At 42.1% G+C, this 144,179-nt stretch overlaps 1 protein-coding gene across 2 annotated transcripts; it reads right to left on the reverse strand.

The window, feature by feature from the left end:
- Positions 1-1,461: 1,461 nt before the first annotated feature.
- zc3h15 (zinc finger CCCH-type containing 15) lies at positions 1,462-52,251 on the reverse strand. 2 transcript variants are annotated; one of them, XM_073047047.1, is made up of 10 exons: positions 52,061-52,249; positions 22,626-22,727; positions 22,181-22,289; positions 16,648-16,800; positions 8,198-8,283; positions 7,506-7,685; positions 6,854-7,000; positions 6,667-6,765; positions 6,443-6,596; positions 1,462-2,325 (listed from the first exon to the last, which is right to left on the reverse strand). In XM_073047047.1, the coding sequence occupies exons 1-10, from the start codon at positions 52,130-52,132 to the stop codon at positions 2,153-2,155; spliced, it is 1,275 nt and encodes a 424-aa protein (XP_072903148.1). In that variant the 5' UTR covers positions 52,133-52,249; the 3' UTR covers positions 1,462-2,152. The 2 variants fall into 2 exon arrangements, with proteins under 2 accessions (XP_072903148.1, XP_072903149.1); XM_073047048.1 differs by lacking the exon at positions 1,462-2,325 and having other exon boundaries at positions 6,443-6,541; positions 52,061-52,251.
- Between the last annotated feature and the right edge of the window lie 91,928 nt (positions 52,252-144,179).

The raw sequence follows: 144,179 nt of genomic DNA on the forward strand, positions 1-144,179 counted from the left end.
ATTGTGGTGGAGACATGTCTGGCCAGGAATGGAGATAGGAATTAAAATTAAAATTAAAACCAGGATATTTTGCTTTTGACGGATGGAAATATGCTCTACAAAGCAGTTCCCAAATTGTCAGGTCTCACCAATGCAGAAGCAGACACATTGGGAGCAGCAGGTACAATGGATAACCCCTAGAGATTCACAGGTGAAACATTACCTCACCTAGAAATACCATTTGGGTCCCTGATTGGGGTTGAATGGGCAGCTGAGTATTTCTCTCAGTTGCACAGATGTGCGCCAGGAGGGATGTATGGACAAGGTAATCAAGGAAGGAGTGATCTCTGAGAAAAGCGGAGAATGTGGGGGGGGAAGAGAGAGAAAAGTAAAGATTTGTTTGGTGGTAGGATCCCATTGAATATGGTGGAAGTTGTAGAGAATGTGTTTGATGCAGGGGCTCATGGTATGATAGGCGAGGACAAGAGGAAGGAACACTTTCCCTGGTATGGCAGTGGGAAGGTGGGGTAAGCACAGATGTCCGGGAAATGGGGGAGATTATGGTGAAGGGAGCATCACTGGTGGAGGAAAAGATGTCTTAACTCTAAGGTGTCTTAGAGTTGCTACCTGGCCTTAGCAAGGTAGAGGTCAGTCCACCACACAATAGCACCCCTTTTATCTGCTTGTTTGGTGGCAAGGTTGGGATTATTGCAGAGAGTGGAGGGGAGATCACCATTCTGATGTTTGGTTTGAACAACTAAATTCTCTTGACCATGCTTGTATATACATTGAGTTGCTGCCACATGATTGGCTGAATAGATTCCGCACTTGCATTAATAAGGTATACAGGTTGACTGTACTGTACGCTTGAAGGTACATAGTTGACAACCACATTTAAATCAGAATAATAACTTCTGAACTATATTTAAATGCTGATATACAGATGCAAGAGAGTTGTGAACCCTTTGAAATTACCTGGTTTACCTTAAATGCACCTCTCCAATTCTTCTTCTAAGATCCTTTGAAAGTTGTTTTGGTCAAGGCATGGTGCACATAAACAGTTATTTCTTGAGAAAAGCAGGGTCTGTCAGTAACCTGACGTATCTTTTTTTTAAAAACAGGGCTGGGCAACCCACACCTTCAATCTCACCTCACTGATTGGAACACCTGACTCCAAATAGCTTCTGTAGAAGGCATTACCCCAGAAGTTCACATACTTTTTTTTAGCCTAGACCGTGATTATTTAAAATGTATACTCAGTATTGACGACAAGTAGTACAATTGTTTGTGTGTTATTAGTTTAGGCAGACTGTTTGCTTATTATTGTGACTAGATGAAGATCAGACCATATTTTATGAGTAGTTATTTCAGAAAATCAGGTAATGGCAAAGGGTTGACAAACTTTTTCTTGCAACTACATTAGTAAACATGCTATGATTATTAAAATCATCAAGTAAATCTAAAGAATTGCAAAGCAGTCAGTTTTTCTTCAAATACACTTTATTTACAACCTGCACAGACATGAATGGTTTGAATATTTTAAAATTAGACACTTGCATTATTCATTTCAATTAATTTGATATTTAACACTGCCAATTTCATATTCAGTATCTTTGTAAAATTGTAAATTATGGATTTGGCAGTGGTGCTTGATACACTCTGTAATGTGACAATGGCTTTAACACTGTGCTCCATGTAATGATCTATAGAATAACTTAATCAGAATGGTTAACTTTATTTCACTCTCCTTTTAAGTATGCAGTCTCAAATCCGATGTTCAGATGGCTCTACATCTTTCTTACCCGAAATGAGCTGAAGCACATAGTTTCAAGGGAATATTGTTCTTTAAATAGATCACATATTTGATTTAAATGATTGCAGCTCAACAGCGCAAAATGTGGCAATACTGACCTTCATTATCATAGCTGACAATGTCAGAGAATATTGGCACACAAATTTTGGACAATTTTGAAAGGCTGATTTCCACTACCGGCAGTTTACAGGGAACATTACAATCATGGCAAAGGCCATATTACCAAATTCTGCATTTTTTCATAAGCAGCACAGGAGAGGTCTATAGGATCAAACATTAAATAAACATCGGACTGATTTCTTTTACATGAAGTCTTTTGAATCTCCAAGTCTATGTTCAACATGCTTGTCTCCATGTTCCTTAATCTTCCAAATCCAAATTGTCTAATTCATCATCTAGCTCATCAAGATCTTCTCCAGTAAAGAGATTTTCATCTACTGGGACACCATCAATATGACCATCTGCTAATTCTCCATCTAGTTTAACATCTTTTCCATTATCAACTCCTCCCGAGGCCTCATCTAATTTATTTTCTGCAAATAAATGAAATAATACATAATGAGAGATTCTGCAATGAAAATAAGGGTTCGGTGCATATTTCAACATGTCCAAAGAAAGCAAGCCACATCCACATATCCAGACATTTAGCAAAATTAAGTTACATGGAATGAAAAAGAAACACTAATGGTGCATTGATAAAACTAAATGGATGTTTGCCAGTTAATTCGATCTGCTTAATATTTTCAATTAATGGTAAATTAAATCTTATTTTGCTTCCCAGTAATGAAGCACATCCACCATGATTGCCAGCTTTTTTTTCCATTTTTTATGTTTGTTGTCCTTTATTAAATTTGTTTTCTGACAATTTAATAAGCACTAGCTCCTATACAGGGGAAAAATAAAAGCTCTACTCGACACATTAAAGTAAAATTTGACCAGACCCAGACAATCAATCTGCTTCAAAAGGATGAATATTAATTGCATACTTAGCTTTTACCTTCCTCCCCCATTCCTTCATTTAAACCAGAGCACTAGTCCAGTGATATGAGAATTATAAACAGCTATGCCGTAAGTTGCAATGGGGGTTTACAATGGCCTGAATAAAACTTTAGGAGAGAAACTGTGGTTTGTGCAACCAAAGAACCAAAAAGATACTTAACAGAATCCAATAAAGCTGCTTCAAGGAAAACCTATGCCACCCAATTTCAAATAGCAAACATCCTTCAATTCAGCCAATTTGGCAATAGCTTTTCATTATTTCACCATTTAGTCAGTCAACCAGTCTATTAAATTAAAACATTCATCATAAAGCCACAGTGCTTAATTTAGAACACATCAGGGAGTCTTAATGTTGCAGGATAAAAATAGTGTTTTAAATTATCCATATTGCCCCACTCCAAAAGTTGCAACACACCTGTAAGTTGCGTCAAGTGTACAAAACAGGTCCTGAAATTTAAGGAGTTTATGCTGACATCGGTAATATGAAGGTGAATTAATAGTACAAATAGAATTAGGTTCAATCTAACCAGCATTACAGAGACAAGGTGACCAAGTTTGGCAATTACTTATCCTAAGATTCTTCACATAGAGGCAATATGAAAAATGGAAAAGGAGGCTGAATAGCATTGATATGAAATGCTCAAAGAGGAAGGCAGGAATTTGTCTCAGATGATTAAGTAATAGGATTAGCCTGAATCAAGCTGAGAAACTGCAAGGGCAGGAAGTATATACATCATCCTAACACTTGCAATGCAGTGTACAGTATAAAAATCAGGAAATTAGTGATGCATGTTAAGAGGTAACATAAATCTTACCTAACCTAACATTGAAATAATGTGTTTAGTTTACAATATACAGAACTCTTCAAGGCAGATACTACAATGAAAGGTAAAATTATACTAGGTTGAAAACAGAAGTGTATAGTGTGGCTAAATAAACTAAACCCAAGATTAAGACAGATTTACATTGTAGTAGAGGGCTAAAGTACAATCAGGGACAGTAAAATACCAATGCAACCAAAAAATAAAATCAGGTTGGATACATCTAGAGGCCTGCCTTCACAAACACACAAGTCCTCCCAGAAATAACAGAACAGGTCTACAGCTCAAAGCCTGATTATCTGAATCCTAGAATTCAGGAAGTAGTCATGGAGTTGGCATAAGCACTAATCAGTATTTTACAAAATTCCAGATTCTAGTATTAGTCAGAGATTGGAAGAGAGCAAATAAAACTCCATTCCTTCAGGTAAAAAGGCAGACAACAGCAAGCTTTAGGCTAGTTAGAAATAGGGAATAAATTGAGACCATAGGATGTAAGAAGAGAAATAGGCCATTTTGGCCCAATGAGTCTGCTCTGCCATTCAATCATGGCTGATTTATTCCTCAATCTCATTCTCCTGCCTTTGTCTCAGGCAACATTTGGTGCCCTTACTAATCAGAACCTATCAACCTCCTCTAAATATAGCCAATATAGCCTCTCTGACTAAAGAAATTACCCTTCGTCTGTTCTTAAGGAACATCCTTCTATTCTGAGCCTGTGCCTACTGATCCTAGACTCCCCTACTGTAGGAAATACTCTCTCCACACCCAATCTATCTACTTCTTTAATGAGACCCCCCCCTCCCAATTCTTCTAAACTCCAGTGAGTACAGGTCCAGAGCCACCAACACTCCTCATATGTTAACCCTTTCATTCCCAGGGTAATTCTCAGGAATGTGTTGGCGTGTGGCCAAGTGGTTAAGGCATTCGTCTAGTTATCTGAAGGTCGCTAGATCGAGCCTTGGCTGAGGCTGCTTGTGTGTCCTTGAGCAAGGCACTTAATCACACATTGCTCTGCAAAGACACTAGTGCCAAGCTGTATGGGTCCTAATCCCTTCCCTTGGACAACATTGGTGGCGTGGAAAGGGGAGACTTGCAGCTTGGCCAACTGCCGGTCTTCCATACAACCTTGCCCAGGCTTGCTCCCTGGAAACTTTCCAAGGTGCAAATCCATGGTCTCACGAGACTAACGGAGGCCAACAACAATTCTCAGGAACCCCCTCTGGAGTCTTTCCAACTTCAGCACATCCTTTCTTAGATTAAGGCCCAAAGTTGCTCTCAATTCTCCAAGTAAGCAAGTGGTAACACAGCACTTGGAAATAAACAATCAGACTGAACAGATTCAGTATCCATTTATGAAAGGAAAATCATGTTTGACAAATCTGAAAGATTTTGGAGTTGTATCCAAAGTAACAAAGGGCATCTTGAAGATGCAATTTTGACTTTCTGAAGGCTTTAAAAAGATGCCACACAGAATATTAAAATTAGAGCACAGAGAATTGGAAATAATATACCGGCATGGATTAAGGAGTAATTAACAGAACAGAAGCAGAAGTAATTAATAGGTAATTTCTGAGCTGGGAGATCATGACCAGTGAAGTCTTATTGTTGGGACCCACGGATTCAGCAAATGATGCCACTGATGTGGACAAGGGGATGAAATGTGTAAAAATATCAAGTTTACCAATGATACATAAACAGGCAATCATGTAGGAGTGGATGGAGAATACAGAGAGGCTCCAAGAGAACAGAGACAGTTTAGATGATTGAAATGGCATACAGCAGATGAAACATAGCAAACAAAACATGGGATCACCTACTTGGATCATAAAAACAAAACACTTTTAATATGATAAGTTGATATTCAGAGGGACTTGGGTATCCTTGTACCCAAGTTACTAGGTAGAGCAAAAAGCACATGCACATTGGCAATCATTAAAAAAGTATAATAGTAGAGCTGCTTTACTCTAGTTATATAGAGTACTGATAGGCTGACATCTGATACAGGCCACCAGGTTTCCCTACCCATGGATGTGATGCAGCAGTATTCTACTAAATTGATAAATGGAACGGCAGGTTTGTCATTGGCATCAATTTCACAGCTGTCTCATACTCCAGACTAAGGGTTCCCAACCTAGAGACCACAGATCCCTTCGTTAATGGCAGGTTGGGAAGCCTTTGTTCTGGAATTTAGAAAAATAAAAGCCAATTTCATTGAAGTCTATAAAATTAATTCAAGCAGAATTGCATGTATCACAGCATCAAAAATTAAGAACCAACTAATCAGGACATTTGAGAAGGAATTTCTCCATCCAGATGGTAGAAAATCTTTGCAATTTTCTGTGAGCTGTGGAGGCCCAGTTGACTGGCCAGATACTGAGGGACTTGAAAATGGTGAAGGGAAGAATTACCATATTGAACCCCAGAGCAGACAGAAGGGACCATCTGCTTTAATCCTATTTCTCATTTGTTCATTGGACAGTACTCAAGATGACATCAGGAGTACCAATCTTCAGGAATCTAAGGCAATAGCAGTAAAATAAAAATGATATCATATTTAGTCAAACTCAGCTACAAAACTAAATTCTGACATCAATTTCTTAGGAGGAAAATCTGATATTGATTACAAGCACTGTAACAGGTGGATAACTATACCACTTGAAATTTAACTGCATGAAAGTACTAAATTTTAGATAATTTAAACATTACCAGTGAAGATTAATCACTCAATGGAATATAAAATAGTGAAATCTGTGGCTACATATTCTTCATTTTAATAAATTCAGGTGGGTCACCTAGACTTTGCAAGAAATGTATGAATTAACCCACTCACCATCTGCATCATTTGACATTTCTTTAGGTAAACTTGCAGAATGTGTTTCTCCCTTCCGATCAAATCCAGTTGAAACCGTAATGCCAGTCTTCTCTATTTCTATTGGCACAAATCGGGAAACATCAATGTCACTGATCTGTGCTGCCTCTTCGACCTAGAATGAAGAGAATCAGTTAAAGGCCTTATGACAGAAGTAGCAGAAGGCATCGTGTAGTGAAACTTACCTCTTCGTTTTGTTCCTGAGAATACTGGGTGTCATCTGCTTCATCATCATCGGCACTGATCAATTCAGGTCGGAATTCAAAGACCTCACGTCCACTCACCTGGATGTGAAGAATTATTCCAAAATTGAGTCTTTGAATAAATATCAAACAGCATCAATTGAGTAGGTGATATTATAAGTACACATACACCAAAAGCTTTGCCGGCATTGAAATCTGCTTTCCTCTTTTCTAGGTCTTGCTGAGATTTTTCAATTTTCTCAAGTCTCTTCATTTTCTTCCAATCCAAGAAGGTTTCAAGAGTGATTCTAGTTACTTCTGGTCCCAAGGCTGCTCTCTTAAATTTAAACACAAAATCTTAATTTACATTTTGTTCAAATTCTTTACATTTTGACTCCATATAATAGGTTCGACTGACAGAGTTTAGTACAGGACCAAAAGAGTTACATTGATTTGCTATAATACACCGTAGTTAAGAATTCAAAATATTAAAATTGTACAAAACTGATATAGTTGAAGACTGCGGCAGCAAAACGAAAATCACTGTGCAACACTATTGCTATTAGATCATTTAATATCTAGCACCACCATGTGGATGGGACAGGTATATACTCAATTAATTGTGGGATACGTAGGCAAGTTGTGTCAGCGTTAAATTAAACTATGATACAAAATTCAGTTCAAGAAAGAAGATGGTTGATTTAATAAGAATGCAAACAGCTTTGTTTACAAAACCTTAAAATTTAGTTCTACTTAATTTTTATCTAAAAACTATTTTATTCAATGAGTTACTCACAACACTGACTAGGGTGAGATTAATTAACAAAATACTTTTTCTGTACCTCTGTTTCTATTAAATCTTCTAATGAAATCTCCTCTTGTATTTCTTTCTTTTGGTTTTTCTTCAGCACAAAGCCCGGTGGCAAGGCATGACGGTACATACAACTATCTCCTCCTCCAGGACAAATCCAGAACCAGCCGTACTTGTTATTCTCAATAGCTTCAAGAAAATGTTTACATACCTAACCCAGAAACAAGGAAATGAAGCAAATTTCAGTACAATTTAGTTCACCACATCCCACATTATTAAAAGTTTAAGCAAATGTAGCTACTTTCCTACTAAATTACAATAACTCCAATTAAGATGCACATTTAAATAAAGACTAGCTATACTTATTGGAATGAAATGGTTGCAAATATGGAGTCTGTACAAAAGAAATATTTTTTAAAATGTTATTCATGTTTAGAAAAGCTGATTATTATGCTTTGGCAAACAACCAACAAATCAGTTAAATCCAGTTTCTAATTCTCTAGACCCCAAACGAGTTATCCTCTTTACAGTGATGGCCACTGATCATCCTCCAATATCTTGCAAGCCAGCAATAACGATGCAAACATCTGCAGACTATGTCATCCTTGACAGTGTCAAAATACAGTAACAAGTGTACACCTGAATGTATCCCTAAATGCACGTGCATGCTCACACTCACAATTGACATAAAGTTAACACTGTTTGGTGTTGAAGATTACTTACTATTGATGTTTTCTTCTGCTCTGCCTCACCGTGTTTTTTTTGGACTACCTCTTCCAGTTTTTTCACATCCCAATTATCCATTGTGTCTGTGAGGGAAAAAAAATTGAGATTAACATTATTCTGCACTCTACCAAAGGTGGAAAGCAGTAGCCTATCCTAAACTAAAAACAGAAACCCTCTATTAAAACTTCAAAAGGTAACATAATATTAACACCATGGCTGGCACAGCGAATGTAGGGTATGGCTGGTGGGGGGGGGGGGGTGGTCAGATATGTTAGCAGACTAAATGGATCCTAGGAATCCTCTGGTTCGACATTAATCCACCTCATGGCTGCATGCATTTCTCAAGCCTGGTGATCTTGCTATGGGCAATAATCTCAGCAGTCTGTGATCGCTGATAAGCTTGTTAACATAAATCTCCAGATCGGTACAATAAAGCACAAGGGAGAGGCACCAACACCCATCACCTAACAGAGGTGATGTGACTATAGGATCTAGATAGTGATTAATCACATGGAAAGCTGCTACTGGTGCCGAAAACATCGCTCATTTTCACTGTGCTGGCCAGACTGCACGCGAGACCCGCAACTCAGTGCAGCCAACATCTTTCCAGCCCTCCTACATCTTCAAATTGCCCCAGTGGCTCACATCATACTTGGGTGCACAGAGATATCATTCGTTTACTGTGTGAGTGCCTGCGCCAGATTCCAACGAGCAGCACAGCACAAGTGGATATCTATTTTAAAGCGCAGGAATATGCAAGTTTGGGTGTTCAGATGCCAGGAGCAACTACATTATGTGAATCAGCCAGCCACAGAGTAATTCTACAATGTGCATCTCTATGATCACTCTACAATCCTGAATGCTGAAGGCTTTATTCCATTTGCTCAATTTTCATGAAGCTTATCAGGTTGCAGTCACAGAGGGAACATGCAAACTCCATAAAGCACCAGTGAGTAGAGCTGTGAGGCAGCTGTGCGACAGGGCTGCCCAATGATTGTCAATGAGTATGCAGGCAGGAGGCATCAATTATTAAAAATGTTCCATGCTGTATTACTCTTCCAAGAAATATTGAGGCCCTGGTTAAGGAGGTGGTGTATAACAGGGTTACAGGCAGGAAGGATCAAATGACGTTCTTGAGAAATAAGAAATGCAAGAGAACACTAAGAAGGGATTCAGGAGGGCTAAAAGGCATGAGGTTGCTCTAGCAGACAAGGTGAAGGAGAATCCCAAGGGCATCTACAGACATTCTAAGAGCAAGGGACAAAATTGGTCCCCTTAAATTCAGAGTGGTCATCTATACATGGAACCAAAAGAGATGGTGGAGATCTGAAATTGATTTTTTACACCTGTATTTACTCATGAGATGGACATGGAATTTTTAGAGGTGAGGCAACACAGCAGTGAGATCATGGACTGTATACAAATTACAGAGGAAGTGGTGTTTGCTGTCTTGAGGTAAATTAGGTTGGATAAATCCGCAGGAAGATGTTCTATAGGTCAGTTGTGGAGAGCACCCTCTTCTTTGTGGTGGCGTGTTGGGGAGGCAGCATTAAGAAGAGGGACGCATCACATCTTAATAAGCTGGTAAGGAAGGCTGGCTCTGTCGTGGGCACAGAACTGGAGAGTATGACATCGGTAGCAGAGCGAAGGGCGCTGAGTAGGCTACGGTCAATCATGGAAAACCCTGAACATCCTCTGCATAGCACCATCCAGAGACAGAGAAGCAGCTTCAGCGGCAGGTTGCTATCGATGCAATGCTCCTCAGACAGGATGAAGAGATCATTACTCCCCATTGCCATTCGGCTTTACAATTCAACCACCAGGGGTAAGATATGTTAAAGTGCCGGGGTTAGGACTGAGCTTAAGTTACCATTCAATGTATTTTAGTAAACTATTTAAGAACTTTTTAAAAGCTATTTATTAATGCTTTTTGAGAGGGTGATTTTAGATGCATATCATATTATACTGAGTTAAGTATTGTATGTAATTAGTTTTGCTACAATAAGTGTATGGGACATTGGAAAAAATGTTGAATTTCCCCATGGGGATGAATAAAGTATCTATCTATCTATCTATCTAGGGCCCAACAAGGTATTCCCTAGGACTTTGAGGGAGGCTAGTGCAAAAACTGCAGGGGACCCTCAGAGACATTCAAAACATCCTTAGCACAAGGCGAGGTGCCGGAGGATAGCTAATGCCGTTCGCTGTTAAAGAAAGGCTCCAAGAATAAGCTGGGAAGTTATAGGCTGATGAGCCCGACATCAGTAGTGAGTAAATTATTGGAAGGTATTCTAAGGGATCAGAGATGAGCATTTGAATAGACAAGGGCTGATTAGGGATAATCAACATGGCTTTGTGCATTGTAGGTTGAGTCTCACCAATCTTAGAGAGCTTTTTGAGTAAGTTACCATGAAAGTTGATGAAGGCAAGGCAGTGGATGTTGTCTGCAGGACTTTAGCAAGGCATTTCACGAGGTCCCACATGCGAGGTTGGTAAAGAACGTTTAGCTGCTTGGCATTCAGGATGATGTAGTAGATGTGACTAGCCTATGACTAGAGGTGTGCCTGCAGGGATTGGTGTTTGGTCTGTTGCTTATCATCTATATCTAATGACCTGGATAATAATGTAGTATACTGGATCAGCAAATTTGCAGCGGACACCAAGACTGGGATGTAGTGAACAGCAAGGAAGGCTATCAAAGCTTGCAGTGGGATCTGGACCAGCTGAAAAAAATAAAATGGGGTGAAGAATGGCAGATTGAACTTGGCCTGCATTAAACCTCAAGTTAATTTTATTATCAAAGTACTTATATGTCACCATATACAACCCTGTGATTCACTTTCTAGTGGGCATACTCTAACTATAACAGAATCAATGAAAGATTGCCCAATTAGAGTGTTGAACCAGAGTGCAGAAGACAACAAACTGCAAATACAAAAATAAGAAACAATAATAATAAATTAATTAATAAGCACTAAATATTGAGACAGGAGAGTCCATCGATTGTGAGAACTATCCAATGATGGAGCAAGTAAAGATGAGTAACGTTATCCCCTTTGGTTCAAGAGCCTGACGGTTGAAGGGTAGTAACTGCTCCAGAACCTAGTGGTGTGAGTGCTGAGGCTCCTGTACCCTCTTCCCGATAGCAGCAGTGAGAAGAGAGCATGTCCTGGGTGGTATCAGTCCCTGATGATGGATGTTGCTTTCCCGCGACAGTGTTTCATGCTCAATGGTGTTAAGAGCTTTACCCGTGACGGAGTGGGCCATATCCACTACTTGTAGGATTTTCCATTCAGGGGCATTGGTGTTTCTATACAAGGTGAGATTCAGCCAACTAATATACACATCTATAAGCATTTGTCAAAGTTTTTAAAGGTCATGCCGAATCTCCGCAAACTCCTAAGGAAATAGAGTCGCTGCCATTCTTTCTTCGTAATCAAATTTGCATGTTGAGCCCAGGACAGGTCCTCCAAAATAACAACAGCGAGGAATTTAAAGTTGCTGACCGTCTCCACCTCTGATGAGGACTGGCTTCCTACTCTTGAAGTCTATAATCAGCTCCTTGGTCTTACTGACATTGATCAAATCAAGTTTAATTGTCATTCAAACCAAACATAGACAGCATTCCTCCGGGGCCAAGGTGCAAAGCATTCAAAATAGCAAGCAAATATTTAAAAAAAAGAGTAACGTAATTCAAAATAGAATGAAGAAGCATATTCACTAGAAAACATAGTGACAATGTCCAGCAATCAATGATACAGTCCTCTGCTCAAAAACGAAAGGACAGTACCAAAGGCCAGCCCCCAGCTGAGCTCACCATGTAGTAGTGCTTTTGCGTTGCTCACCTGATCTGCAGCAGGAAAGACTGACGCTTGAGGCCTAGTACTTGCTACAACTGAGGCTATGCAGCTCCGATGTTCACTGCCCCTTCACCAAACAAAGGTAACAGGCCTTCTTCGGCAACTTATATTATCACTGTCCAACAGAGTCTTGCGATCGCAAGCAAAATGCCCGAGACAATCTCCCATGGTTATAATGCACCAACTGCGATGCTTCCGAGTAGCCGGCTGCAGATCAGCTCCTCCAAACCCAAACCAGCTCCTTCTCCAGCACACCGGCTGACCTCTTTGTCTCCTTGACTGGCTCCACTGCAGACACCAGTCCATTTACTCCAATCAATGAGCAGCTCACAAATGGAGAAGACCTGTAGCACCCAATGTTCTTACAGTAGAATTGTCTTGTAATCACAAAAAAACCCAAATTTTACAGAGAGAAAAGCACCCCTGCTTGGTCTCCAAGAGGCCGCCGTGTTCACATGTGCCACCATCTTATCAGAAGTTCACCCATATTAGAAGAGTAAGAAGCTGTCATTATGACATCACTCAGCCAGAGTTTCAATCTCCCTCCTACATGCTGTTTTATCACCACCTTTGATTTGGTCTACGACAGTGATGTTGTCAGTAAACTTGAATATGGCATCGCTTAGCCACACAGTCATAAGTGTAGAGTAGAGCAGGAGGCTAAGCACACAGCCTTGTGGTGCACCTGTGCTGATGGAGATCATGGAGACATCGTTGCCAATCCGAACTGACTGCAAGGGAGGAAATCCAGGATCCAACTGCACAAGGAGGTATTGAGGCCAAGGTGTCGGGCGCTTACTGATTAGTTTTGAGGGGATGAGGGTATTGAATGCTGAGCTCTAGTTGATAATTACACCTTTGCTGTCCAGATGTTCCAGGGTTGAGTGAAGAGTCAATTAAATGGCATCTGCTGTGGGCCTGTTGCGAAGGTTGGCAAATTGGGGATGATCCAAGTCACTTCATCACCAACCCTTCATTACTGTGGATGTAAGTGCTACTGCACGATAGTCATTGAGGCAGGTCACTATGCACTCACTGGGCACTGATACCTGTAAGGAGTTTGTACGCTCTCCCTGTGATCTCTGGGTGTTCCGATTTCTTCCCACAGTCCAAAGATGTACGGTTGGTAGGTTAGCCGGTCATCGTAAATTGTCCTGTGATTAGGCTAGGAGTAAAACTGGGTGATTGCTGGACAGCGGGGCTCAAAGGCCGGAAGGGCTTACTCTGCGCAGCATTTCAAAAAAAAATTAAATAAATGGATATAATTGAAGCCTGCTTGAACCAGGTGGGTACCACGCATTGCTGGAGTGAGGGGTTAAAGATCTCAATGAACACATTTGTTAAAATTGATCAGCATAGTAGGTCTTTAGTACTTGGTCGGGCACCCTATCTGGGCCGGATGCTTTTCGTGGGTTTACCTCAAGGCTGCGTGCACATCAGCTTCAGAGACCGAAATCATAGGATCACCGGGGGATGTGGGAGTTCATGATGGCTTCTCCATGTTTTGACAGTCAAAACGAGCATAGAAGGCCTTGAGGTCATCTGGAAATGAAGCCTTGTCTATGACGTTTTGATTTAACTTTATAAGAGGTGATAGTTTTCAAGCCTTGTGACAACTGTCGAGCATCCTTTGTTGATTCAGGTTTGGTTCGGAATTGCCACTTCAAACATGAGATTGTACCTGGACCTCTTGTAACTTTCTTCGTCACCAGACTTGAATGCCTCGGGTCTGGCTCTCGGCAGATTTCAGATCTCATGGTTCATCCAGGGCTTCTGAATGGGAAGACCCTGAATGATTCTGTGAGAACACTTGTCTGCAGCTGATTTAATGAAGTTAGTTATAATCATGATTTATTCATTCAGGTCCCTAGATGAGTCCTTGAATATGGTCCAGTCCACTAACTCGAGGCCACTCCTCTGTCACCTGCAACCACTTCTTTGATGTTTTAATCTCTGGAGCTTTGCTCTTTGGCGTCTGCCATATGCAGATAGGACAGTCAAGTGATCAGATTTCCCAAAATGCGATCTGGACATGGAACGGTGAGCATTCCTCATTTTAGTTTAATAGTGGCCTACTATGTGTGGATCTCTGGTGCCACAGGTTATATGTTGACGGTAACTGGGCAGGGTTTTCTTCAAACAAACTTGAAGTCTGTGACTATGATTTGAAATGCGTCGGGATCAACTGTTGTTTGTTTGGAGATGGCATTAAGCAATATCGTGAGCACTTGATTATAGTCGGCCGCTGGTGGTATGTAAACTGCGATAAGAACAAGCATGAGGTGTTGCACTTTGGAGGACAAACCAGGATAAGATTTACACAGTGAGTGGTAGGGCACGGAGGAGTGTGGTAGAACAGAAAGACCTGGAAATGCAGGTCCATAGTTCCTTGAAAATGGTTCACAGGTAGAGAGGGTCGTAAAGAGATTTTGGCTCACTGGCCTTCATAGTGCTCATAGTATGAGCACGGGAGTTAGGATGCTAAGTTGAAGTTGAATAAGAACGTGGTGAGGCCTAATTTGGAGTATTGTGTGTAGTTCTGGTCACCTAACTACCAGAAACATAGCAATAAGATTAAAAGATTGCAGTGAAAACTTACAAGGATATTGCTGAGACCTGAATTAAAGGGAAAGGGTGAATAGGTTGGATCTATCTAGCTTATTCTCTAGAGAGTAGGAAAATGAGGGGAGATTTAATTGAGGAATACAAAACAAAGAGGGGTATAAATAGAGCAAATGTAAGTAGGATTTTTCCACTGTGGAGTGAGACTAAAACTGGAGCTCATGGGTTAAGGGTGTAAGGTGAAATGTTTTAGGTGAAGAAAAGGGGAAACTTCTTTGCTCAGAGGATGGTAAGGATGTACATGAGCTGCTAGCACAAGTGATGAATGTTTTTGATTTCAACATTTGATTAAAAAAAATGGATAGGTACATGGATGTGAGGGTTATGATCTGGGTGCAGATCGACGGTAATAGGTTAATAGTTCGGCATGGGCTAGAAAGGTCCGTTTACACTGTAGTGCTCTATGACTCGATGACCAAACTAAAAACTCATCAGGTCAGGAAACATCCATAGAGAAAGCTACAGAGATAATATTTTGGATTTGAGCTAAGAGAATATAAATGCAACAAACAATCCTATAAATGCAATAAAAGCAACAAACAAACTGGAGAAACTCAAGAGGACCAAGCAGCACCTTGACCACTGAGCTCCGCCAGGTTTGTGTTTTGCTAACAATTTAGCTTTTCCGTAGATTTTCAAAATTCCCACTAACCATCTGTCAAGAACCAAACTTTTTAAACTTAAAAAAAATTTCAAAAGGACATTATTTGTAAATTGCCTGATACTCTCAAACATGGCTGAATTCAATCTTTACATAAAAATTGTTGCATACATTTAAGTACATTTACAACATGACAGACAAGCCTCATATAGACAAAAGGGAGCAACAAAAACATTTGGAGGAAGATATTAACTAGAACTGGTCAAATTGATACCTCTTTATATTTGACCCATAAAATGAATTCCTGCATTTTGTACTGAAAGAGCAAGCATGCAAGAACAGACAGCCTGGAAGTTAGTGCCTTCCTCTGTAACTGTACTTGACTTTCTGACTCACAGACTGCAATCAGTAAGGATAGGCAGTAACTTCTGCCATTATTATCCTTAACACTGGTGCACCACAAGGCTGTGCCCTCAAACCCCTACTCCATTCTCTGTACACTTATGACTGCACTGTCAGATTCTGCTTTTAACTCTGTCTAAAAGTTTGCAGATCTGACACCACTGCAGTGAATCACATCTAAAATATTGAGGAGTACAGGAAGTAATGGTGAGTTTAGTGACAAAAACCTTTCCCTCAATGTCAACAAAAAAGCTGGTCATTGACTTCAGGAAGAGGGTAGTGCATGTTCTCCTTATGTCAATGATGTTGAGGTTGACAGCTTCAAGTTCCTAGGTATGAACATCACCCGAAGCCTGTCCTGGTTCAACAATGTCACAGCTAAGAGAGGCCATGAACACCTCTGCTTCCTCAGGAGGCTAAAGAAATTGGCATGTCCTCATCCACTCAACAATTTTTAATCGATGTACCCTGGAAAGCACCCTGCCTGGATACAATAAAACTTGGTATGTCCACTGCACCACACATGACCACAAGAAACTAGAGTTGTGGACACAGCTAAATGCATCAAAGGAACCAGCCTCTCCTGTTTTCTCCTATCATCAGGCAGAAGATACAAAGCATGTACTAGACTGAAGGACAGCTTCTATTCCTAAGTTGCAACATTCTGGAACAGACTTCTTGTATAATAAAATGGACTCATGGCCTCAATCTACCTTGCTATGATCTCACACTGTATCACTTACCTGCACTCCACTTTTTCAGTAGTGTTTACACTTTATTCTGCATTGTTATTGGTTTATTCTGGCTCAGTTCAGTGTGTAATGACTTGAGCTGTAGGCAAGGCAAGCTTTTCTCACGGTACCTTGGTACATGTACCAATAGTAAACCAGAACCAATTAAACAAATTTAGATAATAAATACTGCCACACACTTAAATTTTGGCTAATGACTTGTCAACTTACCCTTTTCAAGATCCTCATCTCTGGCATCTACATACATACTGCGCTTTTCACTCTTTCTTTCAAGGGACATGTCATGTGAAAACTTGCATTTGTCACCTTTGGTACATTGCCCTTGTTTGAAAAAAGCACAGACCACAGATTTGGGATCAGCTCCTAAAAAGAAAACAAAAAGGAAGTCACATTATATATATGATGCATTTCCAATTACCAAATAATACTTAATACTACTGAGCTAATACAAAGTACTCTTATTTCTGTTTCCCAACCACTTTCCTATTTTAACCAATGTACAGTACCGTGCAAAAGTCTTAGGCACCTAGTTATATAAATGTGCCCAAGACTTTCATACAATACTGTAGATCATACAGCACAACAGCATTGCAGTTGGTGTAACATTAAAATGGATAGAATTAGTGCCAGTTGGAAGATCAGGGTTTCATTCCTGCCGCTCTCTAGAAGGAGTTTGTATGTTTTCCCCATGACTGCGTGGCATTCCTCTCCCATTCCAAAGGACGTACAGTTAGGGTTAGGGTGTTGTGGGTATCCTATGTTGGCACACTTACAGGCTGCCCGAACAATCCTTGCTGACAGATTTGATACAAATGATACATTCTGCTGTATGTTTTGATGTACATGACTAAGCAAATCTTTATCTTTAAAAATAAAACTAATTTTAGATAACACCCTGATTAATCAAGAATCTATCAACCTCCACCTTAAATATACCCAATGACTTGGCCTGCATAGCCATCTGTGGCAAAGAATTCCATATATTCACCACCCTCTAGTTAAAGAAAATTTTTCCCATCTCTGATCAAAATGGATGTCCCCAATTCTGAGGCTGTGCCCTCTGGTCCTAGACTCCCCTACTATAGGAAACATCCTCTCCACATCCAATCTATCCAGACTTTCAATATTTGATTAGTTTCAATAAGATTTCCCTATTCCATTCTTCTAAATTCCAGCAAGTATAGGCCTAGATTCAAACGCTCCTCATACGTTAATATTTTCATTCCCAGGAGCAGTTTTGTGAACCTCCTCTGGACTCTCTCCAATCCTAGCACATCCTTTCTTAGGTATGGGGCCCAAAACTGCTCATAATACTCTCCTTGAAAATAATGTTAACATTGCATTTGCCTTCCTTAGCACAGACTCAACCTGCCAGTTAACCTTTAGGAATCCTGCACAAGGACTCACAAGCCCTCTGCACCTTCGATTTTTGAAGTTACTCCCCATTTAGAAAGCAGACCACGTCTTTATTCCTTTTGCCAAAGTGTATGACTATGCACTTCCCTACATTATATTTCATCTGCCAATTCTTAGCCTATTTCCCAAATCCAAGTCCTTCTGCAGACATCCTGCTTCCTCAACACTACCTGTCTTTATTCCCACTCTCTGCCTCCTGCCAGCCAATCTTCTATCCATTTTAGTAACTTTCCTGTAGCATTATGAGGTTTTATTTTGTTAAGTAGGCTTGTGCAGCATCATGACAAAGGCCTTATGAAAATCCAAACAAACAACGTCCACTGACTCTTTGTCTATCTGGCCTATTATTTCCTCAAAGAATTCCAACAGATTTGTCAGGCACTGCTGTTCTGCCATCAATCCTGCCAGCGCCCTTTTCAATCAACTTTGGATGCTCCTCTCTCATGCTTCTGTAATTCGCTTTACTCCACTGTAATACTGACATTCTCCTTCACAAACTGCAGGGCGAATTCTATATTATAGATAGATAGAGATAGATAGATAGATAGATAGATAGATACTTTATTCATCCCCATGGGGAAATTCAACTTTTTTCCAATGTCCCATACACTTGTTGTAGCAAAACTAATTACATACAATACTTAACTCAGTAAAAAAAAATGATATGCAACTAAATCACTATCTCAAAAAGCATTAATAATAGCTTTTAAAAAGTTCTTAAGTCCTGGCGGTTGAATTGTAAAGCCTAATGGCATTGGGGAGTATTGACCTCTTCATCCTGTCTGAGGAGCATTGCATCGATAGTAACCTGTCGCTGAAACTGCTTCTCTGTCTCTGGATGTAGAGGATGTTCAGAGTTTTCCATAATTGACCGTAGCCTACTCAGCGCCCTTCGCTCAGCTACCAATGTTAAACTCTCCAGTACTTTGCCCACGACAGAGCCCGCCTTCCTTATCAGCTTATTAAGACGTGAGGCGTCCCTCTTCTTAATGCTTCCTCCCCAACACGCCACTACAAAGAAGAGGGCGCTCTCCACAACTGACCTATAGAAAATCTTCAGCATCTCACTACAGACATTGAATGACGCCAACCTTCTAAGGAAGTACAGTCGACTCTGTGCCTTCCTGCACAAGGCATCTGTGTTGGCAGTCCAGTCTAGCTTCTCATCTAACTGTACTCCCAGATACTTGTAGGTCTTAACCTGCTCCACACATTCTCCATTAATGATCACTGGCTCTATATGAGGCCTAGATCTCCTAAAGTCCACCACCATCTCCTTGGTCTTGGTGATATTGAGACGCAGGTAGTTTGATCATTATGATCACTGTCTAAGGGTTCCTTTACCTTAGGTTTCCTAATCAAACATGGGTCATTACATAACACCCAATCCAGAGTTGCTGTTCCCTAATGAAGTCAACTACAAGCTGTTCTAAAAAGCCATTTCGTAGGCATTCTATAAATTCCCTCTCTTGGGATCCAGCGCCGACCTATTTTCCCAATCTACGTGTATATTGAAATTCCCCTCATGATTATTGCAACTTTGCCCTTTTTGCATGCCTTTTCTATCTCCCATTGTAATTTGTAGCCCACATCCTGACTACTGTTCCCTTTATGATAGCTTCTCAAAAATGTGTCCGTCCATGATTGGCAATGATTAGTATAGTTCTACCTCAGATCATTACATGTATAACTTTCAAATGCTGTTGTTCGTTTCTACCCAGAAAAAAAAAACTAAAACTGTAGACTTGCTGGAAATATACATGAAGAAGTTTATAAGTATTAATGGTCAGTCACAATTTCTTTGTACATACTTATTTAAAAAAAACCATGAAAACTGGTTAGAGTTAAAATTATAGGTCTCCACTTCTGATCTTCAAAATATGCAAAGTAATTTCTTTGCAAGATAAGAAAAAATCTTACAGGGTTAGACAGGATAGGTGCAGGGATTATGCTTCCTCTGGCCATGTGCCAGTCTCAACACAGGCAGTCAGCTTTTCGGATTAAATGAGAAATCTTGTGACACAATGCGCATGGTATCTTTGGAATTCTCTACTCCAGAACCTCAGACATTTAAAATAAGGGAATCACAGAATTAGGGGTTAGTGCTGAGAAGAGCACTAATGTAGAAAGATCAGCTAGGACAGGGGTTCCAAACATGGGGTCATGGCCCCTTGTTTAATGGTAATGGTTCATGGCATAAAAAAGGTTGGAACCCGAGCTAGGATCTTGTTGGTGACAGAACAGGCAGAAAGGAGCTAATTAACCTACTCCTGCTTTTACTTCTTGCATTACATCTTTACTTTGTTACAACAGTAAGAAAATTTCCAGAAATCTCAGCATCATCACAAACAGGCATATGTTGCTCTACAGAAATTAGGAGTGGGATGCTACAGGGAATGTGGCAAATAAGGTGGGATATTGGGGGGGGGGGGGTCTGGGCAAGAAATGATGGTAGTAGTAAGATAGTGGATATTAACACAACTAATATAATTAATGGAGGTTTTCAATCTGAGTCTAGGACCCAAAGGAACAGACTCAGAATAAGATATCCCTTTAGAATAGGAATGAGGAGGAATTTCTTTAGCCAGAGGGTGGTGAATCTGTGGAATTCATTGCCACAGATTGCTGTGGAGGCCAAGTAATTGGGTGTATTTAAAGTGGAGTTTGATAGGTATATGATTAGTAAGGGAGCCAGAAGTTACAGAGAGAAGGCGTGAAAAAACGGTTAAGATGGACTATCAACTATTTTTCAGTCTTACAGTTGATGTACCTGAACTGTTTTGTTTGTTCCTTGTTTGTGCATGAAGGGGGATGGGGGGAGCAATCTGCTTGATCGGTTTTGCTTTTTGTTGTGTGGGAGGAAGGATTTGAGGGTCGATGTGCATGTTCCGTTTTTGTGTGGGGAGAGGTTGATGTGCCTGTTCCATATTTGTTCATTTTTTTTGTGGGGAGGTGGGATTTGGAGTTGATGATCATGCTGCCTTTCTTTCATGGCCACCTGGATAACTGAAGAATTTCAAAGTTGTATAACATTGAAACGTAGAAAACCCACAGCACAATACAGACCCTTCGGCCCACAAAGCTGTGCCAAACATATCCTTACCTTAGAACTACCTAGGCTTACCCATAGCCCTCTATTTCTCTAAGGTCCATGTACCTATCCAAGAGTCCCTTACAAGATCCTATTGATTCTGCCTTCACCCACCACCACCAGCAGCCCATTCCACACACTCACCACTCTCTGCATAAAAAAACTCACCCCTGACATTTCCTCTGTACATAGTTCCAAGCACCTTAAAACTATGCCCTCTTGTGCTTCCCATTTCAGCCCTGGGAAAATGTCTCTGACTATCCACACAATCAATGCCTCTCATTCTCCGACACTCCAAGGAGAAAAGGCCAAGTTCACTCAACCTATTCTTATAAGGCATGCTCCTCAATCCAGGCAACATCCTTGTAAATCTCCTCTGCACCCTTTCTATGGTTTCCATGTCCTTCCTGTAGTGACGCGACCAGAACTGAGCACATTACTCCAAGTTGTGTCTGACCAGGGTCCTATATAGCTGCAACATTACCTCTTGGCTCTTAAATCAATCCCATGGTTGATGAAGGCCAATGCACTATATGCTTTCTTAACCACAGAGTCAACCTACGTAGCAGCTTTGAGTGTTCTATGGACCCCAAGATCCTGCTGATCCCCCACACTGCCAAGAGTCTTACCAGTAATGCTGTATTCTGCTATCATATTTGACCTACCAAAATGAACCACCTCACACTTATCTGGGTTGAACTCCGTCTGCCACTTCTCAGCCCAGTTTTGCATCCTATCAATGTCCCGCTGTAACCTCTGACAGCCCTCCACACTATCCAAAACACTCCCAATCAGCAAATTTACTAACTCATCCCTCCACTTCCTCATCCAGGTCATTTATAAAAGTCACAAAGAGTAGGGGTATACTTTGATAATTAATGAACCTTTGAAAAAAACGTGCAAATAGTCAGAGAATACTACAGTACAGGCCCTTTAGTCCATCTAGTCCACACCGAACTATTAATCTGCTTAGTCCCATCAACCTGCACCTGGACCATATCCCTCCATACCCTGTCCTATCCATGTATCTGTCCGAATTTCTCTTAAATATCTTTATATGTTTTGACTAAGAGCATATATATCTTAAGCCATGACTATCTGCAGCTTACATTTAAATAAAATGCTGTTAAAGTGAAAGGCATTAAGGAAAAGTTGATATTTTAATCTTCTCCACAAGACTTACTGTATACCATCATTTGAGTTAAATTTAAGAGGTCAGTTGATAAAAAAATTTACCTTTGCTGATCTTCTGAGCAACTACGACTGGTTTAAAAAGTTCATTAAGCTCTTGGAGTTCTTTCTTTTTATCATCCTTCTTAGATTTCTTTTCATCACCAAAAGGTATCTAAAGAATGCAAGTACACTATAAATAAGGAAGCATAATGCTTGGAAATCTCACTTGAGGCAGAAAAAAAAACTTTATACTTTTTTAAATTCATAGCCACAGTTCAGCAAAACCTTAGCTCTCAGGTGCAAGTATTGCCTGATTCTAAAACATTTTCCTAAAAATTCTGATTTCAAATTATTACTGTACCTTTACTCAAGTTTTGCATATTAATGCCAATGAAACTGAAGGCATTCCTCAGATCGATGTTTCAAATAAATTTAATGGGTTTTGCCTGAATTTGTCTGCAAGTTTACTTACAATTTCACACAAGTTCCAGTCTTTAATCTATTCTACCTGTTTTCCACCAGTTTGTCCATGCTTGACTTGATTTGTGACAGTTTTGATGTATTTCTGCTGTTTTGCTCCTTTTTTGTTCTTCAGTCCAAATGTCTTGTCCTACAAGAGCATAAAAAAGCATAAATAGAAGAGCATTAAGTAAATGAACTACTAGACAGCGGCCTACTATCTGCTTTAACGCTGAACCTTACATTTTGTTGCTCCACTCAGTTTGCTGATGGGATGACAGAAATCCAGCACTGTTCTTCCCTTTCCCACTCTCCAACAAAATGTAAAGTTACAGTAGCATAGCCTTGCAACTGCATGTAAAGGGAAACTATTAATGTATTGCAGTCTAATAGCACCTTCACTGCTGAACCACAGTTTAAGTGATCACACACAAAATGCTAGAGGAACTCAGCAGGCCAGGCAGCATCGATGGAAAAGAGTTAAGTCAATCTTTCAAGAGACCCTTCATCAGGATTTGGAAAAAAAGATGAGAAGTCAAAATAAGGAAGTGGGGGGAAGGGGAGAAAGAAATGTGAGGTAGTATGTGATAGGTGAAACTGGGGTTGGGTGAAATAAAAAGCTGGGAAGTTGATTGGTGAAAAAGATAAAGTGCTGGAGAAGGTGGAATCTGATAGGAGAGGACAGAAGGTCATGGAAGAAAGGGAATTAGGAGGAGCACCAGGGGAGGTGATGGGTAGGCAAGGAGATGAGAAGAGAGGGGAAACCCCCCCCTTCTTAATCTGACTTATCTTTTGTCAACTCTTGATGAAGGGTCTCGGCTCGAAACATCAGCTATTTACTCTTTTCCAATAGATGCTGCCTCCAGCACTTTGTGTGTGCTGCCTGGATATCCAGCATTTGCATATTTTCTCTTGTTTGTAGTTTAACTGATCAATCTTGCTGGTGAGGAACTGCACCTACAGATCGAATGAGCACTCTACAGTGTTCTATTGCCACGAGTGATCCTCAGGGAGATGAGGAAGGATCAACACTTAAAATATCTAAACATTATTTCTCACCTTCAAATAACTTGCAAGGAGATTCATCTGACCAGAATCAACCATTCTAGACCCCTCTCCCCATCTATTTCTTTAGCCACTGTACTTTTTATACTTCAAATAATTTTTTAAAAAATGTGTTTACATTGTAAACACATGACTGTATTTAGGCTCATTTTATTCCACATCCGTACTTTAACCTCTAAGTTTATTCTATATTATCTATAATGGAATGTTGTTTTTTGTTGCATGTCATGCTAACACACCACAACAAATTCCTAATGTACGTAAATGCATATGACGAGTAAAATTGATCCTTGATTGTAGTAATCCACATAAGTAGTGTATGCTTGTATTTTCTCCCACATCCAACACTGGTGCACAAACACACAAAGCAGGAGGCCATTCAGGCCTGTTCCACCATGATGGCACCACAGTGTGGCCACTTGCTACAAGCTACTCCCTGAAGATTCACTGATTACTTCATTCAATATGATGGCTGATCACCCATTTTGGTCCCCTACTGGGGCTTTCTTGTATATTCCTATAGGACTAAGAAACAAACCTACTTCCTTCCTTAATATACCGTAGATGTCGGATTATAAGCCGCTACTTTTTTCCCATGCTTTGAACAGCATTGAACATAGCGGCTTATAATAAGGTGCGGCTAATAGAAAGTTTTTTCCCATGCCGCCAAAACATTTTGCCTCGTAACAGTAGACCAATAAAATTGATGAGTAGTTCACAGAGGTCCAATGAAATTGTACGATAAATCAAGCGCACTTCACAAATTATTGTAAATCAGCCATTTGTACTCACCCTCATCAACATGGAAAACACTCGAAGAAAAGCATATGATGCAGCTTTTAAGTTAAAGGCAATCAATCTGGCGGTTGAACAAGGAAATCGAGCTGCTGCGCGTAATCTTGGCATACATGAATCGATGGTGAGACGGTGGAGATTTAATTTGGGACTGCCGCTTCAGGTCAGGAATGGCTCACGTGATATTAGACAGCAGTACAAGGGAGGGAGGGAGCGAAACTGAGGATTCCGCTGCACCGAAACTACTAGCGATTCAGTAAACAAAAAAACAGTAAAACTCGTGTGTGAATGGTATCGGGCCAATAAGGACACAAGTGTCCGATGTTACCAAATACCGGTAGGTATAACAAAGTTTAGCCTTACCAAATATGTGTAGCGAGGGTTTGGTTTGGGGGAAAAAGGAGTATAAATAAGAGCAGAATGTAAGGGGAAGGCAAAACGCGTTCTGCAATAAAGCCACGCTGCACTGTAATCCGGTGTTGGTTGTCTCTCTTCCAAAACGAACACAGGGCAGAATTTGAAGCCCAACACGTGTAATATCTTTCTGTGTAAATATCTCATATTACAAGCGGCCGAAAATTCGGTGCGCCGAAAATCCGGTCCGCCGGAAATCCAGTGCACCGAAAATCCGGTCCGCCGGAAATCCAGTGCGCCGAAAATCCGTTCCGCCTGAAATTCGGTGCGGCCTAAAATCCGAAGCGGCCTGTATAATAAAAAAAATGATTTTATTTCTAAAATTAGAGCCAGCGGCTTTTAATCAGGTGCGCTCTGTAGTCCGGAATCTACGGTATTTAGTGATTTGGCCTTGCTCTCCACTGTAGGGGAGAATTCCACAAGTTCACGACTTCCAAGTGAAGAATCTTCTCCATCCCTATTCTAAATGGCATTTGCTATATTCTGATGCTGTGATCCCCGGTTCAGGACTCACAAGCAATCAGGAACATCCTCCCTGCATTTAGTATGGTGACATTACAGTTTGATGCAATCCCTTCTCATTCTTCCAAACTCCAGTGAATAGAGGACTGATTGGCCTTATATCCCCTCAGAGGTCACTCTCTCCATCCCAGGAATCAGTCTAGTAAATTTCTGTTGAATTCCCTTCACAGCAAACCATCCTTCCTCAGGTAAGACCAAAAATAAAAAGCACACATATGATCTTATCAAGACCCTGTACAGATGCAACAAAATCCCCTTGCTCCTGCATTCATTTGGTCTTACAGAGTAGGTCTACAACAGTTCGCTTTCCTATCACGAAGGCTTTCAGGACGTGATAAGGAAACCCAACATTCAGGATCTCCACCTTACCCAATTAATCACCATTCAGACGAATGACTTTGTGCATTCAGATACATAAGTGAGGATCACCATATTGGGGATCCCCTTATCCAGGTGATTCTGAATCTGCCCACACAAACAACTTACCTATATTAGAGCCCCCATGCATCCTCATGACAGCTCATGTTTCCTGCCAGATCTGATATCTATAAATTTGAAAATTTGCACGTGAACAGATGAAGCCCACACCACTCCATCAGTCACTGCCTACCACTGACAGAAAATACCGCTTTATTCCTTTTCTGATTCCTGAATGTCCACTAATTGATGGTAATAGGATAACCCCAATGTTCTTTAGTTTTGTACACCTACCACTTAAGTTCTTCTCAAGAGCCTTCAGAAATGTTATTGCACAAACATCAAATGATTTGAAATGACCAAGTAATTCTAGTATAACTTTAGGTCATACAGAGAATGGGAACAACTTCTAGTTACCAATAATGCAATGCAAAGATGTGCCCTTGCAAAATTACTTATTTGCTGCTACTGCTTTAATAAATTTAAAGGTCAAAACCAGATCCATATTAAAGGGTGACTTTTCAAAAACAAAGCTAAAACAGTGCTGGATGAACTAGCTCCTAATTATCTCTTTCATGGCCCATCCTTTGAGAGATGAGCAAAATGATCACAAACCACTTGTGATCAACTGTTGACAGGTACTAGTATTTGTACACTCTGCATCAATACATACACTTTTGTCAAACTTTGTCAGTACCTCTAAAACAAGCAAAGTGTTACCATTCAGATGGTTAAAGTTGTTCAGACGAAACCCAAAACATTGACACACATGCAGCCACATAAAAAACATGCATTTTCACTTAAACTATGAGATAATTAACAAAGATAAGTTCCTGAAAAGATGTAAAGTAAATTTTAACCAGTCATGGTGATGCTATTCAAGTCATTATTGAATGAACAAATATTTTCTAACTTGTAATGCACTGACAACTCATATTTTAGAGGTATTAAAAGACTATGACCTAAATTCAACAAATATCTGCAGATGGGAACACAGTGAGATTTAAAAAAAACCTTATGAAGGTACATCACTAGGTTACAATTGGTGTATTTAGCCAAAAAAGGGTTGAAAGTCATTCATATGTGACAAAAGACATCCAGTCTGAAAGAATAGTCTATATTATGGTGGCAATTTTATTACAAATAGATTTCCAAACTTTTTAACAGAATCCTCCTGTTAAATCAGACTTTAGCATTTGACAGTCCATGGAGTCCAACAAAGAACTTTAGATAGATTTCCCTAATATTGATGTCAGGGGATCTGCCACAGATCCCGGGTGAGCTTGATATATCATGGGGTCTAAAAAGTACTGTTTCTGAGAAGTTTCTGTGAAAGAGAAGGACAAACTAGAATATTTAAAAGAATGTTTGCTAGAGATTTTATTTGTTGAGACCATAAGACCACAAGACATAGGAGAATTAGGCCATTCAGCCTATCTAGTCTGCTTTGCCATTCTATCATGGCTGATCCCAGATCCCACTCAACCCCATACACCTGCCTTCTCACCATATCCTTTGATTCCCTGACCGATCTGGAAACTATCAACTTCTGCCTTAAATATACCCACGGCCTCCAACACAGCCTGTGGAAGACATTCCAGATTCACTAATCTTTGGCTGAAATAATTCTGGCTCCTTAACTCTGTTCTAAAAGGTCACTCTTCAATTTTGAGGCTGTGCCCTCTAGTTCTGGATTCCTTCCACCATAGGAAGCATCCTTTCCACATCCCAACCTATCTAGTCCTTTCAACATTCGGTAGGTTTCAATGAAATCCCCTGCATTCTTCTAAATTCCAGTGAGTACAGGCCCAAAACTGCCCAACGCTTCTCATATGTTAACCCCTTCATTCCTGGAATCATCCTCATGAACCTCCTCTGGACTCTCTCCAAAGACAGCGCATGCTTTTTCAGATATGGGGCCCAAATGTGAATTTTGTCCTGACACACGGAATTATAGCACACAATTTTGCCAACTGTGCCCAAAGGGATTTTGCCCAGCAAATTTTGCTATAGATACTGAAATTAGTGACCATAATTTTGATAGTTTTAAAATTATTATCTGAAATAGTCCACAAGTACCAAATTGAGGTAAAATTTGAAAATATTAGACAGATTTGTAAAGATTGATTGGGAAAAGCTGGGAGATAGAGTTCGGGGGACAGCAGCTTCTGTTGGAGTGAATCAGAATCAGGTTTATCACCACCATACATAGTGAAATCTGTTGTTTTGTGGTTAGCAGTACAGTACGTCAATAAATAGCGCAAAAAGGGAATGGTAAGGTAGTGTTCATTACCCATTCAGAAATCCGATGGCAATGGGGAAAAAGTGTTCCTAATACAGGTGACCCTGTTTTTCGAACATTCGCTTTACGACACCTCGCTGTTATGAAAGACCTACATTAGTTACCTGTTTTCGCTAACAAGTGTTTTCACTGTTACGAAAAAAGGCAGCACGCACCCCGAGCAGCCAAGCTCCTCCCCCAGAACTGCATTCTAGCCAGCATTGCTTAAACACGTGCTTGTGAGCATCTGTGCTTTATGTCGATTTATTTTGTGCATCCGTTAGCAAGACGAGTTCTAAGGTATCAGAAAAGCATAAAAGAGCATGTAAGGGTGATACACTTAGTGTAAAGCTAGACATAATTAAGCGTTTTGATCATGGTGAATGAAGTAAGGATACAGAGAGTTTGGCTAAGGGTTTGTGGAAGTTGATGAAGATGATGTTGAAGAGGTTTTGGCATCGCATGATTTGGCAGCTTCATAGCTTAAAGGTTACTGGAAAGTGTGCTTCTGCCAAGAGCGCTTACATGAGATTTTCGCTGTGGTGGACAGTGCTGCAATAATTGCAGAAAAGTATTTGTACTTTATATAGGCTGTGTACTTATCAGATCATTCCTGCTTTTACTATATGGTACTGTTATTTTAGGTTTTGTGTATTATTTGGCGTGCTTTGGTAGATTATTTTTTGGGTCTGCAAACGCTCACAAATTTTTCCCATATAAATAAATGGTAATTGTTTCTTCACTTTACGACATTCCGGCTTAGTAACCATTTTATAGGAACGCTCTACCTTCGAATAGCAGGGGAAACCTGAATGTTGATTGCGGGGTCTTGGTGATGGATGTCATCTTTTTGAGACACCACCTTTTGAAGATACTCTGTGATGTAGCTGACTCAATCTGCAACCCTCTGTAGCCTCTTTTAATCCAGTGCATTGGCTTTTCCATACCAGAGAAGCAACCTGTCAGAATACCCTCCATGATACATCTGTAGAAATTTGCTAGAGTCTTTGGTGACATAACAAATCAACAAAAAGTACAAACCCCATTTCCAGAAAAGTTGGGATATTTTCCGAAATGCAATAAAAACAAAAATCTGTGATATGTTAATTCACGTGAACCTTTATTTAACTGACAAAAGTACAAAGAAAAGATTTTCAATAGTTTTACTGTCCAACTTAATTGTATTTTGTAAATATACACAAATTTAGAATTTGATGGCTGCAACGCACTCAACAAAAGTTGGGACAGAGTTAAACTAAGATTGAAAAGTGCACAGAATATTCAAGTAATGCCGGTTAAGAAGACTCCACATTAAGCAGGCTAATTGGTAGCAGGTAAAGTATCATGACTGGGTATAAAAGTAGCGTCCATCAAAGGCTCAGTCTTTGCAAGTAAGGATGGGTCGTGGCTCACCCCTTTGTGCCAAAATTCGTGAGAGAATTGTTAGTCAGTTCAAAAGGAATATTTCCCAATGCAAGATTGCAGAGAATTCAGAGACATCTCAGTGCGTAAAGGGCAAGGTCGGAAACCACTGTTGAATGCGCGTGATCTTCGAGCCCTCAGGCGGCACTGCCTAACAAACCATCATGCTACAGTGACAATTATAGCCATCTGGGCTCGGGAGTACTTCAGAAAACCATTGTCAATTAACACAGTCCGTCGCTGCATCCAGAAAAGCAACTTGAAACTGTATTACGCAAGGAGGAAGCCATACATCAACTCTATGCAGAAATGCCGGCGGGTTCTCTGGGCCCAAGCTCATCTCAGATGGACCGAAAGACTGTGGAACCGTGTGCTGTGGTCAGATTTCAGCTAGTTTTCAGAAAAAACAGGCGTCGAGTTCTCTGTGCCAAAGATGAAAACAACCATCCTGATTGTTATCAGTGAAAGGTGCAAAAGCCAGCATCTGTGATGGTATGGGGGTGCATCAGTGCCCATGGCATGGGTGAGTTGCATGTATGTGAAGGTACCATTGACTCTGAGGTGTGTATTAGGATTTTATTGAGACATATGTTGCCATCAAGGCGACGTCTCTTCCCGGGACATCCATGCTTATTTCAGCAGGACAATGCCAGACCACATTCTGCATAGGCCTGCTGCCAGTCCAGATCTATCTCCTATTGAAAATGTATGGTGCATCATGAAGAGGAGAATCAGGCAACGGAGACCACGGACTGCTGAGCAGCTGAAGTCAAGCAAGAATGGACAAAATTTCCAATTGCAAATCTACTACAATTAGTATCCTCAGTTCCAAAACAATTAAAAAGTGTTATTAAAAGGAAAGGTGATTTAACACAATGGTAAACATGCCTCTGTCCCAACTTTTGTTGAGTGTGTTGAAGTCATCAAATTCTAAATTTGTGTATATTTACAAAATACAATCTTTTCTTTGTACTTTTGTCAGTTAAATAAGGGGTCACGTGAATTAACATTTCACAGATTTTTGTTTTTATTGCATTTTGGAAAATATCCCAGCTTTTCTGGAAATGGGGTTTGTATTTGACGTATAGCTGTAGGTGTATCTTCATTGTGATGGGATCAATGAGTTGGGCCAAGGATACCTCCACCGAGATGTTGGCGCCCAGGAGCTTGAAGCTGCTCACTCTTTCCACTGCTGATCCCCCTGTCACCTTTTCACTGCCATTTGAGATTCTGCCAACACTGGTGCCATCGTCAAATTTACAGATAAAATTTGACTTAAGCTTAGCCACAGTCACCACTGTAAAGGAACTAGAGCAGTGGACTAAGCACGTATCCTTGAGCTGCTACCATACATGAAATGGTACCGCAGCATAAAAGCCAGGACCAACAGGCTCTAGGACAGCTTCTTCCACCAGGCCATCAAACTGATTAATTCACACTGATACAATTGTATTTATGGTCCCTTGACTGTCCTGTTGTACTTACTATTTATTACAGATTGATAGTGTACAATGTCCTGTGTATGTTACTAAAAAGGGCTTCTTTGGTTTGTTACGAGTAGGAATGCTTCTTTGTCTGTTAAAAGTTTCTCTCGCCGTTGTTTCGCTTTAGAATGGCTGATATGGTAATTGTATTCATTTGTTAATCAATGGGGAATGTTATTGTGTTTTGTGAGGCTGGGAACTTGGGGGAGGGGTTGCGCGGGCTTGGGGTGTGAGGAGAGTCCGGAGGGAGACGCCGAGGAAGGAGGACGTGCGCTCGGCCGACCACCGGGGAGTCCGAAGTGGGAGTTTCGGGAGGACGATCACCGAGGAGTCGAATGGTTCGCTGGATGAGCTCCACCGAGTGCACTAAACTGACTGAACTTTGATAAGTTGGCGCCTTTTGTTTTTTTCTTGTGTGTGTATATATATATATATATATATATATATATATACATACATATATATATATATAGTATTGCCTAATACTCTTTTAATCTTAGTAAACACTTTAAAGTGTATTTCATACCGGTATTTGTTGTGGGTTTGATACTGTTGGCGGGTGCGAGGCATAAACGCGATTCTCACAGCACCTGCGTGTACGGGAGGTGGGTTAGTGTGTGGCTGGATCTCCTTTTCCCCTAGACATATACCAGCCTGTTGGGTAAGTGTTACATTTGTGGGGTGCTCGCCGGGATTGGATTGTCAGGGGGCTGTGGAATCGCGCAGGTAGTGAGCTGAAATGGAGAGAGATAAAATTGTTCGCTGGTGCGGATTTGAAGGTGTACCGGTACAGTACGCATGCGTAGTGAGCGGAGTGGATTTTCGAGTTTCGGGAGACGCGGTAGTGCGGGGGTTAAGTTTGGTGAAGGGTATGGGGCAGGTAGAATTGGTAGCTAGACGGTGTGGTAAAGAGATGGAGTCTAGCTGGGTGTTGGTTATTACGAGTGCTGACTTCAGGACGTTGGAACTGCCGGCGACGGTCAGTGTACCGGGAGAGGAGGGGCTGTGGGGACTCCACACTCTCTCCGAGGATGAGGCTGAGGAGACATCGGAGGAGGAGCTAGAGCTAGAGGAAAACCCCGGAGAGGTGGCAGGCACTAGCAAAGGGAGGAGGGAGGAGGGAGTCGTGACTAGGCCCCGCTCCCCAGGTAGGGTGGAAGCCTCCGAACTGGCAGCCACACTTAACTCCCTGGTGGGAGTGGCCGAGAGACCACGGCTGAAGCTGGGGGTGTTCTCCGGAGCCAAGCCTATTCCGGACGGGGAGGTGGACTATGAGACCTGGATCGAGCATACGTCCTTGATGTTAGAGGAGTGGCCAGGTTCGGAGGAGGAGAAGCGGCAGCGATTGGTGGGAAGTTTGAGGGGTTTAGCAGCCAAAACAGTTCAGGAGTGGAAAGCTGAAAAGTCTGGGGCCTCAGTGGAGGAATGTATAGAAGTTTTGGAGGGAGCGTTTGGGTTGTCAGGGGAACCCTGGCTGCTTTTAGCAGAGTTCCAAAGCCTGGAACAATGGAGAGGGGAAAAGCTCTCCGAGTACATATTTAGGATGGAGGGGATGCTCTCGGGGCTGCGGCGCCGGGGAGTAGTGAAGGCGCCTGACGTGGCTAGCGTGAGGATGAGTCAGTTATTCAGTGGCTCTCTGGAGGAGGACAAGGTGGCGTGGACTATTTGGCAGGCTTATAGGAAAGGCCCCCCTCCATCGATCGGGCAACTGATTAGAGAGGTGCAGGAGGAAGAGAGAGCGTTGGGGCAGAAAAGGGGCGCAGGCCTACGGGAGCGATCCTCAGCAATACAGGAAGTGGTGGCTGGGTGGAGGAATGACAACCCACCGAGGGGTAGAGAATCCCCTCTGGAGGGGAGGGACAGGGGAGGTCCCCACTCTCAGGGGCGACCAGTGCCGTGGGTTGGGAGTGGGAGTCGTCCTGGGAGAGGAGGGGCGGCAGGCAGCGTGTGCTTTAACTGTGGGAAAGAGGGGCATTTCAGGCGGGACTGTGAGCGGTCGAGGGTGTGCTATAGCTGTGGAGAGGAGGGACACTTTAGGTGGGATTGTGAGAGACAAGGAGTTCCGCGGAGGACAAGCCCCCCTGCGACTAAGAAGGGGGAGATGTCAGGAAACTTAGGAGAGGCTCAGTGAGGGAACGGACTGGAGCCTCTGGAGGAACACGTTCCCAGAGATCAGCCAGGGGACCACCGGGTGCCCACGCCTCTATTCCAGATGGGCTGGTAGGACCCCGTGCCAGTGTGGGTCTACGGATAGAGGGAGTTTATGCAAAAGCCGTTCTGGATATGGGATCGCAGGTGACCTTATTGTACCGGTCTTTCTACAACCAATATCTAAAGCATTTGCCCGTAACCCCATTTGACGCCTTGCAGATTTGGGGTGTGAGCGAGGGTGACTACCCGTACGATGGGTACCTATCGGTGAGATTGGAGTTCTCGGAGGGCGATGTGGGAGTGTCCGAAGCTGTTGAGACGTTGGTGTTGGTGTGTCCTGACCCAGTGGAAACTGGTGGTGCTGCCCTCCTGGTGGGGACTAATTCCCCCATTGTGCGACGGCTCCTGGGAGCTTGTAAGGAGAAAGCGGGGGAAGACTTTCTGGAGACCCTCTCGGTGCATCCAGTGTTTCGAGCAGTGTTCGAAGAAGGGGTTGCCTCACTAGGACTGGACCCGGAGTGTAAACGCGGGACGGTGTGGTGTACGCAGGCGAGGCCCAAGGTGATCCGACCCGGGGAGGTAGCACTAGTGATGGGGACCCCCAGATTCCCAGGAGTGCCGACGGGCGAAGCCCTGTTAGTAGACGCCCCGGACGATCTTGAAGGGGAGACACGATTTCCGGCGGGGGCGCTGGTGAGGCCCGAAGTGCAGAGACCAGGGGTGGTACATGCGAGGTGTATAGCTATAAGTGTCAGGAACACCACGGCAAGAGAAATCACCTTTAAGAGGGGAATGCCGCTGGCACATCTGTTCCCGGTGACGGTAATGTCTAGCGCACCAGTGAGGACCCCTAACGGGGAGGGATCGGAGCATCGAAGGGAGATGACCGCTGAAGTCTTTAACTTCGGGGATTCCCCTGTGTCGCCGGAGTGGAAACACAGGCTAGTGGAGAAGATGCTGAAGATGGAAGCTGTTTTTTCTCGGGGCGAGTTTGCTGTTGGCTGCTCCAAAAGCACTCGCCACACCATCTGGGTGACGGAGGACACCCCGTTCCGAGAGAGATCCCGGCGGCTGGCTCCGGCAGATGTTGAGGACGTGCGGCAGCACTTGTGCAAGTTGAAGGAGGCCGGAATCATAGCTGAGTCCCGAAGTCCTTATGCGTCCCCAATAGTGGTGGCACGGAAGAAGAATGGGCGAGTGCGCATGTGTGTTGACTACAGGACGTTGCATCGGCGAACTGTCCCTGATCAATATACTGTCCCAAGAGTTGAGGATGCGCTGGCCTGCCTGAGCGGTGCGAAGTGGTTCAGTGTGCTGGATTTAAGAAGTGGGTATTACCAGATCCCGATGAGTGCGGGCGATAAAGAGAAGACCGCTTTTATCTGCCCGCTGGGGTTCTTTCAGTTCGAACGAATGCCCCAAGGCATATTGGGAGCCCCAGCCACCTTCCAGAGGCTCATGGAAAGAACTGTGGGGGATATGAATCTGTTAGAGGTGCTGGTGTACCTGGACGATTTGATAGTGTTTGGACCGACTTTGGAGGAACATGAGGAGAGGCTGTTGAAAGGTGTTGGGCCGGCTTAATGAAGAAGGGTTGAAGCTTTCCCTGGACAAATGCCAGTTCTGCAAGTCGTCGGTTAGCTACGTTGGCCATATCATTTCGCGAGAGGGAGTGGCTACTGATCCAACCAAGATAGAGGCCGTGACCACCTGGCCGAGACCCCAGAAAGTGGGCGCTCTGCGCTCATTTTTGGGGTTCTGTGGGTATTACCGGCGATTTGTGAAAGGATACGCCAAAGTGTGTCACCTGTTGTGTGGCTATCCCCCGGTGGGAAAGAAAAGGACGGGGGACCAGAGGCAGGACGCTGGAGGATACTGGAACCCGGCGGAACCTTTTGGCTCGAGATGGGATGATCAATGTGAAGAGGTGTTCCGATCTTTGAAAAGGGCACTGACCCAGGCCCCGGTGTTGGCTTTTGCTGATCCCCAGAAGCCATATGTGCTGCACACGGATGCCAGTCAAGAGGGTCTCGGGGCTGTTCTGTACCAGGAGCATGGCAAAGCATTGAGGCCGGTAGCCTTTGTAAGCCGAAGCTTGTCGCCATCGGAGAGAAACTATCCCACTCACAAGTTGGAGTTCCTGGCGCTGAAGTGGGCGGTGGTGGACAAGTTGGGCGATTACCTGTACGGAGCCAAGTTTGAGGTGCGAACGGATAACAATCCGCTCACTTATATTTTGACTTCGGCAAAGCTGGATGCCACAGGACATCGGTGGCTGGCGGCCTTGTCGGTATATGATTTCAGCCTGAGGTAACGGCCCGGAAGCAAGAATGTCGATGCGGATGCTTTGTCTCGTCGGGAGCCGGGGGAACAGGAGAGGGATGAGGAGTGGGAGAGTGTCCCTGCCCCTGGAGTGAAGGCGATGTGTCAGTTTGCTATCACCATGAAGGCCGAGGGAAGAGGGAGGCTGGAACGAGCCGTGGACCATTTGGGGGGTTTTGACGACGCCATACCCCTAGCTTACTGTGACCTGACTGCACTGCGGACTAAACAGTTGCCGGAACTGAGTCCGGGGGAAGTGGCAGCTGCTCAGCAAAATGACCCGGGCATTGGCACAGTGTGGAGAGCAGTCGAGAGGGGGGATGGGGCGTTGGCTGAGAAGGCGAAACACCCATTCGTGCCCCTGTTGTTGAAGGAGTGGTCTCGGTTGAAGTTAAAGAACAAAATCTTGTACCGGGTAACGGCGCCTCCGGACCAACCCCACTGTTGGCAACTGGTCCTGCCGGAGGAGTATCGGCAGGCTGTACTCCAGGCCCTACATGATGATTCTGGACACTTGGGGGTGGAAAAGACCTATGGATTACTCAAAGACCGGTTCTACTGGCCCCGGATGAGGGAGGAAGTCGAAGAATACTGTAGGGGCTGCAGTCGTTGCATCCGGAGGAAGACCCTGCCCGCGTTGACGGCTCCACTGTCGCACTTGCAGAGTGCGGGACCGCTGGACCTGGTATGTATGGATTTTCTGTCGATTGAGCCTGACACCAGCAACACCGCGAATGTCTTAGTCATCACCGATCATTACACTTGCTATGCTCAGGCATTTCCCACTAAGGATCAGAAGGCGACGACAGTGGCGAAGGTGTTATGGGAGAAGTATTTTGTTCATTACGGCCTTCCCAGGCGAATCCATAGCGATCAGGGGCGGGACTTTGAGAGCCGCCTTATCCATGAATTACTGACTATGCTTGGGGTTGTGAAATCCAGGACTACCCCGTATCACCCACAGGGAGATTCGCAGCCAGAGAGGTTCAACCGGACCCTGTTGGATATGCTCGGGACGCTGGAGATTGGGCAGAAAAGCAGGTGGAGTCGTCATATTGGACAATTGGTTCACTGTTACAATTGTACTCGCAATGATGCTACAGGATATTCGCCCTATTATCTGATGTTCGGGCGGGAAGCGAGGTTGCCCATTGACTTGTGTTTTGGGGGTGAAGTGGGTGAATTACCCGGGAAGTCCCATCTAAAGTATGTGTCCGACATGAAGAGGGAGTTATAGCGGGCGTACGAGTTGGCCGAGGCGGCGGCTACCAAACAAAATCAGAGGAATAAGATGCGGTATGATCGAAAGGTGAAGTTTGTTCAATTATTGCCAGGCGACCGGGTCCTTTTACGGAATTTGGGACTCCCTGGTAAGCACAAGTTGGCAGACCGATGGGCGGCCAGCCCCTATGTAATAGAGAGCCAGATGCCGAACCTGCCAGTTTACCGGGTGAAACCTGAGGATGGGAAAGGGCCTATCAAGGTACTCCATCGGAATCACCTGCTGCCGCTGGGTCAAGCGGTGCAGGTGGATACGGAGCCAGAGTGGGAGGTTACGCCCAGTACAAGGACTCTGCGAGGGCGCAGAGAAAGGGAAGAGACTGCTGCTGAAGAGCGGGGACGGGTCCCTCGCCCGGAAATCGCTAGTGATTCGGAAGAGGATGACTCAGATGAGTGGCCCCTGTTCCCATTCGCTGGTGCTCCAGTACCCGGAGAGGAGGCTCCTGGCCCTTCCCATACTGAATTGGGTGAGAGGAGGGAAGGTCTTGAGGGTCAGATGGAGAGGCAGCCAACAGTGGTGGGAGAGAGGGTGGAGCCAGAGCGTGAGCCGGAGAGATCTCAGGTGAGGGAGGACCCCCGTGAGGAAGGGGGTGAGGGTCTGTCAGGAAGACCTGGGGTGTCCGAGACAGTGGGTTCGCAGGTGGAGAGGGAGCCCAGTGGGGCAGAAGGGGTATGGAGATCTCAGAGGATTAGGCACCCCCCCAGAGCGGTTGACATATGTGGTACCAGGAGAACCGAGTGTGATTTCTACTGCTCTAGGTAGTTATGTCACTGCTTTCTGCACCTGGGTTGGGTTTTGGGTGTTGCAAGAAGCTTTGGGGAACTCTAGTAATGCCATGAGGGCATGACATTTGCTGGTGAGGAGAGAATGTACAATGTCCTGTGTATGTTACTAAAAAGGGCTTCTTTGGTTTGTTACGAGTAGGAATGCTTCTTTGTCTGTTAAAAGTTTCTCTCGCCGTTGTTTCGCTTTAGAATGGCTGATATGGTAATTGTATTCATTTGTTAATCAATGGGGAATGTTATTGTGTTTTGTGAGACTGGGAACTTGGGGGAGGGGTTGCGCGGGCTTGGGGTGTGAGGAGAGTCCGCAGGGAGACGCCGAGGAAGGAGGGCGTGCGCTCGGCCGACCACCGGGGAGTCCGAAGTGGGAGTTTCGGGAGGACGACCACCGAGGAGTCGAATGGTTCGCTGGATGAGCTCCACCGATGTGCACTAAACTTTCTGAACTTTGATAAGTTGGCGCCTTCTGTTTTTTTCTTGTATATATATTGTATTGCCTAATACTCTTTTAATCTTAGTAAATTCTTTAAAGTGTATTTCATACCGGTATTTGTTGTGGGTTTGATACTGTTGGCGGGCGCGAGGCATAAACGCGATTCTCACAGCACCTGCGTGTACGGGAGGTGGGTTGGTGTGTGGCTGGATCTCCTTTTCCCCTAGACATATACCAGCCTGTTGGGTAAGTGTTACAATAGAAATTGCATATTTGACTAGAGACATAACGTGAAGATTTTTACTCATGTATGTGAAGGGTGTAAGTAATAAAGTTAATTCAATTCAATTCACCCGTGTTCACTGTCAGCAAGGAAGAGATGTTATTATGAATCCACACTAAATGTGGTCTTCTGATGCAGAAGTCAAGGATTCAGTTGCAGAGGGAGGTCTGGAGGCCCAGGTTTTGAAGCTTGTTGAGATTGATAGGATTGGATTGACAAAGCATATTGAAGCTTTAGTCATGAGAAAGGAGAAGGCATATGGCAGTTACACACAGCTGGAATCAAGTATGTCCCTTGAGTAGAGATATTCAGAAGTACATACAAAAGGGAAATATGCAGGGCAAAAAGCTGATATGAAATAGCTGAAAGATAAGGTAAAAGAATCCCAAGAGATTCCATTAGCATACTAACAGCAAAAGCTTAATTTCCTATTTGAGAATAGATCCTCTTAATATAGTTATTTATGAGAAGCTATGGTCATCTACAAGTGTTGAGAAAGTTTTAAAATGTGTATTTCTAGTCTGCATTTAAACTGGAAATCATGCAAATTATGGAATTAAGAGATATGCCGAGTAATACCTTATCCACATTACAAAAGAGTAAGTGCTGATCGTCTTGAAGCAGACTAAAGGCTGATTTATACTTCTGTGCATGGGCTACATCGTAGCCAGCATGCATTGGTGTGCGCCACAATGCTAGTTGGCAGTGGGGTTTCTATGCCACTGTGTTGAGTTTTTTCGTGAGAGACATGAACGAGGAAATGCATTTCAAACATTTTCACACATCGGCAGGTAGTTTTGATGACTTGGTTCATCTATTTCGCATCGGTGTACCGACATGATGGAGAAGAAGCAACTGGAAATGCATAGAAAGAAATGTGATGCTAACAAGCAGACCAATCACAGTTGTTGTAGTCTGCGTCACCACGACGCGCAAAATACTTTTTTGGGGAGGTGCACGTCACCCTATGGTATAGGGTACTCGATACCTACGGCGTAGATGTGACGCAGAAGTATAAATCAGCCTTAAAGGAGTAACATATCGAGTCCCGAAGGCTTGACCATGGGTATCCACGTACCTAGTGGCAGAACTTTTTTTAAATCTTCTTTAGCCAGGAGTGAGGTACTAGAGGACAGTTCCAGTCTATTTCACTACAACCGCTATCTTGCATTAGTGTCAGTATGTTAAGTACGTTATGGATAAATTGTATTCATATGTTAACTTAGTTGTGCTGGTCTTGTACTATGCTGTTCCAAAAAAAAAATCATGGCATTATACACAGTGTCTTATTGCCGGTGACAACAATAAATAAGAGCCAATGTCTTTGTTTAACAAGCCAGGGAACTACAGGCCAGTGAGCCTAACATCAGTGGTGGGAAAGTAACTGGAGAGAATTCCAAGGGACAGGACTTAGCAGTGTTTAGAAAAGCAATGATTAATTCTACATATTCAGAATGACTTTATGTGTGGGAAGTCATGCCTCACAAATTTGAAGATGTGACAAAGACAATTCATAAGGGCAAGGTGTAGATGTGCTCACAGAGGCTTTAGCAAAGTTTTTTTAAAAAACAAGGTTCCACATGGTAGACTCGATTACATGGAATCCAGGGTGAGTTAGCCAACTGGATATAAAATTGGCCTGGTGAAAGGAGGCAGGTGGTGGTAGTGGAGGGTTGATTTTCCAGATTGGAGGCCTGTGACCTGTTGTGTACGGTAGGAACATGCTGAATACAATATTGTTTGTCATCTACAATGGAAGTTAACTCCAACAAGTGCAAAGTGTTGCACTCTCAGTTAAACCTGGACACGACTTAGCACAGCAAATGGTAGGACCCAAGAAAGTGTTGTAGAACAAACAGACCCGGGGAAGTGAAATCATAGACAAACATGGTGATGAGGAATGTTTGGTACGCTTGTCTTCATTGGTCAGGGCATTGAGTACAAGAATTGGAATTTCATATTGCAGCTGCACAGGACTTTGATCATCTGCGTACAGGAAAAATGCTGGTACAAGCTGAAAAGGGTGTACAAAAGATAAGGATGTTATTGATACAAACAGGTTGAGTTATAAAAGAGAATGGATAGGCTGAGATGATTTTCTGCTGCAGCATAGGAAGCCAAAGGTTTATAAAATCATAAGAGTCACTAAGGTGAATGGTCACAGTATCTTTCTCAGGGAAGGAGAGTCAAAAACTAAGCGAGAGAAAGATTTAGAAAGAAGAGGATGGTGGGTATATGGAACAAGCCAGAGGAAAAGTTAGAGGTTGGTAAAATTACAATGTTCAAAGACATTTCAACAAATACATGGATTGGAAAAGTTTAGATAGAAATGCCGCAAATGCAGAGAAATGTGACTAGCTCAAGTTGACAACTTGGTTGGCATGAGTGCATAGAGCTGAAAGACACATTTCTATGCTGTATGACTCCATGAAAGCAAGGCAAAAGCAAAACTAGAGTGTGCACTCAGCAATATCTAGAGCATAACACCGATTCCCACTGAGCAGTTTATGCAAGATGATGAGTAGCTCTAACACTTATAATATGGGAAATTTATGGACCATGGAAATAAGTTATTTAATAGTCACAGAATTGATGGGATCTCTCTCTACAGCAGTCTTGAAAACAGTGTATTACGTTGTATAGCACAAGCTATTCGGCGATATCCTAAAAAAGAACGAGCACTTTGGGATGTGGGAGTAAACCAGAGCACCAACAGGAAAATGCACTTTGTTACAAGGAAAATGTGTAAACCCTATGGACAAGATATCAGAAATGAACCTGAGCCATTGCACCTGCAGAAACACTGGACCTTTGTTTTGAATAAGCATCCAGGCAGAAACCCGATGAGACTGTGTACAAACAGTTCAATAGGTTCACTGGGTTATACACGTCATGAAACTGGATTTCAATTCACCTTCAGAAGGAATTTCTCAAGATTTTCGATATCCAAATTAGCCTAGAATTGTGAAATCTATTTTGACTTTCCTAGTTATAGATGGCGAACACTGATATTTCTGTCATTTCATTGCAACATTGCCTAAAAACTCAATACAACATAAGAAACTCAAAGGATTTGCTCATCAGTGCTTGCAATATTAAAACTATACCTGCTTCCCAGAAACTAAATCATGTAACCTTAAGAACTTTTTCAAGCACAATGAATTTAGAGTTAATTGAACATAGATAACTCAAAAGTACCTGAGGCAGATTACAAAATTGAATTGTCACAAACGAGTGAAAAACTCAAGACATTAAGAATTTCAGTAACTCAGAAAAAAAATGCTTAATAAACTACCCCAAGGATTTGAACACAAGAATCTAAGTGGATACTTGCAACATACTGAAAAAATTATCTTCTTTTGGATTTAAAGCCAACCTAAGGAAGTTCCCTGTTCCCCTTTCGGGTATACTTATAAGACCTCATTCAAAAGTTCAAAGCAAACTTATTATCAAAGTATGTTTATGTCACCATATACTACTGAGATTCATTTTCTTGCAGACATTTACAGTAAATACTAAAAACACAACAGAATCAATAAAAATCTGTAGACAAAACCATATAACCATATAACAATCACAGCACGGAAACAGGCCATTCCGGCCCTCCTAGTCCGTGCCGAACTCTTAATCTCACCTAGTCCCACCTACCCGCACTCAGCCCATAACCCTCCACTCCTTTCCTATCCATATACCTATCCAATTTTACCTTAAATGACACAACTGAACTGGCCTCTACTACTTCTACAGGAAGCTCATTCCACACAGCTATCACTCTCTGAGTAAAGAAATACCCCCTCGTGTTTCCCTTAAACTTTTGCCCCCTAACTCTCAAATCATGTCCTCTCGTTTGAATCTCCCCTACTCTCAATGGAAACAGCCTATTCACGTCAACTCTATCTATCCCTCTCAACATTTTAAATACCTCGATCAAATCCCCCCTCAACCTTCTACGCTCCAATGAATAGAGACCTAACTTGTTCAACCTTTCTCTGTAACTTAAGTGCTGAAACCCAGGTAACATCCTAGTAAATCGTCTCTGCACTCTCTCTAATTTATTGATATCTTTCCTATAATTCGGTGACCAGAACTGTACACAATATTCCAAATTTGGCCTTACCAATGCCTTGTACAATTTTAACATTACATCCCAACTTCTGTACTCAATGCTCTGATTTATAAAGGCCAGCGTTCCAAAAGCCTTCTTCACCACCCTATCTACATGAGACTCCACCTTCAGGGAACTATGCACTGTTATTCCTAGATCTCTCTGTTCCACTGCATTCCTCAATGCCCTACCATTTACCCTGTATGTTCTATTTGGATTATTCCTGCCAAAATGTAGAACCTCACACTTCTCAGCATTAAACTCCATCTGCCAACGGTCAGCCCATTCTTCTAACCGGCATAAATCTCCCTGCAAGCTTTGAAAACCCACCTCATTATCCACAACACCTCCTACCTTAGTATCATCAGCATACTTACTAATCCAATTTACCACCCCATCATCCAGATCATTTATGTATATTACAAACAACATTGGGCCCAACACAGATCCCTGAGGCACCCCGCTAGTCACCGGCCTCCATCCCGATAAACAATTATCCACCACTACTCTCTGGCATCTCCCATCTAGCCACTGTTGAATCCATTTTATTACTCCAGCATTAATACCTAACGACTGAACCTTCTTAACTAACCTTCCATGTGGAACTTTGTCAAAGGCCTTGCTGAAGTCCATATATACTACATCCACTGCCTTACCCTCGTCAACATTCCTCGTAACTACTTCAAAAAATTCAATAAGGTTTGTCAAACATGACCTTCCACGCACAAATCCATGCTGGCTACTCCTAATCAGATCCTGTCTATCCAGATAATTATAAATACTATCTCTAAGAATACTTTCCATTAATTTACCCACCACTGATGTCAAACTGACAGGTCTATAATTGCCAGGCTTACTTCTAGAACCCTTTTTAAACAATGGAACCACATGAGCAATACGCCAATCCTCCGGCACAATCCCTGTTTCTAATGACATCTGAAAGATCTCCGTCAGAGCTCCTGCTATCTCTACACAAACTTCCCTCAAGGTCCTGGGGAATATCCGGTCAGGACCCGGAGATTTATCCACTTTTAAATTTCTTAAAAGCGCCAGTACTTCCACCTCTTTAATTGTCATAGGTTCCATAACTTCCTTACTTGTTTCCCACACCTTACACCATTCAATATCCTTCTCCTTAGTGAATACCGAAGAGAAGAAATCGTTCAAAATCTCTCCCATCTCCCTCGGCTCCACACATAGCTGACCACCCTGATTCTCTAAGGGACCAATTTTATCCCTCACTATCCTCTTGCTTTTAATATAACTGTAGAAGCCTTTCGGATTTACTTCCACCTTATTTGCCAACCCAAACTCGTAACTTCTTTTAGCTTTTCTAATCTCTTTCTTAAGTTTCCTTTTACATTCTTTATATTCCTCGAGCAATTCCTTTACTCCATGCTGCCTATATCTATTGTAGACATCCCTCTTTTTTCGAACCAAGTTTCTAATATCCCTTGAAAACCATGGCACTTTCAAACCTTTAACCTTTCCTTTCAACCGAACAGGAACATAAAGATTCTGTACCCTCATAATTTCACCCTTAAATGACCTCCATTTCTCTATTACATCCTTCCCATAAAACAACTTGACCCATTCCACTCTCTCTAAATCCCTGCGCATCTCCTCAAAGTTAGCCTTTCTCCAATCAAAAATCTCAACTCTAGGTCCAGTCCTGTCCTTCTCCATAATTATATTGAAGCTAATGCTATTGTGATCACTGGACCCGAAGTGCTCCCCAACACATACATCTGTCAGCTGACCTATCGCATTCCCTAACAGGAGATCCAACACTGCCCCATCTCTAGTCGGTACTTCTATGTATTGTTGCAAAAAGCTATCCTGCACACATTTCACAAACTCTAAACCATCCAGCCCTTTTACAGAATGAGCTTCCCAATCTATGTGTGGAAAATTAAAATCTCCCACAATCACCACCTTGTGTTTACTACAAATATCTGCTATCTCCTTACACATTTGCTCTTCCAACTCACGCTCCCCATTAGGTGGCCTATAATACACTCCTATCAGTGTTACTACACCTTTCCCATTCCTCAATTCCACCCAAATAGCCTCCCTAGAGGAGCTCTGTAATCTATCCTTCCAAAGCACCGCCATAAGATTTTCTCGGACAAGCAATGCAACACCTCCTCCTCTGGCCCCTCCTACTCTATCACACCTGAAGCAACTAAATCCAGGAATATTTAGTTGCCAATCACACCCTTCCTGCAACCATGTTTCACTAATAGCTACAACATCATAATTCCAGGTATCAATCCACACTTTAAGCTCATCCACCTTTCTTACAATGCTCCTAGCATTAAAATAGATACATTTAAGATACTCTCCACCTCCTCCTCTCTTTTCATCCCTAGCAATGCATTCAAATTTATTATCCTTTTCTTTCTTCTCCCCTACAACTTCGGGCTGAGCGCATCCCTCCTCCATCACCTGCCTGTCCTCCCTCACACACGGTCTACTTACTTGCTCTACTGGTGAACTAACCTCCTCTCCCATAGTTTCCTCAAATTGATTTCCGCCCCCCCATCTTACTAGTTTAAAGTCTGCCCCGTAGCCCTAGCAAACCTCCCCGCTAGGATATTGGTCCCCCCAGGATTCAAGTGTAACCCGTCCTTCTTGAACAGGTCACGCCTGCCCCAGAAGAGGTCCCAATGATCCAGAAACTTGAATCCCTGCCCCCTGCTCCAATCCCTCAACCACGCATTCATCCTCCACCTAATTCCATTCCTACTCTCACTGTCGCGTGGCACAGGCAGTAATCCCGAGATTACTACCTTTGCGGTCCTTCTTCTTAACTGCCTTCCTAACTCCCTATACTCTCGTTTCAGGACCTCTTCCCCTTTCCTACCTATGTCATTGGTACCTACATGTACCACGACCTCTGGCTCCTCACCCTCCCACTTCAGGATATCTTGGACGCGATCAGAAACGTCCCGGACCCTGGCACCAGGGAGGCAAACTACCATCCGGGACTCCCGATCACCTCCACAGAACCGCCTGTCTGAACCCCTGACTATCGAGTCCCCTATTACTATGGTCCTCTTTCTTCTATCCCTACCCTTCTGAGCTACAGGGCCGTCCTCTGTGCCGGAGGCCCGGCCACTGTCACTTCCTCCAGGTAGGCTGTCCCCCCCAACAGTACTCAAACATGAGTACTTATTGTCAAGGGGTACAGCCACTGGGGTACTCTCTAGTACCTGCCCCTTCCCCTTCCTGACCGTGACCCACCTATCTGCCTCCCGTGGCCCCGGAGTGACCACCTGCCTGTAACTCCTCTCTATCACCTCCTCACTCTCCCTGACCAGGCGAAGGTCATCGAGCTGCAGCTCCAGTTCCCTAATTCGGTCCCTCAGGAGCTGCAGTTCGGCGCACCTGGCGCAGATGTGGACGTCCGGGAGGCTCGGAGACTCCAGAATCTCCCACATCCGACACCGAGAACAAAAAGCTGCCCTCACACTCATACTTCCCGAATAACTGAAAATAACAAGAACTAAAAGATAAGCCTACTGTGCCCTCTTCCGCCTAAGCCCTCTGAGCCCAAGCCCTACACTCTGCTCCCGACTCACTCCGCTGCCCGCAAACGAAGCTGCCCGCTGCTTAAGGCTGCGTTCTTTTTATATCTTCCCTCCTTCCCAGGCCTCCTTCACGCGCCTGCGCAGTCCCGCCTCTCAGAACTCCAATCTGAGAAGCAATTTGAAAATGGCCGCCGCCGCACTTCTTCTCAAAGCCTCGCTGTCCTCTTCCAAAAGAGAACTGCCTCACTCCTTCTCTCCTTTTTATATCTTCCCTCCTTCCCAGGCCTCCTTCACGCGCCTGCGCAGTCCCGCCTCTCAGAACTCCGATCTGAGAAGCAATTTGAAAATGGCCGCCGCCGCACTTCTTCTCAAAGCCTCGCTGTCCTCTTCCAAAAGAGAACTGCCTCACTCCTTCTCTCCTTTTTATATCTTCCCTCCTTCCCAGGCCTCCTTCACGCGCCTGCGCAGTCCCGCCTCTCAGAACTCCGATCTGAGAAGCAATTTGAAAATGGCCGCCGCCGCACTTCTTCTCAAAGCCTCGCTGTCCTCTTCCAAAAGAGAACTGCCTCACTCCTTCTCTCCTTTTTATATCTTCCCTCCTTCCCAGGCCTCCTTCACGCGCCTGCGCAGTCCCGCCTCTCAGAACTCCGATCTGAGAAGCAATTTGAAAATGGCCGCCGCCGCACTTCTTCTCAAAGCCTCGCTGTCCTCTTCCAAAAGATGGACAAAAAGACAATGCAGAAGAGAACAAATTATGAAAATACCGTAGATATTAATAAGCTGGTAAGGAAGGCGGGCTCTGTCGTGGGCAAAGTACTGGAGAGTTTAACATCGGTAGCTGAGCGAAGGGCGCTGAGTAGGCTACGGTCAATTATGGATAACTCTGAACATCCTCTACATAGCACCATCCAGAGACAGAGAAGCAGTTTCAGCGACAGGTTACTATCGATGCAATGCTCCTCAGACAGGATGAAGAGGTCAATACTCCCCAATGCCATTAGGCTTTACAATTCTACCGCCAGGACTTAAGAACTTTTTAAAGCTATTATTAATGCTTTTTGAGATGGTGATTTAGATGCATATCACATTTTTTTTACTGAGTTAAGTATTGTATGTAATTAGTTTTGCTACAACAAGTGTATGGGACATTGGAAAAAAGTTGAATTTCCCCATGGGGATGAATAAAGTATCTATCTATCGATCTATCTAGATTCCGGATTTTAAGCCGCTACTTTTTTCCCACATTTTGAACAGCTTTGAACACTGCGGCCTTTAAAACGGAGCGGCTAATGCATGATTTTTTTTCATGCCGCCTCGTAAACATTTTGCCTCGTAACAGTAGACCAATAAAATTGATGAGTAGTTCACAGAGGTCCAATGAAATTGTACGATAAATCAAGCGCACTTTCACAATTAAATTATTGTAAATCAGTCATTTGTACTCACCCTCATCAACATGGAAAACACTCGAAGAAAAGCATTGTGCTGCCTTTATGGCAGTTATTTAGTTTATAATATTTTCGCTTAGTAATTCATTTTCTAGTTAAAGTTAGAAGAGTTTTAACTATATTTGTTTTATGTACTACATCGCGGGATGCTATGACGTCACACCCGGTTTCGCCGCGTCTTGTGGGATACCAGTTTGCGATAAACGGGAAGGAGGGGGCGAGCGACGGAGCGGCATTAGATCTGAGCGAAACGCTGCTTTTAAATGCCGTCTGCGATAAAATGGGACGGCGGGGGTCGAGCGGCGGAGCGAAAACGCTGCTTTTAAGTTAAAGGCGATCAATAACTTTTCCTGGTAGGCTGCAGTATATATATTTTTTACCAGTCGTTAGGAGATATTGGAATGTTGTTCAGTAAAGAAGTATACGCAACATATATTTAAAAGTAGCCGCGTTACGGGCACGGTTCGAAAAAAAGCATTTGCAATATGTATTTGTTTTTGTTACCATATGGATTTAATTAAAAGTTAAAAAATCCTCACGTCTAATATCTTTCTGTGTAAATATCTCATATTACAACGTGGGACACCTACGGCCGAAAATCCGGTGCGGCCTTTACAAGTAAAAAATTGATTTTATTTCTAAAATTAGAGCCAGCGGCTTTTAATCAGGTGCGCTCTGTAGTCTGGAATCTACGGTAGTAAACAAGCATAATAATAAATAAATGGAAGTAGTAAATATTGAGAATGAGTTGTGTTGTCCATGAAGGTGAGTCAGTAGATTGTGGAATTAGTTCAGTGTTTGAGTGAGTGAAGTTATCCAGTCTGGTTCAAGAGCCTAATGGTAATGGGGAAATAACTATTCCTGAACCTGGTGGTGTGGGACCCAAGGCTCCTGTACCTTCTCCCTAATAGCAGCAGTGAAAATAGAACACGGCCTGGATGGTGGGGGTTCTTGATAGATGGTACCTTATTGCGACATTGCTCCTTGCAGCTGTATTCAATGGTGGGGAGGGCTTTACCTGTGATAGACTGGGATATGTCCACAGCAGGCCATGACACAACCAATCAGAATACTCTCCAACACACATCTATAGAAGTTTGTTGAAGTTTTAGATGACATGTCAAATCTTCACAAACATCTAAGTAGAGGTAGTGCTCTGCTTTCTTCATAATTGAACTTGTGTGCTGAGCTCTGAAACAATAATACATAGGAATTTAAAGTTGCTAACCCTCTCCACCTCTAATGAGGACAGCCTCATGGACCTCTGGTTTCTTTCTCCTGAAGTCTATAATCAGCTCTTTGGTTTTGCTGATGTTGAGTGCAAGATTATTGTTGTGGCACCATTCAGCCAGATTTTCAATCTCCCGCCTACATGCTGATTCATCACCTGTTCAGAATAGTGCTGTTCATTATAGCATTATTCTGAAGATCAAAGGAATAATCCTAGACATCTTGGCTAATATCACCACTAATTAAAAAAAAAGTAATCGGACATTGCCACTTCAGAAGCATTGTGTGCAAAAACTGGCAGCACTACAACTGTCATGAAAGGCAATATACAAAGATCTGACCTGGCTATCCTGTACAATATGAATATCAATAGCACCATGCACCCACCAATTAGACCATTTGCTTAGTCACAAAATGCTCAGGACTAAGCATGCATGACTGTCTAACTTTTGCTGATTTACTGTGTGGCAATTTGGCCTTCACAACAACAGATTCAAGATTCAAAGTATATTAATTATCAAAATATGTAGGCAGTATACAACCCCGAGATTTGTTTTCCCACAGACAGCCATGAAACAAAGAAAACCGTGCAACCCATTCAAAGAAAAACATCAAACCCCTAACGTGCCAAAAAAAATTGTGTAAACAGCAAAAAATTAGTGAGAACATCAAACCACAAAGTCACAGAAATGGCCGAGAATTTTCATTCAGTTCCATTTAGCGCTATATTATTCGTTGACTGCAGGCTTCAAAGCCAGTTTGCCCAATCAAAATCACACAAATTAGCAATAAAAATGGGAGTAAGCAGAAACACATCATAACATCATCTAGAGTCAAAGCCACATCAATGAAACCTTGCCCAAGACACTGGCAGCATCTGGGGAGGAGAGAGTCCGGTCGAATGCAGGCACATTCCTTAGCAGCATTGAGGAAGAGTTGGACATACACTGGCAGATGGCGCACCCGCTCGCCTTCTGCTCTCATCCTCCTTGATTTCAATCTTCCTCAATGCTTTAATCAAGAAATTGAGATGACTATGGGCTCATGCCCTATCTCTGGGATTCTTAGCCTGCAAACCACACATTTTGCTTGAAACCTCACCAAACAATACGTTTTAAACCCAATTTTTTAAAAAGCCTTTTTCATATGATCTCAAAGATTTTGTCTACCTCTCCAATCACTCCTCAAAGAACCATCAGCCTCTGCATGGAAATAAGTGGTTTAATTTCATCACTTTAAATCATGGTATCATTGTTCACAACTCCATAAAAATTTGATCATACAACGCCACAATTTCTCTGGAGCGGATATTTCATATCTTACGGTTTAAATTGCCCTTTTACAAGATCTCACCTGCTTAAGCAATCCCAACTCTAATTTAGACCCAGATTTGCTCAAACTTTGGCCTTCGCTCACAACTGAAAAATCACTGCCACTGACAGATTTGGCCCAGTAAGACTGTTTTAGATCTTTCTGCAAAACTGAGAGAATGGGAGTCAACATCACAACTGCGTAAACAAGTCACAAATCTTATTACACAACTTTGGAACTTTTCTAGTTCTAAGTTCTGTGAAGAAAAACTCCAGCTTGTAAACAATACTTTACTTTCAGATTGTAGCTTTACTATTCACCTGTGCGAACACCTTAAAGATTCATCTTTGGCCTACCACATCACAACGACGCTAACAGTAACAAACACAGACATGTCAGATTCTAAGCAAGTACAAACATTTCTCGACTGATTCAGCTTGCTTGCTCTAATATCACCTCTTTTCCTCAAGCTAGACTATTTGCACCCTCAACATATTCAAAAGTGAGCTGATTTTTATTTTAAGAATCAATGAGTAATTAGGACACACCCATGGGTATTGATACAGAAATCTAGAAATCATTAAGTCACTATTCCCTAAAGTTCAATATCATATTGTTATCCTGATTCAGAAACTGTTTGAACATCAGGTATAAAAAGTTGGGATAATGGACAGATATACTAATTCACAGAATGAGACTTATGGCACTTGACAATGATTTGTGTTACGGCAGCAACAGATGAATTTATTCACAAGCCAGAAGATGGGCTGGAGAATCACAAGTTCAAGTTTAACAATAACAAAGACAGGCAGCAATGTCAGCGTGTGAGAATGCACTAAATGAAAATTTTTAAAGGCCATAAACATGACAAATAAATGTCAATATAGACCACAGAGAAGATCCTCTCCAGGGCCCTAAAAGCTAAACTAGACCACTTCTTAACCAAAAAAAGCTATAAACACTTGTGTAGAACCTGGGGATCATTAAAGTAAGAGAAAAAAGTGAATATTTTTATAGGATGAGAATTTTGCATCATGTTATCTATGACAGCATTTCTTAAATTTCAAGAAGAGAGATTATGTTGACATTTTCAAGACGAAAGAGTAAGCTCAAGTAGAAAACTTCCAATGTTGGAAATTTCAACTTAAAATTAGACATTTCAAAAGTGAATTTAGATTTCTTTCAGAATTCTCTTCCATTTGGCAGTGGGCTCAATAGTTATAAATCAGACAGTTTCCTGTAAAATGTAAAATATTAAATATAGGGAAAGTCAGGAGGACGCAATGAAGTAGCAGATCAACCACATCCTCAGATTTTAGTGGGAAAATGATTTTATATAAACTCAAATGGCCATTTTTCCCATCACAAAAGCATCAAGTCTCTAAAGTAGCCTGTTACTCACTTTTGGAACTTAAGAGTATTTTAAAATTGTGTGTTTTACAAAAACAAATATATGTTCAGAATTCAAGCCCCTCAGCTTGATACACGCTCCGTTGCACATTTCGCAATTCTCATTCAGTCCGCTGAAATACCCCTTCTCCCTTGTATCCCTTATACACTGCAATCAATGATAGCAGTGCAGAGCTGTCATTTGGTTACATGCTGTGAACTTCTGTCCCCCAAATCATCAATCTTTTCCTAAATTTGATTCCTTCCTCCGAACCTGGATGGCAGTTCAGTACGGAGGAATTGCTATGCTGCCAAATGAGTTGCAATATCAAAAGTACGGCCCTGTTTCAGTACTGAGGTGTAAGCAAAGAAACATTTATTAAGTTGGTCACAGGTCAGCAACAGATTAAAAGAGCAACGCAATAAAACAGACCCTAGGCGAAGTGATATTTTGCAACAAACCAGCCCTGATTTCGGATGCGAGTTACCGACAAAAGCCACACGTATGAGGGTTGCCTGGGAAGGAAAAGGCCCAACCCGCTAGCTGGGGGGAGGAGGAGCCAACAGCTCATGCATCCCCGGAGCTCGGTCCATTCCCAACCGCATGGTCTCGGGGTGAGAAGCGGAACAGCGCTGACCCTCGCCCTCCCCACTCCGAGACACGCACATGCCGGGTGCAGGAGGCCGGTTTGGGCCAGGACTCCACCGCGACTTCCGGCCGGCACACATCCCCACCTCCGGTGTTCACAGACAAGACCCAGACCCCGGCTTCCAGGCCTACACTAGGCTCCGTTCCCCAGCCCGCCTCCGCTCACCTCTATAACCTTCTCCTTCTTCTTCTGCTCGGTCTTCTTGCTGGGTTGGTTGGACGATTTCTTAGGGGGCATGTCACTGTGTCTACCGCTGCCTCGCTCGCTCCTCGGCCGCCGTCAAACTCGATGCTCCTCGCACGCACGGGCCGCTGCCGTCCTCGCGCCGCCTTCTGGGTAAAACCAGCTCGCGCGGACGCCCTGGCAACGACAATGAGAGAGGTGGAACCGGCGGGCAGTACTGCGCAAGCGCGAAGAGTAGGCTCCAGTTCCGGGGTGTGTGAGTGCGTGTAGCGGAGCTGTGCCGAATATGTCCTCACCGGAGAAATTACCCAGGGTTACCCATACCCCTCTGTTTTTCTGAGCTCCATGTACCTATCCAGGAGTCTCTTAAAAGACCCAGTTGTATCCACCTCCACCGCCGGCAGCCCATTCCACGGACGCACCACTCTCTGCGTAAAAAAACTTACCCCTGACATCTCCTCTGTACCCACTTCCAAGCACCTTAAAACTGTGCCCTCTCGTGCTAGCCATTTCATCCCTGGGGGGAAAAAACCTCTGACTATCCACGTGATCAATGCCTCTCATCATCTTATACACCTCTATCAGGTCACCTCTCATCCTCTATCGCTCCAAGGAGTAAAGGCCGAGTTCACTCAACCTATTGTCATACGCATGCTCCCCAAACCGGGCAACATCCTTGTAAATCTCCTCTGCACCCTTTCTATGGTTTTCACATCCTTCCTGTAGTGAGGCGACCAAAATTGAGCACAGTACTCCAAGTGGGGTCTGACCAGCGTCCTATATATGTGAAATATTACCTCTCAGTTCCTGAACTCAATCCCACGAATGATGAAGGCCAATGGACCTTATGCTTTCTTAACCACAGAGTCAACCTGCGCAGCAACTGAGTGTCCTATGGACTCAGACCCCAAGATCCCTCTGATCCTCCACACTGTCAAGAGTCTTACCATTAACACTATATTATATCTTCTTTGATCGAGAACAAGCCCAGTGCCAAAATCTGTCAGTTAAAGGAATGAACAGGAAGAAGTTCTTAGGGACTTCAGGATGCATCTGCAAAGACAGGACTTGGCCACAGTGGGATAATATGTTTGAACAGTGAGGGAATCAAATTGATGTGGCTTTTTCACCAAGGTTCGGCTATGTAGCTGCTGTGGAAGAGGTAGTAGCAGCAAAGATCGAATTACTTCTTTCAATGGGTGCTGCCTGATCTGAATATTTACAGCGTTACCTATTTTTTAATCCAAATTTCCAGTATCTGCAAATTAAAAAATCACTGTTGAATTTACTGTCTTATCTCTTCCATGAGTGTCAAATGTGCTGTTTTTGCCTTGTTCAACTTTAGTGGTGGGGAGAAAATTCGATTGCTTTAAGATCAGACCTTGATGGTCAGCATGGACAGTGGTTAAAGGGCCTGTTTCGGTCCTCCCCAGCTTAAAAACGTCTGACTTGTGTAGAGTCCACACATAAAAACAGTTCAGAGGAATAGAACTATGCCATAACTGGGGGATAACCTGTACTTCTCACTCTCAGTGACAAGGTGTTAATGAAAACTCATTCCCACAACCATATCTCTTTTTGTCAGCAAATGCCTGCAGCTCCTTCTGATTCTACATTGGTTCCATCTGAAATTCTATCTTTCACATTTCAGATCCGACCAAATCACAAGCAAGTGCAAACAATCCAGTGTTTCTTCAAGTCACTGTTTACACTGCATCCTTCCATCCAGCATGTCTCTACATATGCTCACTCTTGAATTAGATATGCAATAGTATTGATTTACTCAATCTCAAAGCTCTCCTTGTTGGTGGATCCACTTGGTCTTTCACCACATTCATTTCAACAACAGATAACATTTATTGCTTATTTATGTACTGATTGTTATAGCTTTCTTTTTGTATCTGCACAGTTTGCTGTCTTTTGCACTCTGGTTGAACGCTCAAGTTGGTGAAGGTCTTTCATTGTTTCTATTATGGTTTTTATCCTATTGATTTATTGAGTATGTCTGGAAGAAAATGAATCTCAGGTTTGTATATAAGAGACATATATGTACTTTGAAAATAAATTTACCTCAAACGTTTGAACTTTGAACATTTCCTTCCTTTCAGGTATCAAAGATCACAAACCTCTGCATCTCAAAAGTTCAATATCTCTCCAGATCTTTCTTCCCCTTCACTTTCTTCTGATCCCATTCTTCCATTCTTCCAGTTCCTCCCACTTCCCCATCCCTGGCTGTGTCTTCATTATCCCTTCAGTGGATGGGGCACAGGATCTGGGGCACAAAAAATTGGTAAGCCTGTTCTTGGAGTATTGTGTGCAGTTTTGGTCACGATAGGAAGGATGTGATTCAGCTAGAGAGATGCTGGAAAGTTTCACAGGGATTTTACTGTGACAGGAAGGAGAGGAGAGATTGGATAGGCTGGGATTGTTTTCCCTGGAGTAAAGGAGGCTGGGGTGGGGATGACCCTATGGAGGCTATAAAACCTTGAAAGACACAGAAAAGATGGACAGTTACAGTCTCTTTTATGAGTGTGAAACAAACAGCCAGAGGAAGTGGTAGAGGCGAGTGTAATTGCATGACTTAAAAGACATTTGAACAGGTTCACAGATTAAAAAAGGTAGATGTCATGAGCCTTGTAGCTTGCCATAGAGTGTTGATCTTCTTGGGTTTTTGAGCACATGTATTTATTAAAATTGTTACCTTAACTAGAGCCTTTAAACCCTTGTGCTTTGAGTTAAATCTTGTTAAGAATCACAACTGGCATGTGTTTCCTGCATTTAGAGGACTTTTGTTTAGTGCCTAAGTGGAGTCATTGTGTTGGAGAGAATGATATGCCCCACGGTGTTGCTCAGTTGCTTCTCCAAGGCTCTGTTGATATCCCTACATCTAACCTCTTGCTTTTGTCTCTTCGTGGGAATTCTGCCTTTCCTCCGCTCCTGGGTCAAGTCATGAGCCTGTCTTCCGCAGCTTCTGGTTTGAGTCAGTGCCTGCGACCACCTCCCCCCCCCCATGACAGAGAAAGCCTGCCATTCCTCTGTATGGGTCTCATCCTCTGAGAGCACACCATGACAGTAGAGGGACATGAACCAAATGCAGCTAACTGGGACTAACTCAGAAAGGCACCTCGAGGGTTTGTTTCACTGCTTTACAACTCTATGAATTTATGATCCATCTTGACTTCTTCTTGGGATTCTTACTGTCACAAATATCAGTTTAAGCCAATTCAAAACACTCCACATGAAACTAAGAACCAATTAAAATCATGGAATAGAGTATGGGAACATTAAAACTGAAGTACTGAACACATGCTGCAGGGCTAGTCATGTCCCTATCCAAGATTTTCTATTACAGTTATAGGGCTGGCATCTACCCAAGATCTAATTCTGCTCACAAATTTCAGGACAAATCCAACACAACTAGCTATTCTCAAACTGGTCTACTTTCAACCATCTGCCAAATGATGGAAGGTGTCATCAACAGTGCTGTCAAGCAGCATTCATTCTCTCATGGCTTGTTCATTGCTGAATTTTACTGCATTATCTGCCTCCAGACCTTCTCACAGATTGGCCCTTACACAAATCAAAGAGCTGTATTCCAAAGTGAGATGAAGTGGAACTGACTGCTGTACACATCAAAGCAGTATTTAATGAGCGGTGCATCAAGATCTCCTGGTAAATCGAGGGAAGTGTGCATCAAAGGAAGACACTCCTGGAGTCATTAATTACACAGAGGAAGCTGCTTATGGTTATATCATCATGCAGTCTATGACAGTCAGACTCTAGTTGTTACCTTTTAGTCAAGCCAGGACCAGGCATCACTGCAGTGATACCTCAGTAACATGTCCTAGGCTCAGCTGAAGTTGCTTTTACCAATTATCTTCTTCCCATTATAGGGTCAAAAGTGATATATCTGCTGATGATGCAAACGTTCAATTGTTTTCACAACTTATCAAAAATTAGGAAGTCCTCAATTGCATTCAGGAAGACCTGGACAACATTCAGACATGGCAATAAGTGACAACTAAAAGTGCCAGAAAAACTGAACGTACTACCCATTAAATTCAATAGCACTATCCTCCCTATCATTGCCGAGATTTCAACTAGGGCAGCTTGAAGAAGTCTCTGAACAACTACCACCAACATGTCACCTTTGGAAGCAGAGGAGCCAACATACTTGACCATGGTTATAACACTTCCAAGAACGCTTGCCATGCCATCCTACACCCACACTTTGGAAAGTCCGATCACCTGGCTGTACTTCTACTCCCTGCGTATAGGCAGAGACTAAACACCATAGCAAGGAAGATGTTGGATCACTTACAGGAATGCTTTAAGTCTATGGGCTGGACAATATTTAGGGATTCGTCTTCGAATGTGAATAAATATGCCATAGTTGTCACTGAATTTATCAAGACTTGTGTGGGTGACTGTGTGCCTTCAAGGAAGTACTGGACATAGCCAAACCTAAAGCTATGGATGAACCAGGAGATTCATAGTCTGCTGAAGGCTAGATCATGGCATTCAAGATCAGTGATCCAGGACTATACAAGACTTCCAGGTACAACCTAAGGAATGCGATTTTAAGAATGGATTGAAGTTAGAGACAGAATCAGATGCACGTCAGCTCTGGCAGGGTTTGCAGGCTATTACTTCATATGAGAAGAAACCTAACATCATGAATGGCTATGATGCTTCACTCCCAGATGAGTTGCACACCTTGAAAGGTGGAATAAAACGACAGCTATGAGAATTCTTGCAGCATCTGGTGACCCTGTGATCTCTGTCTCAGAGGCTGACATCAGAACATCTTTCATGAGGGGTGAACACTCACAAGGCGTCAGGCCATGATGGTGTACCTGACAGGGCATTGAAAACCTGTGCCAATCAACTTGTGGGCGTGTACAAGGACATCTTCAATACCTTACTGTTGCAGTCAGAGGTTCCCATCTGCTTCAAAAGGGCAACAATTATACCAATGCCCAAGAGGAGCAGGGTGAACTGCCTCAAAGACTATCGTCCAGTAGCTCTTACATCTACTGTGATGAAGTGCTTTGAGAGGTTGGTCATGGCCAGAATCAACTCTTACCTAAACAAGGACCTGAACCCACTGCAATTTGTCTATTGCCACAATGGGGCTACAGCAGTTCTCCACTCTCCTTGGATCACCTGGACAGTAGTAATACCTACATCAGGCTGTTGTTTATTGATTACAGATCAGCACTCAATTCCCTCAGTACTAATCAACAAGCTCTGATACCTGGGCCTCTGTTCCTCCCTCTGCAAATGGATCTATGACTTCTTCATCAGGAGACCACTGTCAGTGCAGAGCAGAAATTACATCTCCTCCTTGCTGATAATCAACACTGGCGCACCTCAAGGATGTGAGCTTAGCCCACTGCTCTACTCCCTCTACACCCATGACCACGTAGCTAGGCACAGCTCAAACACCATCTATAAATTTGCCGATGTCACAAGTATTGTTGGCAGAATTTTAGATAGTGACAAGGAGGTGTACAGGAGTGAGATGGATCAGCTGGTTGAGCAGTGTCGCAGCAACAACCTTGCCCTCAACATCAACAAGACCAAGGAATTGATTGTTGACTTCAGGAAAGGGCAAGTCGAGGAAACACACTCCAGTCCTCATTGAGGATTGGCCGTGGAAAGGGTGAGCATTTCTCAAGTTCCTGGGTGTCAACATCTCTGAAGATCTATCCAACGTATTGATGCAAATACAAAGAAGGCACAATGGCAGGTGTTTGAGGAAACTTGCTAGGTCTCCAAAGACTCTAGCAAATTTCTACAGATGGACTGCGGAGAGCATTCTAACTGGTTGCATCACCGTCTGGCATGCACAGGATTGGAAAAAGCTGCAGAAAGTTGCAAACAGGGGTAGGAAGAATAACAGTCTGGCCCAAAGAAGATGGGCCGAAAGGAGTGTTTCTGTGCTGTAGTGCTCTATGAATCTCCTTTCATTGATTATGCATTCATTTCTTATAAAGTCATTTGAACGAATACCATCTTGTTCAATTGCAAAAATGCTACCAACTCAGCAAGCAGATATGTAAAGTGCAAGATTTATTTGCTTTATATATTATACATGTGCAAAATTTACAGCTGTCCTCATTTTAAAGGCTGCCATAGTGAGCAATGAGACATTCTTCCATGTCTGATAAATGGGGGAAAGGCACATAGTTTTCTGGTTTCACTCTCAGGAAAACATTTCTCATTTCCTCAGAATGTCTTCATTAATCTACATGGTTTCTTCATTATTTTTGTGGTATCCATACTTCAAACTTTGAAATTTGCACACACCACAACATAATTATTTACTCTCTGTCATTACTGCATGTAAGTGTGACCTCAGTATTTGCACTCATAATGCTGACAGAGAAGGTGCTGATTCAAGTACCACATCAGAACTTTAGAACAATCCAGACTGAAACTCCAAGGCTCAAAGACAAATTCAAGTTTATCGTCATATGCACATGTACAAGTTTGCACAATTACATGTATGCACAGGTGCAATGATAATCTTACTTGCAGCAACATCACAGGCACATAGCATCACCTACGCAGCATTAACAAGGAAAACATAAACATGAATTATACAGATTTTTTTTACAAGAAAGAGCATAATTGGAACAAAAAGAAAACAAGCAAGAGAAAAAATGCAGGTGCTAGAAATCAAAGTAATACACACAAAATGCTGGAGGAGCTCAGCACGCCAGACAGCATCTATGGAAAACAGTAAACAGTTGACACTTCAGGCACATCGGGAATCCACGGCCCAAAATGTCGACTGTTTACTCTTTTCCATAAATACTGCCTGTCCTGCTGAGTTCCTCCAGCATTTTGCTTGTGTTAAAAAGAATACAAGATCCATTTTAGTGCAAAGTGATCCAACTGTTCCTAAATGGGGATTTTTCCAGATAGTTCAAGAACTGAATAGTTGAAGGGAAGTAACTATTCTTGAATCAGGTGATGTGGGACTTAAGACTTCTGTACCTCCTGCCCACTGGTAGCTATTTAAAAAAATGGCATTGTCTGGGTGGTGTGGATCTTTGATGATAGATATTGCCTTCTTGAGGTGTCGTGGTTTCTCGTGCCCCACAAATGATCAGGAGACGCAGAAGATTCTTCAAGAAGTGTTAACTTTAATTTGCAAATCAAAGCTGAGACAGTCATTGAGCTAGTCGCTGATTGCCCACCGATCCTTGTACATAGCATTTTTAATAGCAATCTCCTGGTTTAGTTGTATTAGCATATCCAATCGGTCTACGGTTGCATATCACTAGTACATCAGCCACTATTGTTTCTACCCAATCTACATTCTTAAGATTTCATTCTCCTACTAAATTGGATACATACATAGTAAATAGCAAACACAAAGCTGACTACATAATCTACATCTCTTAGCTAGCCTCTCATTAACACACAATTATCTTCTTATTTGGCACTGATGTGTTCAATAGTACAGAGACAATGCAGAGATTTCATTCTGCTACTAAATTGGATACATGCATAGCAAATAGCAAACACAAAGCTGACTACATAGTTTTGGTTACACAGCAAACAATGCAACTTTTATACTCCAATAGAGGCAGCATTTATTTCCTGTAGATACTACCCATGGTGTGGAGGGATGTGCCCATGACGTATGGGGCAGAGTCCACTACGCTCTGCAGCTTCTTACATCTTTGCACATTTGAACTGTTGTACCAGACCATGGTGCAACTAGTTGGGATACTTTCAACAGGACATCTGTAGAAGTTTGTCAGTGTTCAGTGACAAACTGAACCTCCTTAAGCAACACACACTAAATGATGGAGGAACTCAGCAGGTCAGGCAGCATCGAAGGAAGTGAATAAACAGTTGATAGTTTGGGCTGAGATCCTCCTGAAGACTTCAGGAGGTCTTCACACTTCCTTTCCAGTCCTGAAGAAGTATAGAAGTTTTGTAAGCTGCCTGCAACACATCGCCATGGTTAACAGTTTATTTTCTGTTCAGATTACCACCAAACAATAACCAGCTTTTATAAGTTTCCTTTTTCAATATGCTGGAAGTGATGAAAATATGTCAATGGTAGCATAACTTACTTGAAATTATTCTCATCACATTTTCAGTTCTAATGACTTAAGACCAGACAAGGTTTTTGATCTAATCACCAACTTATTGATTTTAAGATATCCACTTAAAAATTAAAATACTATATTTATATAAATATTTTAATTATACAAAGCGATATAAACTATCCACTGGACATTTTGTTAGGATTTATGTGGTCTGCCCTGCTTCTGGTGGATAATTTGTGAACATCAGGTTTTATTTTCGGTGTTTCTAAATGTATTACTACTTCAAGGTTATCATCTGTGATCTACTTGTACTGTTTTGAATTGTCAAGACTCTGTAAAGAGAAGACAGGTTTACAAATTATTGTATTACCAAAGAGACAGATTGTTGTGTATCTCTGTTATAGTTGCAGAAACTATTCCAAATTAAGCCATCCAATATTGAAACGGTATAGCTTGACGTGGACTTTAGGATGAGTGGCAATCATTCTTGTCTCCTGCCACAAGTTTTGTAACTTTGCCACACATTCTACCCTACTCATTGCCTGAAACTGTCCCAGCCTCTTCACAAATGATAAAATACCAGTGACTCACAATCATATTCCACAATTTTAGGCTATATTTTAACTATTTACTAACAATTTAATGGGACTTCTGAATGCTATACTCTTCCAGTATTTCCCACCTTTTTTATAATAGTGGCAAGTATATGGTTTGCATTGCTAAATCAGGAAGTTGGTGAAGTGTAAAAAGGTAGTAAATCTTTACTGTTCTAAGGTCACGGGCTGCTTTTGCAAAAACCACACCAGTGCTATCCAGGTCTCATTCTTCTGCTGGGAGTCTCATCTCCCAGCTCCTTAGTTGGAGATGAGACAGTGGAGTGTAGTTCAGGGCTTCATTCAGTGTAAGCTGCAGACCGTGTCCCTAAGGTGAGCTTTGGCAACTGGTGAGGCTTCCTGCCAGGAGGTGGGGACTTGGGACAGGGTCAAATGTGCAGCCAGAGGCTGAGACCAGGAAATTGTTTAGGTACACGAGCGGATGGGGACGGGATTAAATGTGTGGCCAGAGGCAGGGTCAGAGTATGTGATTAGCTTGGTGGCTGGAGCTGGGTGGTGGGGGACCGGGGACTATGAATGGGCTGAAGAGGCAAGGACTGCGATTGGCCCTTATATGCTGCCCAGTTCAGGAGCTGGCAATCAGGAATACAAGGAAGAAGTGAGTGAGAAGATGGGTGGGAACCTTTGGGCAAGGGCTCCAATGCATAAGCCCACATGTATGTGCTTGTAGAAGTGAGTGTGCTTGTTGGTCAGTGCCTATTGAGTGCCTAGAAATGTGTAAGAAATAAAATCCACACAGCAGAGACTTGTCTCTGGCCATCTTATGTGCTCTTTGCCTCTGCATCAGAACCTTGCTCTGTGAAGTCAATGATGTATGATGGCCACCCATATTAAAAGAAATCATGAAAGGGTTACTTCCATTCCAAAGTATGAGTCCGAAACCTGGAATATCATGATCTTAAAGGACAATCACCAAAATCAAAATGCTGCCTCTAGAGGTGCTATTCATCCACTCTTCATTTGCCCTTTGAAAATAGAAATATCTTTTCACAAAAGTTTTCTCATTGAAAACCCTGAAGCTTCCTGCTTGGATGATATTTGAATTTTCGGGAAGGTGTTTAATTTCCTGCCCAGCTTTGTAAGCAACTCACTGTGAGGGGAGCAGAGATGTTAACTATATATACTGAAAATTTTTTAAACAAAAATTAAATACAATGTTTTATTTACCATTCCCTCAGCAGCCTTTCAGCTTTTCACTGGGCTTGCTGAAGTGGTACTGGTCTAACTTGCCACAGTTTCAGCAAATTAATTTATTTCCCAGCCTGAGAGCTGCTAACTCTAGCAAGTTAATTTTGCCCCAGTGACTAATAGCTTGCCCTCTAGTGAGCCTATGGCTGCTTAAAGCTGTTGCTTTTGAATAGCCCAGTTATGGGAATAGCCCCCACTGGTTTGCCCCGTTTTTTTTTTTTAGGAGACCTGGGAACATTACAACAGCCATATTATACAGGGCACCACAGTTGCATAGCGGTTAAAGTGGCACTTTTAGCTCAGGGTGTTCTTGATGGAGGTGGATAAGATGTTGAGAGGCATTGATCGTGTGGATAGTCGGAGGCATTCTCCCGGGGTTGAAATAGCTAGCATGAGAGGGAACAGTTTTAAGGTGCTTGGAAGTAGGTACAGAGGAGATGTCAGGGGTAAGTTTTTTTACGCAGAGTGATGAGTGTGTGGAATGGGATGCTGGCGACTGTGGTGGAGGTGGAAATGATAGGGTCTTTTAAGAGAGTCCTGGATAGGTACATGGAGCTTAGAAAAATAGAGGGCTATGGGTAATTTCTAAAGTAAGTACATGTTTGCACAGCATTGTGGGCTGAAGGGCTTGTATTGTGTAGGTTTTCTACGTATCTATGTTTCTGGAGTTCAGAGTTCTAATCCAGCGCTATCTGTAATGACTTTTTACGTTGTCACCATGAGTGTGTGAGTTTCCTCTAGGTGCTGCAGTTTCCTCCCACCATCCAAAAATGTACCAGTTAGTAGGTTAACTGGTCATGGTCAATTGTCTTGTCATTAGGCTAGTGATAAGTAGACAGGTTGCTAGGCTTGTTGCGCTGGAAGAGCCTGTTCTGCACTATCAATAAACAAATAAACTAAAAACTAAGAGTAAATTACACAGCGACTAATATCCTTCAGGATACGATAGCCTGGTGGTGCCAGTAAACATCAGTTTCAGCATTGCAAGTTGTGGAATCTGAACATTTCACTTCAAGTTACATTTTGTGTGATATGACAAATTTAAGACTGTAATAAGTCTCTGCATTCTGACCATTTTGAGACTTCCTAGTTTCACACCTTAACCTTTCCTACATCAGCTTCTGTGACCTTGGTTTGTCCGAGACTATGGCAGAGGCACAGAATAACTTAAAAGCAGTGAGCAGATGGTGTAGAGTCATCTGCTGTCAGATCCTGGCCCTCAGCTCACAGCACTCTTCCATCCTCATTGTGGTGTGCTGTATTAAATTTTGTAAAACTATTAGATGAAAGTCTGAACAATTCCAAGAGACACTTTAACTCTTTGTGAGCTCGGGGCATCTAAGTGTCTGTACAAGTTAAACTCTGTAGGTTTGTTAAATGTTTGCTCGTAGCAGCTAATTTCTTTTTGGACTCAGGCACAGTGGCATCAGGATTTCTGTCCGTGAACATGAGTTGTTTGAATGATAGAAACAATGCTGAGTTAGTGGCATGAGAGCATATAGTTTGTCTGTCACTGTGTGTCTTGCTCTGCTTGTGGATTGAACCCCTACTGATTGAGGCACCTTTTGCTCTGTTCTTGGGACTTCAGCTAGTCTGAGGGATTGTGACTGGACCAAGGATGATTACATGAGTTAGAATTCTGAGTTCCCCCGACAACTGCACCAATCAAGTCCCCCGGTGATAGCAACAATCAAGCGGAGACTCTGAATTGTGAGCCATGAAATCTTCGTGGAAAGCATCGTAACTCACTATGTAGTATTTAGTGTGGTTTATTTGTGCTTTTCTGTTTTATGATGATAAATTAGGCTTAGCTTACTTTGTTGTGCTTGTGATCGAAAGGCCTAGACAGAGTAGATATGAAAAGAACGTTTCCTATGGTGGAGAGCACAGCCTCAAGATCGAGGGGTGTTCATTTAAAACAGAGATGTGGAGAAATTTCCTTAGCCAGAGGGTGGTGAATTTGTGGAATTTATTACCATATGCAGCTGTGGAGGCCAAGTCGTTGGGTGTATTTAAGGCAGAGTTTGATAGGTTCTGAATTGGACATGGCATCAAAGGTTACAGGGAGGAGGGCTGAGGATGGGGAAAAAGGGTCAGCCATGATTGAATGGCGGAGCAGACTCAATGAGCCAAATGGCCAAGTTCTGCTCCTATGTCTTATGGTCTTATGATCTCTGCTTCAAGTAAGGTGGATTTTTATGACGGTGTTGCGACAGTTAAATACTGAGAAAGGCCAGCTCTCTGAGGAAATCACGCAACTGTAGCTCAGGTTGGCCTGTTTGAGTTCTCAGTATGCTATTCTAGATGAAATGGCATGCACAGCACCAGAATGTGCAGAGGCTTCTGAAGTTAAACAATTAGATTGACTAACGTAATGCAAAAACATTGCATGCAGCACAGCTGTATGACGGTGGATCTGGTAAAGATCGAATCTATAGTCCTGCAGGAGGATTGGGATCCGGATACCTGGGACAGGGATATTGGGTATGATGATCAGTTGGATGGGGGCAGGAACAATGTAATTGAGGCGACATGCAAAAGTTAAAGAGGAATGCCAGAATGCCGATAAACAAAATCAAACTGCAATGAGTCAGTCAGGCAGCATCCGTGAGAAAAGAGTAGCCAACCTTTCAGGCCGAGACCCTTCATCAGGAAACATTGGCTACTCTTTTCTCACGGATGCTGCCTGACCTGCTGAGTTCTTCCAGCGTTGTGTATGTATTCTTTGATTCACAACATCTGCAGATGTATTTTTGTGTTTTGATCAAACTGCAGTGGTCTTCCCTATCACCACTGAGACCACCATTCGTAACCACGCTGTCACTGAACTGCAGGATTTAGCCAAAAGGCTGGATTAGTGTCAGTGGAGTCCTTGCCCAGGTTGCCCGCCCACCTATGGGATTTAGGAGCTTCCCAATTGTTTTTTTTTAATAAGCATGAATTTAGTCAGTCAGGTTTGTTAACGATGGATCCTTTGGTTTTGGCTGAATTGCGGGCTGGTCAGGCTGACAGAGCTGTGGGCAGTGGTTATACAAGTTGTTCAAACTCACTAACCTGCCCCTTGGGATTGGGATGTGTCTCCTCATATCTGGTAATCCGCCCATCCCCCCCTCGCAGAGGCTACTCCACACCTTCATGACAGAGCACCATAATCTGCCATTTGTAGTAACGATGCCTTTAACAGCCCTGAGGCCAACCCCTTTTCCCTTGGTATGCGCACCCAACTGATAGAATAGAGACCGTCATGGTGGCAAGGATCACCTAACAAAGACATTGTAGGATTTATAGACACACCAAAGCAATAGCTTGGTGCATACTTTAAAAACTAGACTCAATAGATAAATGAAATGCTGCAGACGAAGAAAACAGTATTTTCATTTCAGGAACAATGAAGAGGGTTTATACAGGGATTGAAACTAAATTCAACACACCAAAATTTCACCAAGCGTGACACAGAATTACCAACAAACATCTGGTTAAACAGGGCAACACACAACCGCGAAGCAAGCTCGATTCCAAAGGTAAAAGAACGCACTCACGCAATTGAAGACATGCAAACAGCTGAAGTTACAACGGATATGCTAAAAGCGGTTAAAAAGTACCTACAGCTGGAAAAATACAGGCAGTGATATTGTTCATAATTAATGGTATAAAAATTTACTTTCCTTCATCTCTACTTATTGATACATATCAACAGTTTTCTTAGAAATCCTGAAAAAGTGCTGATGATTTTGAGAAACGTAGAACATATTGCTTATCTAAGGAGAAATCACAAATGACCTATCAAAATATCGCCCTATTACTTGTTTACAAATGATCTATAACATTGTAACATCATGCATCTCACAACTAATCACCACTCAGATAACCACAATATACTTACAGAAGAGCAGAAAAGGATGAAAAACAAACAACTGATAATAGATTCTGTAATTCTACATCAAGCCTGGTGGAAAAGCAGAAATCATTCATATTGCTACATTGACTCTTGATTCTGCCCCACACTCATGGTTAATAGAAGCTGTTAGTTTTTTATAAACTAAACCCAATACTTGAGAAACTCCTACAGCATCTGATTAAACATTGGTGTACTATAATCACTCCATCTATTAACAACCAAGAAAAAACTACCACTATTATCAAAATAAACCAAGGTATTTTCCAGGGCAACTCTCTAAGCCCACTATGGTTTTGTCTAGCTTTAAATCTGCTCTCTAATTTAATGAAATGGATGAAAATAGCATATCAAAGCAGAAATAACCAAACAAATTATACCTTGACACTCTTTCTATACATGGATGATTTGAAATTATAATACATCAGTAAAGATAAAACCATTAATTTAAATAATAGAACTATTTGTTAAAGATATAAAAATGAACTTCGGACTAGATTAGTACAGAACGTTAAACATAAAGATAGTTGCAATATGGCTAGTAGAATATATAAGAGCAGCAGGATATATTACTGCTGTTAGGATGAATATGAAACATATACGTAAGTATCTGGGATGTCAACAAGCAAAGAAAGTAGATCATAGTGTGATAAATGGAAATCCTTCTACAGAATTTACTTCAAGACTTAAGAAAATCTGCCTAACAAAGTTCAATAGTGAAAATATAACAAAGGGAATAAACAGATTTGCCATCCCCATAATAATGTATTCTTTTGCCATAGTATCTTGGTCAGAAATGAATCTGGAAAATTTACAAAGATGAATAAGAAATGAAATGACAAATTTTAGAAAACACTTGAACTCACTTAGATTAACACTACTTAAGACAGAAGGAGGAAGAAGAATAACATATAAAACATTCACACAGCAGTCAGATAAAACTTCTACTGATATATTTTCATCAGCAGTATTCAGCATTCCATATGAGCATATGTAATTCTGATAAATCTAAACATAAATGAAAGAACAACCCAGAAAAATGAAGAAATTATCATTACAGAAGAAAAATTAACCAATGGAAGAGCATAACCCTCCATGGAAGACATCCCCACAATATGAGCAGACCAGATGTCAACAAGGAAATATCGAACGCCTGGCTTAGTGTTGGAGACCACTTCCCAGAAACAGAGGGGTTCCTTGTGGCAATATAGGACCAGGTGGTTAACTGAGAATACTATCAAAAATGCACAATAAAAGACGAAAAAATTCAGGATGATAAATGCAGAAGATGCCAAGAAAAACCAGAAACAGTCCAACACATTACAGGATCCTGCAGCAGTTTAACTCAATCTGATTACTGACACAGGCACAATCAAGTGGCAAACATCATTCATCAAGATCTTGTTTTAAAATACAAACACATAAAAGACACCATACCTTACTATAAATGCAAGCCTCATTCAGTTTTAGTGTCAGACAGAGTCCTACAAATTACCTTGCAACTGATCCATTATTACAGATAGAACAATACATAATAACCATCTGGATATAATATCACAGGACAAATAAGCAAGGACAACTTACTTAATGGATACAACCATTCTAAACACATATGATATAAAGAAATCAGTAAGTGAAAACAACAGAGATATGCTGAATTATAAGAGGAAATTGAAAGACTATGAAACGTGAATAGGCTATATATTGTCCCAATAGTAACGTCTACATCTGGTCACTAAACAATAGCGTTAAACAATTAGACCTATACAGCAATATTTATGTAAATCTCCAAAAAAAATCACAATACTAAACACCACTGGAATAGTCTAAAAGTTCCTAACAATTGAGAAATGAGTATGCTTGGCTATGCCCATACCTCAGGTTTTACCAGTTTGATCTGAGAAAGAATTGTTTTAAAATAAATAAATAATAAGTAAGCAATAAATATTGAGAACATGAGATGAAGAGTCCTTGAAAGTGAGTCCATAGATTGGAGAACAGTTAATTGATGCAGCAAATAAAGCTGAATTAAGTTATCCCCTCTGCTTCAACAACTTGATGTTTGACAGGTAACAGATGTTCCTAAACATGGTGATGTGGGTCCTGAGGTTCCATGTAGCAATGCTTAATGGTGAGGAAGGTTGTAGCTGTGATGGACTGGGCCGCAGCCATTACTTTTTGTAGGCTTTTCTGTTTAAGTGTATTGTTGTTCCCACTCCAGTCCGTGATGCAGCCAGTCAATATACTCTCCACCATATATCTACAGAAAAACTTTTAGATGTTGTAAGTTCTAAATGACATGTTAAATCTCTTCAAACTTTTCAGAAAGTAGAGGCAGTTTCAAATTGAAGGGAGCAATTTCCACACCATATGACTTGTGATGCCAGTTTAGCCAAAGGATTTAGCAAGATACGTTGCCAAAGAATTGTTTTTAATTCTAAGAACTATTAGCAAGAGAACTAGACCATACTTCAGTGAATTGAAAATGAATAGCTTCCCTAACATCAAAGTTCAAAGTAAATTTCATTATCAAAGTACATTACCATATACAACCCTGAGCTTTATTTGCTTGTGAGCGTACTCAACAAATCTATAGAACAGTAACTATAACGGAATCACTGAAAGACCACCCAACTAGAACGTTCAACCAGAGTGCAGAAGACAACCATGAAAATGCAAATATAAATAAATGGCAATAACAAACGAGAACATGAACTGAAGAGTCCTTGAAAGTGAGTCCATAGGTTGTGGGAACATTTCAATAATTGGACAAGTAAAGTTGAGTTGCGTTATCCCTTTTGGTTCAAGAGCCTGATGGTTGAGGGTCAATAGCTGTCCCTGAGCCTGGTGGTGCGAGTCCTGAGGCTCTTGCACCTTTTGGTACAAGTCAGCAGCGAAAAGAGAGCATGCCCTGGGTGGTGGGGATCCCTGATGATGGATGTTGCTTTCCTGTGACGGCATTTCATGTCGATGTGCTTAACAGGGGAGGGCTTTACCTGTGAAGGACTGGGCAGTAGTTACTATTTTTTGTCGGACTTTCCATTCAAGGGCATTGCTGTTTCCATTGTAGACTATGACGCAGTCAGTCATCATACTCTCTATTACACATCTATAGAAGTTCGTCAAAGTTTTAGATATAATGTCAAATCTCTACAAACTCCTAAGGCAGTGGGGGTGCTGCAGTGCTTTCTTTGTAATTGCACTTATGTGCTGGGCCCAAGACAAGTCCTCCTAAATAATAACAACCACGAATTTAACGTTGCTAACTCTCCCCACCTCTGATCGTCTGATAAGACTGACTCATGGACCTCTGATTTCCTTCTCCTAAAGTCTATAATCATCTCCTTGGTCCTGCTGAAATTGAGTGACAGGTTGTTTTTATGATATCACTCAGCCAGATTTTCAATTTCCCTCCTTTGGGCTGATCACCTTTGCTTCGGCCTACTCTTGAGCACTGATATAATTGATACCTGCATGAAGCAGGTGGGTACCCCAGACTGCAGAGGTGAGAGTTTAAAGATCTCAGTGAACGACTAGCCAATTGATCAGCAATCCACCCTTCTGGTCTGGATGTTTTTTCAGGATTCATCCTCCTGAAGGCTGCTCACACCTCAGCTTCAGAGACTGAACTGGCAGGTAGGAGGCTACCTGGGCGGGAGATAAGGTATTGCTCCATCGACCTGCGTGTGGCCTCATCTTGACGGTAGAGGAGGCCATGGACAGACATGTCGGAGTGGGAGTGGTCTGTGGAATTGAAGTGTGTGGCCACCGGCATGAACATCCAACTCACAGACCTCCGTTGATACCCCTGCCCCCACCTTACCCTCATCCCTATCTATTATTTTAGTCTGATTCTTTTTCTCTCTCTTTTTTCCCTCTCACTATAATTTCCCCCCAGCCCTACCTTCCTTTCTCTTTTATTTCCCATAATTCTCCACCTTCCCCCTAGCCCATTTCCCTCCAGCTTATCACTTCCTAGCTCTCTACTTTATCCCTCCCCCCACTTCTTATCCCCCCTCGACCATCCCATTTACTTCACTCCTGATGAAGGGTTTCGGCCCGAAACGTCGTCACTACCTCCCCCCCATAGATGCTGTCTGGCCTGCTGAGTTCTGCCAGCATTTTGTGTTTTTATTTATTTCCAGCATCTGCAGATTTACTCGTGTTGCCTCTCAAACATCCTTTATTGATCCATGTTTGTTCCTGAATTGCCTTAGTATAATGTAACTGATATTACCTTCCAGCAGAGAGCAGTGGATGCCCAGTAATAAAATCTCACAGCATCACTGTACTTAACAAATAAACCAGTTCCACTGCTCCATTGATCATGCTCATGCTGTAGAGGGAACCATGTTGAGCTCAAGATGCATTATGGATATAAAGATGTCATCACCTTATTTTGAGTTACAGCTGGTGTGCTGTCCAATATTTATTCCACTGTCAACATCACTAAAAAAAAGATTAGCTGGTGAAAGTAGTTGTGTGTAAATTTGAAAACCGTTTATTTCTGTGGTGCCTGCACTTCAATAAAATACTCCTGGTTGCAAAGCGTTTACAACATCCCTAACTGTCAAAAGGTGCCAAGTTAATGTTATACAAATTTTTTTGCAGTAAGGGTCAGGTTCACAGTCCAGAGGACTTCTCAGGGTTTCTTCTGAAAAATGTGTTTTATTTTGTCAAAACCAATCAGCAAAATACACAAAACCTATGTGTGCTTGTTAAAATGTTGGCTTTCAGAGACCAATTATTTCTGCTCCCTTAAATGGAAGTTTCATCAGAACAGGGAAATCTTTTCCCACAAGTACCGCTTATCCATAAGGTATTTTATCTGTAAAGCAGTTTCTGTTTTACTCCACTTCCAATAATCGTTGATAAGCTCTGTGCACTATATTGCATACCTTTAATAATAACTACACAATCAAAGAATCAGACAAAACTGTGTTCTTTCTTCATTGCTGCATGTGGAAACAGAATTAATTGCATAATAAAGATCAGGCATTTTTACACAGACTGAGAAATGGGTGAATCGCTTCCATGACTCTATCATTGAATGGTGGTGCTATCAGGCAACGGTTAGTATGCCACTGTCTTTTCATTTAACTATAGGATGATTTATTCTCTTTGTAGACTGTTATACAAATGCTTTCAGGAGAGAAGAGACAGAAATCATAGCAGTAAAATCCAGAAACGACCCATTATGAATTAATGGTGAAAATGTAACTCTTGAGAAATAAGTGATAAGGCAACCACAAGAGTGTGCTGTTATATTATTAATTGTTTCTTGTAGTTGCATAGATACTGCAAGGGTCATAGACCCTGTTTATAAGACACAAGCTTACAACCAGTGGCAATCCATGCTTGTTCCCTTATGGCAAAGTGCTCGCATATTCTGCATAGAAAGTGATTTTGTGTATAAATGTAACTTCAATGGCTGTCATAAGTCTCACTGATACAAAGTAGTTAAAGCCCGTGATTTTCAATGGAAGAAATGATGAACCAATAGAGCACAAACCTCCAACAGTGGGGCTCTTTTAGTATATTATTATAGCGGAATCCAAAAGCATTAAACTGTAAAAAGATGATTGGTCAATATATTATTTTCTAACAGAGCAAATTGGGTTGCAAGACAGTTTTAGAAGAAAATGTGGAAACAGATTATTAAATAAGTCTAGTTATGGGAAGTGCATTATTAGTTGTCTTTTGCAGTGTGCTGTTACAGGACGGCAGGGAATGTATTGGGCAGAGGCTGGTACTTCCTTCACCCATGAGTTCCCCATTCCAACAAATCATTTTCTGGAGAATGGTTGAAAAGTGCTGTTATTCTTTGGGAAAGGGGGAAAATGAAGCCTGAAGACCGAAGGTGCAAGCACATCAATTTCCTGAACACTTCATGTGAAGCTTTATTTTCCAGTTTGGCCAAGCACTGATGGGAAATAGAAGTCTCTGTATGCAATAGTGTAGGCACGTATCTACTTTCACTGATATTGAGATGGTGCAAAGAACAAGATGCAAAGTACCTTGTTCAGCATTTTTCCTGAAACTTTAGAGTTACTTCCATGCCACACAAATTAAACATTAGCTGCTTTAAAATCAATTGGTTCTTTGGAAGAACCTAAAAGAATGAATCATCATAAAAAATTTGATTAAGGTTTTGTTTAAAATCTTAAATTTTAATTACTATTTTGGTTGCCTCAGGCTTGTCTTAAGGATATATGTAGGAAGATGGAGATTTTTTTTGACTGAAAAACATGATTCTTAAAACAAAATTAGCTGTGCTGTGGTTAATAATAAAACATAATCACAATCCTCGGCAGTCACCCCTTCTAAAGATAAATATTTACACTATAAATGCTCTGTTTATCTTGAAATATGAATTATTCATGGTTCCATTGTGAATGATTGTATTCAAGGCAAGCTTTACTTATTTTCACTATAAAAGTAGACATGAACACAATAACATTCTTAAAATCCTTAAAAATATTCAAGGATCAATGACAGGGTTGCATAGACTTTTATCTCTCAATTGATTGATAGATTCTCTGAAGCATTAATTGTTGTGTGGTTTCTTGTTAAATATTTTTCCTTACTCCACAATCTCAGACTCTCAGCATCTGTTTTCTTTTCATGACCAGCAGATGTTTGTCATACTTCACCTTTAATTCTCTTTGCCGCCAACACACACTGTCAAAACTGTAAACCTGTCAAATTCTCTCAGCCCAAAAGCAGTGGGGCATTTTTCTTCCCTGTCACTTATCACTGCTTTCACTTGCCTCTAGTGCTACAAAGGTGGGTATGTGGAAGGAACCTATTCTTCAACCTGTCATATCCTGTAGAGCAACATTCAGAAACAATTTTCCAAATGTTTCTCAATTGTAACCCAAGGAGTCAAATATGAAATGTACAGCCTATGACAATAAGATTTAAGGACCTTATTAAACTATCCTTTTTTCCACTCAGACCAATGTCTGAAACAAAATTTTATTTTAATTGGCTACTTTAATTAAGCCATTTACACAATCAATTCAATGAAGCAGAAAGATAAACATCTTCCCCTTATGCATTTTAATAAAATCTGGTGTCTGAGAGACAGGCAGAAGAAAAGTTCACATTTAAACTCAGCAAAATACATGATATGGCACTTCACTAAGAAAGTCTGATTTAATTGGCATTATATTCCCAAAGTAAATGTCTAGTACATCCCAAATGAGCAAGACTATTGATACACCATCAATAACTCTCGGAGACGGGAGGCGAACAATAGGCTGCAAGAGACCAAGATTAGCAGCAAGAGACCACCACACAACATCCTGGAGACTGAGGGAGGAGCAGTGCCTCCAATCGCCTTTATACAGGGGTCTGTGGGAGGAGCCACAGGAGCAGTCAGCAGAGGGGCGTGCCCAGACAGGTATATGTAGTTCACCACAACTATCCTGGCTTGAATCCTAGATAGGATTTTGATGACACTGTCGGAACTTAGCGAGATATTTAGTTGTTATCCTTCAGACAAATAGAAGTCAGGAGTTAAAGGTATACAGTATCCATCAGTCAAGATTCCTGTTGAAGGTCCTGGTCAAAATTGTACAGGGTAGTGGCAAATACTGTCAAACCATTGGTGCTGCCATTACCTCATCACCTTGGAAGAACCATCTCATGAATTCTCTTTCCCTGTCTTCTGTGTTAAAATGGTTGTTTTGCTGGAGGAATGATGTGAGGGCAGCATGCCTTCATCTCAGAATCTCTCAAACAGGAGGTTTTTTTATACTTTTATATTATACTTTACAGGCCCTGAGGTAAGTCACCAGGATGGCCTAGGAAGTGACATCATCTGGAAGGAAAGGGCTTCCTTTCCATTCCATATGATCATAGAGAAATAGATTGTGGTCCTGTGGTGAACTACATATACCTGTCTGGACACGCCCCCCTGCTGACTGCTCCTGTGGCTCCTCCCACAGACCCCGGTATAAAGGCGATTGAGGCCTGAGCCCGGCCCTCAGTCTCCAGGATGTAGTATGGTGGTCAATTACTGCTTGTTCTTTCTTCCAGTCAATAAAAGCCAATATCTCGCCTCATGTCTCGGAGAGTTATTGATGGTGCATCAGGTCCCTGGAGTGGTTCTGCTTCTTTCACTCTATCTTCTCCATTTTGGATGCTTTGGTAATGATTCTGCTGCTTATTACTAGTACTTCCCTTGAAGCCAATAACATGCTGCAACATGGTGGCACGACCCACCTAGAAGCCCAGTTTGCATCATTAATAATAGTGAATGGAAAGGGATGGAAATGTTGTGCTTTGTTTTTACTACTCATACAGATCATTATTCTTGATTCTGGACTACATATTGACTATTCATCATATGGCAGAAAAAAAATTAAATGACTTGTGTTCAACACCGTATAGAGGACATGAAGTTTTTAAAATGTTCAACAGGGTACTTTATGCCAATCTGCATTAATGTCCACATTCTAAGGGACAGTCACACACAACGTGGACTAAATTGGGTAAATATTAGCTATGAATAGATTAATTTGACATGCCATATAATTCAAATTATAAATTTAGATTTGCTTGCATTTCCAATTAAATAATTAATTTTTCCCCTCCATAATCTCTTCTACTGCATGCTACTTTTTAAACCTCAAAATATTGATTGGATGAGCATATTCCTTGTGCATTTTGTCGGTGGAGAAATTCTACGGTATATTTTAGACAAAAGAGTTTTATAATCAGTTTCAAAGCACAGTATTCTTAATATATGCTGAACTTCTATAATTCTAATTATATTAAAATTACACTAGCTGATTTAGACCAAAGAGTAATTTGAAAATGCTATCCAATTACTGTCGTTCCACCCACACCACCTGCTCTTCCCCTTCAAACCTGTTTTACTTTTACATTTAGTTGTGTATCCAATTCCTTTGAAAATCAGAATCAAATGTGCTTTTCTTAATAGTTGGATTTTCAGTGCTACAGAACTACGGTAATTATCTTCTCACTCTAAACCATTGATAGGAGGTGTGAAAAAAGATTTAAGGCAGCACATTCATTAGACTTCCCTTATTATAACTGTGAAGAATGTTTCATCTTTGTTTAAACACTTGGTTCTGACTGCCCTGCTGATATCAAGAAATTGAACTCCATGGTATAGTACAATGCTTCAACATAACAAAATACTGTGCTTAGGACTGGTCTCTTTGGTTACAGATGAAGGTACAAACACGATCAAGTAACATGGATAATACAAAAACTGAAAAGCTGTAGATATTGGGGCAGATTGGATTATCTGGGCCTTATTTCATATGAAACAAAATATTTGATAGACTTTAAAATTAAAGGGTGTTTGAAAGGGCAATTGTTAAGAAACCATCTTTGTTGTAACTTCATGTATGTCAGGTAGTTCAGGATCACATCTGAGTGGCCATCATTTCTACTGTCACAGGAGGAAGAAATAAGATCTCCTCCTCCTGACCCAAAACCAAGACTATTGAACAAGCAGATCTTCAACTGACAGCATACATCATTGATGCCATTTTCAGCTTATTTTGTCATGTAAGTGACACTGTTGTGTAATGCTACAACAGCACCAGCGACCTGGGTTCAATTCTGTCAGTGTCTGTAAGGGGTTTGTTCATTCTTCCCATGACCATGTGGGTTTCCTCTAGGTGTTCCGGTTTCCACAGACATTCCAAAGGTGATCAGGTTAGTAGGTTAATTGTGTAATTGGGGAATGCAGGCTTGTGAGCTGGAAGGATCTGTTACTGTGCTGTATCTCTAAATTTAAAAAAAAATGGATAGGCTTAATGATAGGGGGAAATTGCTTCCCTTTATTTACCAATAAGCCTCTCACAATTCCTGTCTGCAGCCTGAAAACATAATGAACAGTTTCACTAATCTGTGCCAATCTCAAATCTCAAACTCTTGCCACAGATGCTGACACTCCCACCATCCAGCCAACTCAGAAACTGTGATTACCTCAACTCTTCCTACTATTGAAAATACAGACAGTCCATGGTTTATGTAGGGAGTCCATTCCTGAGAGCTACACTGAAGTTGATTCTCCATTAGTCAGAAATAGCCATTTTCTATAGTTACACATATCATGTCACTGTACATCTACCTGCAGTCATTCTTTCATTGTTAAACTAATGGAACAGACACTGAATCCAGTCATTACAGAATACCATGAAACGATGTTATTATTATTATTATTATTATTACTAGTTTGAAAAGTTATTTAAAAAAGTATGGAGAATAATGTAAGATCAAAGTTCTTTTAGGTCACTTGTCCCTGTATCATGAGAAACAAAAGCTGCTCTTTCACTCCCTCCCATTCTTCTATCCAGGGCCTGGAACCTCCTTCCAAGTGAAACCATACTTTACATGTTCTTCTTTCAATGTAATATAATCTATTTTGCTGCTGTTGTGGAAGACTTGATTGCTTTACGGAACATCTCTGTCCACCTGTAAGCATATCCTGAGACTATAGGTCATATTATTTCCTTTCTCAGTCCCACTCTTGTCTTTGTACTCGGGCTTCTACATATCCTAAAGAAGCTCAAGAAACGTTCCCCTCCTTTGCAGCCTTCCAGACGCAACATTGTGCCGAGGAAATTGAGACTAGAAACACAACATTTACTTCCTGTTGGTTATGAGTCATTTATTTTCATTTGAGCTTGCTCCAGACCTACTTTTCTCTCCCATTTATCACACTTCATTGCTCCGGGGCATAATCCCTTTTTACTATTTAATCTCTTTCGCTTTCTACCCAATTCCACACCGTGTCTGCTGTCTTTTTCTGATCTACATAATCTTCATAGCCCTTGAGAGAGAATTCCAGAGATTCACCTCACCCTGAGTGAAGATCTCAACAGCATCTGAATGAGATGTAGCTGCTGAAGTGGCCCCTGAGTGTAGATTAAGTGAATGGGAAGGGACAGCAGAAATGGAATGTTACAAAGGAAAATGTGAATCCCTCAATTTTGGTGGAAAAATAAATAGATATATAGTTATTTTTTCTTAAACAATAAGGGATTTAAAGGTATTGATATTCAGAGTCATCTTTGAGTTTCGCTCTGTAGGAAGTAATATCTTGCAAGTCCTGCCAGAGTTGTCATACATCGATGTCACCTCCAATCTCATTCAAAATTGTCTCTTCGCCCTTGAAACAGCCCTCTGTAAATCATACCCGGTTTTCTGGTACAGTCATGGATAGAGAGAGTAGAGCAGTGGGCTAAGCACACACCCCTGAGGTGCACCAGTGCTGATCGTCAGCGAGGAGGAGATATTATCACCAATCTGCACAGATTGTGGTCTTCCAGTTAGGAAGTTGAGGATCCAATTGCAGAGGGAGGTAAGAGGCCCAGGTTCTGTAAATTATCAATCAGGATTGTGGGAATGATGGCGTTAAATGCTGAGCTTTCATCGATGAACAGCATCCTGATATAGGTGTTTGTATTGTCCAGGTGGTCTAAGGCCATGTGAAGAGCCATTGAGATTGCATCTGCCATTGACCTATTGTGGTGAGAAGCAATTGCAATGGGTCCAGGTCCTTGCTGAGGCAGGAGTTCAGTCTAGTCATGACCAACCTCTCAAAGCATTTCATCACTGTAGATTACATCACTTTGAAAGGGAGAATATAACTGCAGCTGTGAAGATCCCTGCTGCACCTGATGACCCTGTGACCTCTGTCTCAGAGGCCGATGTTAGAATATCTTTAAAGAGGATGAACCCTCACAAGGCAGAAGGTCCCAATGGAGTACCTGGTAAGGCTCTGAAAACTTGTGCCATCCAACTGGCGGGAGTAATCGAGGACATTTTCAACCTCTCACTGCTATGGGCTTGAAGTTCCCACTTGCTTCAAAAAGGCAACAATTATACTAGTGCCTAAGAAGAATAATGTGAGCTGCCTTAATGACTATCATAGCACTCATATCGGGATTGATGAAATGTTTTGAGTGGTTGGTCATGACTAGACTGAACTTCTGCCTCAGCAAGAACCTGGACCTATTGCAAGTTTCCTGTTGTCACAATAGGTCAATGGCAGATACAAACTCAATGGCTCCTCATGCAGCCTTAGACCACCTGGACAATACAAACACCTATATCAGGATGCTGTTCATCGACTATAGCTCAGCATTTAACGCCATCATTCCCACAATCCTGATTGATAATCAGGTGTAACTCAGGGGTGTGTGCTTAGCCTACTGCTGTACTCTCTATATACACATGACCGTGTGGCTGGGCATAGCTCAAATACCATCTATAAATTTGCTGACGATACAACCATTGTTGGTAGAGTCACAGGTGGTGATGAGAGGGCGTACAGGAGCGAGTTATACGTACCAATTAGTGGAGTGGTGTTGCAGCAACAACCTTGCGCTCAATGTCAGTAAGACGAAACAACTGATTGTGAACTTCAGGAAGGGTAAGATGAAGGAACACATACTGTTCCTCATAGAGGCATCAGAAGTGGATAGAGTGAGCAGCTTCAAGTTCCTGGGTGTCAAGATCTCTGAGGACCTCACCTGGTCCCAAACATATCGATGTAGTCATAAAGAAGACAAGACAGCGGCTGTACTTTATTAGGAGTTTAAAGAGATTTGGTATGTCAACAAATACACTCAAAAACTTCTACAGATGTATCGTGGAGAACATTCTGACAGGTTGCATCACTGTCTGGTATGGAGGGGCTAGTGCACAGGCCCGAAAGAAACTGCGGAGGGTTATAAATTTAGTCAGCTCCATCTTGGGTACTAGCCTACAAAGTACCCAGGACATCTTCAGGGAGTGGTGTCTCAGAAAGGCAGCGTCCATTATTAAGGACCTCCAGCACCCAGGGCATGTCCTTTTTCTCACTGTTACCATCAGGTAGGAGGTACAGAAGTCTGAAGGCACACACTCAGCGATTCAGGAACAGCTTCTTCCCCTCTACCATCCAATCCCTAAATGGATATTGAACCCGTGAACACAACTCACATTTTTAATATCTATGTTATTTCTGTTTTTGCACGATTTTTTATCTATTCAATATTCATACACTGTAATTGATTGATTGATTTTTTTTCTTCTATATTATGTACTTGAACTGCTGCTGCTAAGTTAACAAATTTTACAACACATGCTGGTGATAATAAACCTGATTCTGATTCTGATTGTACTTGAACCACTAAAAGCTAAATTGCAGGTTCAGCATGTCATTAGGAATGCAAGAGGATTAGAGTACAAGGGTAAAGTATTACTTCAAATATATAGAACTCTACACTAGAGATGTTGTGAATGATCTCCCAAGTTAAGGAAGAATATAGTTTTGATAAGGCTCACCAGATTGATTACTGAGATAGCCAGGAGGTTGTCCTATGGGTGATTGAATAGAACAGAGCTATACTCGCCAGAATTTTGAAAAAAATGGGAAGATCATAATAAAATATACAAAATTCTTAAAAGGCCTAATAGAGTAGACAAGGGGCAATGTTTGCTCTGGCTGGAGTGTCTAAAACCAAGAGTCACAGTATCAAAGTAAGGGACAGACATTTTGGTCTACAGGCAAAAGAAAGATCTTCACCCAGTGGGAGATGAATTAACCAGCCCTAAATCAATGCCAGTATATTAATCCCAGTGGAATATTTTTAGCTTTATTTAATAATGTCTCATTTGTCTTGTTCCACTTAATAACAAATTTTCGCATTTTCCCTGACTCTGAATGCAGACTCATTGTTCTTGACTTGCTCTTTCATTTTTCAAACAGTGGAGTTAATTGGCTGTATTCAAATCAATGGGATCCGTTCTCTAACCAATGATATTTTGGAAGATGGAAGCCCATTCATCCACTGCTTCCATTGCCATCTCTTTCAGAAATCTAGGAGTCAGGTCACCAGATCCTGGGAAACTACTGACTTTCAGTCCCATTCATTTCTCCAATACAATTTTTGTTCCCGAAGGTCCACTGTGCATCTGCTGTTCTCCATACTTTCAGGGATGGTTTTTTTTATGTTCTCCTTGAACACGAACATAAATTATTTACTTAATTCCGCTACCATCCTTAACTTCATGCATTTCTGATGAAGGATCATTGCTCTGAAATATTAACTCTGTTTCTCAATCCACAGATGATACCTGAATAGTTAAAAAGTTCAAGCAAATCTGTTGTCAGTGCACTAGAGATCTGGGGTCTTAGTGCGTGTGATTATCCGTATGATGGTTATTTGTCAGTGAAGCTGGAGTTTTCAGAGGCTGATGTGGGAGTGGCTGAGGTCCTTGATACATTGGTGCTGGCTTGCCTGGACCCTGCTGAGAAGGGCAGCGTTTCAATTCTGGTGGGGATCAACACTCCTCTTGTGAGGGGGCTCATGGGGGTCTGCAAGGAGAAAGCTGGAGAGAGCTTTCTGAGAACATTGTCTATTCACCCGGTGTTTTGAGCTGGTTTTGAGGAAATGCGTGGCTGAATTGGGCCGGATACTGAGTTTAGACAATGGACTGTGTGGTTCACCCAGTCAAAGCCAATCATGTTACGGCCTGGGGAAGTAGTGAGAGTGATGGGGACCCCAAATTTCCCGGAATGCCTGAGGGCGAGGCCCTCTTAATGGACGCTCTGGAAGACCATCAGGAGGAGTCAGGATTATCTGCTAGGATACAGGTGAGGCCTGAACTGAGGAAGCCCTTGGTTGTACAGGCGAACAGGATGACAGTGATTGTCGGGAACAGTGCAAAAGGGGACATCACCTTGAAGAGGGGGATGCCTCTGGTGTATCTTTTCCCGATGACAGTAATGTCTAGCATCCCGGTCAGACAAGCTGGGGAGAAACCCTCCGCAAAGGGGGGAAAGTTGACCGCCGAGTCACTTAATTTGGGGACTCCCCGGTTCCTGCGAGTTGGAAGAAGAAGTTGGCAGAGAAGATGCTGAGGCTGGAAGATGTCTTTTCCACTGACGAGTTTGATGTGGGTTGTTCCAAGAGCACTCGTCACACTATCCAGGTGACCGAGGACACCCCGTTCAGAGAGAGGTCGTGGAGACTGGCCCCTGCAGAGGTGGAAGACATTCGTCAGCATTTGTGTAAGTTGAAGGAAGCTGGGATCATCACTGAGTCCAGAAGCCCCTATGTGTCCCCAGTAATAGCGGCCAGGAAGAAGAACGGGAAGGTATGGATGTGTGTGGACTATAGGACTCTGAACAGGTGTACTGTCCCCGACCAGTATACGGTCCCAAAGATCGAAGACGCGCTGGCCTGTCTGAGTGGTGTGAGGTGGTTCAGTGTGCTGGACTTGAGGAGTGAATATTACCAGATCCCCATGAGTGAGGCTGACAAAGAAAAGATGGCAGTTATATATCCACTGGGATTCTCTGAGTTTGAAAGGATGCCCCAGGGCATATCGGGAGCCCCTGCAACCTTCCAGCGTGTCCTGGAGAAGACAGTGGGGGATATGAACTTGCTTGAGGTATTGGTGTATCTGGATGACCTCATAGTGTTTTGGTCCACCTTGGAGGAACATGAGGCGAGGCTACTGAAGGTGCTGGGTCACCTGAAACCTGAAGGGTTAAAACTTTCCCTGGACAAGTGCCAGTTTTGCAAGACATCTGTCAGCTATGTTGGGCACATAGTCTCATGGGTTGGAGAAGCTACAGATCTGTCTAAGATAGAGGTGACTACATGGCCAAGGCCCTAGACTGTGAGAGCTTTGTGCTCATTCCTTGGGTTCTGTGGTTATTATCAGAGGTTCGTGAAGGGCTACGTGAAAGTGAGTCACCCTTTAAATCAGCTTCTGTGTGGTTATCCTCCCTTTGGGAAAAAAGGGAGGAGAACTATAGGAGAGGCGGGTAAAGAGTATCTTAGCCCTTTGGAGCCTTTTGTACCGAGGTGGGATGCAAAATGTGAAGAGGCCTTTCAGTCGCTGAAGGAGCCAGTGCTGGCTTTCGCAGACCCCGATTGCTGTATGTACTGTATACAGATGCCAGCTGAGAGGGCTTATGGGGATCAGGATCAGGGCACCGGGTTGAGACCTGTTGCATTTGTCAGGCGGAGTCTGTGGCCCTCTGAGAAAAACTATCCCATGCACAAGCTGGAGTTTCTGGCATTGAAGTGGACTGTGGTGGATAAGTTGAGTGGCTACCTCTATGGTGCCAAGTTTGAGGTGAGGACGGACAACAACCCCCTAACTTATACCCTGACCTTGGCAAAATTGGATGCCACAGGCCATTGATGATTGGTGGCGTTGTCTGCCTATGATTTCAGCCTGAAGTACTGGCTGGGAAGTAGGAACATTGATGCTGATGCTTTGTCCCGACGTGCGCCTGAAGGGCTGGACAGGGACGAGGAGTGGGAGAGTGTTCCTGCCCCGGGACTGAAAGCCACGTGCCAGTTTGCCATCATGGTGAAGGCAGTCGGAAGGCAACAGCAGGATCGAGCGGTAGATCAATTGGGAGCTTCTGATGATGCCATTCCACAAGTTTACTGTAACCTGACTGCTCTGAAGACAGACCAGTTACCGGAATTGAGTCCTGGGGAAGTGGCAGCTGCTCAGCGAGATGACCTGGGCATTGGTACCATTTGGTCAGCGGTCGAAAAGGGAGACCCGGCCCAAGCGGAGAAGACGAGATACGTTGCGGTGCCTCCATTACTGAGGGAATGGCCTGGATTGGAGTTGAGGAAACAGATTCTATACCAGGTCATGTCACCTCCGAACCAATCTCAGCGTTCCCAGCTGGTTTTGCCTGAGAAGTATCGGAGGGTTGTGTTGAAGTCATTTCATGATGATTATGGACACTTGGGGGTTGAAAAGACCTATGGGTTGCTCAGAGATTGGTTTTACTGACCCCGAATGAAGACGGAGGTAGAAGAATACTGTAAGTCGTGCATCCGATGCATATAGAGGAAGACTCTGCCTACGAGGGCAGCTCCCCTGTCCCACCTGCAGAGTATGGGGCTCCTTGACCTGGTGTGTATGGATTTCCTGTCAATAGAGCCAGATGCCAGCAACATGGTGAATGTCTTAGTCATCACGGACCACTACACTATATACGTGCAAGCCTTCCCTACCGAGGATCAGAGAGCATCCACAGTGGCCAAAGTGTTATGGGAGAAGTATCTCATTTATTATGGCCTCCCCAGGTGGATACATAGTGATCAGGGACGGGATTTCAGGAGTAGCCTCATCCTTGAGTTACTGAGCATGCTTGGAATCAAGGACTACTCCTTATCACCTTCAAGGTGATCCCCAGTCTGATAGGTTTAATCGGACCTTGCTAGACATGCTCAAAACCTTGGAGGTCAGCAAGAAGAGCAGCTGGAGTCACTGTTACAACTGTACTTGAAATGAAGCTGCTGGATACTCGCCATATTATCTGACGTTTGGGTGCAAGGTGAGGTTGCCCGTCAACCTTTGGTTTTTGGACTGATAAGGAAGACCTACCACTGAAGACTTATCAGAATTATGCGTCTGACATGAGAAGGGAGCTGAAAAAGGCTTATGAATCAGTTGAGGTCGTATTGGAGTATAAAGTTGCATTGTTTGCTGTGTAACCAAAACTATGTAGTCAGCTTTGTGTTTGCTATTTGCTATGTATGTATCCAATTTAGTAGAATGAAATCTCTGTATTGTCTCTGTACTAGTGAACACATCAGTAACTTAAGAATGTAGCCAAATAAGGAGATAATGGTGTGTTAATGAGAGGCTAGCTAAGAGATAACTGTGGCCAGGGATGAGGTAACACATGGCCCAAAAAGTAGATTAGAACATGATTAAGTTAATGGGTAGAAACAATAGTGGGAAGTGGGGAGCTGATGTACTGGTGATACGCAACTGTAGACCGATTGGATATGCTAATGCAACTAAACCAGGAGATAGCTATAAAAAATGCTATGCACAAGGATCGGTGGGCAATCAGCGACTAGCTCAGCTTTGATTTGCAAATTAAAGTTTAACACTTCTTGAAGAATCTTCTGCATCTCCTGGTCGTTTGTGGGGCACAAGAAACTACGACAGTCGCAGCTGCCAAACAGAATCAAGGAAATCAGTTCAGTTCAGTTTTAGTTTATTGTCATTTAGAAACCACAAATGCAATGCAGTTACAAAATGAGACAACGTTCTTCCAGAATGATATCACAAAAGCACACGACAAAACAGACTACACCAGAAAATCCACATAACATTTGGTAATCCCCAAATCCAGAGTCCAGAGAGGCTGCTGCGTATTAATATCGCACTACCATCTTAGTGCGTTCCCCGGAAAGGAGCTCCAAATCCACCAGACAAAAGAAGACTACCCAGACACACCAAGTCAAGAGACCAACTCTACCACCCAACAAACCAAAATCTAAAGCTACAAGACCTACACAAAACCACATAGTTACATATAGTTAGAGTTAACATATAATTACAACAGTGCAGACAATACCATAATTAATAAAAAACAGACCATGGGCACAGTAAAGATAGTCCAAAGATATTAAAAGACTATAAGTTCAAAAGAAACAACCACACAGTTTCCACAAGTCCTCAGGGTCCCAATAGACTCCTCGTCCCACGCAGGCGGCAGAAGGGAATACCCCCGCTATGGATTTCCAAGGCGCCGCTGGACTCAGCCTCACTGACGCAGCACACGGTGAAAGCGCCCCGACCACAGCGTACTCCGAGTCCGTCAAACCTCGGAGTCTCTGACCATCCCCTCTGGCACAGCCTCTCTGAGCGCCGAGCGCACTATGACAGCCCCGCCAAAGGCCACCAGCAACGCAACCCCGAGGACTGGGGGCCTGTTCTTCTCAGCAGAGACCCGGACCTCACAGCAGTAGAAGCAATGAAGAAGGCCTTCCTGGAGATTTCCAGATGTTCCTCCGTGCTCCCACGTCCGTTTTTCATCAGATTAGGATTATGCACGGCACCCTATTCAACAAATAACAGATATCAGCTCTGGAGAGGCCACTGCATACTGTGTCGCACTGCCATCTTGCTTCAGTTGGAAACCAAGAGGAGGTATGATCAAAATGTTAGGTTCTTCCAACTCATGACTGGAGACTGAGTCCTCATAAGGAATTTGGAGCTACCTGGGAAGCATAAATTGGCCGACCACTGGGTGGCTACACCCTAACTAGTGGCCACAAAGTACACTGCAGATGCTGTGGTCAAATCAACACATGCAAAAAAGCTGGATGAACTCAGCAGGTCGGGCAGCATCCGTTGAAAGAAGTAGTCAACGTTTTGGGTCGAGACCCTTCATCAGGACTGAAGAAGGAGGGGGCAGGGGCCCTATAAAGAAGGTGGGGGGAGGGTGGAAAACCAATCAGAGGAAATATCAGGGGTGGGGGAGGGAAAGCAGGGAGGGGATAGGCAGGAGAGGTGAAGAAGGAATATAAGGGGAAAGCACTATGGGTAGTAGAAGAAGGCAGAAGGATCCGGAGGCTGGTGGGGTGATAGGTGAGGACAAGGGGGACACAGCCCCTGTTGTGGTGATGGGAGGATGGGGTGAGGGCTGAAGTGCGGGAAATGGAGGATATGCAGGTGAGGGCATGTTCTTTGGTATGAACATCGAATTCTCCAACTTCTGGTAATTCCCTCCCTCTCCCTTCCCCCATCCCACCTTCACTCTGTCTCCTCTTCTAGCTGCCTATCACCTCTCATGACTCTGGCTTCTTCTACTACCCATAGTGCTTTCCCCTTAGATTCCTTCTTCACCTCTCCTGCCTATCCCCTCCCTGCTTCCCCTCCCCCACCCCTTGATCTTTCCTCTGATTGGTTTTCCACCCTCTCCCCCACCATCTTTATAGGGCCCTTGCCCCCTCCTTCTTTAGTCCTGATGAAGCATCTCGAACCGAAATGTTGACTACTTCTTTCAACGGATGCTGCCTGACCTGCTGAGTTCATCCAGTTTTTTTGTATGTGTTGACCCTAAGTAGTGGAGAGTCAGATGCCAAACGTACCAGTTTTCCGGGTGAAACCAGAGGAAGATATTCTCAACCCTTCTCACGCTGTCAGGTGAAATCGGGGTGAGGTTATCTGTGGACAGCCTGGGGTTCAGCAGGACCCCGCTAGGGATGAAGCGAGGCTCCGTCAAGGGACAGAGGAATCCAAGTTGCGGGAGGGTATTGCAGTATAAAAGTATAAATTTTGCTGTGTAACCAAAACTATGTAGTCAGTTTTGAAACTTGCTATTTGCTATGCATGTACCCAATTTAGTAGGAGAATGAAATCCTAAGAATGTAGAAGACAATGGTGTGTTAATGAGAGGTAGCTAAGAGATGTAGATTAGAACATGATTAAGTCAATGGGTAGAAACAATAGTGGCAGGATGTACTGGTGATACGCAACTATAGACCGATTGCATATGCTAATGCAACTGGACCAGGAGATTGCTATAAAGAATGCTGTGTCCAGGGATCAGTGGGCAATCAGCGACTAGCTCAATGACTGTCTCAGCTTTGATTTGCAAATTAAAGTTTAACCCTTCTTGAAGAATCTTCTGCGTCTCCTGGTCATTTGTGGGGCACGAGAAACCACGACAAGGGCACAAGCGATAGGCTGGGGGAGGCCTCGCCAGGTAGACCAGAAGCATCCCCAGCAGTGCTGGTGCATGAATAAGTAGATCGGAGGTACGGAGGTCTCAAAGAATCAGGAGACTACCGGATAGACTGGCCTATGTAGCACCGGGGGGGGGGGGGGGGGGAGGAACAGAGTGTGACTCCTACCACTTCTACCACTTTGGGGAGCTATGTTACTGCTGTTGGACTTGCCATTGCCACTTGGGTTGGACTTTGTGCAAATTATCTCAATGTCATGAGGAAATGACTAAGTTTGGTGGGGGGGGGGGGGGGAGAGAGTGTAACACCCTAGGGAAGTTTTCAATGCTAAGGTAATGCTTTTTCTGTAGCAGCAGTGTTTGGGTTATGACTAGAGACAATGAGGGCTTCAGAATGTGCACCATCCAATGAAGGGAGTGTTTTTTCTTGTTGTGTGCCCGAGAACGAGGTGATCTGGGTCTTTGGTTCAGCGGGAGATGAAGAGGGGAGATGCCAGAAAGGAGAGGTCATTGACAACAGGACAGAGTGGACTTGGAGTGGGGCCGGGAGTCGACAAGGCCCGGGGAAAATTGATGGAGGACCAGCGGAAGGGAAGCCGTGAGCTCCAACTTGTGCACATTAGACTGTTTCATTAAAATGAGACCTTTTCTTTTTGTTTTTCTCTACTAACCCTTTAGTCAAATTAAGAATTCTAAAGCTAAATTATTTAATTGCAAATGGTGTACTGTCTGTTATTTCGTGGTACTAATTTGTAACAGGGTAACCGATCATCCACACAAACAAGAGGCTTTGCACCTGAGGTTTGGTGGGGCCAGACACTGTCTTCCCGAGATTCATGCTGCCGGCCGAACCTGGGGGTTACACCTGTTAAGCCAATGTCAAAGTCTTCACAGTCTGTCACTGCACACTCAAACAACGGCCGCTCCAACAACGGCCATTCTGCTTGAGCTACCATCCTTTTGTTTGCTGTTCTCTTCTGGTGTAAGCCATATTGTTTTTCTCTTGTTAGTATTCACATTGTAAATCTCAAGGCTACCGAGTTCCTCACGTTATCAGATTTTCACCGATTGCATGCAGATTAGTACTCTTTTTGAAACTGCAACTCGACTTTTTATCTTTTTCTCTTCCTTGTGTATTCCATTTATTTTCGTCGGCCGATCATGCTCTTTGTATGTATCCTACCTTGTTGCAATTTCTGCAAGTTTCTTGAGCTCCTGCCACAATGGTTACACAATTTGTTTGACCAGGCAGGCTTCTGTTTAGATGTTGCAATTTTGTTCATGTTCACTTTCATGTATGGGGCTATTGGCGAACTGCAGAACGCACACCCTGATGGATTGTTCATTGTTGTCAGAGATTTCAACCATGCAAACCTCAAGACAGTGCTCCCCAAATTCCATCAGCGTGTGGACTTTGCAACAAGAAGGGCGAATGCGTTGGACGTTGTTGATACAAATATCCCCGATGCATACTGGGCGAAGCCCCCCCTCCCCCCCCCCCCCCCGGTTACTCAGACCACATCTCTGTTATGCTAATCCCAGCATACAGACCACTCGTCAGGCGCTCCAGACCAGTTCAGAAGCCGGTGAAAACCTGGCCAGCAGGAGCCATCTCTGCTCTTCAAGACTGCTTTGAGAACACTGACTGGCACATGTTCAGGGAGGCTGCAACCGATGGCAACTCTACCAACTTAGAGGAGTACACGGCATCAATGACCAGCTAACTCAGCAAGTGCATTGATGATGTCACTGTGTCCAAGACCATCACTACACGCTCTAACCAGAAGCCATGGATGACCGTGGAGGTGCGTGTGCTGCTAAGGACCCGGAACTCCGCCTTCATAGCAGGTGACAAGGCAGCCCTAACAACAGCAAGGGACAAACTATTCTGAGCCATCAGAAAGGCAAAGCATAAACACGCCCAGCGAATCTACAGCCATTTCCAGGACAGCGACAACATGCGGCGCATGTGGAAGGACATCCAGGACATCACCAACTACAGGACAACATCACCTGCCTGAGCTGGTGATGCCTCTCTCCCAGATGTGCTGAACAACTTCTACACTCATTTTGAGGTGGAAAATGACATGGTAGCGAGGAAGATCACCCCTCCTCCCAATGACCAGGTGCTGTGTCTCACCGTGGCTGATGTGAGGAACACTCTATGCAGGGTCAACCCACGGAAGGCTGCTGAACCAGACAATATTCCTGGCAGAGTGCTCAGAGGATGTGCTGACCAGCTAGCAGATGTTCTCCCCGACATCTTTAACAACTCCCTGAGCAGCGCCATCATTCCAACATGCTTCAAGGCCACCACCATCATCCCCGTGCTGAAGAAGTCTTCAGTGCCTTCCCTCAACGACTACCATCCCGTTGCACTCACATCATCATCATGAAGTGTTTCGAGAGGCTCGTCATGAGGCACATCAAGACCCTGTTGCCCCCCTCACTGGACCCCCTGCAGTTTGCGTACCGTCCCAACCGCGCAACAGACGACACCATTGCCACCACTCTCCACCTGGCCCTCATCCCCCTGGACAAAAAAGACATGCACGTTTGAATGCTGTTCATAGATTTCAGTTCAGCATTCACCACAATCATTCCTTAGCACCTGATTGGAAAGCTGGGCCTGCTGGGCCTGAACACCTCCCTCCGTAACTGGATCCTAGACTTTCTGACTGGGAGACCTCAGTCAGTCCAGATCAGGAGCAGCATCTCCAACACCATCACACTGAGCACGGGGGGTCCCCAGGGCTGTGTGCTCAGTCCACTGCTGTTCACTCTGCTGACCCATGACTGTGCAGCAAGCCACAGCTCGAATTACATCATCAAGTTCGCCGATGACATGACCGTGGTGGTTCTCATCTGCAAGAACGACGAGTCAGCTTACAGAGAAGAGGTGCAGTGGCTAACAGACTGGTGCAGAGCCAACAAAAGAGATGGTTGTTGACTTCAGGAGGGCACGAAGTGACCACTCCCCGCTGAACATCAATGGCTCCTCTGTAGAGATCGTTAAGAGCACCAAATTTCTTGGTGTTCACCTGGCAGAGAATCTCACCTGGTCCCTCAACACCAGCTCCATAGCCAAGAAAGCCCAGCAGCATCTCTACTTTCTGCAAAGGCTGAGAAAAGTCCATTTCCCACCCCTCATCCTCACCACATTCTACAGAGGATATATCGAGAACATCCTGAGGAGCTGCATCATTGCCTGGTTCGGAAATTGCACCGTCTTGGATCGTAAGACCCTGCAGCGGATAGTGAGGTCAGCTGAAGGGGACATCGGGGTCTCTCTTCCTGCCATTACAGACATTTACACCACATGCTCCATCCGCAAAGCTAATAGCATTGTGAAGGACCCCACTCACCCTTCACATAAACTTCTCCCTCCTGCCGTCTGGCAAAAGGTACCAAAGCATTTGGGCTCTCACGACCAGACTAATTAACAGTTTCTTCCCCCAAGCCATTAGACTCCTCAATACCCAGAGTCTAGTCTGACAGCAACTTACACACACACACACACACACACACACACACACACACACACACACACACACACACACACACACACACACACACACACACACACACACACACACACACACACACACACACACCTCCACTGTCTTCGCAAAATTTTTTCATTTCTTTCTTAATTCCTGCTAAAACATTGTTTATATTGTTTACATTTACATTTACATCATTTATTATTATATTGTAATTTGCCCTTTATTGTGCCTATTGTCTTGTTTATTAATTATTGTACTGTCTTGCATTGTTTTGTGCACTTTATGTAGTCCTGTGTATGTCTGAAGTCTAATGTAGTTTTGTGTTGTTTCATGTAGCACCATGGTCCTGGAGGAACATTGTTTTGTTTTTACTGTGTACTGTACCAGCAGTTTATGGTCGAAATGACAAAAAAAGCGACTTGACTTGATTCCCAACTGCAACTCAGTTGTGTCTCTGGATGCTGTTTCTATTGACACAGTGATTTCAACTGCTCTTTTAAATGTGAATTGTGCATCATTTAGGAGCTGTTTTTTGAATGTTCTCTTGTAAGATTCCAAAATGTATATGATCTCTTAGTGCACCATTAAGCCCATCTCTGAACTAACAATGCTTGGACAATTTATTTAATTCAGTCATGTATGCTGAAATAGTCTCCCCTTCCTTTTGATTCTGTTTATGAAACCTGAAGAAGGGGAAGGAGACGTTTGAGTTTCAAAAAAAGCAGAAAACAGACAAAATTAACAAACAACAAGTATGGCCATGAGTTCATATACATTGAGAACAATATGGGATTAATAATAAATAAAAGCAGAAATGGCTGTCTACATCAGGAAGACAGATGTGTTTAATTGCACGATAGATAACTGGATGATGTATCACTGTACAAAGCTAAGAGGAATTCAAAGGAGTCTCTAGTGAAATTTACAAGTACTTTATCACACGATGAAGCAGTTGAGGCACAAGTCTTAAAAATAACAAGCTTGCAGCATCTAGATAAAGAGAACTGAACTTGTCTTGTCATTAAATTGTAAAAGATGTACAATTCTTGAGTAAGCCTCAGGCATAGCGATAGTATTTCTTTCTGTGGGTTGAAAGCTTGAGTCAGTGACTGACCTCAGATTGCTCCTGTAAGCAGAGAACAACTCTGAATAATGAATAGATACGCACCTTCGGGCACATCTGCACCCAATAGATCTGCTTACTTCCATTTGCCTCTTTGCAAAGGGCCCCTGGGGCTCTTTATTATTACCCAACAGAATGACCCGAAAGATCAAGAGAAATTACTTTGGATATTCACCTGTTGTCTGTGGCTTGTGTCTAAGGTTTGGGGTGAAGTCAGTCATGGGGAGAAAAAGATATCAGTTTCACATTATGTTCTCCGAGGAGATGGATAGATGCAGTCATCTGACCTACGTAACGAAATAAAATATTGCAGAAACCAAAAATCTGAAATGAAAATCAGAAAACTCTGAAAATATTCAGCAGATCAGCAACATCAAAGACCTTTCACTAGAACATCTTATCTCTCATACAGTATGTTTTTTTACACCGAGTAGAATTTGGCAGCGCACTCTGAAATGTTTCATTAATTCAAAGGATTTGGGGTCAGAAAACATATTCAAAGCTGTTTCTCTTTATCTCCATTCTCTTTCTGCATTCTGCATACTCTTAGGTTCTAGTAAATAGCTCCCATGGCCCTTCACAAAGTGCACTCAGCCCAGTGCTTGTGATGCCCCTGAGTACTAATTATATGAAGGCTGAGTATGCACACCAAAAATAGCATGCTTTAAAAGTGATCAAGTTTCCAAAAGATTCCTTAATGGTTAAAAGGGGTTAGCTAACAAATTGCATTTCTACAATTTTTTGGTTCAATAATCCATTTTTATCTTTTTGCTTCCATATTTCATGGTGTATTATTCTTTCAGAATGAAAGCAGGTTGAGTTTGACACACTGTTCATTTTCTATTTTTGCTTCCCTATGGTTTAAATGCAAGTGTGCTGTAAATGGGTAAAATGGCCAGAAAATCTAGTTTACCCATGGCTGGCTTTGTTGTTTTCTTTGACTGTTTTTGAAAATGTTATAATCAATATCCATACCACTGACATTATGCATCCGGTGTACCAATATCATCATACCTTATTAAAAACTCTTTTGAGGTGAAGTGATTGAAAACTGTTGTTTTTCATACTTGATGTCACTGAACATGGAAGTTTCTGATGAATATTCATACTTGTCTGACAACCATTTAATAAAAGATCAATGATTGAATACTTTGGGCATCTAAAACTTTGCCATTCAAAGAATCTTAAGGACATAATGCTGCAGGAATAAACATAATACTTTATTAGACAGCATAGGAATACATAGACTTCTCTTCCCCATTATTCAGACTAAAGTAAGCAGAAGACAATTGAGTTCTGAGTAGTTTCAAATGAAACTAATCCCACCATCACAGAACATGGTCTTCAACCAATTTGATCCACTCCATCTAAAGTCAAGCAACAATTCACTATAGGAAAGATCATGGAGCTGGATGATATTCTACTGTTGCGTCGAATGCCTGATCTCCTGTAATAGCCATGCCTCCCACCAAGAAATTCTAGTACAACTACAATGCCATTCAAGCATACTATTGCCTAAAAATGTCATCTGCAGAAAAGCAAGGCAAAGCCAATCTGTCCAAGTAAGAATTGAAAGGTAAAGTAAAAATAGAAATGTAGGATTTCTGCCAAAAAGTACCCTATTGGTTTAATTTGACTCATCATCAAAAGCATCATTGACTGCACTGGTAAATGACAATTACTCAGCTTGTTAATCCTCAATTTGGGTTCCTTTGGGATATTATGTAGCTTGTTCATCCTTAGTCTGGGATCCTCCAGGATCACATCCCACCACACCACGTTACAGATGAACTGAATTCCAAAGATGTTGGACTGCCCTTGGTATTAAGGCAACCATTTGACTAGTGTACTGTCAGGAAGCCTGGTAAAGCTGAATTCCCATTTCCTCACAACATAGAAGGAAGTTATTCAGTCATTGAATCGTTGTTAGCTTTTACAGTAATGCTATCAATTTCATTACCCCACTTATTTCCCTGTAACCTATTCTCTTGAACATGCTCCTTAACTCCCCTATATTTCTCCTATCAACCATCTACACTGGAGATAATTTTACAGTAACTAATTAACCTGTCAACTAGGAAGTCTTTTGAATATAGGATGAAACTCAGGCACCTGAGAGAAACCCACATGGTCACAGGGAGAACATGCAAATTCCAAGGTGATGATTTGCCCCACAGGTACCACCAGAAATGGGAAACATTATTTGCTACATCATGGTACTGCTCTGTCTTGAGCCCTGCCATAGACTGTTGGGCTTCTAGGTGTCTTGAGCACCAATATTTACTAATTGTTGATCTAACTAGAGTCATTAAGCCCTTGTGATTTCTGTTTAACTTTGTAAAGTTAGTTCTAACTGGCGTGGGTTTTCCACATTATGAGATTATTTAAAATAGATTCGCGATCAGTGCTCATCACGGGGTCCTTGTGTGTGTTTTGCGAGTGATTCGATGTCACGGTGTCACTTGGTCAAACAATCGAAGTTCACTTGGAGTTCTGATGAATAAACTCTTATTTCTGTCTCAGTATGGGAGTTTGTCGTTCCTCTGCACCTGGGTTCAGTCATTGCCAGCGCTCGCCATGACAGATCTCCTTGGCAACTGTGGGGAAAATGCCCTTCTGATTGGAGTTATATATTGCACAGAGGAACGTTGTGGAGGTTGTTGAAGGTCAGCCATCTCAATGACTGGACATCCTGCCATGAAGTTCCTCAGGCCGTCATAGTGGACAAAAGAGAGGAGTTTTACTAACAAGTCCATTGTAGCCTGTCTCTCAGATATTAAAGGAGGATGTGATCACTTACAGCAAAACCTTGATAATAATGAGACATGGAATAAAAATAATCACAGGAGCTGAGCAAACCTAAACAGAGAGTCAAACCATCATCTTGTAATTCAGGAGCATTACCCTCATCAAATCATCCACTCTAACAACCTTAAGGTCACTATTGATCATAGAGTTAAATGAATCTCCCACATAAATGTTGTGGCTACAAGTGTAGGCAAGACATTGGGTGTTCTGCAATGTGATGTGTCTCCTGACAATTGCTTTTTACCATTAATATGGAGCCAATCAGAACTGTGAAGAAATAATGTTGACTTGGATTAGGACAATTTGAACAATACTTTGTATCTTCCAGATTAAAGCACCCAGTTTATCAGTATCCATCCATATCTTAAACATTCACTCTGTCTACTGACAGCATCAAATGCTCAGGCTCACCAAAAACATCATCAACAGTTAAAATTAACAAGCTCTACCACCTGAAAGATCAAAGCAAAGGAACTCCACCACCTGTATTGCCCGACCTCACTAATATTTAATCAATATCTTGGAAATTCATACGTAATTTCTCTTTGGGAGTTATCTTACTAGGAAAACTGCAGTTCAAGAACGTGGCTCACCAACACCTTCTGTAGGACAATAACTGATAGGTTTTGAATGTTGTTATTCAGCAATGCCTACATGCATGGATTAATAGATGAACAAATAAAAACCAATGGCCTATGGTTTTAAAGGAGCTTTAGCAAACATTTTCTATAAGGGAATTTTTGGCTTTTGAAAAGACCAGTAAATGAATGCTGTTGTGAAAGAGTTTAGAAAATTCCTTTATATTGATTCCTTCAATTCCTTTGATTAGGGTCCTTTATTAAAAAAAAGATATGAACATTTTCATTTAAGTGCAAGAAAAACTTATTCCAACATTCACAGCTGTGGTGTGTACAACACACTAATAGTACCCACGGATCTATTAATCAATCCCTGTCTTTACGCTCCACACAGGACTCATATCTTTCTCTCTACTCTGTTGGTTTTCTTCTTCATCAAGCTTTCTGTGAAATGCATCAATGCACCATGCTTTATCTGTGATTTCCACATTTCTGTTATGCTTTGTAACTTCAAAACATTAAATGAATTCAAAGAAGACATGGGAGTCCTGTGGTAAACTATGTATACCTGTCTGGACATGCCACCCCCCCCCCCCCACCCCCCGCTGACTGCTCCTGTGGCTCCTCCCACAGACCCCTGTATAAAGGCGATTGGGGGCACTGCTCCTCCCTCAGTCTCGACATGGTCGTGGTCCCTTTTTCCCTGTTAATAAAAGCCTATCATTCACTTCCAGTCTCCTAGAGTTATTAATGGTGCATCAAGTCCAAAATGTGGGTACAACTTTGAGTTTACTTTAAGCGAGGCGAGTAAGTATCACGTGGCAATGCGATGATGAATGTCATTCACAATTCATCTATTTATACATAGAACCTGTAATGAATTATTTAAAGGAACAAGAATGCTTGATCAAACAATATATATGCAAGATTACTCAAATATTATCAAAATATTAAATTCACAACAATTTCCCCCACTTATAAGACATTCACTCCATTTTATTAATCAGCTCTTATGGCAGTCTGCCTCCCACTGACCCAAAAGTGAAAACCGTTCAACATATAGCCTGTCAAATTTCATAACGTTATCAAAGTTTTATCCAAATCTGCAGTTCCAATGGAAAAGTAATGTCTTCCCTGAAAGTTGCATTCTCCCAATTATATTGACATCTGTGTATTGTGTCTTTGGGCTCTTCAGTGCTGCAGAATAGTAATAAGGCAAAAGGCAGTAACAGAGCTTTTTTATTGAAGATGGTCAGCTCCCAACCAGCAGTTGTAGCTGGATGATGCCACATAGTGCACTCAGTTCTTAAGGGTAAATCAACCTTCATGTATATATATATGTGTACATTGCACTTTGTTAATCATTTCTGCAGTTTCACCATCAATTAACATCCACTTTTGAAGAGAGAGAAACGGAAACGCAAATGTGGTTACAGAGTCTGAATAGATTTAAGATTACTTCCTTTTGTTTTTAATTTATTCTTTTTGAAATGTACCCCAGTATTTTCTTTCCACCGGGTGTTAGAAGCTGCCAGAAATTAAATCATGCAGAGCACTGAAGGTTGAAACTGAAATTTGTGATATGACTTTAGACTATCTACATGCCACTATTTTACATAAAGAATTTAAAATTCAAAGCAGTGTTACTTAGAAAACATAATGCTTTAAAATGTGAATACTTTGCATTCAAACCTTTTTCATTGAACTTAAAAGCACACACATTCTATAAACAGGGCAGCGGGACTTTATATCTGCTCTGTCACTTAATAAAATCATGATTGATCTGACTGTGGCCTCAACTCCATATTGCTGCCTACTTCCAGAAACTATCACCCCCTTGTTTCTATGTACAGACAGTCCTGGGTAACAAACAGTTTCCATTTTTTACAGATGACCGTAAGTTGATTTTTTTCATAAATTGGAAAATATACTAAAATCAGTCAATATGATAAACATATGTCCGCATTATTGTAACAAATGGCATCAAAGATATATGATACACTAGAAATTACTGGAGCATCCGCGATGCTGAGAAAGTCGTGAATAGCACGTTCAGTGAGTTGGCCACACCGCAGCTAAAGGCTACACAGGCAGAAAGGGAAGGGGTGGCCACTAGACAGTGTAGCAGTAGGCAGGTAGTGCAGGAGTCCCCTGAGGTCATCTCCCTCCTAAACAGATATACTGTTTTGGATACTGTTGGGGGAGATGTCTCATCAGGGGAAGGCAGCAGCAGCCGAGTTCATTGCACCAAGGGTGGCTCTGCGGCACAGGAGGGAAGGAAAAGGAGTGGGAGAGCTATAGTGACAGGGGATTTGATTGTAAGGGGAATAGATAGCCGTTTCTGCAGCCGCAAATGAGACTCCAGGATGGTATGTTGCCTCCCTGTTGCAAGGGTCAAGGATGTCTCTGAGCGGCTGCAGGACATTCTGGAATGGGAGGGTGAATAGCCAGTGGTCGTGGTGCACATAGGTACCAACGATATAGGTAAAAAATGGGATGAGGTCCTACAAGGTGAATTTAGGGAGTTAGGAGATAAACTAAAAAGTAGGACCACAAATGTAATAATCTCTAGATTACTACCAGTGCCACGTGCTAGTCAGAGTAGAAATAGGAGGATATTTCAGATGAATACGTGGCTTGAAAAATGGTGCAAGGGGGAGGGATTCAAATTTCTGGGGCATTGGAACCAGTTCTGGGGGAGGTGGAACCAGTCTGCAGGACGGTCTGCACCTGGGCTGGACTGGAACCAATGTCCTAGGGGGAGCATTTCCTACTGCTGTTCAGGAGGCTTTAAACTAATGTGGCAGGGGGATGGGAACAAGTACAGAGAGACGGAGTGTAAAATGAGGATAGAAGCAAAAAGTAGTAAGGTGAAAAGTAAAAGTGGCAAGCAGGCAAATCCAGGGCAAAAAGCAAAAAGGACCACTTTTCAACATAATTGTATAAGGGCGAAGAGTGTTGTAAAAACAAACCTGAAGGCTTTGTGTGTCAATGCGAGGAGCATTCATAACAAGGTGGATGAATTGAATGTGCAGATAGTTATTAATGAATATGATATAGTTGGGATCACAGAGACATGGCTTCAGGGTGACCAAGGATGGGAGCTCAACAGTCAGGGATATTCAATATTCAGGAGGAATAGACAGGAAGGGAAAGGAGGTGGGGTAGCATTGCTGGTTAGAGAGGAGATTAATGCAATAGAAAGGAAGGACATTAGCCTCGAGGATGTGGAATCGATATGGGTAGAGCTGCATAACACAAAGGGGCAGAAAACGCTGGTGGGAATTGTGTACAGGCCACCTAACAGTAGTAGTGAGGTTGGGGATGGCATTGAACAGGAAATTAGAAATGCGTGCAATAAAGGAACAGTAGTTATAATGGGTGACTTCAATCTACATATAGATTGGGTGAACCAAATTGGTAAGGGTGCTGAGGAAGAGGATTTCTTGGAATGTATACGGGATGGTTTTCTGAACCAACATGTCGAGGAATCAACTAGAGAGCAGGCCCTTCTAGATTGGGTATTGAGCAATGAGGAAGGGTTAGTTAGCAATCTTGTCGTGCGAGGCCCCTTGGGTAAGAGTGACCATAATATGGTGGAATTCTTCATTAAGATGGAGAGTGACATAGTTAATTCAGAAACAAAGGTTTTGAACTTAAAGAAGGGTAACTTTGAAGGTATGAGACGTGAATTAGCTAAGATAGACTGGCAAATGATACTTAAAGGGTTGACAGTGGATATGCAATGGCAAGCATTTAAAGATCGCATGGATGAACTACAACAATTGTTCATCCCAGTTTGGCAAAAGAATAAACCAGGGAAGGTAATGCACCCGTGGCTGACAAGGGAAATTAGGGATAGTATCAAGTCCAAAGAAGAAACATATAAATTAGCAAACAAAAGCTGCACACCTGAGGATTGGGAGAAATTCAGAGACCAGCAGAGGAGGACAAAGGGCTTAATTAGGAAAGGGAAAAAAGATTATGAGAGAAAGCTGGCAGGGAACATAAAAACTGACTGTAAAAGCTTTTATAGATATGTGAAAAGAAAAAGATTGGGAAACCTGTTAATTTTAAATAGTGACACCTACTTTTTGTCTCTTCAACAAGAGGAAACATCTTATCTACATCCACTGTGCTAAGACTGCTTAGAATTGTATATGTTTCAATCAGGCTGCCTCTCACATATCTAAACTACAGAGAATACAAGTTGGGCCTGTCCAACCTTTCATCATAATACCTGCCTGCCTTGGTTTTAATTTAGGACACCTTTGAACTGTTTCCGCTATGAACATAAAAGATCAATAGAAGGACAAGTAATTATATCTGCGTAAATTGATTTTTTGCTTGGCACAGTTCACATATAACCATCATATTTTTTTCTAAATTGGGGTTTTGAATGCTTTGTGAATCAACTTAGTTCTGAAAGGAGATATGTTCAATCGCTCTGTCAAAGGAATGAAACTGATATGACCACAGAAGTCACATCTACTCTGTTAAGACTATCCCTCCTCCAGTCAATTTTTACCTTATATGGCTGACAATAAGGTATTTGATTTCTGCAATTTATTGATGCTGCATACCAACAGTCAGGCCCAAAAATCACTGACTGTGGATTAACTGAAATCCTCTCATGGAAATTATGTGCAATTGGGGATGGTATCATCCTTTGTATAGATTCAGATTCAAATTCATTTATTTGTCACATGTACTGTACATTGAAACATAAAGTGAAATGCATTGTTTGTGTTAACAACAAGCACACAGCCATAGATGTGCGGAGGCAGCCCGCAAGTGTGACCAACATAGCATTGTCACAATGTTCTACAGAGCAAGACAAGCTGCACCAACAATAACAACAGCTAAATTCTTTCTCTTCCTTCCCACCCTCCTACTTACAGACTCAGACAGGCCTCCTCTGGGCCTTCACTTCTTGGTCCCTGAAATCTCAGACTCGCAGACTTCAACTTCAAACTTCACCTCAGGATCCGATCAAAGGTTTGAACTTCAGGCCTGGACTTCCAGACTCCCACAGTCCTCTGATTCCTGTGACCCAGGCCCTCATGACTCTGTAGGACCCTGTGACACCTTCAAGACTCTACTTTTGATATATGACCTTCATTCCTGGACCTTCAGACTAGGTTTCTGTCTGTTGTCTGCGAACAACCCTGAGTCTCTCATTCCATGTCACTGTTTCTAAGAAATTTGGAGGAGATCTTGGCTAATAATTTTCGCTCAACCTGATAAAAAGGTTTTCTGGTCACCATTACATTGCAGTGAAGCCTTGCTGTGCACTGAGTGACTTCCTGTTTCCTTATTGACTGCAATCGGTAATTACTTCGAAGATTAGATTTTTGTCTGCTACATGCCAGGTATTAACTGTATGCCATTCCAAGTTTAAGTTGATGACTGTATACATTCTCCTTGTTTTCTTCATAACTGTCATAGCCACTTGGAGGGGGAATTCTAGGAAAAGCAGGGAAATATGAGGATGATCACATGGTGAAATGGAAAATTTGCTCCACTGCCTCCCCTTCGTCAGGAATTGCCGATTGCACTTTTAGTTGAAGTGGACTCGATGAGATGAGGTAGCTGTGGGGAGAAGTGATGGCTTGTGCAGTGAAGCACAAAGCTACATTGATCAGAATATTTTGTTGAGAGCTGAGTGATGCTCTGCCTTTTATAATCAACAGAAATGGTCAATTGGAGAAATGGTATAAAATGAACCTCAGCTGGAGTCTCATATTGGATTTCTGATTGTTTACCTAATTTGAATTTGATGGACTTGATGCCCCTTCAGTTCATCTTCTTCAATACTGAATGCCAATCTGATCAATATGCAAAAAGGTGCTGTTAGCTGCTGTGACAGCAAGGCTGATCAGGTTTGGAACAAGAATAAGGAGAGTGCAGCTTATGCGGAGGTCTGTGTTGTAACTAGGAGTCTCATCAGGAAATAGAGCAAGATATTTCAGTATTTGTTCAAGTTCTCTTCAGCACATTGTGTTGATTCGTGCAGGTAGATCTGGAAAAGAGGACGAGGGATGACAATATATCATCTGGACCCTTGCGGCTGATTTTGGATTAATTATGTGTAGGGAAAGTTCCGGGTTGAGGGCCATCTTTTCTAATTGTTATTACAAGTAATGCCCCTTCCTTCTGTGCTCTGCTGGTTGGTGAGGTGGGGGTTATTCAGCAGGAAGTTCTTCCTTGGAGTCTTCGTTGTTGGCCCCCCTGCCCCCACCGCCTTGCAGGTCTTCAGTGTTCTGGTTTTCTTCTTCTTCCTCCTCTAGCACCTATAAACTGGTGTATTATATATAACGCACAATAAAGAACTCAGCACTCTTGGTAGATTATATACTACAGGGTGTACTTGGATGAATCTAGGCATTCAGATCTCCCTTTTAGCAGGGTTCTTTATTTCTGTAACATCCCGGTGCCTGCATGGCTTTTATTGTTGTAGAGATCTGCAGCTTTTATTTGGCTGGAGAAATGTACTATGAGTTTCTCTCTGAACAGTGAGGAGTCCAGGGAGCTTTATCCCCAGTATCTATTCCTCTGGACAATACTGGTCACCAGAAAGTGCTGACAGTTCACTCTCTTTAAGGATGAAGGAATCGTGGAAGTTGCCAAGAGAGTTGGCATTGACTATGAGGAAAATCTTTTGGAGACTTGTGATCTTGTGAACCTTGAGAAAGTGAAAATCCTTCCTGTTGATGGAAAGACTGGAGTACAAATGGGCATTCGGTATCTGCTCTCATGAGAATACAGTAATATGAGCAAATTGCAGTGTCTGAGATGCCACCTGTTATAAGCGAATGAGATGAAATTATTTCTTCACAAATACAATTGCTGGCTTACCTCCCTGATGCCTCGGGACGTCAGGAAACAGCCAGATCTTCAATGGCTACATCAAAGGATCATTTGGTGATGACTTTGACCTTAATGCATTGAATTCAATTGATGTTATTACTTGCACCTTTCAGCTACATGAGGAGTAAAAATCTTTACGTTATGTCTCTGTTCAAATGTGCAATGTGCAATTATAGTAATTTATAATAAATATTATGTATAATAGGACAGTCAATATAACATAGAAATACAGTAGCATCAGCATGAATTAATCAGTCTGATGGCCTGGTGAAAGAAGCTGTCCCGGAGCCTGTTGGCCCTGGCTTTAATGCTGTGGCATCGTTTCCCAGATGGTAGCAGCTGGAACAGTTTTTGGTTGGGGTGACTTGCGTCCCCAATGATTCTTCGGGCCCTTTTAACACACTTGTCTTTGTAAATGTCCTGAATAGTGGGAAATTCACATCTACAGATGTGCTGGGCTGTCTGCACCACTCTGCAGAGTCCTGCGATTGAGGGAAGTACAGTTCCTATAACAGGCAGTGATGCAGCCAGTCAGGATGCTCTCAATTGTGCCCTTGTAGAAAGTCCTTAGGATTTGGGGGGCCCATACCAAACTTCTTCAACTGTCTGAGGTGAAAGAGGCACTGTTGTGCCTTTCTCCCCACACAGATGGTATGTACAGACCTTGTGAGATCCTTGGTGACGTTTATGCCGAGGAACTTAAAACTGTTTACCTTCTCAACCACAGATCCATTGATGGCTATAGGAGTTAGCCTGCCTCCATTCCTCCTGTAATCCACAACCAGCTCCTTTGTTTTTGCGATGTTGAGGGAGAGGTTGTTTTCTTGACACCACTGTGTCAGAGTGACAACTTCCTCTCTGTAGGCTGCTTCATTATTGTTTGAGATTAGGCTAATCAGTGTAGCGTTGTCAGCACATTTTAATTAGCAGATTGGGCTGTGGGTGGCAACATAGTCATGGGTATACAGAGTGTGAAGGAAGGGGCTTAGTACACAGCCCTGAGGGGCACCTGTGTTGATGATCAGAGGGGCAAAGGGGCAGAAGTGAGGGAGCCCACTATTACCACATTCTGACAGGAAGTCCAGATCCAGCTGCACAAGGCAACGTGAAGGCTGAGGTCTCTGAGCTTCTTGTCGGGCCTGGAGAGAATTATGGTGTTGAATGCTGACCTGTAGGCCGAGAACAGCATTCTCACATAAGCATCCTTCTCCAGATGTGTAAGGACGTTGTGTAGAACTGTGGCTATTGCATTGTCTGTTGATTGGTGGTGCTGGTAGGCGAATCGTAGGGGGTCCAGTGCTCAGACACGAAAGAATGACTGAAAGCCTTGCTAAAGAACATCACATCTCATTGTCGACAGTTTTGGAAAACGAGAGCTGGAAAACACTATTTATCAGAGAGGATGTTATCTATCTGTAGACTCTGTGGGAGTAGGCCCTACAGAGATGCAGCTTGCTGTCCTGGGATCCTCACTCTATCACAGGGGCACGTCCATGCTGCTCATGGTTTAATCATTATGTATCCACAGCTGATAACTACCGTCAATGTCAGTTGTAGCACACTCTGGTGGCATTGGAAAGTGTTTGAGCAATCTATAGTAAAACTGTGAGTGCCCAGAATTATATACAGAATTAAAAGGTTCAAACTTAACTGACTTATTGTCAGCTTGACAATCATGCTGTGAGAATAGTGTATGAATGAAGCAGTGTTTGTTGCATGGGAAAGCTGCTCTGTGTACCCTTATCAGAGTATGTATGTGATAATGAATGTTTAACAGCAGTAATCGGGGTTCACTTGGTTTGCAGGTTTTCCTAAGCTCTGTGAGTGGGTCTCTGTAGTTTAACTGAGTGATGCAAGCTTGTTTATAAACAGTATGTACTTTTAAGTAAACTGTGTTTGACAATTATTCCCTGGGTCTGAACCAAAAGTTCTCTGGTAGAGAGGCAGATTGACACAGTCAGATAAGTCCGTGTCAGTTAGATTATGAACAAAGAACCACGTGTATGTGGTGGAACTGTGAATATTCAACAAAGGAAGGAGTTTGCACACTCTTGTTTCAATTTGTGGTAGTCACGGTGGAAGTGAATGTCATGCAGGGAAGCACTGAGTGCACTAAAAATTTATTCAGAATGAAGCCTGTACGAGCACCAGAATGTGACCAGAATGATTTGACATTTTCACCATGGGCAGGATATTAATTGGAAATAATTACTGTGGTCACGGTCTATCCAAACCAGAAACCCTGGATCACTAGTTCCGTGTGAGCAGCCCTTACGGTGCGGCACAGAGCTTACATTGCCGGACCAACAGGAACTCAAGAGATGCAGCTACGATCTGCGCAAAGTCATCAAGGCAGCGAAACAACAAGACAGGGACAAGATTCACACCCAACTTTCCACCAAGAGCAAACCCAGCTTATGGCCAGGTCTGCCACCATTGCAGACTTCAAAGCTAAACACAGTGGAGTTTCCAACATCGCTGCCTCTCCCCCAGATGAGCTAAATCTTTTTAATGCTCCAACACTGAGCCCCTGAGAAGACTGCTGAAGAGACCTACAGCTTGGTCATCTCTGAGGCTGAAGTATGCAGGTGTTTCCAACGGGTGGACAGTGGCAATGCTGCGGGAATGGACGGCATCCCAAGGCGAGGACTTAGGATGTGTGCAGCACAACTGGCAGGTGTGTTTACAGACATTTTTAATCTCTCCCTCTCCCGGTGTAGCGTGCCCTCTTGCTTCAAAACATCCACCATTGTTCCTGTACCCTAAAAAGACCAAGGTAACACGTCTGAATGAAAGGCGTCCTGTCGCACTCACCTCAATAATAAGCAAATACTTTGAAAGGCTATCAAGGACTACATCTGCAGCATGCTACCACCCACATTGGAACCCCTATAATTTGCTTACTGACACAACTGATCAACAGACGATGCAAAAGCCAGAGCTCTACACACCGTCCTTTCACATCTGGAGAAGAAGGATGCCTATGTGTGAATACTGTTCTTGGACCACAGTTCAGCATTTAACACCATAATTCCCTCCAGGCTTGACAAGAACCTCAAGGACCTCAGCCTTCACCCTACTGTGTGCAGCTGGCTCCTAGACTTTCTGTTAGATCACTGGCAGGTCTTAACAGTAGGTTCCCTCACCTCTGCCCCTCAACACAGATGCCCCTCAGGGTGTGTCCTAAGCCTCCTCCTTTACTCCCTGTATATCCACAACTGTGTTGCTACCCACAGCTCCAATTTGCTAATTAACTTTGCTGACGACACTAAACTGATTGGCCTAATCTCAAATAATAATGAGGCAGCCTACAGAGAAGACGTTATCGCCTTGACACAGTGGCGTTATCACCTCTCCTTCAATGTTGCAAAAACAAAGGAGCTGGTTGTGGATCACAGGAGGAATGGAGACAGGCTAACTCCTATAGACATTAATGGATATGGGGTTGAGAGGGTGAACAGCTTTAAGTTTCTTGGCATAAACAATATGGAGGACCTCACATAGTTTGCACATACTGGCTCTGTGGTGAAAAAGGCACAAGAGCACCTCTTTTACCTCAGACGGTTGAAGAAGTTTGGTATGAGCCTCCAAATCCCAAGAACTTTCTACAAGGGCACAATTGAGAGCATCGTACCCTCAATCGTGGGACTCTGTAGAGAGTGGTGTGGACTGCCCAGCGCATCTGTAGATGTGAATTTCCCACTATTCAGGACATTTACAAAGCCAGGTGTGTAAAAAAGGCCCGAAGGATCATTGGGGACCCGAGTCACCCCAACCACAAACTGTTCCAGCTTCCACCATCTGGGAAACGGTACCGCAGCATAAAAGCCTGGACCATCAGGCTCTGGGACAGCTTCTTCCACCAGGCCATCAGATTGATTAATTCATGCTGACACAATTGTATTTCAATGTTATATTGACTGTTCTGTTGTACATAATATTTATTATAAATGACTATAAATTACACATTGCACATTTCGACAGAGATGTAATATAAAGATTTTTACTCATGTATATGATGGATATAAGTAATAAAGTCAATTCAATTCAATTGTGCTAAAATTTGCAATAGTGGTTCCTATATGCAATATGCATAACTAAAATATTGTAAATAATTTACATATTGCTCTGAAGATAAGCAGAGAGTCATCCCCTAAGTACAGGCCAATATCTCTTGACTGACTTTTCAGAAAAACAAATTATTTGGTCTTGAAAGCACTGGTGTTGGTAGTTTCTTGCTGCTTATTAACTGGTTGCTTTGTTTCTAACATCCCAAATACTCTTTGGAAACTTTTCTTTCGCTGTAAAAGTGATTTGTTTTTTTTTGAGAGGCACACAAAAGATCTTGGAGAAATCCAAAGATACTCTGCAAACAAAATATGTCCGAGCAACACTTTAAAACAGAGTTGGTATATCATCGCTTTGGATCAACTTTCAGGTAAGCTGTAATTTTAATGAGCAGATAATTGGAATATGTGAAGTAAAGTCATGTTGCTCATGTGCTTCCACATTTCGTTCATATCTTTATTAACGACCCTTCTTTGTGTTGACGCACACTCCCTGTGATGTGCCTAACTGCAAGAGCTGATTAGAGGAGCTATCCTGTACATTGAAATATTGTATTCGTCATTTTAACTTTAATCTTCTGTTTCTTAACACTTTTTTTCTTCAAAAACAGGTCTTTTGATTGAGCATCTGGTTGAACCCAGGAACCCCATTTTACAAACTATGCACACTTGAAGTTTCCTATCTATCCTCTCCTTCCAACCACTGACACTAGTATTTTCAGAGCAATATTACGTATATGAGGATACGATTAGGGCTACACTTTAGTTGCTGAAAACAGTATTTTTCAGAATGTTGCTGTTTAACGGTTTGGTTTAATGTTGTCTCTGATGGAAGCTTTTGAAAGCTGGAGCTTAGCCTTCTTTGCTATTTTTAGTTCCACAACATACCTTGATTGTTTGTTTAAGTTTAACTTGATGATGTTTTATCCTTCTCCTACTTGTGGAATTCATGCTGCAGTTACTTGCTCCTTTTGTATCTAAAGGATGGAATGTAATTATAGGATGGCTAAAAAATAGTTCCAATAAATATGTTAAATCTAGAACTTGATTTTTAAAAAATCACATAGGAGATGTGGACGGCACTGTCAAGGCTATCATTTCATGGTGGCTCCTCAACTGCCCTTGAGAAGGCAATGGGGAGCAGCCTTTTTGCACTGCTGCAGTTTGTGGTAAGTATACTGTACACCCCTAATGCTGCCAGGTAGGGAGTTTGAAGATATTGTGCCAGCAGTGCTCAAGGATTAACAATATTCCAAGTTGAAATGTGTGAGATTTGAAGGAAAACTTAAAATGCACATGCAAATAGCTTATGTGTCTCGATTAAGTACAAAAGTCTTAGATTTAGATGTTAGAAATAATTGTAATTACCAGTCTTGGTCTTACTTCAGCCAGTTTCAAAGTTCAAGGTTCAAAGTCCAAAGTAAATCTATTATCGGTGTATATAGCTTGCATATGTTATCCTGAGTTTCATTTTCTTGCAGATATTTATAGGAAATAAAGAAATTCAATAGAATTTACAAAAAAAACCATAAACAAAGACTTGCAAACAACCAATATGCAAAAGAAGACAAACTGAGCAAATAAAAATGTAAAACTGAGAACATGAGTTGTAAAGAGTCATTGAAAGTGAGTCTGTAGGTCATAGGATCAGTTCAGAGTAGCAGTGATTGAAGCTTGTCACTGCAATTACAGAAAAACTGAATTAATTGCATTAATTCTAAGAGATACAAACACCTATGTTAGGATGCTGTTCATCGACTATAGCTCATCATTCCCACAATCCCCATTGATAAGTTACAGAACCTGGGCCTCTGTACCTCCCTCTGCAATTAGATCCTCAATTTCCTAACTGGAAGACCACAATCTGTACAGATTGGTGATAATATCTCCTCCTCACTGACGATCAACACTGGTGAACCTCAGGGATGTGTGCTTATCCCACTGCTCTTCTCTTTCTATACCCTTGTCTGTGTGGCTAGGCATACCTCAAATACCATCTGTAAATTTGCTGTTGATACAACCATTGTTGGTAAAATCTCAGATGGATACGAGAAGGCGTAGAGGAGGGAGATATGCCAACTAGTGGAGTGGTGTCGCAGCAACAACCCTGCACTCAATGTCAGTAAGGCGGAAGAACTGATTGTGGACTTCAGGAAGGGTAAGACGAAGGAACACATACCAATCCTCATAGGGGGATCAGAAGTGGAGAGACTGAGCAGTTTCAAGTTCCTGGGTATCAAGATCTATATAGACCTAACCTGGTCCCAACATAGCAATGCAGCTATAAAGAAGGCAAGATAGTGACTACACTTCATTAAGAGTTTGAAGAGATTTGGTACAGTAACAAAAACACTCAAAAACTTCTATAGATGTACTGTGGAGAGCATTGTGACAGGCTGCATCACTGGTATGTAGGGGCTACTGTACAGGACCGAAAGAAGCTGCAGAGGGTTGTAAATCTAGTCAGCTCCATCTTGGGTATTAACCTACAAAGTAGCCAGGAATCTTCAAGGAGCGGTGCCTCAGAAAGGCAGCATCCATTATTAAGGATCCCCAGCAGGCAGGGCATGTCCTTTTCTCACTGTTACCATCAGGGAGGAGATACAGAAGCCAGAAGGCACACACTCAGTGACTCAGGAACAGCTTCTTCCCCTCTGCTGTCTGATTCCTAAATGGACATTGAACAAACTACCTCACTTTTTAAATAAATATGTGATGTTTAATCTACTCAATATACATATACTGTAATCTATCGATTAATTGATTGTTTTGTTTCTTCTATATTATGTATTTGAACTGCTGCTGCTAAGTTAACAAATGCCACGACACAGATAATAAACCTGATTCTGATTCTGATTCTGGCTCTCTAAGATTTTTAAATGTCTAAATGGAAGGGAGCTTTCCATTGGCCAGCGTTGACAATGGATGCTGTGTCATAGCTGTGTCTATGTAGTCATTAAACAACCAGTACGCAAGACAGGGCAGTATGATATGGAGAACAAGCTGTTGTCCATGCAGCAGGCTCCCTGTCTCCATGTAGCTGATGAATCCAAAGAAACGGCAGAGACCAATACAGTTTGGCACCAGCGACATCGCAGGAGTTGCCAGTCAGAGTTGAACTCAACGTCTTAGGAACTCCAGCCCTCCAGACTTTTCCTCAGGGCTTATTCCCAAAGCCTTTCCCATGAGTTGGAATAGCCGCAAAGCAGCAGAGGGTTGAGATCAGAGTTTTCTTTCTCCTAGACGAACTGACGAGCCCCATCTGCCCGGAGTGACTGGCTTTAAGGTGCCAGTTGTTATATTTTGTAACTCCAAACATAAAAAAAAACTAATTGAAAGGAAAACAAAGGAGCTGGGAATGTGAGTCTAACTTGGTGTTTACTTTAAGTGAGGCATGCATTTATGACGTGGCACCCAATGATGTATGCCATGCATGTACTTTTAAATATAACCCATGATGAATTATTTAAAATTACAAGAATGCTTTATCAAACACTATATTTACAGTATTACTCAAATACTAAAAACGCAACACCAGTAACCTGTCTTTTCCCTTTCTCCTGTCAATAAAAATGATTCCGCCAGGCTTAGTAGATAAACCACACGTGCAGGCTTGCTTCTCTGAGGCTATTTGAGATACACTCCATTGGGAGCATTTAAAAGGTAGTGTGAGCTCATCCCCACTATCCCCTGCCCCCCAGCTATGATAACCTTAAGGAAACTAAATGTCAGAGATGTTAACAAAATATTAAAAATACCTCATAGCTTTTACAGCAGGCAAATTTGAGATAAGGGCTTTGCTGGTGTTAAAGGCTTTCTGGGGTGTTTTGGGACAAGCTCCCCATTCTGGTGCTGAGAACACACCACTGATATCTGGGCCACTTTGTGCCAGGAGGTAGTCCTCTACACATGTGGGCACGGGGATATCAAAGGCAGTTTCATGAGCAGCTAATCAGCAGTATCTGACCCTCTGTGTCATCATGCAGAATATCTTTAATAGAATTATGATTTAATTTCTAAATGAATGAAAGAGAGATTTGTTTTCAAATAAAGTTCTTTATTTTTGCTCTTTTGTTTTACCGGTTGCTGCTTCAAAGTACGTTAAGACAGGAACATTTTTTAAAAGTTAAAATACTTATCCCCCATGGCCTGAGCGGGATGGTTTAACATTTACCATATTACCACAGCGAGTGTTTGAAGCAAATTATTTATTGGTATTGGTATTGAATTATTATTGTCACATGTACCAAGATAGATTGAAAAACAGAAAATATTGTTCACACAGATCAAAATCATTATAAAGTGCATTGAGGCAGACCAGGGTAAAACAACAATGATGCAGAATAAGACCAAAAGTAGGAGTGTAAATAAATACTAAAGAGAAATGATAACATGGTAGATTGTGAGGCCAAAAATCCACCTTATCGTACAAATGGTCTGTTTAAGAGTTTGATGACTGTTCTTAGCCTGGTGGTAAGTGCTTTCATGCTTCTGTATCTCCTGCCCGATGGAAGAGGGGTGAAGAGAGCGTGCCTGGGATGTGTGGGTCTTTGATTATGCTGGCTGCTTTACTGAGACAGTGAGATGTACAGATAGAGTCCATAGAGGAGAGGCCAGTTTCTGTGACGTGCTGAGCTGTGTGTACATATCTCTCTACGTTTTCTAGTTATCACGCATACTGTAGTTTCCAGATAGAAGGCACCAATGAAAATTGGTAAGGGTTGAAAGAGACATGACAAATTTCTTTAGCCTCCTGCAGAAGTGGAGGCATCGGTGAACTTTCTTGGCCATGATATCAATGTGGTTTCACCAGGATAGGTTGTTGGTGATGTCCTACAGTCCTAGCAACCCTCTCGACCCTCTCAACCTCAACGCACTAGATGTAGACTGGAACATATCCACTGACCCTTTTCCAAAGTAAATGATCAGCTTTTTCATTTCGTTGACATTGAGGGAAAGGTTGCTCTCATCATTACCTATCTTTTATTTTTGTAATCTACAATAATTTGTCCATGCACTGCCCTGCTGCCACTAAACAGCACATTTCACAACGTATGTCGGTGACAATAAACGTGATTCTGATTCTGATGTCACCAAGTTTTCAATCTCCTTCCTGTATTCCAACTCCTCTGTATTTAAGGTATGGCTCACTATGAGACGGTATCAGCTTCCAACTTGCAGATGGAGTTTGAGCAGAATCTGGACACGCAGTCACGAGGGTTCATTCTCTGTTAGTTTCAAAGCTGAAGTCATAGCGATCGATTACAATGCAGAAACAGGTAGATGGGGATTTGAAAGGCGAATATCATTTTCTCTCCTGTGCACATTTTCTTGGGACTTCAACGGGTGGCCTGCATTGTCTATGCTTGAATTCACGGGATCAATAATGTATCTATCTATCATAGAACCAAAGGAAATTACAGAGTTACAATAGCTTTACAAGTGCACAGATTATGCAAATATTAGAAGAGAAGTAGAAAGAATAAAAAAAAGTTACCTCAAACAGTCTAACAGGAGGGGGTCATCTCTTCCCCGGTTGTAGGTTGACTCATTATAGAGCCTAATGGCCGAGGGTAAGAATAATCTCACATAGCGCTCTTTGGAGCAGTGCTGTAGACTTAGTCCATTATAACCTATTGTAGAACCATGACTAAGTTCTATCTGCTCACTGGGTGGAACATTTAGCTGTAAAACCAAACAGCACCTTGCTCTGTTTCAGCTGTGAACTAGCCATTGTTTCTGCTGCTCCTTGCAAATTAGTGTGGTGAGCGGACGTCTTCTGGGAACCAATCTCCCACTACATTGGTGTTGCCCAGCTGATGCACCATCAATTAACACTTGGAGACGTGAGGTGAGATATAGGCTTTTATTGGCTGGAAGAAAGAACAAGCAGCAATTGACCACCACATTACTTCCTGGAGACTGAGGCCGGGGCTGTGTCTCCAATCGCCTTTATACCAGGGTCCATGGGAGGAGCCACGGTCAGTGGGAGGAGCCACAGGAGCAGTCAGCAGGGAGGGCGTGTCCAGACAGGTATATGTAGTTCACCACATTAGCCCAGTGCAGTGCTCTTCCAGAGCAAACAGCCAGCTGTATAGACAAAATAGCTTTGATAATCAGTGAAGCCTTGGCTCCAGATTCACCACACATCCAAGCTGTCTCTATTCCAGGTAGTTTCAAAATCAGTTGGGACCTAATTAGGAACTTTAATTTAAAGACAAAATAAATAAAGGAGGTCTGTACTTAACACATATAGCTGAACACACTTAAACTGACTTATTCTGGATCAAATGAAGATCTTTGTATACTGTTCTGCTGCTTATTTCTCCCAATAAGGAGAACCATCACTGCATGGTCTAATAGGACAATCTCTATGCTTCAGGACTGTTTTGAACTAACTGGAAAATGTTTAAGGAGGTCACCACACATGGGGAACACATGGACCTCGAGGAATATACCTCATCTGTCACTTGCTACATCAGTAAAGTGTGTAGATAATGTTGGTGCCTCAAGAACAGTCATTTAATGGCCCTAACAGAAGCCCTGGCTGAATGCAGAGATGAAATCCCTGCTAAAAGCCTGGGATGCTGCCTGTAATTCCAATGACAGAATAGCCCTCAGAGCAACAAGGAGAAACCTCATCTTAGGCATCAAGATGGCAAAAAAAAGTTTAAGCACAAAAAAATTCAAGAATACCTGTTCAGTAATAATGATTCTCAGCATACTTTATGCCACAGTGCAAGGAAAAACAGCGTTGACTAGACCAGTGACACGCCTCTCCCTGATGCTCTAAACAACTTTTACGTATGCTTTAAGACAAGCACCACAGCACCGGCCACGAAAGCTGCTCCCCTCCCAGGTTTGCAGCCAGCGTCTGTAGCAGCAGCAAACATGAGAGAGACTCGGCAGAGAGTCAACCTCTGTAAGGAGGCCGGGCCGGGTCAGGCTGAGTACTCAGGGAGTGTGCACACCAGCTCACAGACATCTTCAACCCAGGATGCTGAATGAACTTCACCGATCCAGGCTGCTGTCCCCATATGCTTCAAATCAGCCACTATAATCCCTGCAGCAAAGAACTCTACACCTGCGGGACTAGATGCGAGGCAAATAACCTCTTCCTCAGTGTCAACAAGACAAAGGAGATGGTTATTGACTTCAAGAGGACTCATACCACTGAAATCTCTCTTTCCATTGATGACACAGCAGTGGAAACAGCAAGCGGTTTCACATTTCTGGAAGTACACATCACAGACAACCTCCCCTGGTCTGAGAATACATCTTACAGAGTCAGGAAAGTTCACCCATTCCTTTACTTCTTAAGGAGGCTGAAGAGAAGTGGACTGTGCACATCCGTACTCACGCCATTCCACGGGTGTGCAGTGGAGAGCATTCTAACAAGCTGCATCAAACAGGGAGGCTCAACAACAGGTAGCCAAAACTGCCCAGTGCACCACTTGAAACAGCCTACAGGGACGGTAACATCATAAAAGATCCCACCCACTCTACTCATGGACTGTTTGTTTGTCCCATTCCCATCAGGGAGGAGACCCCATGGAATCCAAGCCAGACTCAGAAACAGTTATTTTCTCCAAGCAGTAAGGCTGATCAACACTCCCAGCTACAAACTCAACCCTCCATGACCCCCAACTAGCTTATCATTTCCTGTCAGTTACCTTATCTGCAGACACTCCTGAGCTTAACATCACTTTAAGGAAACACAATCAATCTACGTACATAAGCTATTTTACGTATTTATATTTACCGTAGATTCCGGACTACAGAGCGCACCTGATTAAAAGCCGCTGGCTCTAATTTTAGAAATAAAATCAATTTTTTACTTGTACAGGCCGCACCGGATTTTAGGCCGCATCGGATTTTCGGCCGCAGGTGTCCCACGTTGTAATATGAGATATTTACACAGAAAGATATTACACGTGAGGATTTTTTAACTTTTAATTAAATCCATATGGTAACATAAACAAATACATATTGCAAATGCTTTTTTTCGAACCGTGCCTGTAACGCGGCTACTTTTAAATATACGTTGCGTATACTTCTTTACTGAACAACATTCCAATATCTCCTAACGACTGGTAAAAAATATATATACTGCAGCCTACCAGGAAAAGTTATTGATCGCCTTTAACTTAAAAGCAGCGTTTTCGCTCCGTCGCTCGCCCCCCTCCTTCCCGTTTATCGCAAACTGGTATCCCACAAGACACGGCGAAACCGGGTGTGACGTCATAGCATCCCGCGATGTAGTACAGAAAACAAATATAGTTAAAACAGTTCTAACTTTAACTAACAAATGAATTACTAAGCGAAAATATTATAAATAACTGCCATAAAGGCAGCACAATGCTTTTCTTCGAGTGTTTTCCATGTTGATGAGGGTGAGTACAAATGACTGATTTACAATAATTTAATTATGAAAGTGCGCTTGATTTATCGTACAATTTCATTGGACCTCTGTGAACTACTCATCAATTTTATTGGTCTACTGTTATGAGGCAAAATGTTTTTGGCGGCATGAAAAAAAACCATGCATTAGCCGCACCGTATTAAAGACCGCAGAGTTCAAAGCTGTTCAAAATGTGGGAAAAAAGTAGCGGCTTAAAATCCGGAATCTACGGTACTGTGTTCTTTATATTTTGTGATTTGTCGTGCCACATCAGATCCAAAGTATCAATTATTTTGTTTTCCTATTCAATTGTGTATAGAAAATGACATTAAACAATCTTGAATACTTTCAGTGAGCTTCCTGTGGGTCTCAGGTTAAACTTGGAACAGTCTCTGCAGGCAGAATTTGCTTCTTGAGAGCTGGGAAATCTTTGGACATTTGAATTCCATGTTTTATCAGTGCAATATAAGTATTTTTTGATCTGTGCTTGCCCTGTTAAAGGTTGAACAAGTTAGGTCTTTATTCTTTGGAGCATAGAAGGTTGAGGGGGGACTTGATAGAGGTATTTAAAATTATGAGGGGGATAGATAGAGTTGACGTGGATAGGCTTTTTCCATTGACAGTAGGGGAGATTCAAACAAGAGGACATGAGTTGAGTTAAGGGGCAAAAATTTAGGGGTAACATGAGGGGGAATTTTTTTACTCAGAGAGTGCCCAGTGGAAGTGGTAGAGGCAGGTTCAGTATTGTCATTTAAAGTAAAATTGGATAGGTATATGGACAGGAGAGGAATGGAGGGTTATGGGCTGAGTGCAGGTCGATGAGACTAGGTGAGAGTAAGCATTTGGCACGGACTAGAAGGGCTGAGACGGCCTGTTTCCGTGCTGTAATTGTTACATGGTTATATAAAGGCTCACAAATCTAGATGGATCTCAGTGGAAGATTTGCTCCATGAATTTCTGACCAGGGTTAGAATTAGCTGGGATCCACAAGAATAATGGGAGGAGTTGCATTCTGAGCCTCCCCACTTCCCCTACAATCCCCTACAATCTCATTGATGTTCACCCGTAGTTAAAAAGCAGCACGCTGTTCTTTCATTCAACAAAAATCTTTACTCCATCTGATTTGTCTATCCAAATGGAATTAGGGCAGATCTTCCTCATAAGATCTAAGTCAGTCAAAGACTGCTACAAATTCCACACAAAAAAATCAAATGCTAGTAGGATTACATTTTCTGCTTTGAACTTATCTGGATAATTATTCATGTTGCTTTGGATAATTATTCACATGCCAGTGATGCTCACACCCGCCTCCACGTGGAGTATGAATTTCCTGACAGGGCTAGGGAGAATATTATTAGTGGGAGGGGAAAATTGCGTTAAAGAGAAACAACGGGGTGAAGCTGCCTTGTGTCAGCAGCGCAGGATTTGCCAGGTCTCCTGCTGCTGCTACTTGGAGCAGGATGCAAAGATGCCTGTGAGGGAATGCTGCCACTTGGTGCTTTCCAGGCTTATGGAGTAGGTGTTAAAGGATGCACTGAATTTCAGTGCAGCAAGTGCGAAGGTGCTCGCTGTAAGGGAGAAATACAGTCTAAGGTCCTGTTGCCATTAGGCACTGACGGTTTCGGTCCTGTGGGATAACCTCTCAAACACCTGAAAGGTGTATCATCCAAAGAGGCCACATGAGTAGCGAGCTAACTGTACTGGAGTGTTAACTTGGTTCGTTACTGTCTCATGTAATGAGGTACAGTGAAAAGCAACACACACAAAAAAGCTGGAGGAACTCAGCAGGCCAGGCAGCGTCTACGGAACTGTTAATATTTCAGGCCGAGACCCTTCATCAGGACAGTGAAAGACGATGCTTTACATTTTGTCATGTCAATGCATTGAGGTAGCACAAGGGGAAAACAATAACAGAATGCAATATATGGTGTTACAACAGTTCCAGAGAATACTACAAACCTAATTACATTATGAATGTATAGATTGGACCCCATTATGAATGTAAAGAAAGTTGTGCACTGTTTTTTGTACATGTCGGAGTCAGGTGAAATTGTGAAATGTGTTTTTTTGCGGCAGCTGTGCAGTGCAATCTTGTGACAACACTCAATGCATAAACATGCGCAGACATGGTCCAGAAGTTCAGTTATTGTTCAGACCAAACTTCAGAATGGAAAAGAATTGTGATCTAAGTGACTTTGATCATGGAATAATTGTTGGTGCCAGATGGGGTGGCTTGAGTATCTCAGAAACTGCTGATCTCCTAGGATTTTCACACACAACAGGCTCTAGAATTTACAGGGAATGGTGTGAAAAACAAAAGACACCCAGTGAGCAGCAGTTCTGTAGGTAAAAACACCTTGTTAATGAGAGAGATCAGAAGAGAACAGCCAGAAAGGTTCAAGCTGATAGGAAGGCGACAGTAACTCAAATAACCGCGCATCACAACAGTGGTGTGCAGAAGAGCAGCTCCGAACGCACAATCCATCGAACCGTGAAATGGTTAGGCTACAGCAGTGAAAGACCATGAGCATGCTCTCAGTGGCCTCTTGATTTGGCAGAGCAGGTCTCTAATAAAGCGGGCTCTGAATCAGAATCAGGTTTAATATCAGTGGCATATGTTGTGAAACTTGCAGCAGGGCTTTACAATAAATAATAATAAAAACAATGAATTAAAGTAAAAAGTACATATACAGGAGATAAGAAAATTAAATTAGTTCAAAAGGAGAGAAGAAGTACTGAGGTACACAGTGTTCATGGGTTCATTGTCTATTTGGAAATCTAATGGTGGAGGAGAAGCTGTTCCTGAAATGATGAGTGTGTGTCATCAGGCTCCTGTACCACCTCCCTGATGGTAGCAGTGAGATGAGGGCATGTCCTGGATGGAGGGCCACCCAGGACTCCTATTATTTAAGAATGATGTTTATTTTAAGGGGAGAAATGTTCTTATCACTTTAATATCTGACATGACCTTTATCTAGGGGCTACATACTAAATTGATTTTTAGAGCAGGGAGGTGAAATAGGGACTTAGCATTCACTCAGTGCGGAAACTCAGCATTGCAATGCCTCTGGGAATGGTGTACCTTCCTTCTGGTAGAATTTTAAAGTTGGACAAAATGACTGAACTCCGGTGTACCAGTTGTGTAGTGGTACCACGTGCGGGCCGGTAGTTTTCACAGCAGCTGCAGCTACTGCCTGGTTCTCAGGCTGCTTTGCCCCTGGCTGTTAACTCCACTGTCATTTCAAAGGCATGGTGGAAGTGAATTGAAGTCCAAGGCTTTGATGCCACTTGACACTGAGATGCACCAGCCCCTCAAACAGGTGCATGTGGCAGTGGTGCTTTGTGGACAGACCGTACTGAATTGCAGGACTTGATACTTCGAATATAAAGAAAACCAAGTACTGTTTGCATTGTTTCTCCTGTACAGATCTTCAGGAATAAATGGTATTTTTGAATTAAAATACAAAGAAAGATTGGAAATGGATGAAACGATCCTTGTCGAGGTTTGGTCTGTGCAACTGCATAACAGAATCCTATACATGATGTTGTATTCTGCCTTCGTGCCACCCTCTGTTATTCTTGAAGGTTAGCGTCGTACAGGAAAGAGTGCATTTACTCTTGGCTTCAAGCAATTCTTATTGGCTTGATCATGTCGGAGCAGAGGAGCTGATGAGAGGTCATGTTCTAGAATGGATTTGGGGATTGAAGGATACGTCCTTTATTTGAAGCTGGAGGAGAGGATATGAAGGTACTGGTGCCCAAGTTCAATATGTTAGTGGAAAATAATATGATTCTGTGATCTGCTGTGCTCTGATTCCCCTTGCAGTGGTCATGATGTAGGAGAATTCTGTTGACAAAGATATATGAAGTATGACAATTTGTCCTACCTGTTCATGGTTATATTTTTAGGCAGAAGAGTTTCTCCAATGCAAAATATTTGTAATAAATCTAGGACAGATTGGTTACATTTGAAAACAATCACCAAACACCTAATACTTAAACAAACACATACATAATGAACATCTTGCTGCTTATTTGTTGATCCTGCTTGCAATACGGTTCTGATTAAGGCACTGGTTATTCTCACGAGGCAAGAACGGCCAAAAGCACTATTGCCCTGTTGTCTCGCACCCTGTTTCAGAGCCAAAGTAGGTTGCAACAGAAATGCAAACTACTGCATCTATAGTTTATGGAGGTGAGAGAAAACAGATGTTTTTGTTGTGGACTTTGTCTAAGCTACTCGTTAAATCGATGATGAACTTCAATAAAAAATAAATTACAAACGAAAGATCACCAGCTCCCAGAGCAAGAGCATTTTGTAGCTCCATCCTTAACGAAATTCTTGTCCTCCACTAAATTGTGCAAAGCTGGGATTTATTTTGTGTTGAGTTTATTGCAAGGGTATGATGAGGTGTTTTTGCAAGAAAAAGTAAATTAAAGATAAATTATACACAATCTTTACAAGAAAGGATACAACTAGAACAAAAGAACAGACCATTTTAGTACAGAGTGACCCAAGTGGTTACAATTGCTAAACTCTGGTGTTTAGCATTAGAGCATAGAACATAGAACATAGAAATCTACAGCTCATTACAGGCCCTTTGGCCCAAAATGTTGTGCTGACCATGTAACCTACTCTAGAAACTGCCTAGAATTTCCTTACCACATAGCCCTCTATTTTTCTAAGCTCCATGTACCAATCTAAGAGTCTCTTAGAAGACCCTATTGTATCCACCTCTATCACTGTCGCTGGCAGTACATTCCTGTGCCCACCATTCTCAGTGCGAAAAACTTACCTCTGACATCCCTGTACCTACTTCCAAGCACCTTAAAACTATGCCTCCTCGTGTTAGCCATTACAGCCCTGGGAAAAAGCCTCCGGTTATCCACACGATCAATGCCTCTCATCATCTTGTACACCTCTATCAGGTCACCTCTTATCCTCCGTTGCTCGAAGGAGAAAAGGCTGAGTTCAGTCAACCTATTATCATAAGGCATGCTCCCCAATCCAGGCAACATCCTTGTAAACCTCCTTTCCACTCTCTATAGTATCCACATCCTTCCTGTAGTGAGGTGACCAGAACCGAACACAGCACTCCGTGGGGTCTAACTAAGGTCTTATATAGCTGTAACATTACCTTACGGCTCTTGAACTCAGTCCCACAGTTGATGAAGGCCAACACACCATACGCCTTTTTAACAACACTCTCAACCTGCTCAGCAGCTTTGAGTGTCCTGTGGACATGGCCCCCAAGATCTCTCTGATCCTCCACACTGCCAAGAGTCTTACCATTTATATTATATTCTGTCTTCAAATTTGACCTACTGAAATTAACCACTTTACACTTATCTGGGTTGAACAGCATCTGCCACTTCTCAGCCCAGTTCTGTATCCTATCGATGTTGCGCGGTACCTTCTGACAACCCTCCAGATTATCCACAACATCCTCAACTTTTGTGTCATCAGCAAACTTACTACCCCACTCCTCTACTTCTTCAGCCAGGTAATTTATGAAAATCACGAAGAGGAGGGGTCCCAGAACAGATCCCTGCGGAACACCACTGGTCACCGACATCCATGCAGAATACGAACCATCTGCAACCACCTTTGCCTTTTGTGGGCAAGCCAATTCTGGATCCACAAAACAAGGTCTCCTTGGAACCCATGCCTCTTTACTTTCTGAATGAGCCTGGGAAACTTTATCCAATGCATTTTGCTGGTTGGCTTGAGAACCAAAATGATTGAAGGGAATTAGGTGTCCTTGAACCTGCTGGTGTGGGACTTCAGGTTTATGTATATCCTGTCCAATGGTGCCTGTGACCCAAATGGTGGGGTCTTAATGGTAGGTTTTGGCTTCTTGAGACAGTGCCTCCTGTAGATACTTCCAATGGTGCGGAAGAATGTGCCCCCGTTGAATTGGACAGAGTCCACAACTCCCTGCAGATTCAGTGTTGTTAGATTGCTGAGAAACAGCACAGATATGGGTTTATTTATCATTAGTCAGCCTCTATTAGCTTCCTCAGAATGACCTGAGTAGTGAGTATTAATATTCATCACAACCCACTTTGGACTTGGATTGGAAATAATCCAATATTGCACACCTATAGAGCTGAAAGAATATTCAAAAGAAGAACTGGACATCTTTCTTCTCCATTATTCAGAGTTTTGAGAGAATGTGCAATGCCTCCAAGCGCATCCAGATATGATGAACTAGCTCAGTGCAGACTGCGAGATTTGAGTGATTCATCTACATTGTGACTAATGGTGTTTATCTGTGAAATTACTTTGTCAATGATCTCAATCTGTTGGTATGGTACAATGTTACAACGCATCCCCTCAGTGTGCTTTGCTCTTTCTCTTTAGTTTCAGCCTCCATGTGTTTTGAGTCACCTCTATCGCTTGTAGTCTGACTGTCTCCATGGCTTGGTGGGGGAGGCAGGGTGTGTTTTAACATGGGAAAGGCAAGGATTGGTTGAGCAAAAACTGACTGAAATTGGAATTGATTTATTATTGTCAAATGCACCGTGTGAAGCAGGGGTTCCTAACCTTTTTTTATGCCATTGATCCCTACCATTAACGACTGTACTAAAACTAGGGGACATAGCCTCAAGATTCAGGGGAGTAGATTTAGGACAGAGATGAGGAGGAACAGCTTTTCCCAGAGAGTGGTGAATCTGTGGAGTTCTCTGCTCAATGAAGCAGTGGATGCTACCTCAGTAAGTATATTTAAGACAAGGTTGGATAGAGTTTTACATAGTAGGGAAATTAAGGGTTATGGGGTAAAGGCAGGTAGGTGGAGATGAGTCCATGGCCAGATCAGCCATGATCTTATTGAATGGTAGAACAGGCTTGACGGGCCAGATGGCCTACTCTTGCTCCTATTTCTTATGTTCTAATGAGGGGTCTGTGGACCCCAGGCTGGGAACCCCTGGTGTAAAGCTTGTCTTGCGTGCTGTTCATAAAGGTCAGATCATTACACAATGCATTCATGTAGAATAAGGTAAAACAATAACAATGCAGAATAAAGTGTGACAGCTACAGAAAAAGTGGAGTGCAGATCGACAGTAAAGTGCAAGATCATAAGGACATACTGTATATTGTGAGGTCAGGAGCAATGTTCCCTCTAATTTGTAATGACCAGTGTGCATAAACATCTAGTGCTGTGAAATTCTTTGTCCAGTGACAACAACATGTGTGCACTGAGTATTATATATAGAGGTATTCATTTTAACAGCTAGTAAAACACTGTCAATAAGAACTTTGATCTCCTCTGGGTTTGATCGTTTTCGCTCTTGTTCATCTGCATTCTCACAAAACATATGTAGCAGGCTTGTATCAGGTAATGAAGGATTTCTCACTGGAGCTTTTGCACACCGTCCATATGTGATTTGCTTGCTAAATGATGCTTTAAAAATTCAAGTTTCCAAATATCACTCCACTTCTTCCCGCTTACAACTTCTCAGCAGCTTTTGCATTGTAACAATACATGTAGTTAATACCAGTTTCTGTGTTGTACATAAATATTTCTTGTAGCTGCATGTTCTTGATCTCATGAGCTTTCAGTGTAGCAGCTTCTACTATTTTGCTTTAAATAACTAGCAGTTCTTTTGTGCATTCATGCCCTTAGCTTCTTTGGAATTCAACACAATGAATTATTAATTTCTTCAATAAAAGTGGAATAAATAAGCCAGTTCTAAAATATGCAGACAAATATAATCACAAACTCTACATTGTCAACACCGTCTGCATCAGAAACTGGAAAATGGAAATGCGATTGTGTATGATCATGAAATGTATTTAACATGCCAATGAGGTAGGGGGGGGTGACAACCTTTTGAGCACAGTTTAACTTCCTTTGTGCGCTAGTAGCAAACGATGTGTGTGCCCATACCTTACTGGGAATATTGGTCAAGAGTTCAAATTATTGTACTAAGGAACTATTTCATAGTCCTATTACAATGGGGTAGAAGCTGTCCGTGAGCCTGGTGGTACGTGCTTTCAGGCTTTTGTATCTTCTGCTCGATGGGCGAGGGGAGAAGAGAGAAGGTCCAAGGTGGGTGGGGTCTTTGATTATGTTGGCTGATTTACAGAGGCAGTGAGAAGTCCATGGAGGGGAGGCTTGATTCCGCGATTCCCGATTCCAAAACTATGGCTACATCAGGAGCCCATCCCAATCCTGCTGACTGCATGGCTTAATGGAGGCTACTGAAGACTGGAAAACTAGCCTGCTCTCAGAACACAAACTTTTCTTTTAAAAGGATGCTCATCAGACAGGCTGCCAATGATTTGCTGTACAGATTTTGCAGTGGGTGCTTCCCTTTTCCACTCTTCAGGAAACAGTAATGGCTGCAAGGTGTGGATATTTTGGAAACAGTGTTTGTGGAGCATCTAGAGTGGGTCTGTCAGAGCAGCAGGATTTCTCTGCACTGCCTCAACTTACTTTCTGTCAGACATTCAACACCCTCTATGATGTTCCCTGGGGTGGGGGTAGGAGGTGTCTCACCTCCCTTCCTCAGCACCAATATTAGTCATCAGCAGTACCTGGCTCTTTGAAGTTCTAGAATCCATTCTGCCTAGTCAGACTTGCCTTCCTGTCAGGGGATCTCTCAAAGTCAATAGGCCTAGTTTGTGAAGCTGAAGTTTATAAAGCTAAAGAGCCTCCGCTACCCAACCCAACAACCCAACCTACCACACCAACAACCATTTAACACTCTCCAGTTAAAAAAAGCAGACCAACATGCATTCCAGCTAATTCATATTCCCTCATACAAAAGATATTAATGCACTTAGATTTTTCAACAGCGTCTACTCTTTTCTAACTGCTCACTGAAGCAGTTAGATAAGCTACCACCTAGTTCATAATTAGAAAATGAACCCACTGTATTTTGTAACTTGAGATTTAATAACAAATGGTCAAATGCTTAATATACCACTTCGAAAATATAGATTAGATAAAAATAGTGAATAAGAAAGAAGGACCAGATGGAATAGCAGTCCAGGCACAATAGACATTCCTGATTTTATTTCAAAATGCTTTTAGGGAAGATATATTCAAATAATTAAAGATATTTTGCTGTCCTGTCAAACATAAATTTGAAAACTTCATTGTTGGATTAATCCTTTAATGGAAGAATGCAATTGAAGTGTGAATAGAACCAGGATTACCATACCGTGCACATTCATGTATAAAATGAATTTTCTATTTCATTGAAGCAATGCAGTGTAATAAGCTTTTATGTTCTCTCCTGGGAGGGGCTTAGTGATTCCTGACACAACCTGCCTGAATGTGGCACTTTCTAATCTCTATATTTATGCTCACCAATTGGAAAGTCATGAGTTGATATACTTTCTTTCCCAACCTCTATCTTCCCCCCCGACCCTACCACCTCCCCACTGAGCTTCAATAAAGGTTACACTTGTCTGTTGATTTATTTTAGATTTTTCTGTACAACTTCCAAAGCATAGAAGCAGGAAAGAGAAATACTTTCAGTTTGCAATATCAGCATAAAACAGTAGAGCTGAAACATTGTCAGGTACAACTTAATAATTGTAAGGAACAAAAGGGCTACAGTATTTCTAGAAGTCTTGGAGGGAGTGTTAAAGGAAAGACTATGAATTAATCATAATGACAAATGTAAATGATCTCATTAGACAAGCTGTATTTCCCCTAATGCTTAAACTTTAAGTAAGTTTCAGATTAATGCCAATTATTCCAAGGGGCAAAATATTCTGCAAGTATATCATGGTTTACAACTATGAGCAAGTTAATCACAACAGATGCTTGTTTGGGAAACTGGACCTTACCTGTGAGGGATCTCTGACAGAGGGCTTTTAAATTGGTCGTAGGTTAGTCTCTGGCACATCATCGAAGGTAGGGTTGGGTGAAAACTAAGTAAGTATGATGACAAGTGAACCCCAGTGTGGTATTTTCTTGTCCTGTACAGGTGATATGAAATGACAATACCTGTTAAAAATGCTTTACTTTTATTAACAAAACACTTCCACAAATAGGCAACACTTCCTTCATTGCAGGATCTTCATGAAGTCAGGATATCCCAAAGCACTTCACTGCAAATTAATTTTTTGTGCTCAAGGAACTGGAATAGGAATAATACAGATTCAGAACCAGAATCAGGTTTAATATCATTGGCATGTGTCATAAAATTTGTTACCTTTGCAAGAAACTAAATTACCATAAGCATATACTGTATATGAATATTAAATGGTTAATTTAAATAAGTAGTGTAAAAACATAATTATTAAAATGTAGTGAGGTAGTGTTCATGGGTTCAATGTCCCTTTAGGAATCGGATGGCAGAGGGGAAGAAGCTGTTCCTGAATCATTGTGTGTGTGCCTTCACACTTCCTGATGGTAACAATGAGAAGAGGATATAAAGAAATGAAAGTTGAGCGTAGCTTGCCTGCAGATAATTTCTCATAGTAGCTGAATACTTAATAAATTCTTGGTAAAATAGAGACACTACATGTGCTCTGAAGTCAAGGTAGCTGTGTGAAATTAATTCTTTTTTACATTTTCAGCTTTGGTTCATTGGTTCAAGATTAATAGGGAGGGCCTGAGACGTTGTGAAATTCCCTGTGCATGCAGGCATTTCAGGCTGAAGGAATTTAAGTGCAGTGGATTCCGGTTAATTGGGGCACATTGGGACCAATGCATTTTGGCTCAATTAAACAGCTGCCTCAGTTAGCCGAAGTTTCATAGAAAAATTTAAAAAGATATAAAAATGACAAACTGAGTAACAAATAAAACATTTAAATGAAATACAGAACAAATTAGGACTCTGCAAATAGTACTACAGTACTACAAAGCTGGGTGTTCGTCCCAAATAGTTATCGACGCAGGAATTCATCCAGTGTACGCAATGAACAAAATTAGCGCAGACACCCAGTGTAGATAATGGGCTGTCTTCACACAATGCCTTTGACAAATGATCCTCCATATCTTCATTTTCATTGAAACATTCCAGATGATTGTTGATACCTTCAAAGGATGGCACAGTAGCATAGTGATTAGCACAATGCTTTAACATCAGCGACCTAGGTTTAATCTCCTGTTTGTAAGGAGTTTGTACGTTCTCCCCATGACTGCATGGGTTTCCTTCAGGTGCTCCAGTTTCCTCCCACATTCCAAAGACCTACTGGTTGGCAAGTTAATTAGTCATTGGAAATTTTCCCATGATAAGCCTGGGGTTAAATTGGGGGTTGTTGGTTGGTGTAGTTCAAAGGGCCAGAAGGGCCTATTCTGCACTGTACCTCAATAAATAAGTAAATAAATTCTTCATAGTCCTAACTTGTTGATGTTTTGAAATTATTTCCTTTTCACTCCCAGCCATTTCTGGTTTCTCCAAGTCTGAATGCTTGAAACCGCAGTGAGCAAAACAGCTCTGAATGGTCTTATTGCTTACATCTCACTAAAATCACTGCTTTATGAACACAACCCACTCAATTGACGCCATTTCAAAACTGTTCCGTCTAAGTATAGTGTATCATCTAATGGCCACACATGAACGCACGACTGACATTAGTTAGAACCTATTCAGCAACTGTTTCCTGCCCCAATTAAGCAGCACAGTGCCCCAAATAAATGAAGAGAATCCTGGCTATTTTCTCAATTAGCTTTTGTTCTTTAAGAGTTGTCTCAAATAAGCAACTGCCCTGATTAACTGATGGCCCAATTAACCAAATCCATTACATTTGCATCTGTCCAGTAATGAATTTCATAGGATGATAATAAGTGAGTAGGTATCAGAAATTGTTCTCCAACAGTTTGCATTGAATAGGAATTGTATACTGAAATGAGAGGAGAAAACCTTTAAATCCCAAAACTGAATTATTACAGACGAGATACTTGTTTAATCCATGCTATATTGAGTTGTTAACGATGCATGCAATTGCTCTATTCACTTGATATGTGAAAGTTATTGTCATTGTAACAATTTCTTATATATACATATATGTGCTCCATCTCCACCTGAGAGCTTATGGACATCTGTACATCTCCAAGAGTCAGTGGGGTCAGTGGAAACATGTGCATATTGCTTCCAAGAAAGCTTTGAGCAATTCTTTGTAGCTCTATTGATTTTATGCTGTCTTTTACTTTCTTTGTCATTCATGGTTGCCTCATCGTCCACACAGAATGCTTCTTTCTCTTTGGGATGAACCTAACCTGCATCTTACCAGTTACTTCAGGAAACTCCAGCCTTTGCTGCTCTACCATCAAGTCCTCCTCATATCCCTTTCCAATCTTTGTGCTTTGTGCTGGATTTAGGATCTTGATCTTCAAATACTCTTTTCCCCATTAAACCAAAGACTGTGCTGGCACGTTGAAGAAGCTATGCTTGCTTTTGCTAGGAGGTTTCTCTCCTTAGCTGAGAAATGGTTCTTGCCCACTTGTGAATCCTTATTGTTGGGTGTGTGGCAATGTTGTACAGTGGGTGCAGGGATAAAGGTTTTGTGCCTGTTAAGTGATAGTCCCATCCTGTCATATGCTTTAGTTAACAAGTTGGCGATGCCATGGAGTTCAGCTTTTGGATATGTGCAGAGCCAGAGGAAAACAGTAGCCCCACTACTGAGGCCTATGCAAACTTGATTCTGGAGTCTGGTTCACAATGACATGTAGGCCATGAATCTAAGAGCTAATCTCATCGAAGACCAGTGGTAAACAAAGCAACATCACTTTTATTGGCACTTCTTTCACTCTCCCCTTCATAAAGCTTCACTTTACATATAAAGAGGGCTGCCCAGGGGGTACAGGAACCAAACATAACTATGGAATATCTTAGACTCAGGCCTCTGGAATTGTGGTTCAATAATAAGTTTTTCTTTTCTCAGCTGGAGAGCAGAATATAAATGATGTAAGTTATTACTATGCTGCTGAAAGTTCCACTTTGAGATATAATTTATTTTTGAGGGACATGATCACCTTGCTGCTGACAAATGGCAGCCTTTGAAATGTGTGACCTTTAGGAGGTTGTTGAGGGACCAAATCCTGAAAATTCATCAGTTCTGTTGAAATAGAAAGTACATATCAGCTTATCAACATGCATTAGGCTATGAAAAATGGGAGACGCACATCAATACAAGGATGTACTTTACCCTTGGTGGACCAGACTGAAAATGTTATACTTGTTTACTATCCTGCTGGTGACTTTTCCATTGAAATCCACAGAGTGCAAGCCATTGGGCAGGGGATTTTCAGACACAATTAATTTGCTTATGACCAATTCTTTTGTGACAGTGATGGTAATTAATTCCTTCTTGACATTATTCAGTATCTATGGAAAATTTATAATATCTCTGCTGTAAAACCCAGTGTTTCAAAGTTCAAAGTAAATTTATTATCAAAGTATATACACACATATACACTCTCCATGTTCAACCCTGAGATTTGTCTTCTTGCAGGCATAGTCAGTAAATCTAAGAACCATAATAGAATCAATGGAAGACCACACCTAGCAGGGCAGCAGTGTGCAAAAGACAACAAACTGTGCAAATACAAGAGAGAAATAAAAGTAATGAGCATCAAGAACATGAGATGCAGAATCCACAGCCTGTAGAACATCGCTGTGGTTCACCTGTGTCATCTTGATGAAAATGTTTTTGGAGTGTAGCGGTTTTAATAATACTATTACAGTGTCAGTGACCTGGATTCATTTCTTCTGCTGTCATTAAGGAGTTTATCTGTAAGAGGCAATATCGAGCCAAGTCGGAAGCCCAAGCTAACCAGAGGGATGCCAGTAGACTATGGCAGGGTCTAAATGAGATCACTGGGCGCAAAGAAAAGGCTGGGAATATCAATAACTGTAGCGCTTCTCTTCCTGATGAACTTAACGTACTCTACGCAAGATTCGAACAGAAGAGGAGCGTCCCGCCCCCTCTGGATGAACCGGACCTGGTGGCATTGAGATTCATCGTCACTGAGGAAGACGTTAGAAGAGCCTTCCTGTAGATAAATCCAAGGAAGGTGATGGGCTCAGATGGTGTCGCGGGACTGGTTCTCCGGGCCTGTGCAAGCGAGCTAGCTGGAGAGTTTGCTGACATCTTCAACTGCTCCCTGCTTCAGTCTAAGATCCCCTCGTGTTTGAGAAAGGCAATGATAATCCCGGTGCCGAAGAAAAGCAAGGTGGCATGCCTGAATGACTATCGACCTGTGGCTCTGACCTCAATTGCTATGAAATGCTTCAAGCGATTGGTTATGGCACACATCAACCATAGCCTACCGGTCAACCTCGACGCTTTGCAATTCGCCTACCAGAGCAATGGGTCAACAGCAAATGCCATCTCTCTGGCACTACATTCATCCTCAGAACGCTTGGAGAATAAAAACTCATATGTAAGGCTCCTTTTCATTGACTACAGCTCTGCCTTTAATATCATCATTCCAAATAAACTGATTCCTAAGCTCCGGAACCTGGGTCTTAGCACTCAGATCTGCAGCTGGATTTTCAACTTCCTCAGAAAGGACACTGTACACCCACGATTGTGTAGCAAAGTTTCCATCAAACAATAGACAATAGACAGTAGGTGCAGGAGTGGGCCATTCAGCCCTTCTAGCCAGCACCACCATTCACTGTGATCATGGCTGATCATACACAATCAGTACCCCGTTTCTGCCCTCTCCCCATATCCCTTGACCCTGTTATCTATGAGCTCTATCTAACTCTCTCTTGAATGCATCCAGAGACTTGGCCTCCACTGCCTTCTGGGGGAGAGCATTCCACATATCCACCACTCTCTGGGTGAAACAGTTTTTCCGCATCTCTGTTCTAAATGGCCTACCCCTTGTTCTTAAACTGTGGCCTCTAGTTCTGGACTCACCCATCAGCGGGAACATGCTTCCTGCCTCCAGTGTGTCCAATCCCTTAATAATCTTATATGTTTCAATCAGATCCCCTCTCATCCTTCTAAATTCCAGTGTATACAAGCCCAGTCGCTCCAATCTTTCAACATATGACAGTCCCGCCATTCTGGGAATTAACCTTGTGAACCTACGCTGCACTCCCTCAATAGCAAGAATGTCCTTCCTCAAATTTGGAGACTAAAACTGCACACAATACTCCAGGTGTGGTCTCACCAGGGCCCTGTACAGCTGCAGAAGGACCTCTTTACTCCTATACTCAATTCCTCTTGTTATAAAAGCCAGCATGCCATTAGCTTTCTTCACTGCCTGCTGTACCTGCATGCTTGCTTTCATTGACTGATGTACAAGAACAACTAGATCTCATTGTACTTCCCCTTTTCCTAACTTGACTCCATTTAGATAGTAATCTGCCTTCCTGGTTCTTGCCACCAAAGTGGATAACCTCACATTTATCCACATTAAACTGCATCTGCCATACATTTGCCCACTCACCCAACCTGTCCAAGTCACCCTGCATTCTCATAACATCCTCCTGCCATTTCACACTGCCACCCAGCTTTGTGTCATCAGCAAATTTGCTAATGTTACTTTTAATCCCTTCATCTAAATCATTAATGATTAATGTATAAGTTTGCTGATGACACCACAATTGTAGTCCGCATCTTGGGTAATGATGAGTCAGAGTACAGAGAGGAAATTAAGAGCCTGGTGGCATGGTGCGAAGACAATAACCTATCCCTCAACGTCATTAAGATGAAGGAATTGGTTGTTGACTTCAGAAGGAGTAGCGAACCGCACGACTCCACATTCAAAGATGCATAAGTTAGTAGATTAATTGATTACATGGATGTAATTGGGCAGCATGGGCTTGTTGTGTTGGAAGGCCTGTTACCATGCTGTATCACTAAATAAAAAGTATAGATGTATTGAACTCCTACAATGGGATTTCTGTTTCGGGGGTCAATTGGATTCCTTCCAGAGTCTTCTTTGCTTTAAATCTTCACCCAAATGGATTCAACATATTCTTGGCCTATAAAAAAAAACCTGCAGATGCTGGAAATACAAAATAAAAGCAGAAAAGACTGGAATATTCAGCAAGGCGGGTAATAAACATAGAACGATAAAGTGTTAACATCTCCGATCAGAGACCATTTGTCAGAACTGGGAAAGAGAAAATACCTTATGTCTGGGAACGTTGTCGCCTTCTGGTCTTGGCATTGAGTTCTACAACTCACTTTCTCACATGGGTCATTTCTGCTGTAAATCATTTGTTGGCTCAGTTCTATTTTCTCCACAGGGCCCTCAATGATTTAATGTTTATGCATCTTTGTCTTAAATTCTAAATGCACTCATTCGATAGCTTTTCTTCATTTTTGTTCTCTATCCCCAGTGTTAACCCCTTGACTAAATAACTTCTTCAATGTATGCCGATTGTAACTCTTGTCAGAGATATTCCTTTGTTCCATCTTATTGAAATGTCTGGTGTGCCAGTATGTAACAAAGTTCTCTTTTTGCTTTAGTTTAACTTACTCTTGCATGATGGTTTTTTGTCTCTTGCACTCAATTACCCTTCTGATTCTACAGTTACCTCATTTCACTTTTGTCCTTCCTGTCTCTTTTGTCTTCCTGCTGAGATTCTCATTCGAGTTTAAATCTTTTCCACCAGTACTCTCATACAGTCCTGCTGAGATACTGGTTCTAGTCTTGCCTGTGAGTGAACTATTCCACACGTGCAGTTCCTGTACCTCAGGAATTTAATTGCCTCCCACCTGCATCTTCTCTTTAGGCACTAGTGTTTCTCCAGGTTTGACCTCCTCTATTTCTATAGGCCTCTTTGTACAGCTTAAAATGATGTTGGTGTTTGCACTGATCAATGACAACAAATCAATTTGTTCTAAAATGTAGTTTAAACTTCGTAAATTTCTAATGGTGCATTTGCTTCAGAAGGTTAAGATACATGGGATCCATGGTGGTTTGGATTCATAGAGAGTGGTGGTTGAAGAATGGTACTCTGGCTGGAAGTTTGTGACCAGTGGTGTTCTGCAGTGATCAGAGTTGGAACCCTCTGTTGTTTGCGATTTGGTGGTTGTCCGTCATGTTCGATGATGACAGAGAACCTGTGAGGGAGTTTTTAAAGTAGAAAAGTTGTTGCACTGACCAGATCCACTCTCTCGACCTCAGAAGTCTGGGTCCAGTGGCACGAACAAGCGTCAGAAACTGGCATCTTCCTTGGCTGCAGTGGATGACCATGACTTCTTCTGTGCCTTGTCGTGCCCTTCGCTTTCCATGGAGCGTTGCATTACTGTCATCCTGGCCATTGGACCTCACTGAAGATCTCATCTGCCCAGTCTGCTGGAGTTGACTTTGCATGCTGCTAGGACTGGCTATACTAGGTGAGGGTAGCCAGCGGATGAGATCTACACCGCTGATCACAGACTTTCAGCCAGAATAACACCCTTCAACCACTACTCTCTGCCCTCTATGAATCCAAACCACCAAGTCACCATGCATCTTAACCTTCTAGATCAAACTTATATATATGTACATAAATGAAAATGTAAAAGGGTAGGTTATTAAATTTGCAGACAACACAAAGATTGATAGAGGTGTGGATAGTAGAGAAGTCTTTCAAAAGATACAGCTCTCTGAAAGTAGCCATATAGGTGGTAAAGCAGGAATATGGCATTGATTGAGGCATAAGAGGTAGGAATGTATGCTGTCGAAATGTAAAGTATTGGTTAGGCTGCACAGGGAGTACTTTGGTACAATTTCTGTTTGTCCCATTACAGGAAGGATGTGGAGGTTTTGGAAAGTGTCCAGAAGAGGTTTACCACAATGGTGCCTGGATTAGAAGGTATGAGCTATAAGGAGATGTTAGACAATGAGCTGTTTTCTCCAGAACTCTCTCTGGAGGCTGAAAGAAGACCTAATAGAAGTTTTTTAAAATAACAGACAGACATACTTTATTGATCCCGAGGGAAATTGGATTTCATTACAGTCGCACCAGGCAAGAATAGTGTAGAAATATAGCAATATAAAACTATAAAATAAATAATAATAAGTAAATTATTCCAAGTGGAAATAAGAGACTAAGATACAACAGACAGAATCTTTTTCTCAGGATAGAAGTGTCAAGTACACCCGCATTTTAGGGGAGAGGTGGAAAATTCAGAGGAGAAATGTGCGTAAGTGTTTTACATTGAGTGGTGGGTGCCTGGAATGGACCTTTAGGGGATAGAAGCAGATACAATAATGGCATTTAAGAGGCTGTTTGAAAGACAATTAAATATGCAGAGAATGGTGGGTTATTTATCAAAGTTCAAAGTAAATTTATTATTAAAATTCATATATGTCACCATATACAACCCTGAGATTCACTTTCTTGCGGGTATATTCAATTAAATTCATAATAGAATCAAAGGAAGTCCACACCAACTTGGGTATTCAATCTGTGTGAAAAAGAAAAAAATAATAGTAACAAGTAAATAAGCAATAAATATTGCTTATCAGGAACAAGAAATGAAGAGTCATTGAAAGTGAGTCCACTGATTGTGAAAACTTTTCAGTGATGGGGCAAGAGATGTTGAGTGAAGTTATGACCTGTAGTTTAAGAGCCTGATGGTTGAGGGGTAGTAACTGTTCCTCAACCTCGTAATGTGAGTCCTGAGGCTCCTGTACCTTTCTCGTGACGGCAGCAGTGAGAAGAGTGCATGTCCTGGGTGGCGGGGTCTCTGCTGATAGATGCAAACTGCTAGGAGGTAGAGGCTCTGCTGTGCTGTCTTCATAATTCTGCTGACATTGAGTAAGAGGTTGTTACAATGACACCACTCAGAAACATTTTCAATCTCCCTCCTACATGCTGATGGATCACCACCTCTGATTCGGCCAATGACAGTGGTGTTGTCAGCAAACTTGTTGTCAGCAAACTTGAATAGGGCATTGGAGCTGTGCTTAGCCACACTGTTGTACATATAAAACGAGTAGAGCAGGGGGATAAGCACACAGTCTTGTGATGCACCTGTGCTAATGGAGATTGTGGAAGAGATGTTGTTGCCAATCTGAACTGACTGAGGTCTGCAAGTGAGGAAATTGAGGATCCAGCTGCACAAGGAGGTCTTGAAGCTTATTGATTAGTTTTAGGGGGAAAATGGTACTGAATGCTGAGCTGTAGTTGATAAAGAGCATCCTGATGTATGCATCTTTGCTATCCAGATGTTCCTCGGTTGAATCAAGAGCCAATGAAATGGCATCTGCTGTGGACTTATTGCTCTGGTAAGCAAACTGGAGAGGATTCAAGTCACTTCTCAGTCAGGAATTGATAGGTTTCATCACTAGTCTTTCAAAACACTTCATCACTATGGATATAATTGATACTGGACCATAGTCACTGAGGCAGGTTACCACGTTCTTCTTCGGCACCAGTATAATTGCAGTGTGCTTGAAGCAGGTGGGTACGTCAGACTGTCGAGGTGATAAGTTAAAGATCTCAGTGAACACCTCAGCCAGTTGGTCAGCACAGGCCTTTCATACATGGCCAGGTACCCCATCCGGGCCAGATGCTTTTCAAGGGTTCACCCTCCTGAAGGCTGCTTGCACATCAACCTCAGAGACTGAAATCACTGGATCATTGGGGCTGCAAGAATTTATGATAGTTCCTCCATGTTTTGACGGTCAAAGCAAGTGTAGAAGGCATTGTATAGATGGAAGAGAACTAGTTTATTTCTGCATCATGTACAGAGCAGGTTTTCTGGGCCAAAGGACCTGTTTCTAATCTGTACTTGTTCTATGCTCTATGTTCTAACAGCTCAGGGTATCTGAGCTTCTGAAATTTCTGGCGTAACTGACAGCAATCTTAGGATATCTGCATCACTGCAACTGCAGTCATCATCTGTTCATGTTACTTTGTTTAATGAATGCACTTTGCTCCAGATAACTTGCATTTGTATAGCCCTGACAAACAGGATTGCATAGAGTGGGGAAAGCAGGGAGTTCAGATCATCTTACTAAGGTGCTGAAGTAATGGACGCCTGCACTGTGTTTGCCTGATAACATCAAGGGTATAAATACTCAACTCTCAAAATGCAAACAATCTTAGAAACGGCAGACGCTGTTGCTGGTGTACTCTACCCCAGTGATTTCTGTGGAGGGAAATGGCCACAAGGGAATCCACGAAACATCATTAAATTAGCCTATTTTAAATTCTTTGAACTTATATAGAGTCTTTAAACTTTCTTAACAATATCTAAAAGTCTCTGGGTGCAAGAAACATGTAAAGCAAAAACAAAAACAATTAGAACTGTAGATAGAATCACAAACAAGAGAAAAATCTGCAGTATGTGTTGCTAAAACTAGAGATGCAGACATTGGAATCCAAAATCAAAACAGATAAATTCAATCAGTCAAGCAACATCTGTATAAAGAGAAACTAGTTAATATTTTAGGTTAGGATGTAGAAGTAAGGAACAAAAAAACATTTAATGTGTTGGACAGTTCTGGCAGCTGACTATCAAACACAGCAAAGAAGGGGTCATGACTCAATCACTTACCCATTTCCGCAGCAATAATTGTGGCAGAGTTTGTTCTACCTACCCACAATCTAAGTTAAGCAGTGGAAGGTCTATTTTAATAAGCAGCTCCTTTAGATCCCCGACATGTAGAAGCCCAGCTGTAACACTTAGTTATAATGAGTGAGCATTGGAAGCAATAATGAGGAGTTAACAAGCATAATTAAACTAACGCACAGTATCAGTGATATAGTTGATCACCAGTTTAAATCTATTCCTACAGTGTCTAAAATGCATACAGCAGGTGGCATTGGGGTGAGATGATGAACTCTTGGGAGTGCATCAAAGGCAATTTCACCCTCACAACTAATTCAGGCCAATGTGTATGCCACCAAGAATTGTTTTCCAAGGCACAGAACCCAGTTTCCAAATGTATTGATTTCAGTAGATGAGCTCTGATCAGGTGCTTCATTCCTGCTGAACGAATGAAATCCCATTTTGTGAAATAGGATAGTTGAAATTTATCTAACACCACAGTTGCAATCATTTGTTATTTATTAGCAGGAAAATTGGCACCTTTCATTTTATTCTCTGCCTGAAGGGGAAAGCCTTTCATTTTCAAATTATTGATAGATTTCTGTTGCTGAGGCAAGTTCAAATGAAATTACCAAATTCTTTCGATACTTCAATTGTTATAGAATTAGAACCCTTCATCCAAGACTCAGTTCACAGCTGGAAACACTGCTGGAAGAAAGTACTCTCCTTGTTTCCAGCACCCAGTCCCTTTGGTCATTGCCTTGATTTATGGAAGCCTAATAAAGCTGAGTAGTGGCAGAGCAGAATACGTTTGATACATTTCATTTTTAAAAATCAGCTCAGCAGTGCAGTTGAGAAATCTTGCTAAACCTGCAATTTCTCACCAATGTTAGACTGGAGAAGAGTGAATCAAAGTAAAATATAGATGCATTTTCTGATTCTTATTAAAATATTCAGGTAACAAGGAAATAGAAGAAAATGTTGATCAAGATTAAAGTACTTCAGAGAATTACTTCCCCTACAGGTTTTCACATGAGACATCATAGTTTACTTCTTAATGATAATACATAGATTTCAGGAAATAAAAAATATGTAGGACCAATTTAGACTTATTACTGTATGTATCAAAGGAGGTGAAATAGTGGAGAATGAAGCTTACCAGATGATTCTATCACAGTCTTTCCCTCTGAAATAGTACTTGTATTGCTAACTCATGGCCTGACAATGATTACTTCGAAGAAAGGAAAAGTTGTGATCATTGTGCAAATTATGATAAAGACAAACCATTGTAATTCTGACCCGTTGCAGAGGTTTATCCATTTGGCAGATTCTTGAGCTAAGGAAGTGATACTCCAATCTGAAGCTTCTTCTCTCTTTTGATCTCTATTTGGGACCAGTATACCTCCTAAAGTAACTACAGTAGCTTTAGATATTTTGTCATTGTTCTAACATGTAAGTGCTTCGAGTTGAGGTTGAAGGCTTGAAGATCCAAGGGGGCAGAATAATTTCTGTAATGACTACGTCTCGGGAATTAAGTACAAAGATTTAATTCCTCAATCTATTGCTATGAAGAGCCCTAGATTTTAGACTAACCTCAATGGAGTCAATTACTCAATGGCTGTACTGCCCAAATGATATTCTTTGACACCTTAATGCCCAGTGCCATTTCAGATAACTCTGTTTTGGCACGAGTTTCCAATTTTAGAACATACAAAATTAATGGGGTTGAATATATATTTTTTTAAAAATGTATTTCTAATATTCAGATTTACAATTGAATACATCAGAAGATTATTAAAATGAAAATTACATTATTCAGCTGAAAATTGTTATGAACTTGATAATTCATTAAATTTCAAAATATTTCAGGGAGATGATACACAAATGATCTTCAGCATGAATGATTCTCTTATCAATGACCTGTTTAAGAACTTTACCAAAGTTCAAAGTTTGTAACTTACAAAGTTGTACAATACAGCTGAGGTCCTGAAAGAAAACAATGAAGAACAAAGAAGTAGGTATGATCATAAAAAAGATGTATTTTCAATTTTACCTTTAGTTTTAATTTCTCATGCTTGAAAAGGCAAGGGAGAAGTATACACCACACATATTTCATATCAGACATTGATCTACCGTTAATCAACATTGGAAAACTGTATAATTCTTTAAGTTATATGGCTAGCCCAAGGCTTCATAGATATGAAACATTTTAGAATGCAGAAATTTCCAATACATGCATTCATATTTTTATTCATGTTTAATAAGAATATTAAAAATCAGAATATATAATTGTATGGTACAGATGTTAACACGTGCATATATTCTCCCTCCATTCAATAAAAGACATATACCTTTACAAGGATTTAATCCTGGTTCAAAAATATGATTGAACTCAGTGATAAACATAGATATCATATCTAGCTAGAGACATAGTGTAAGAGACTGATTCTATTGTATGATTTACATTTCTAGTAATGCAAGGAAAAATTTTGATTAACTTCTTTCCATCCAGTTAATTTCTGGAGATTCTTGAAATTGGGCTAATTACATTTGTGTATTATGGACTGCTATGGTCCAGTGAAGAGCTTCTTTGTTTCAAAAATAGACTTTATTCATATTAAATATATATATACAAAGGAAAAAATATTGCAGAAAAACACTCTTACACTCATGGTTATTACATGCAATACTTTAAAAAACTTATACATTGCCCCTTACATGGCTCCCTAATATGATACCCCTTTCATTGTTTGAGAGGCTTGTCCACCCACATCTGTCTCTTCACGTGCAGTAGTGGAAAGAGCCTATACGGTGGCCTTTTCCAACAGAAACTTTGCAGTGGCTGCTTCAAGCTTTAGTGTGTCCTTCAGCACGTTGTCATGTAGGCTGGACTATGCCAGTCTGTGTCAGTCCCTCACGGACATCTCTCTGTGCCGGAAGACCAACAAGTTTCCCAAAGACCAAAGGGTGTCCTGCACTGAGTTGATCTTCTAGCAGTATCTGATGTTTGTCTTGGCGTGAGCCTGAGAACAGCCCGTGCATCTGAGTGTCTTTTGTCACACACTTGCTGGGGACGAACCAGGATATGGACACTTGCATTTGTCTTCAGATTCTCTTTGCAAATTCACAGTCTGCAAAGAGTTGGGTGACTATCTCTTCCCCAACATAGCTGCTCCAAGAGCAGTTTACACTGGGGGGTGATATGTCAGCTGTAAAGGGGGTTCTTACTGGGAGGGCATCTCTCGCCACCAGCCACGTGAGTTCTTGGTGCTTGATAGTAAGATCTGGCGAGGAGGTGTTCTGCCAGTTGGCTTGGACTCTATGTTCAGGGAAGAAACCAAAGAGTCCATAGCATACTTGTTTCACACTGTCTGCAGTACATTCCATGTTGCCCAATGGACTTGTCATCAAAGATGCTTACTTGGAATTACTCTTCCATGATGTGCGTACCATAGTGTGGTAAAATCCTGGGTGATTACTGAGTCAGAGGAACAGGAATGAGGCACGTGACAAAATGACAGCTCTGAGAGCATCTTGTACCTGATGACTAAGTTCTTCCCTGTTATCGACGGAGAAGTGTGTTTACACAAATCCAGTTTTTATTTCACCTTTCCAATCTGCTCAGCCGATTCTTGTTGCATGCCTCATCACCGCAGAAGTAGATCCACATCACTTCAGGTAGCCAGACCTGATGGTGAAGAGTACCTTGGATTAGTTAGGCCATTTACTGACTAGCATGGCCTTTCTCATCCTGTGGTTAACTCTGCCCCTGATGCCATCTCACAATGGTCGCACATGCTGGTCAGTCTGCAAACTGACAGACAGAGGATCTGAGCAGAAGATGGTCTTTGTACAGAGAGCTTTTCTCTTGCGTGCCACCACTGCCTGGCAACATTCGCTTTCTTGTGTTCTCATCTTTCCTGATGGATTCAGCCAAGGGGTTAACACAGCACACAATCGAGACAGGGGAGAGAGGACAACCTTACCTGACTCCAGACTTGATGGGGCAGCTATGTCCCGCACCCTTTGACTGGAACTGCACAATGAATATCTGTGTAGATCAATTGGGTCAAATTAACGATCTCTCCCCAAAACCTATTTTTGAAAGCGTGCCCATCATGTATGTCTGTGATATCCTTTTAAAGCCTGTTCTTGGGCCAAGCTGACCAGGCAGGCATCGACCCATCTGTTCTGCACATAGGCATTGGTATCCCTAAGTAGTGTAAGCTGTCAGAGATTTCCTGCCTTGGATAGCACAAACTTGTCTGGTGGCTGAAGCACTGTGTAAAAGAAAATAAAACTCCATACCTACTAATGTCTCATTCCATTTAATCTCTGCTTGACCACAGATAGATTCAAACACATCTATAGATGTGAATGAACAGCTTACAGTTGCAACATGCCATCTGTTCAGAGGAAATTCTAACATAATATAGAACAAGATACAAGGATTTGAGATACCCACATGTTCCTTTTTTAAGGAAATCCAGGCCAGTTGTAACCAATTATTTAATGTGAGTTACTGTACCATTTCTATCACAACTGATACATTGTGCTTTGTCAACTTTTGATATCCCAGCATCAGCATTAGCTCAATATAAATATTCAAGGAGGGTCTGACTTCATGACCTTTCTGCTAAATGGGAGGGAAAGTTTGATTACCCTCAATTAGCATATCCTTCTATTATTTCCCCTATACGTCTGTACATAAGAGTGTATAGGTTTAAGGTGAAAAGGAGTTTTTAAGGGGATTTAAGGAATAAGCAGAGAGGCTGATATTTTGGATCATGCTGCCAGAGGTGGTGGTGTTATCCGATCCGGTTACTATGTTTAAAAGTGACTGAGACAGGCTTTTAAATAAGCAAAGCATAGAAGAATACAGTCTTGATGCAGGCAAGTGGGATTAATGTAGATGGAAAAGAAGAGTCTGCTTGGATAACACACACACACACACAAACACAATGCTGGAGGAACTCAGCAGGTCAGGCAGCATCTAAGGAAAAGAGTAAACAGTCACCATTTTGGGCTGAGACCCTTTGTCAGGACCAGATCGCTTGTATTTCTAGCATCTGCAGATTTTCTCTTGTTTGTGGTCAGCATGGATGAGGTGGTTGAGGGGCCAGATCATGCGCTATATGAATCTTTGACTCTATGACTTTCCTTCCAAAGGAGCAATGGTCCTTCGGCTCTAGACCTTTGTGCTGGCAACTGTTAGGAAACAGGTTCCTTAAGTAGCCCACCATTCCCTTGATTTAGTAGAGGGTGAGGTCCATGAAGATCTAATTTCATTCCTGAAGTGAGACCAACTCGATTTGGCTTTACAAAGCCAAGCCTTCAGTGACGTGCTCTCTCTGACTTCTGGAGCACACTTGCATGCCCCAGCCTAGTAGAAAACAAAATCAATTCTGACCGAACAATATTCAGCAAGATGTAATCCATTTGTTGACGAGTCTTTTGTTTAGATTCTGGCCATTCATAATTAGAAACTGGTTAACTTGACGTTGGCAATCTGCTTGAATAACAAAAAAATTTTTGTTTTGTAGTAAAGTTAAACCACATTAGAAGTGAAACATCTTAGATATTGCATTAAGTATGTCTGTTACTACAATGTGCAAATTTCATATCTCCTGTCTGCATAGAATCTCTCTTTACTTTTACTTTATTACTTTATTGTCGCCAATTGATACTAGTGCATACAATCATCACAGCGATATTTGATTCTGCGCTTCGCGCTCCCTGGAGTACAAATCGATAGTAAATATAATACAAATTTAAACTATAAATCATAAATAGAAAATAGAAAAGGGAAAGTAAGGTAGTGCAAGTCAGGTCCGGATATTTGGAAGGTACGGCCCAGATCCGGGTCAGGATCCATTCAGCAGTCTTATCACAGTTGGAAAGAAGCTGTTCTCAAATCTGCCTGTACGAATCTTCAAGCTCCTGAACCTTGTCCCGGAGGGAAGAGGGACAAAAAGTGTATTGGCTGGGTGGGTCATGTCCTTGATTATCCTGGCAGCACTGCTCCGACAGCGTGCGGTGTAAAGTGAGTCCAAGGGTGGAAGATCGGGTTGTGTGTTGTGCTGGGCTGTGTTCACGATCTTCTGCAGCTTCTTCTGGTCTTGGACAGGACAACTTCCATACCAGGTTGTGATGCACCCTAGAAGAATGCTTTCTACAGTGCATCTATAAAAATTAGTGAGGGTTTTAGGGGACAGGCTGAATTTCTTCAGCTTTCTCAGGAAGTAAAGGCACTGGTGGGCATTCTTGGCAGTGGACTCTGCTTGGTTAGACCAAGTCAGGTCATTTGTGATATTCACCCCGAGGAACTTAAAGCTTTTGACCTGTTCCACCTGCGCACCACCGATGTAGATGGGGTTGTGCGGTTTGCTACTCCTTCTGAAGTCAACAACCAATTCCTTCATCTTGATGACGTTGAGGGATAGGTTATTGTCTTCACACCATGTCACCAGGTTCTTAATTTCCTCTCTGTACTCAAACTCATCATTACCCGAGATACGGCCTACATTTGTGGTGTCATCAGCAAACTTACATATTGAGTTCGATGGCTACATAGTCATAGGTGTACAGTGAGTACATCAGGGGGCTGAGTACACAGCCTTGTGAGGCACCAGTGCTCAGGAGAGTTAGCAGTGTTGGAAACAAGTGCTGCAAAGAACCAATTGGAATCCTATTTATTAAAATGCCGAATGGACCCAAACTTGTAAAATAAATGTGACCAATGGAATTTGTTCAATGAAGCATGGTCCATACACAAGCAAATCAGCAAAACAAGTAATCCGTTCAATTAAAATTATAAGATCAATATGAAATCTTATGTCAAAGAGAATTGATGTTCTTCAGGGAATCCTTATCTCAAAAACAATGCATTTGGAAGAGAAAAAGTGAAATCATTCATGCTATTTAGTAATAGTAATGCCTTTGATTTTTAAATTACATTCAGAGATTTTTGATATTCTTGCTTGAGGTCAATTCACTCCAGATAATCTAGTTGAATTCACCCAACATTCTTTCATGGTTAACTTAACTTTAAATTTGCATCTAGTACAAAATGACTCTAAGAAATCCACAGAGCATTTTAAGGAAAATGTTTTAATCTTAATGACAACTTATCTAGCTTTTGAAAGTAATCTCAGTGGATGAAAAATTAATCTAGAATGGTGACTGTAACTAGACAGCAGTGTTCCTTTTGCATTCAACCTCCAGGAGATAATGGTTAGATGTGTGACAACGTTCAGGTAAACATATCTTTATGCTAGCCTTCCAGCACTGCTTTATACACCGTGTCACTTATTTTGTGGCTCAACTGTGCATTAAGTTAAAAAATTAACTTTGAAATACCAGAGCATAATATTTTCTCTGAGGATTTTCTTTCAAGTGCAAATGGTGTTCTCATAAATAATCTCTCTAAACCTGCAGCTGGAGGAACCAAGTTGTGTGGCATATTGGTTGTGCTTATATCACAGTTGGTGAAGGTCACAATGATTAACAGGGCAGCTGAGTACACCTATTTCTAACATACAAGCTATTAAAATTAAGGCAAGATAAGCAATGATGATTAGAAATCTTTTTTTCCCAGTTGGATAAGGAAGGCAGCTTGCTTATAATTGTTCGGATTAAAGATTGCATGTAACTTAGAACTCCTTGGGTCAAGTTTGATGAAAATGTCTGAACATTAACTTTAAAAGAAAAGTTTTCATTCAGAATCAGAATTAGAATCAGGTATATATATCCAGGATGCCCAAGACTATTGCACTGTACTGTAGTAATTTTATGTATTACACTGTACTGCTGCTGTTGCTGCAAAAAACCATATTTCATGACATAAGTAAGTGTTTTTACTTTTTTTCATAGCCTGACCTGCTGAGCTCCTCCAGCATTTTGCATGCGTGCTTCGATTTCCAGCATCTGCAGATTTTCTCTTGTTTGTGAATCTGATTCTGATATGGGTCTCGATTGTGGACTGAGAGGGGGAAGGGGCAGGGAGAAGGGAATCATGGTTGGGAAAAAGAGTGAGGGCAGGGAGTGGGAAGCACCAAAGAGACCAAAGTAATAACCAATAAACCAACTATTTGGAATCAAATAACCTTGCCTGCTGCGCCTGCACTTTCGCCACTTCCACCCTTACCATTCCCAACATCCTTTGCTCCTGCTAGATTTACAAACTCACTTTTCACTCCATGCTGACAAGTACAGTCTTGTGCAAAATCTTAGATACCCTAGCTATGCCTGAGACTTTTGCACAGTACTGTATATTGTGTGAAAATACAGTACAAGAAAAAATATTACTATGAGGTGCAGAACTAAATAGACAGAGTTAGAAATGTACAATAAGGTGACGTTCATGGGTTCATGGATCATCCAGAAATGAAGAGGAATTAACTGTTTCTGAATCATTGAGTGTGGGTCTTCAGGCTTCTCTATATTCTGCCTGATGACAGTAGCAAGAAGAGAGTATGTACTGAATGGTGTGGATACTTAGTGATGGATGGCATCATCTCTTGAAGATGGTCTCTACGGTGGGAGGGTTGTGCCTGAGATGGAACTGGCTGAATCTACAACCCTCTGCAGCCTGTTGTGATCCTGTGCATTGGAGGCTCGATATCAGTCTGTAATGCAACCAGTCAGAATGCTGCACACTGCACATCTGTAGAAGTATGCCAAATCTTCAAAACTCCTCATGAAATAGAGCAACTGTCATGCTCTCTTTGTAATGTGTTGGGCCCAGAGTAGATCTTCTGAGAGGTTGATGCTTGGAACTTGAAGGGACTCACTCTTTCCACCGCTGGCCCCTCAGGGCTGATAGGTGCAGTCGTAAAATGGAAATTGCATTGACACATTGTCAGGAAACGGGCAGTCAGAACTTTCAGTTGGGTTTAAAGACACAATTCAGAGACTTTAGAGACTGCAGATGGTGAAACCTGGAGCAAAACAAAACACAAGATGCTGGAGGAACTCAAAGGCTCAAACAGCATCTGTGAAGGGAAATAGACAGTTGGTGATTCAGGTTGAGACCCTTCATCTGGTCTGAAAGACTGAGGGAAATTGCCAGTATAAAGAGGTGGAGGGAAGGGTTTGGATGAGAGCTGGCAAGCAATAGGTGGATGGAGGAAGAGAGAGTGAAAATCATGACAGAAGTGGGTAGTGACAAAGGGCTGGACACAATACAATCTGATGGGAGATTAGAGTGGAGTACGGAATCAAGCGAAGGATGTGGAGAAGGCAGATGGTGGAAGTGAATGAGTGGGAGGGAAACAAAAGTCTGCATTGACTTTTACCGAGAAATAAAAATATCGAGCTTTCCAATCTCAGTTAAAGTCTGCCAACGCATAATGTACAAGCTTTTAAATTCTTTATCTTGTCTGCATTGAAATTTAAAGCTAAAAACATATATCAAGTGGTAGATTTTAACACAGTGTGTGTTTGATGGAAGAATGCCAGGAGGAGAGGGTTTGGAATAGAGGGCAGAACGAGTGCCAAAGAGACTTTGCTCCAAGACTGAGAACTGAAACAAAGTCACCTAGCACCAGAAACTGGTGAAAACTTCCATCAGACTCAAGGAGCCACAGACCTTATTCATGCAGAAGTGAAGTAGGTGGGGTGCAGGTCAGAGAAGACATGGCTTACCTGTGGGGCACAGTGGAATAGTTCCCTATTTCTGCAACGTCCCCCCCCTCCATGCCCCCAGCCCCACCCAGAGGCAAACTGATGGGAATGCATTGCACATGCCATTGCTCTGCTTTGGGTTAAAGTGAGATCTTGGTGCATCCGCAAAGCAAACAGCATTGAAGGACCCCACACACCCCTCATACAAACTCTTCTCCCTCCTGCCATCTGGGAAAAGGCACCGAAGCATTCGGGCTCTCACCACCAGACTATGTAACAGATTCTTCCCCCAAGCCATCAGACTCCTCAATACCCAAAGCCTGGACTGACACCAACTTACTGCCCGCTTCTGTGCCTATTGTCTTGTTTGTTATTTATTGTAATGCCTGCACTGTTTTTGTGCACTTTATGCAGTCCAGTGTAGGTCTGTAGTCTA

The sequence above is a fragment of the Hemitrygon akajei genome, chromosome 5 (assembly GCF_048418815.1).
Source record: "Hemitrygon akajei chromosome 5, sHemAka1.3, whole genome shotgun sequence".
NCBI lineage: Eukaryota > Metazoa > Chordata > Chondrichthyes > Myliobatiformes > Dasyatidae > Hemitrygon > Hemitrygon akajei.

Excerpts from the sequence above, each read along its gene's own strand:
- zc3h15 (XM_073047047.1), bottom strand. The coding sequence starts at position 52,132 with ATGCCCCCTAAGAAATCGTCCAACCAACCCAGCAAGAAGACCGAGCAG. Across the intron at positions 22,290-22,625 it reads GACAAACTGGTGGAAAACAG|ATACCTTTTGGTGATGAAAA; the intron begins GTAGAATAGATT and ends TGCATTCTTTAG. Across the intron at positions 7,686-8,197 it reads AGCAGAAGAAAACATCAATA|GTATGTAAACATTTTCTTGA; the intron begins GTAAGTAATCTT and ends TTTCTGGGTTAG.